Source organism: Narcine bancroftii, chromosome 8 (assembly GCF_036971445.1).
Source record: "Narcine bancroftii isolate sNarBan1 chromosome 8, sNarBan1.hap1, whole genome shotgun sequence".
Lineage (NCBI taxonomy): Eukaryota > Metazoa > Chordata > Chondrichthyes > Torpediniformes > Narcinidae > Narcine > Narcine bancroftii.
The window spans coordinates 138,375,536-138,504,142 of record NC_091476.1 but is presented as its reverse complement, the minus strand read 5'-3'; the positions used below and the strand labels follow the sequence as shown (position 1 = coordinate 138,504,142).

General features: G+C 42.2%; 2 protein-coding genes and 1 long non-coding RNA gene across 6 annotated transcripts; all 3 read right to left on the bottom strand.

The window, feature by feature from the left end:
• Positions 1 to 7,461: 7,461 nt before the first annotated feature.
• On the bottom strand, positions 7,462 to 11,835 carry LOC138741858 (uncharacterized). The gene is made up of 2 exons (XR_011343822.1): positions 11,315 to 11,835; positions 7,462 to 7,638 (listed from the first exon to the last, which is right to left on the bottom strand). It is a non-coding gene; the product is annotated as an uncharacterized lncRNA (long non-coding RNA).
• Positions 11,836 to 15,278: 3,443 nt separating this feature from the next.
• On the bottom strand, positions 15,279 to 16,734 carry h2ax (H2A.X variant histone). The gene has a single exon (XM_069895003.1). The coding sequence runs from the start codon at positions 16,711 to 16,713 to the stop codon at positions 16,132 to 16,134; it is 582 nt and encodes a 193-aa protein (XP_069751104.1). The 5' UTR covers positions 16,714 to 16,734; the 3' UTR covers positions 15,279 to 16,131.
• A 6,666-nt stretch (positions 16,735 to 23,400) lies between these two features.
• Positions 23,401 to 127,757, bottom strand: c2cd2l (c2cd2 like). 4 transcript variants are annotated; one of them, XM_069895002.1, is made up of 15 exons: positions 126,738 to 126,828; positions 72,057 to 72,152; positions 70,992 to 71,026; positions 58,746 to 58,865; positions 52,854 to 52,961; positions 51,714 to 51,827; positions 50,852 to 50,966; positions 43,449 to 43,572; positions 42,461 to 42,525; positions 38,956 to 39,083; positions 36,074 to 36,245; positions 35,708 to 35,806; positions 29,941 to 30,077; positions 28,032 to 28,311; positions 23,401 to 26,554 (listed from the first exon to the last, which is right to left on the bottom strand). In XM_069895002.1, the coding sequence occupies exons 2-15, from the start codon at positions 72,100 to 72,102 to the stop codon at positions 26,325 to 26,327; spliced, it is 1,773 nt and encodes a 590-aa protein (XP_069751103.1). In that variant the 5' UTR covers positions 72,103 to 72,152; positions 126,738 to 126,828; the 3' UTR covers positions 23,401 to 26,324. The 4 variants fall into 4 exon arrangements, with proteins under 4 accessions (XP_069751103.1, XP_069751100.1, XP_069751101.1 ...); XM_069894999.1 differs by lacking the exon at positions 70,992 to 71,026 and having other exon boundaries at positions 126,738 to 127,757; XM_069895000.1 differs by lacking the exon at positions 70,992 to 71,026 and having other exon boundaries at positions 35,714 to 35,806; positions 126,738 to 127,757.
• Positions 127,758 to 128,607: the final 850 nt, after the last annotated feature.

Genomic DNA, 128,607 nt, shown 5'->3' with positions numbered 1-128,607 from the left:
TCATGCATCCTTTTGTTACCATAGACCTGAATAATCTGTTCTACACTCATTCAACCATCACCCCTCTCCTTTCTCATTTCTTAAAAACTTATCTCAAACCATTTAACACTGACCTTAACACTTGCTTAATGCATTCCGAAATGAGAATTTGATGGTGATCTTTCTGGAAGGTAGAGGATGTACTTGCAAGTGGCGCTGGAGTAACCCAGGTGAGCAGCTGGCATTGTGCAGCATCTTAACTGTGTACAGGTTCTGGAGGAAATGAAATTTAGCATTGCTCTTTTTAAATAAAAAAAATATTAGACATACAGCACAGGAACAGGCCATTTCGGCCCACGAGTCCATGCTACCCAATTTACATCCCCTGGTACGTTTTGAACTGGAGCCCCGTGGAGAAAACCCACGCAGACATAGGGAGAATATAAGCTCTTTACAGACAGTGCGGGATTGGAACTCCAGTCAAGTCCCAATCGCTGGCGCTGTAAAGATGTTGGGCTAATCACTATGCCAACTTTCAAAAGGCAAAATGTGATCTGCCTCCACCACCCTGTCGTAGAATGTACCTAGACATGAAACTATGCAGACTTATGTGGCCTTTTTTTATAACTTGGCCATTCATGAGTTGAGATATCATTCGCAATAATGCTTGGTGCCAATCTTTTATTACTCCTGGGATAAAACAACTGAAATGGATTGCGGGGCCCAAGCCCAGTCAGCTGATGATGGAACCTGTAATGGCACACAATAAAAAATAAGGGGTGGGGGGGGGGAATCTCTTCCCACATCTGATCACTCTCCCATCACAGCTGTTTCTGTGATTTACTTCTACACACACTTATTTATTTCTGACTTACAAACACTTCAGGTCACAAGCATTTCCCTGGAACAGAATTCGGTTGTAACCAGCAGAAAACCCAAACGTTAGATTAAAATTACTTTTATGGATGATAATTAGAATAAAACATAAATATTTTAGGCTTTCTCTTCAGTATTGAAAATTCTTTAATTGTGATTTCAGTTGATATAGAATGTGCTTCAACCTTTTGAGTGAATTGCCACCTAGTGTTGATTGGGATAGTGGTAACTTTAGATTTCATCAGAATGTAGTGCCATCTAGTGAAAGATAGAACTTTTGTGGAGCAAAAGGCAAACTGCTGGAGGAACACGGTGGGTCAGGCAGCATCCACAGAAGGATTTTGGTTTGAACGCCTGTTGCAGGAGCTGGTTCAGTGTTCAGATGTTAACCTTTGGGACACTGAATCCAAACAATGGAGAGCCTTCAAATTCAAGATGGATATGCGGAGCCAAGTTTTCGGACTTGCAAGAAAATGATTGCTCATCTTCTGAAGGGAAACTTCAGAGAGGATACTAAGATTACCTGAAAAAGATGCAAATATTAGATTTTAAAAATCCAGCAGGTCTAGTAGTATTAGTGGGGAGAGAAAGAAAGTTAATATTTCAGGTCAGGAACCTATGTCAGAAATGGGAAAGAGAGAAAACAGTTAGTTTTAGGTCCGAGATAAGATAGGTGTTGAGGCAGGAATGGAGAGAACAAATTGAATATTTTTGACAAGGCAAGACTAAATTAATAAATGTAGAATCAGATTATGCTTGATAGGTGACCTGTGGCTCTAATACTAAGGAACAAAACCAGCAGGCCAAACTGTACAATTAAAATTAGAAAAATTGAGCAGAAAATGACAGTTCAAATACAGAAAGGGTGATTTAGCTGCAAATGCCAAGATGGAAGATACAGTGTTGGGCCTCACAGTAACTGTAATAGGTGCAGCAGGCCATACAGAAAGGTCAGAGTGGGATGATGAATTAAAATGACAAGCAACCTGAAACTCAGATTCACTCCTGCATACTGAAGGCCAATGTTCTGCAAAGCTATCTCCTAATCAGTGTTTAGTTTCTTCTACAGAGACAAGGCTTCACCCAGATGGGTAGATCCCTTCAGGGTTGGAAGGGAAGAGGTGAAAGGGCAGTATTATGTTGTCTGCATTGGCATTGTAAAGTGATAAAATGGAAAATGCTAGGTGGGGATAGAACAGTGGAGAAATTCCTTCAACTGCTGAAATAGAACACGTGCATCTGGTGGTAGACTTGTGGGAGCTGGTTAAAAAATTGTGAAGGATGGTCAGTTAAAAATAGAGACTGGTATGGTGGAGGGAGAAATCTAGAGAAGTCTGTCTTAGTCTCCCCAGGACAAATAAGGGTGAAATCAGAGTTGTGAGAAATAAGATGTAGTAGAGCCAAAGCTATAAAGCAGGAAGATTTTTGAGGCAGCTGTGTAATGTCCCTTATGTATTGTCAGATGCACTTTGCTTTTTTTTATATAAGCTTTGCTACAGTCTTCAGCAATTGCAAGCCTTTCAATCAGGAGGGTTGTTTGAAGATGATATTCAGCCAATTGTCAAGGCATAAAACAATAGATTTCATTTTATTCACACCCCAGAAGCTTTGAATTACTGCAATTTTCTTTCCCTAGGTGATGAGGCAATGCAAGTGATCAATCAGAAGTGAACATTTTATTCAGATGAAAATTGGTTTCATCTTTATCTAGAGATTTGTACATTGAAGATTTAGGAAGTGATGTCAACACACTGTATTTAATTATCCAGATGGATATTTCCACATCAGATCTGATTTCCAACCCTGAATCTGACAACACATCCAAATATTTTTTGCAATCAAATTATTTAAATTACCATATATTTTGGCAAACAAGTCAACCCCCTTTTTTCAGCCTCATTAGGTATATCCAACATACACGTCGACCCCAATTTTCTGGCTGCCTAAGGTGCCCCATTGACCAGCATACAAGTTGATCCCCAAAGCTCTCAATGCCTGAGATGGGCTGTTGCCCGGTATATATGTCGACCCCCCCCCCCCAATAAATCGCGCAGATTTATCTGCTATCATGGAAGGTCCATCGACACAATGCAGCAGGCAACGAAAATATGAAGCAAGCTTTAAGTTGAAAGTGATAGAAATGGCCAAGAAAACCAACAACTGGGCTGCTGCGAGAAAATTGGACGTGGATGAGAAGTTGGTTAAAGAATGGAGGAAGAAAGAAGAGACTTTAAGAAAGATACCAAAACAGCAATGTTCTTTGAGAAAAGGAATCCCTTGTTGGCCAGAGTTTGAAAATTACATTGAAGAATGGGTACGTGAACAGAGGCAAGATTGCTGCATAGTCACCCGAAATAAGAACATTTGCACTGCAGTGGGCCAAGTCACACCCAGATTTTGAGGCTACAGTCGGCTGGTACAATTGTTTCATGATCAAGAAAAATCTGGTATTATGGAGTTAAGGGTTATGGGGATAAGGCTGGAAAGGGGTACTGATGGTAGTGATCAGCCATGATCTGTAAAATGGTGGTGCTGGCTCGACAGGCCGAAGGGCCTACTCCAGCTCCTATTGTCTATTGTCTAAAACAAATAAAAATTGCACATGAAATACCAAAAGCTCTTGATCATAAAGTTGTAGGTTTTCACCAGTTTATTATACAGAACTGTCAAAAACACCAGTTTGCATTGTCAAATAGCCGAAACATGGACGAAACCCTCATGAATTTCGACATGATAGGCAATAGAACAATTGAATGGAAAGGTGTTAAAACTGTGCAAACTAGTACAGGCCACGAAAGGACCAGGTTTATTGTGGTGTGATCATGCATTGCCAACAGGACAAAGACCCATGATAATCTTCAAATGCAAAGTTAAACCGAAAATGAAATTCCCTGCAGGTATTATTTTTGTACATTTTCATGAAAAAGGATGGATAAACAATGTATGGAACAGGTAGCCAGGCAATTTACACGAAGAATGGAGTTCGCTGGTCTTGGCTATGTTTCACAGCCACTTAACAGAACTCTAAAACACATAATACTTACATGGCAGTTATCCCTGGTGGTTTGATGTCGATATTGCAACCTCTCGACGTCTGCTTGAACAAGCCATTCAAAGATCATGTGCAAATATTGGAATACATGGATTTCAAGTACAGAAAAAGTCATTTACAAAAGTGAGACAATGAGTCCTGCATCACTTGATATGCTGTGGAACTGTGCTCAGGAGATGGGACAAAGTTAAAGTAGGGACTGTGATAAAATCTTTTTTTTTTAAAAAGTACATCTCTTGTGCAATCAATGGCACAGAAAATGATTTATTGTGGGACATTGATGACGAAGCTGAAACCGCCTCATCAGATACAGACTGGGACCCATATGACGACTGTTTAAACAGTGAACGTATGGATGTGCTTGCTTCAGACGATAGCGAGAATGATTCCGAAAGGATTTAAATGTGTTGTTTTCAGACAATGATAGTGATTTTGAAGGGTACCAACTGTGATGTTTTCAATAAAAATCTCCACAAAAATATGTCACAATCTTTTTTTTTTAAAGTTTTTCAAGAGTTGACTTGTATGCCAGATCAAAATAGATTGGATTTTGAGCTGAATTTAAGGCTTCAAAAATATATCTGGCAAATGTCAACGCCCATTTCTTGAGTTTTTTTTTGGTTTTCCTGACTCAACTTGCACACTGAAATTTTTAAGCCAGAAAATATGGCACTTAGAAATATTCCTCAGGACAACAGTTTTCCATTGTGGTACTGACTCATCCATAATGCAGTAGACAGCACTTGCAAGTCTATGGCTCCTGTGGAAATCTGTCCAATGCATGAGATGCTACACCAAGGCCCAGTTTGTGCTCCCCAATTAATTATGTACAGCAATCTCCCCAGTGACCTCAAATTAATCATTCAAACAGCATTCACAGTATTATTCAGATATGCATAAAGTTTACACTCCTATTCACATGAATGAATAAACTAATCAAGTCTATTGCAATAGACATAACAGATAGATGGAATTAAAGTTTTACTTGCTGCAGGTTACCATTATAATTATACTTAATTGTTGGAAATACCTGTATGCTTTAACAGTGAGATAAACATTCAGATTATTTTACATTAGTATAAACATTCAGGCAATCTCAGGATTTCAAATGCTATATTTGGGTTGGTCAACAAGCATTATATTGTTTGCTTTCATAAATAGGCAAGAGCAATGACCAGTTAAAATGTACACTTCATTTCATAATCATGTACATCACGTACAAGCTAAAGTGATAAATTTAACATGATTTAGTTTCCTATCACCTCCATAAATCTTCGTCCGCGAAGCCAAGCCAAAGAAAGATAATGTAATTTAAAGAAACTTGCATTTCAGATTTTGCCTTACATCTATAAATACCTTCCTCAATCTTAAAAATGTAGCGATATTTTGTAGTAAATTAGTTATGAAACATCGCAGCCATTTTCCACAAAGTGCTGATGACCAAATAATTTGATTTATTGAGGATAAAAGCAGATTAATCAAGATACTGTAGCCGTGTGCTACTTGAAAGACACACACACAGTGTAGCCAGGTTAAGTTCTGAGTTTTATTAGGGCTCAGGCCCGACTTTTATACTTGCATTGTTCCCGCCGTGGCCTCCCTTGGCTGATGTCACAACCTGCCTAACAAAAGCTGGTTTCTCGCACGCAGGTACTTTCCTGCATAACCGTGCCTTTCTTCCCTGCACGCTGTCCCTGTCTGTTGGCTGCACCATTTTGGGGTCACTGGCCTTGAAGCTGCCCTTGCTCTTCACCCACCGTTTGCTGTTTTGGGCCAGTGCCGCCGCTCGGGCTGCTGGCCTTTGGTTGCGCTTGCTACCCGCAGCGTTGGCTCAATCGCCGCCGCAGACTGCCGCAACACCAGAGACAATTCTCATTTGCTTTTGGAGTGGGGTCTTCTATTCATATGCAAAACAAAATGAAAAACAAGCCGAAAATGTTCATCGAGAGGAACGAGGAAGCTCTGTGCTCATCAAGGAAGTTTTGTTGTTACGTTTTACAGTGTAATCAATGAACTGATAGATTTCCAAATGTTTACAAACTATTCGTGTGGTAAAATGTCCTCAATATGTTACATCGTTGAGCAAGTTGTGAGAAATTAAGCTATAATTACTATTTAATGACTTAACTTTGAACCAATAATTTTCTGTGGACCATCATTTCTTCAGCTCCCAATTTCACAATTCTATGCTTAACCTTTGACAATTATTTTAGCGTCTTTTTAAATATTTAATCTTGTAAATTCCGTTCTTTATTATACTTACTGCAAAATATTTAGTCAATCATCCAGCATGAAACAGGCCCCTCAGCTCAACTCGTCCATATCAACCAAGATGGCATTCTCTCATTTGCCCACTTTAGGTCCATGTGCTGCTGAGCTCCTATCCATATATCTGTCCCAATCCCTTGTGAGTGTCAAAATCATGCCCTGCCTCCTCTGGCAGCTAATTCCAGATATGGACCTTGACAAGTGGAAAAAGTTGCTCTTCAGCTCTCTCTTAAAACTCTTCCCTCTCATCTTAAACCTACACCCTGTAACCCTGGAATTATCTACCCTGGGAAAAAGACTGGACATTAATTTTATCCATGCCCCGCATGATTTTATGGACCTCTTTTTAAAAAAGGTCCCACCTCAGCCTCAAATGAGGAGAGAATAAAGACCCACCCGAGCACAGCTTTCACTACAACTCAAACTCTAGTTTTCGCAGCATTATGGTGAATTGTCTATTTGTGTATCCTTTATGCAGCTAGGCAACCAGAGGATAACTTTTTTTTAAAAAAAAAGAGGGGATTAGTGCATGGAACCGGCTGCCAGAGGTGGTTGAGGCAGTGAACTGCAACATGCAAGACAAAATTAGGAAAGACACATGGACAGGATAGGTTAAAAGGGGTATGGACAGGACATTATGGTCAGTATGGGCAAGTTGGGTTGTGGGGCCCATTTACTTAATATTAGATCAACATTAACAGCCAAAATGCCCTAAACTTCATGCCACATCTGTATATATTCATTAATGTTTTGAGTTTTGATCTTAAGCTCACCTTTTTTGAATTGAGAATGGAAATCTGTCTGTTCCAAAGAAAATTCAATAGATTTGGACTTTAATCAAAACTTGACTTTTCAAAAGGGGTCAACATAGCCTTCCAATTGGAAATGAAAGCACATAGTGCCAAACTGTCAAAAGTAGTACAGAAAAATGTGGTTACAGCTGAAAAATCATAACAAACTCCACTCAATATTTAAATGTCTGTGAATCAGTCTTTTATGTACATACAAATCTCTTGCTAATTAACAATGATCTTCCTTGAGTAAAAATATTCAAATGATTTTTAAATAAAAATGCTATTTTCACACTAGAATTCCTAAAAAAAAATCAAACCAAAAAAAGCAATGCTGAATAAGCTGATATTAGCAACACTGACTCAAAGTGTGGTCAAAGTAGTGAGGCCTGGAGAGAGAGGCAATTTCAGTCTATCATCAGGAAAGAAAAATTGTTGGCAATGTGGTCAGTGTGTTGTGCAGCAAACCAAAAAAAAACACACAGAAGCTGTGAGTGAGTTGAACCAACCATCTTTACTGGAACTCTCTCAGCATCACTCCCATCCATTGCGATATTAAACCAACGCAAGCCTGCATCTCCGTGACCCGGTTTGCTTGTGAATCAGTGCAGCTCGCTTCAGCAGTTGGAATTCACGGAACAGTTAGTAGACTGCAGAGTTCATGGAGGATTTCTAGATTGAAGGAAGTTAGAAAAATCATGCAAAGTGAAGAGAAATTTCTCTCACCTGATCCTTTACCATTTTGTAAAGAATGGTTACAAATTCTTCAGTCAGTATATAGTTCTTCCCTTCTTTATGGAGGTGTTTAGTTTTCATCTAGTTATCTTTGACAGTCAAATAAAAAATAACTGAAAAAAAATTGTATCGAGTTGGTACTGGTTTGTAACACATTAGAACAAAACACTTAAAACAGTTCAGGTTTAAATGCATCTTAACAATTAAAATACATGATCTAGACTAGGGGTCTCCTCAAATGCCAGAGGGTAGATAAGGGGTCAATAACATGGGGGGGTTAACATAAAATAGTGCTTCCCTCACCTGTTTCATCACAGCCACCACCACCCCCCCAGCATGGGGTGGGGAGACATACTTGGCATGAACCATGCCTCGCCATCACATTTCCCCTCATCGTGCATGTGCCAGCCGGCAATGCACAGCTGCAGTCCCTGGGATGGTGCATTTAATTTGCTAAGCGCACTTTCTGCCCCTTAATTTATACTCCATTTGGGGATGTAGGGCCTACACCCCCAAATGGAGGGCAAATTAATGACTGGCTCAAGGTGGCACCGGATGGAGGATAGACGGCTCAAAAGTCAGACTGTCTGGCCTAAAACTGGATGTCTGACCACCCTATCTAGTGCACCCCTGTCCAGCCTTACTTCCCCCCCCTCCCTTGGCGGGGGGAAGAGAAAGATCGATGAGGGACCACGTATTTTTTTCTTATTTTGGGGATTATTATTTGAGGGGAGGAGGTTGGTGGGGTTTACTGGGGTATAATTTGTAGCATATATAATTTAATTTGAATATTTGATTGACTTTTCTGTATTGGGATACTAATACATGTTTGAAAATTATAAAATATATAAAAAACAATTAAAACACATCCAAGTTGATTCTATTGAACAATTTATCCAAAACTTACTGCTTCAGCTGATTCTTGCTCTTGAAATGAATGAAGTCAGCACAGGGTTTAACCACTACCAGACAAATCTAACTCAAGAAACTGCAGGCTTACTCTCAACCAGTGGACTCGTGGTATGGAGATTAGCTGAAATTACCTTAGGAATTTCTACACATATGTAATCCTTAGATGTTTCACTTTTGTCAATTTGGACCTCCTCACAAAAAAAACCTTGTGGTTGCAATAAAATACTTACACCACTTGAGGGAGACATCCATCCAGTTTTATAGCAGAGATTCAAATGCTATTTTCTGCTCTGTTGGCAGTGTCAAAACATACAACCAAATTTATTTCCTAAATTCCATTATGCAATTTTTCCACTAATACTACTACACATTTTTACAGCGACTGCAGTGTAAATTGACCACAGGCACTCCATAAGAAACTGGGCTAATAAATATGACATTGACAAACTCTGCAACACAGGAAAGCAGTGTAAAAGTGCTGTGTAAACGACCACTCTGAAAGTAAGCATGCATTTTTCCCCCCAGAATTTTCCTCTATTTGTCTAAAAATCATAATTGATGCAAATTGCAATTCCTAAAACTGGAGCTTATTACCAGTTGCTCTTATTCACTGTATATTACCAGCATACTCCAAGTTTTAACAAATCTGTTTCTTGAATGGTGCTGACACTATGAATGCGTACAGATAAAGTTGTTTCATTGGTGTCTATGTGAAATATGTTGTGTTTATGACACGAGAAAGACTTTGAAATAAAGAAATCACAGAGCCTGTCACTACTCTTGGCAAAACAACCTGCTTCATTGATATTTCAGCTGACTTAAATATTCCCACCCAACACCTCCAGCACATTGCAGTACATCTATAAAAAGCACTGAAGAAACTTGTCAACAGCATCTTTGTTAGCCTTAGTATTCAAGACTGGAGTTAACAGATGCATCGGAACACAAGTGCAATAACTTCATACTGGAACGCTGAGAGCCCCTTTGTTCATTACAATGGCTGAGGCATTAGAAATGAGCATTAAATGCTGGCCTTCTCACTGACACCTAGTTCTCTGAATATGAACACCAGAAGTAAATCAGAACTGATTAATTACTCGTAAAGATCATCAGACAGATTTCTCTTCTAGGCCAAGGGGTGAGCAATTAGAGATCATTAGATAGGCAGCTTTAATGGAGTAGGTCCAGAAAAGTAAAAACTTGTAGGCAAAACCAGAATTAGCTGCCATAAGGTTAGGAGCAACTTATCAGCACCTTCTTCCTCCACCCCCCACCCCCACCAAAGGCAGGAATAGCAAACACAAGACAAAGTACATACAAGGTGGAAAGGAAAGTTTAGGGGAGACACCAGGAGTAAGTTTTTTTTTAAATAAAAAAGTTGTAGGTGCCTGGAATCCCTTGCTTGGGATGGTGGTGAAATTGAAACATTAGGTACTTAACTGATTTAGACAGGGATGAAAGAAAAATATGCTGTAATGATCTTATCAGATATGCTCAAAATAGTAAACAGTTTTGATGAATGACATCCAGTTGCTGGGCAGAGTACAGTTTGCACTAAACTATTACACCATCAGTGCTCTAGGTTAAAATCTTTTTCTGTCTGTAAGGAGTTTGTATGTTCTGCCCTTGGGTTTCCTCCAGGTGGGCTCCAGTTTCCTCCCACCCTTCAAACTCAAGGTGAGGGGGGTGGGGGTTGTAGATTGATTAGGTGTATTTTTGGCAGCACTGACTCATGGGCGGGAAGGTCTGTTACTATGCTCTAATTCCACATCTTGAAAACAGCTGAAGGAAACAAAAGTATTAATAATCAAAGAATTGAGCCCAGAATACACAGGTTGAAAGCATAATTAGATTTAAGATGCAGAATATTATGATTCCTAGTTAGACCCTTCTTGCAAGGCGGCTGGAATTTAAAAGAGACGTCAAAATAAGGATCTTCATTTTCTGTTCATTTCTCAATTTGATTTCAGCTTCAATCGCAGTAGGCAATTATAGTTGGTAAACCTCTACAGCAGGCAAGAAATCAATTCCTTCTTTTATTAACCACTAATCCTCCTTCCAAATTGCATAAATGTGGTCACTGAGTCAAGGCAAAATGGGTTAACTCACTTGTTCATATTCAATACTTAACCTTAAATATGAAAGATCTACATGGTCAAGAATAGTTTTCATTTGGACATAATTTTCATGAACAAGTTATTCTTTCCCTTCCCTAAATCAGTATTAAAGAATCTGTACTAAAAGGTACAAAGAAGGAGTTACCAGTCAAAGGATAGATTTTAGTTGAGTCATTCTCCCATCAGAATTGAGCGGCTATCAATCTTCAGGTGTCAAATACTAACTTGCACAGCTTCAAAGAATTCTAGAAGCATCATCCCAGTTTGGTCTCATCTCTTTATACAGCAGCTGTAGAGCTGCTATTTACATGTAAACGTACCAGAGAAAAATGGATGGTTAGGGAGTAGGGAAATTCTAAGCAGCTGGTAATACAAACCGTAACATCAACACAGCCCTGTAAGCCAAAGGGCCTGTACTGTGCACTAATTCGATGGTGAAATATATTGAACTAGGACAATTATCCATTGTGCACAATCTAGTTATAATCAGATCTGAGCACAGTTGGCAGATGATGTCTATGTCATATTTGATCTAACCAAAGCATTTGACACTGTTGGTAGAGATGGCCTATGGAAGCTCTTACCAAAATTCAGTCCCCCTACACCTAACCATCATCTGTCAGTTCCACAAAGGTATGGATGCCCGCATCAATAGTTGTCAGATCCATTCCCCATTAGCAATGGCGTAAAACTGGAATGTGTTTTGGCTCCTACTCGGTTGGGACTATTCTTCACTGATGTCCTTCAGAATGCCACAGACCTGAAGTTAGGGTTTTCCTACAAAGGCTGATGGCGGTCTCCTCAACTGCAAGACTGAGCAAAAACAAGTCAGGGACAATGTGGCACGTGAGTCACAGTTTGCGGATGATTGCACTGGTTCCCACTCTCTCATAGACTTGTCGCTTTACCAGTGCTGCCAAGAGCTTCAGATTGACAATCAGACAAGTTTTGTATCAACTGGTCCCTGGCTCAAGCTACGAAGAACCAACTGTCCTCATTGGTGACACTTGTCTCAATGTTATCAACAAGTTTTGCTCCCTGGGCAGCACAACATCCTCATCTTCTCTAGTTGTAGAGATTGAGACAAGAATCAGAAAGGGCTGCTTTGCCTTTGGTCAGCTGAAAGATCAGATTGGCCAGCAAGTACAAGTTGTACATACAGGGCCATTGTCACATCAGCCTTGCTAGATGGATGCAAGATATGGTGCCCATAATCACCCATTTATGTCAGCTTGACCAACTGCAGTAGCATCACCTACATTCTCCGATAAAGATCACCTGGCAAGACAAGTTCGCTAATACCAAGGTCCTTTCTTGAGCTGGAATGCCAGCAATTTCAACCTTGATGTCAGCCTAACTGCGCTGGGCAGGACACGTTGCTAGAATGCCTGATGGAAGACTGTCCAAGGACACATTGTATGGCCAACTGTCCAGTGTATCCAAAAACGAAGATGTTCTGCACAGGACCCTTAAGAAAGCAGAGTGCTCCATCAACATGGAAGGATCTGGCTCAAGATCACTCACATTCGAGGGATACCATCAGAAAAGTTGTGAACATTGTTGAGAATAAGCTCAGAGGCAAGAGGAAAGGCACAGGTAGCACCACCACAGAACTTCTGCCCACTATGTCCCACGTGCCAAGTATGTGGCAAGCAGTGTCTATCAAAGATAGGCCTGTACAGTCATTCCAATGTGCACACATCAAACCCCAAAGTGAGTGAAAGGAACCATTATCATCCTATGGTATGAATAACTAGATAGATAGAGCAATCTATGTTGGAATATGTTGAACCAGGGCAATTACCCACTATGGACAAAAGATTAGTTATAAATAGATCTTATCACAGTAGGCAGATTAGAAATGTAAACATTGAGAAGTTGAGAGAAAAGCCTGAGCCTACAATTGATGGATTTGTCTGAGTGGAGCAAATAAATTTTCCACGTCCCCTGCATCAGCACCAAGGAATGAGTCATGATGCAATTTTTAAAAAGAGATCTGGAATAGTCCACACTTTCAAAGACACCTGCATGAGGCTAAGATTCAGTAGGATCCTAAATTGGTACATGTTAAGAGAGCTGTTCGAGCAAATGAGATAGGCCACAACTAGAGGGAGGGACCAGTTTTGCCACTAATCATAACCACTCTGGTGATAAAATGGGATTTTACAGCAAGAAATTTCTACATTGCCAAGACTCAGGTAGGTCCTTTTGTTATATTTGTGCATTTAGAACTCTCCCACTGGTGAATACATCAACATTCACCCAATTCCCCCATTGGGATTGAACACCTTTTAGACAGCAAGGCTAATTTATAAGCAGTAAACCAGGAACTATTTCTGCAATAAGCAAACCTAATGACTTATAAATAATTTAGTAAACACTACAAAATACACTGTGAATGGAACAAAGTGTTCAAAGCACTCAGCAGGTCAAGCAAAATCAGGTGAGCAACTTTTTTTATTTATATATACCACCGTGACAGAGGTGCACCAAAGAAAAGGTACAAGGACTGCCTAAAGAAATCTCTTGGTGCCTGCCACATTGACCACCGCCAGTGGGCTGATAACGCCTCAAACCGTGCATCTTGGCGCCTCACAGTTTGGCGGGCAGCAACCTCCTTTGAAGAAGACCGCAGAGCCCACCTCACTGACAAAAGGCAAAGGAGGAAAAACCCAACACCCAACCCCAACCAACCAATTTTCCCTTGCAACCGCTGCAATCGTGTCTGCCTGTCCCGCATCGGACTTGTGAGCCACAAACGAGCCTGCAGCTGACGTGGACTTTTTACCCCCTCCATAAATCTTCGTCCGCGAAGCCAAGCCAAAGTAAAGTAATATATATATATATATATATATATATATATATATATATATAAAAGACACCACCAAATGTTACTGGTCATCATAATCTTTTTCCATAACCTCAACTCAGTAAATGAATGCAAGAAACAATAGAGAGCAAAATGTGCCCTGATCCAGAACAAACGTGCCTTGAGTCATTGTGTGCAAGTTGGGACTCCCTCTGAAAGAGCAGTGAGGTGTGGAGTCCTTCAACTCTCACCCAACTCCTGCTTTCAAAACTTCACTTCCTTCAGTGCAGTTTTGCTGAAAGCCAGACTGCAGAGTGTCAAGATGAAGGAAAGGAAGGTCAAGGAATTGAGCAACAACACTCTGCCTTTGCTAATTCCATCACAGGAGTTGAATTGTCTCAACTATTGGCGGTGAGCGGGAGGTTTGAGCTAGTGGAGTTGTTCTAGTGAACCGGTGCGGACTCGAAAGGCCAACATGGCCTGTTTCCGCTCCGTAAATAGTTATATAGTTAAATGTTTTTCATCCCATTAATGTTTGACAACTGCAAGTTATTACTTTCCATCACCCACCTGACAAATTTGATCAGCTTTAGATTCTAATTGTACAACCAAATCTAGTCACTGGTTCAAATTGTCTAATTTAGCATTCAATCAAAAATCACATTTCTGATGTGAAAACATTTATTTTATTCTCCATTCTCCATTTGCAGCTTTTGTACAAGTTTAAAATTTAAGCAAACCAGAATAATCAGCGCAAGACCATGTCATTTTGTGCACACACCTCAAGGTGTGGTACTTTAGCATCGTTTACAATAGGGGTTCTGTGGAGAAGTGACATGTAACGTACCTGTTTTTCTATAATTTACTTTATTTCTTCTACTTGCAATTAAATTTATTTCTGGGGCAGCAGCAAACTATATACTCCACCCACAAAAAAGCATCACGATGCTTGACATCATTTTTGACAAGAATCCCAATTCTTCTGGCACGAAGCCAGGAAAGGAGCTGGCCATATTAAGTTCTGTGATAGCAACAATATCAACTTGGAGAATGGCAAGTTTATTTATTTTTTCAATATACCAGGTATTGCAAAAGACAGCACGGTTAGTGCAACACCTTTATGGCACCAGCAATCAGGAACAGGGTTTGAATCCCATGTTGTGTGTTCTCTGCATAGCAGTCAGCGCAACACCTTTAGTGCCAGCGATTGGGACTTTAAACGCATGTTGTCTTTGTAAGTTCTGTGTCTGCTTGGGTTTTCCCACAGAGGCTCCGGTGATTTGGGAATTAATCTTTTTACTTTAAATTTAAATAATGCATGTTTAATTAAAGTTTAAAAAAAAACTTTTTCAAAACTTGTATATTTTCACATGCATTATTTAAATTTAAAAGTAAAAAGATTAATTCCCAAATCACACTTGTTTCAACCTTTGTTTGAACATAAGGAAAATTCTTTCATCTATCATTATTTACAGGGGTATTTCACACAATTGTAACAAGGGAGCCAACTGTCCATGAAGATTAGGGTTCCACCATTTCCAAGAGCTGCCTAACAGGGTTGTGAGCTAAACCCTGGTTCTGAGGATCGTTTCACCAAATGCTGAACAAGATCAAGGAATGAATTCAGGAGTCAGTGAGCTGTATTTTTAACTACAGGATGAAGCTCGACATGGCTTTGCCAGGTGTAACATAAGATTTGACAGGACAGAGTGAAAATGATAACAGAATATCAATACAAATTCTGTTTTAAGTAAATAGGAAAAATCTTTATTCTGAACCAGCAGTGTACACTTACTAAAGGCAACTTACTGGGTCTTCAAAAGTTAAACAGTTCTTGCCTCTGTATCCATCTCACATTATCCATCTTGACATTGTTACAAGCTTAATTGCAGAGTAGCCAGACATGTGACAAAGCAAGCATTACAGTTAATACTTGACGTTTCAGTAAATTAAGGGCACACAACCCGTTTCTCAAAATTGCAGTAGCGAAAATATATCAAACAGCCACGTGTAAATTGTTACAGGCTTCTGCACAATATCCTGAAGGCACTGTTGAGGAATTACTTATACAAGTTAATAGACTGAAGATGCAACTTGAACAAGCCAATAACCCGAACAAGTTAACATGGCAACTTAAAACTTTCGCGCCCCAATTAAATGCTGTCGGAGACAATTGAGTGGGTGGGGGGAATTTCAATGAGAGTCAAGCAGAAATGCAACTCCAGCTGTTTACGTGGCAAGTTTTGATACTCTCACTAACCCAAACCCAATCTAACAGAAACATGAACAATTTCATTCCCTTACAATGGGAAAATGTAGACCCATTTCAAGTTTGCTCAAAAAAAAGTCAAGAAATCAGAAACTTTTGAAGATTTTTTTAAAATTAAAAAGTGGAACATAAAGTCCGGTAACAAACAAAAGCAGACACAGGAAAAGCCAGAAGCCTCAGCCCCTCGTGTCCATGTGAGAGGTCCCGAGAAGGGCCTTGAGGTTCAAGTTTAGTCTTTAAGGTCCATTGTATGATTTTTCTTACGGCTTTGGGACGAGTCCTCCCGCTGCTGCTCGCCACCCTCCCGGACGCCATGGGGCGCTCTAGAAGTCCTGCGACTGCTGCGAGCTCTTCTTGCCGCCGGACTTGCTGCCGCCGCTGCCCCCGCCGGAGGCCGGCCCCGAGCCCGACTTTTTGGGCAACAAGACGGCCTGGATGTTGGGTAAGACGCCTCCCTGCGCGATGGTGACTCCTCCCAATAGCTTGTTGAGCTCCTCGTCGTTCCGGATGGCCAGTTGGAGATGGCGCGGGATGATGCGCGACTTCTTGTTATCGCGGGCCGCGTTGCCCGCCAGCTCCAGGATCTCGGCCGTCAGGTACTCCAGTACGGCCGCCAGGTAAACGGGGGCTCCAGCCCCCACCCGGTCCGCGTAGTTCCCCTTGCGGAGCAGACGGTGCACTCGGCCGACCGGAAACTGCAGACCAGCGCGGGACGAGCGCGTCTTGGCCTTCGCCCGCACTTTCCCGCTGCTGCTTTTACCTCTCCCGGACATTTTCAGCTTCGTTTCAGTCACCTGGAAAATGGCGCTGGCAGTTTGGCGGCTCGCCCCCTTTATAGTCATCCCGCCCCCGAACGTCAGGGTCCGCCCCCGAACTGGCTGTCCATTGGCCAACGGGACCACCATCCCGCTCTCCTATTGGTGGTTCCCCACATCAATCACAATAAACTCGGGGCCGGCGGGGATTTGCTCGTTCCTTCGCGCTCCGAGCCGTGATTGGACAAGTCAGCTGGCTTTAGACCAATGGTTAACGTTCCCTCGACAGAACGAGGATTTGATTTCTACAATGGAAAAAGGCGCGTGGATCAAAGCGGGACGCGTTCGCATCCTGAATAATGGTGATGAGTGAAAGTCGAGTCTGGCTCGGGAGTTTATATCAGAGCGCTTAGGCATGGAGGTTGCAGACCCGCGGCCATGCACAGACCTGATCGAGTTAGTTAACTGTTTCCGTTTGATAACCAAACTGTTTAATTAAAGATTTAAAAAAAAACTTTGACCCCAAAAAAGTGTCATTTATGTCTATAAAGTCTTCCACGGTTGGCCTTTGAACATATTGAAAGTTTAGACGCTAGCTCCATTTGATTGAAGTGTGGTGCTGCAAGGATGACACCCACAGAGTGCACGCGGCCCTCACTGCAACAAAGTTTTGAAAAGATGTTGGAAAGTTGTATGGAGTGAGTTGGCAGGCTTTCTTTTTGTTTAATACGGGGGCGCCAGGCGTCATTTTCACCCCCCTCCCCCCATATCAGTGTGAGGGTTTCGTGAGGAGGGTCGGCGGGTGCGGTTGGTCTTTAGATAACACATTCATTCTTCTTTTATCAGAAATGTTTCCACCTGCCAATCTTTTTCTTCCTCTCTGTCTGCCAAATGTCCGAATTTTTTATTGCACAGGCCGTTCACGAAATCTAGCCCAAAATCGAAATTTCAAGGATCAATTAATTAGGGAAGATTCTCTATAAAGTCCTGCATTATATGCAACTTGACAATAACTATGGATATAAATAAACTCAAACAAGGCTAGAAAAATCTATAAATCTTAACTTGTCGTGTTCATTATTGTCCTAACATTTGTACATATGATGTAAAACCTTTTGATTCCACCTTCAAGTTTGACAAACAAGTCATTGCAGTAGTAAAAGCTATCTTTTTCCAGCTCTGGACTATTGCCAAAATCAAATCATTCCTGTCACTGAAAGACCTCGAGGAAGTTAATCATGCCCTCATTTTCTCTCTAACTCTCTATGTAGTTGACTTTATCCCGTCTGCAACTTGTGCAGAATCCTGCAGCAAGGCTCCAGTCAGGAACCAAGAGGAGAGACCAAATCACCCCTATTCTGGCCTCCCTTCACTGGCTGCCAGAAAGGTTCAGAATAGATTTTAATTTTCTCCAGTTTGTTTACAAAGACATTAATGGACTAGCCCCCTCCTACATCACCAATCTCCTAATGCCCTACTTCACTTCAAGACCCCTCAAATCGCGCCTTCCCACTTGCAGCCCCCAAACTATGGAGCAGTCCTCCCTCCGTCAAATCAGCTCCTTCCTTTAACTTTTTTAAAATCCAGGTTAAAAGCGTTTTGAGGTGATTGTCGATTGTTACCATGTTCTATGTACAATTCTGAACCTCCAGTACCCGTTTTATCTTTTTCTTTGGCTTTGCTTCGCGGACGAAGATTTATGGAGGGGGTAAAAGTCCACGTCAGCTGCAGGCTCGTTTGTGGCTGACAAGTCCGATGCGGGACAGGCAGACACGGTTGCAGCGGCTGCAGGGGAAAATTGGTTGGTTGGGGTTGGGTGTTGGATTTTTCCTCCTTTGCCTTTTGTCAGTGAGGTGGGCTCTGCGGTCTTCTTCAAAGGAGGTTGCTGCCCGCCAAACTGTGAGGCGCCAAGATGCACGTTTTGAGGCGTTATCAGCCCACTGGCGGTGGTCAATGTGGCAGGCACCAAGAGATTTCTTTAGGCAGTCCTTGTACCTTTTCTTTGGTGCACCTCTGTCACGGTGGCCAGTGGAGAGCTCGCCATATAACAGGATCTTGGGAAGGCGATGGTCCTCCATTCTGGAGACGTGACCCATCCAGCGCAGCTGGATCTTCAGCAGCGTGGACTCGATGCTGTCGACCTCTGCCATCTCGAGTACTTCGACGTTAGGGACGAAAGCGCTCCAATGGATGTTGAGGATGGAGCGGAGACAACGCTGGTGGAAGCGTTCTAGGAGCCGTAGGTGATGCCGGTAGAGGACCCATGATTCGGAGCCGAACAGGAGTGTGGGTATGACAACGGCTCTGTATACGCTTATCTTTGTGAGGTTTTTCAGTTGGTTGTTTTTCCAGACTCTTTTGTGTAGTCTTCCAAAGGCGCTATTTGCCTTGGCGAGTCTGTTGTCTATCTCGTTGTCGATCCTTGCATCTGATGAAATGGTGCAGCCGAGATAGGTAAACTGGTTGACCGTTTTGAGTTTTGTGTGCCCGATGGAGATGTGGGGGGGCTGGTAGTCATGGTGGGGAGCTGGCTGATGGAGGACCTCAGTTTTCTTCAGGCTGACTTCCAGGCCAAACATTTTGGCAGTTTCCGCAAAGCAGGACGTCAAGCGCTGAAGAGCTGGCTCTGAATGGGCAACTAAAGCGGCATCGTCTGCAAAGAGGCTCTAAAGGCTGTGTACGGCCCTTCACCCCAAGTCCAAAGCCCACTGCGCAGCTCAGACGGCAAAGTCCTCCTCAGCGACAAGATCTCCATCCTCAACCGATGGTCAGAACACTTCCAATCTCTTTTCAGTGCCAACCGTTCAGTCCAAGATTCCGCCCTGCTCCAGCTCCCTCAACAGCCCCTAAGGCTAGAGCTGGATGAGGTTCTCACCCTGGATGAGACATATAAGGCAATCGAACAACTGAAAAGTGGCAAAGCAGCAGGTATGGATGGAATCCCCCCAGAGGTCTGGAAGGCTGGCGGCAAAACTCTGCATGCCAAACTCCATGAGTTTTTCAAGCTTTGTTGGGACCAAGGAAAACTGCCTCAGGATCTTCGTGATGCCACCATCATCACCCTGTACAAAAACAAAGGCGAGAAATCAGACTGCTCAAACTACAGGGGAATCACGTTGCTCTCCATTGCAGGCAAAATCTTCGCTAGGATTCTACTAAATAGAATAATACCTAGTGTCGCCGAGAATATTCTCCCAGAATCACAGTGCGGCTTTCGCGCAAACAGAGGAACTACTGACATGGTCTTTGCCCTCAGACAGCTCCAAGAAAAGTGCAGAGAACAAAACAGAGGACTCTACATCACCTTTGTTGACCTCACCAAAGCCTTCGACACCGTGAGCAGGAAAGGGCTTTGGCAAATACTAGAGCGCATCGGATGTCCCCCAAAGTTCCTCAACATGATTATCCAACTGCACGAAAACAAACAAGGTCGGGTCAGATACAGCAATGAGCTCTCTGAACCCTTCTCCATTAACATTGGCGTGAAGCAAGGCTGTGTTCTCGCACCAACCCTCTTTTCAATCTTCTTCAGCATGATGCTGAACCAAGCCATGAAAGACCCCAACAATGAAGACGCTGTTTACATCCGGTACCGCACGGATGGCAGTCTCTTCAATCTGAGGCGCCTGCAAGCTCACACCAAGACACAAGAGAAACTTGTCCGTGAACTACTCTTTGCAGACCCGTTTTATACTGCAGTTTAAATAGCTGCTTAAGTTAAGATGTAATTTATGATCTCCACAGCACTTTGGTCAACATGAGTTGTTAAATGTGCTAAATAAATAAAATAAATCGACTCAGCATAGATGGGGTTGGCTCTGTTACAACAGAAATTGTTTCTGGGCATATACGCACAAATGTTTAATATTGTTTCCAGCAGTTTTTGTTGCATTGTTTTTCAGTTTTATTTTGATAAGGTTCATCTAAGAGAAAGTTCTTTCAATGGTCACAATGCTGAAAGGGTGATAATGCAAAATTACCTATTTCATATAAATCATGTTCACCTGCTGCATCCATATGGTTGATGACATCGATCCAGAATTGTTCAACATTCAAGTCATCTGTTTGACCATGACATTAAAGATTGTTCCACTGTTGTTCTGACAGCTCAAGGTTTTCTTTTCTAGTAAACAATGACAAAAACAAGAGCTTAGATAAAGGTGGTGTTTTCGAACTGAGAATGATGGCTGGGTTCAAATCAGCTAAAGATCCCAACAACTTGACATTTGATAGAAGTCTTTTCTCCATCTGGTTCAATAACTCAATGAGATCATTCGGCATCTTAATATCCTTTGCTACTGGGAGAGCATTCCATATTCATGTCTGCTTGCGTAATGTGAGATTCGATCCCAAAATTAACTGCACCAATTGGAAGATGATTAGCTTGATTGATATTATAAGCTCGTGCCATTGTCCATGTATTAACAGTAGCTGGTTGCATCACCTGCTCCTTAGTGACGCGATACAAGCCTATAAGTTCTTCAACCACTTTAATTGAACTATCTTTTTCAAGCTCAGTTTGTTCACTCTGGGCAGTTGGTTTAATATAGGCTGGAGAAATACATGATAGCGCTTGTTTTTTAGTGTACAGTATATCTGAAATAGCAACTCTGTTTTGTATTTCCTTTCTGTATCTTTTACTAGTTGAAAGTGAAGTTTTAGTTCTTCATACTGATCCAAAATGCAATGAACGCATGGTGCAATTGAAAGCCAGCTTGTATCAGATGATTTCAAAATCTTTGCTCTTCGCCAACATTTATGCATGAATAGATACTTCTATACTTTTGGCGAACAGTCCTATGAGAGAACCAGTTGTATGTTTCTACATTGCAAGGCATAACTTTAAGAGCAAGTGATGAACATATCTGATGTATAGAATAGCAAATACATTTGATATGAATAACTGTTGGATTTATATCTCAGAACTTTGTTATGATTGAACTTGTATTACTGGATATTGTATTACACCCAAGACCTATGCACTTAGCATTTGACAATTTCTTATCATTATCAGGAATTTCATTAATGCAGTAAAAATAGCCACGGCTGTTGCAGCCGCTACCAAAATCATATCTAGAAAAATTGACATAACTTTACACATCCTAGAACTCTAGAAATGAACCATGATGCAGTTTTGTTTTTCTGTTTTGTCAATAATAAGCGAGTATGGTGCATCATTTAAATCCTGCCATAAAACTTCCTGAATTGATGGACTGAGAACATGTTTTAATCAATGCATTTTGTACAATGGACTGCTAAGTCTTTTCCGGATATACCTCGAACTAATTCCATCAGGTGATACACTGTTGATATACTTGAATGGCAAGCAACGTATGCAGCTTATTTCAGTTAAGTTTTAATGCTATTATAAACTATTTTTTGATGACAACCCAAATCAAAAAGATTTCTGATGATGGAAAAATGGTGCTGCATTGCGGCAGTGGTTTTCAGTTGAGTTATGTGATATCAAGTCGCCCTATAGGCACAAATTTGCCATCAGCAGAACACTTTTGTAACATCGCCTGACACTTTGTGGATCAATTCTTAAAATTTGCTTCTTGTATTTTCCACTTACCCATGAGGGGTACACCCAGCTAAAGGAATAAATAGCTAAGGTTAACTAACGAGAGTGGATAGATAATTTGAAACTCAAAAATTACACTGTTAAATAGGGTTATAGCCTACATTTAGCTATGGCCCTAAATAAACGACTGATGGATTTTGTCATAGCCTATGCGTGCAAAAGACAGCAGGGATGGGGAAGGTACGGCCAAATAATGACAAAAGGAGACAGGGTAACGGGAGGGTGCTTTACTGTATTTTGAATGAATGCGTTTTATAAATGACTAATGGGTGATAAATTACTTTATGGATAACCTGACAATATTTTCAAACATACCAAAACGGAATACAAGCTTTGTGTTATAATAGATATTGGCATTCAAGATCGCCAAAATTTGTTTAATTAACAATTAACATTTCATAAAATTTGCAATTGCACTGTACACTTTTATTGACTCAAATGATTTGTCAGCGACTCAGTGAAGGCAGTTTCATCATGGAGTACCGCCCAAAAGACTCCACACACCCTTAAAAGTAGCCCAAAATCCCACAGCTCCCCCAAGGATGCCCAAGATTTCCCATGTCCAATCTCCAAAACTAGCCCAATTTGGGCATGAAATCCACCAAACTGACAACCTTTCACAGAACTAAGCCACATATATTTACCCTAACCAAAATATTGCTTTCACCATATTTTGCTTGTATCCAGCCTTCTACTTTGTCGGTTGAATAAATAGTTCCTCGTTTAAATCCGAAGCTGTTTGTCAGGATCTTGAAGGAGCCAGAAGAACAGCAAGTGTTTTGTTCATTGATGATCAGTTAAGTTATTGGGCACTTAATGTTAGGGAAGTAGAAATAAACTCTTTGACCTGAAGTGCCTCTCAGGTAGAACTGTGCCAAACTCATTATTGATGTATGAAGCCCAAGCGAGCAGCTATTTATAACTTTTATTCATAACCCAAAGGTAGGGATCATTGGCAAGATTAACATTTCATCAAGTCAGCCACAATATTATTGAAAACTGAGCAGATAAGAGGGGTCAAATAGCATGTTCTGCTATGTACTGTTATTTTTTTTTCCCAAAAATAGACTTTATTCACAATAAATTATTTACAAAAAGGAAAACCATTTAAAGTCAATAGGAAAGACCTTGCTAAGATGTTACACCACAGCCATGGAGCGCAGGGGGATGGTGCATGGAATATCAGTTGGGGAAGTTGTTTTATCCATAACAAAGCTAATCTTTTTGCAAATAGTAAATATGCACATTAAAAAAAAAATCAAAATCTTTATTAAAACATGCAGTTGCCAGTGTGAACAGTACACTTTTTAAATCAATATTTATTTCCAAGGAAGTTAAGGAAATATGTATAGGTTTTTGAGTTTGGGTTTAAAGTAGCATTCAGGACAGTGCAGCCCATAGTAATCTATGGGAAAGTACCTACAGACCCCTCTTTAAATGATGTTGTTTCCTTGGATTTAACCCATCCATTGCAATAGCTTGTACCACTCTGCAAACCAGTAGCGGAAAATAATGACTGGTCATCTTTCAGACCTACCACAAATCTCCATCTGCATTTTCTGGGCTGTTTATGTTTTGAGCCAGCAAACTGGTTGTTCTTGAGATAATTAAGACACCCACTTATTTTAAATTAACAAAAGTGCTGGAGAAACTCAGCAGGTCCCACCGTATCCCTAGAAGGCAAAAGAGCCAATGTTTCAGACCTAAGCCCTTTGTCAAGGTTTGAGCAAAAAACAGAGAGTCTTCTGAATAAAAAGGTGGGTTAAGAGGGAAGAAGGGCAGAGGTGTCCTATCTATATCCACCTATGTTCTCTTAGCTGTTGGCCTGCTTCTTGCTCATATCTTTACAAAGGGCTCAGATCTCCTAAATATCTTTGCCTGCTATGAATGCTATGGGACCTGCTAAGTTTCTCCACCACTTTTGTGTGTGTATTTACTACAATTATTGCATCTGCAGACTTTGTTTCACATGATTACTTTATCATTTCACATCTCTATGAGGATTAATTATTGAGGTTTTTAAGGTTTTTTATATATTTTTCACTCTCAACAAAAACTAATTTCAGAACAGTGTGCATCCCACTCCCACCATCTACAAGAACTGGAAGCCAAATGGGTGACAGTAATTTCCAAAGCATTATCTGCACCACCAAATGACTGTAGGGGCCAAGACAATGAGACATCATAATTATATCCATTCACTACCCTTCCCTTGGCCTCAAAATGTGTACAATGCTTTTTACATGCGTATCTCACGAGGAACTACCTGTAGGGTATCTTAGATCGGTCATCAATCTTAAGCTTGGTAATTGAGATGCCTCAGTAATTGCCCATAGAACAAAGTCTAAAACAAAAAAAAGAATGGACGAGGATCCATTCCATAAAGCCAGCGTGCTTCAAGAACTGGACACAAAATATTTGAAAAAGGTAGTCTCACCAAGTTCTTCATGTTAGACCTTGCACTGTTATAAATCTATCTATATACAATGTGCATCATGAACATGCCTTAGGCATCATATTAACTTTATCATTCTGGGCTTGTGGCTATGCCAAAGTCTAGGTGCCCATTGGATATTGCGATAATGGTTACAATAAATGGGCAGGTCTCTCATAATATTTACCTCAAGTGAAATAACTTAACTTCTTAAATTCCAGCCCACCACCCAAAATTCTGTCCTGTACATAATTTTTGTTTGACAAACACAAAAATATTGATGATTGCCAGTAATCTAAAAATCTGAAAATTGATGAAAAACACTCTGCAGGTCAGGAAGCAGTGTTGGAGAGGCTAACAGTTAATGTCACAGAGCAAGGATATTTCATCAGAACTGATTATAATGATCTCAAATTTATCAACCTGAAATACTAACTCTGTTTCTCCACCAATGTTTCCTGTCCATTGGAGGGATTTTCAGCATTTGCTGATGACACATTTAAGTTAAACACAAAGTCACTCTATCCCATTGGGCTGATGGAACATTTATAGAATTAAAGAACAATACATAACGGAAGACCTTATAGCCCATTGTGCCTATGCAGCTCTTTGAAAGAGCTATCAAAGTAGTACCTCTTTGCCTGTACCTATACATTATTTATCCCCTTCAAGTATTTATTCATTTCCACTTTGACATATTGAATCTATTATTATTCATCTCCTTTTAGATGGAGCATTTAACATCAAATAATTCTCTGCATCACAAAAAAAAGCCCACCTGACATCAATTCCAAAAACTTCTCCAATTGGAAATTGTTTACCCCTTTACGAAATGTGTTCAACATTTAAGACGACTCTTAATCTTTCACTATATATCTGCTCAGTTTATCTTGTCTCACCTTGCAACTGAAGATCTATATCCCTGTTACTAGCCTTACAGATTTTCTCTGTTCATTCACTTGGCTTTGTCCAGCATTAGATTCAAAATCACAACTTACAAGGAAAACTGGATGTGATCTGCCAATATGACCAATGAATGCAAAAAGTGCAAAGATTGCAACTGACTAATATCATCTCCATTTCCCTCAGAAAGCACACTTCCCCATGTAAATAACCCATCTTGCTATGCCCTTGTTTGGGTATCTTTCCAGATCTAAGGAGTGCAGCGACATCAATTCAAGGTGGTTTTCATTTCCTTTCAAATAGAGAAGGAATTAACAGTTGTCTCTTCATTTATATTTTGAAAATGTCAAAGAGATACAAATCAATAAATGCAGGACCAGGCAGCAATCAAGGACAATTCATTCTTCCCAATCAAAACATTACAACAGGATTTCTACGAAAACATTTTGTACAGCTTCCAAAACCTGGCAAGTTGTAGACTTTCAATAAATAAAATAGGGAAAAGGTTAGTCAGGTTTATAGAAAGTTGACATTCAAAGCTAGTGTCACCAAACAAATGCCTTTGTGTCTTAGTCCTTGACTGAAAGACTTCCTTGGCTTTAGAGTGTTGAAATGTCCATCTTTTTTCCATTAACACAACATCAGACTCAGAAGATCATTACTGCATATATGATTGCAGATTAATGATGGCAGCACTCTGATCATTCCATAGTAAGTCACTAAAAAGAAACCCAGGGCAGAGGTTACCGCAACAGTCTCGTAAGGGCGCCTTGTCCTTTGCCTTCTGTTGTTCTGTGCCCAGGCTGTTGTGCCTCCAGGTATCTGGACATCCCAGTACATTCAGTTCCCAGTTGCCCCAGTATTTCCATTGGTGCTGGCCTTTGACTTGGACTTGGACTTGAAGGAGAAACGTTTGATAAGCTTCCGGGAGAAGCTTCCTGATTTCTTCCTTGTAGTTGAAGGGCTGTCACTAACGTTGGATAGGTCATCGTGGGAGTGACTAAAGCCTGGCTCCTTCTGCTTGTGTTTCTTCCTGAACAAAAGCTTTGTTCCACTTCGGAGAAAGCCAACTGCAGGGAAGGGTAAGAGAAAACAGAATAACCTGGGCAGGACCAGCAATGGCCAAAAATGATACATTACTATATAAATATAAAGAACATTCAAGTGGACATAACTATATAAATATAAAGAACATTCAAGTGGATAGTGCTCCAACAGTTCAGAACCAGCTTGAGAATTTACTTTGCCATTTGCTGCACAGATGCTCTGGATTTTATTTAAAATTTGCAGCATCTGTGTATTTTATTTTGATTTTTAGTTGGTGATATTGCATGTGAACGTTTGTGAGTAGATTAAAGATTTGGGATTTTTTAATATATCTAAATAGTTTTATTCCCTATGAAGTCTACAATAAATCATACTAATTTCTTAATATCTGAAGATACCAATCAGGGCACTAAAGACTTAGGAGTAGCATTTCTATTGCAAGGACTCTTGCAACCCCGCATTTTACTGAACGGTGATATTATTACTACATATCTCATCTGGCCTCAAGACAACATATGTATTGCCCATGAAAAGGTACACCTGCAGTTGACAAAAGGGACAGGGAATTGTATCTGTTGACATGGTTTCATCAGAACTACTGAAGGCTAGGATTGAATGTTGAATGCAGTTGAACAGATTCCACGTTCCTAATGGGACATCTGGCTCTGAATATGCATGTACCTCCAGGTGTGGTATTGAACTAGAGACCAGGAAAATCCCAGAATTGGGTTTCCTGTGTATTAGCACATATCCATCAGGTGAGCCAATGGGAAACTTCAATTGGGCTCACTGCCTTTGCGGGAGGGGAAAATCCATTTAAGATATATCGGAGTTTTCCCACCTATCTTCCAGTGACACCTTTCTTTCAATACATTGATTTTTATATCATCAATCCATTGCTATCCCTTGACCTTAATATCTGAAGAAGCACTTTGGTAAAGTAGGGCACTGCACTGCTGGCAACAACTGGTATCATCTGGACATAGAAAAGATTGAAGGAACACAAAACCTGCCATCAGTGGAATCCCAAGCAATCTGTGAGCTGCTGGAGGATATCAGAAAGTCTACCAACATGCATGGGTAGAAATGGTCATTGTTTCAGGTCAGGGTTGAGACCCTTCATTCAGATTGAGGGACCAATGCTCAGAGTCCACCATTTCCTCTCCCGATGACATAAAGCATTATTTAAAAAGTGTGCCATTGCACTGTTTTTAACATACTTTTCTCCATACCTGCACTGTTCTTTGTACTTTTCTCTACATCCTGTACTATTTGACTTTTTGAACCATTACTCCCTTCAGTACTTATTACTTGCTATATAAATTGAGTTGATGGATAAATAGCAAGACGAAGCTTTTTACTATATCTCGATACATATCAATAAACAATTATTTAACTTGTATACAGTGCTGTGTATAGAAGATTTACATAGTAACGCAATATATTGGGAGATGAGAGGGAGAGATATTAAAGAATGTCATGATTAAGTCTCCTGTTTACCTTTGTGATCCTTTAAGCTTCTTGTTTCAAGAGCTCCCGTTGACCCTGTTTCAGATTCGACATCATCTACCGACGGTCGTTCTGAAATATCAGACGCAACAGCCTCGTCCAAGTCCTGGGTGACTGGCTGCCGCTGAGAATCAGTAGACCTGGGTGACTCCAGTACAGTCTGAGCACTGGAGTGGGGCAGGGCAGGCAACCCTGTCTCAGACTGCAGAGAGGCATCCATAGCAGCTGCGTAGCCCACAGAGAGAGCCATTTCGTCCTGATCAATAGGGGACTGGGTCGGAGAGAAAGAGAAGACGTCAGCTTGTATATGGAGGCAGACAATTCCACTCACTTTTCTTTCCATCTGTAGTGTCAACTCTCCCCTTCTCTCAACTTCCTTCAGTCCTAAAGCTTTATGATATCTGTTCTTCCAATTCTAGCTGATTGTGGAATCCCAATATTAACTAACCCTTCCTGGACCCAATACACTAATGGAATTCTGAAGAAAGCACAGCCTGGTATAGGGGCATCAATACCTCTGAGTGGAAAGCCCTGCAAAAGGTAGTGGACATAGCCCAGTACACCACAGGCAAAACTTTCCCCATCATCAAGAAAATCTACATAGAACACTACCGTCAGAGAGCAGCAGCAATCATCAAGGATCCACACCACCCAGGACATGCTCTATTCTTGCTGCTACTATCAGGAAAGAAGTATAGATGCCACAGGACTTGTACCACCAGGTTCATGAATAGTTTCTACCCCTCCACTATCAGTATCCTAAACACCAAACTCAATTAGAGACACATTTAAGGATCCTTACTTTGCACATTATTTGTTATTAAATATTTATTTTCTGTATTGCAGTTTGTTGACAATTCTTTCTTTGTTTACATTTCTCTTTTTTGCATATGTATATTTTCTTGAAATTCTGCCTGGCTCACAGGGAAAAGAATCTCAAGGTGTATATGATGTCACGTATATACTGTACTCTGACAATAAATCATAACTTTGAACTTTAAATCTCTCTGGTTCTCCATTTACTTCTTCAAGGCATTCCTTAAAGTTACTTATTTGGTTCGGTAATGCCATATTTTGCATGATCACTCTCCAAGAATCATATTGGACATTTTGCAGTGCTAATAAATTAATGTGGACATTGACATTTAATGTGTACTTCTGTGTACCCTGAATCATATGCTGTGCAAATGACATAAGGGTGCCAGAATAAAATATTAGGAACATCTCAAGGACAAATGACTTGCACTTATATAGATCATTAATGTTACAAATTCAGTACCAGATAAACTTTGGCACCAAGCCACACAGGGAAATATTATGACAGATAAGGATTGGTCAAAAATACGTTTTTAATGATCGTTTTAATGGAAAAGATTCACTAAAAAAATAAGACCTCCTTAAAATTAAGGCAAAGTCTTAACCAAGCAGAATAATTCATACTTTCTATCCACTGGCTTTCATCACCAGTAGATGCAAGAGCAATCATCCAGTCCCTTCTTGAAGAATATATCATAATCGAACAAATCAATAGCTTGTGATTACAGTTTATGATTAGCTCCTATGTCCTGCCATCAACTACAAACCTTTCCTCCTCCAGGAAATATGAACTTGTGTCTCAAAACTTTTAATGAACCTATCAATCCAACATATCCAAGCTACAAGAACTTTTAATTGTCCCTTTACCCATGAACAGTTACATGACTCCATAGGGCACATCACTGATCAGCAATACAGCTTGTGTATATCATTGATATAGCCTTTTAAGTTTTAATGTTTTATTTCAAAGTTGCTGATTGCCTTACTACTTCGTAAAAACTGGCAGATAAAGGAGAAAGGTTAAATTAGCAACCCTACGAGCTCCTGAAACCAGTCCAAATTGCTCATTAGCAAGGAAGGTTACCTTTGAAACTCCTGATATAATCAGCGTGCTGCGTTTGGTAGGTGTCTTTTTACAGGGCTTGTTCGCCGATTCCGTCAGCTGTCGAATTGCTGTCTGTATAACTGGATCCAAACCATTAGCAAGGTGGTGGTTGTCCGCTGTTTTCCAAACATACCATTTTATTATTAGTTTCAAAGTGTTTGAGAGCAAGACAAATGGGACGGGGTGGTGGCTGGGATGTGATAGTGAGTTGGAGAGTGGAAAGCTGGCTGTAAGGAGACACACAGTGGAAGAAGGAAGGAAGATGGACAGGGAAAAGAACAGAAGGGACCATTTGACTAAGGGAAAAAGACATGGATGCGCACGCACACACAAAGAGGAAGGGGAGATTGATTTTATTGAGTGAGATCGCTTTTAAATACCCATCACACTGAAGGTGTAGACTCTCCGCAGGAATAGAGTTCATTGGGAACTGCTCCATTACTGATGTGTAAGGTTTGCCAGTAAACAGCAGCTACCTGGTTCACTGATGAGCATCTTCTCTCCTTACAGTGTATGTTTTCACTGAGAGTTGCTTCCCTAACCCAGCACACGAGATTAACACAGATTTGGGTCCAAACATGGAAAAATTCCTGCCTTTAGGTCAGAGGCCTACCACAGGTAGATTCACCAAGCCGATGATACAAGCTGGTTGATTCTGACAACATTCAGGGGAGAGATTAGTTCCCTGTTCTCTCAGCTGGGAATGTTAGAGAATCAAAGAGCTTAGAAATACATCCTTTGGTTCAATATTCATACTGGCCCTCAATTACCCATCTAATCTAATCTTACTTCTCAAAATCAGGATTGCCAGGCTGGGGGATAACTTCTTCCCGCAGGCTGTGAGACTGATGGAAAGTATGTAAATCATCCCAAATATTTATACATATGTGATCATTATGAACTGTGTATTGTGTGTTTTTGTGCGGGCACCACAGTCTCGAGAGACATTGTTTCATCAGGTTGTGTATGTACGATCAGATCATAATAAACTTGAACTTATTTAACAGCATTGTGACCCAGAACACTTAAGAAAGAAAATAACAAAGGATGATTTAAACATTTAAAACAAAAGGAAAAAAAAAATGCTGGAAAGACTCAGCAGATCAAAAGCATTTTTGGAGAGACAGTCACAGTTTTAAGTTGATGAAAGCTTATTGATTTGATAAAACCCTCTGAAGATGCCACCTGATGTGTTGAGACTGCAGCATTTTTTCTTTTTATTTCAGTTTTACAGCATCCATAGTATTTTTGGTACTTTGTCCGAGAACAACATTGGATTTGCTGTCAATCACACTTGTTTTAGGTGGTATATCCAATCTGGTGTGGCGGCTCACCACTAGGCAGGCGAACCGGCCCCGCTTGTAAGCCACATGACGGGGCAGCCACCCAAAATGGTGCCGTCGGGGGTGTTCCCTTCCTCCCAGCACGGGGCTCAGAAGCCTGTGCTGGAGGACCACGTGACGCCCGGGTGACGTCAGCGCCTTCCAGCGCGGTTCTCAGCCAGGTCCAGGCTGGGAGTATAAGTACAGCCCAGCAGCCTGCAATAAACCAGTCTGCTCACTGAGCTCAACCCGTCTGGTTGCGTGTGTTATTGCAGGAGCAGTGGAGCTGCTGCTACAATTGGTGACCCCGATTTGTCCTAACGTCTTTGAACCCATCGTGAGCGAGCCTGGGATCAGGGCTATAGCTGTGAAACTGCCTGAATTCTGGGTTCAGGACCCGGAGACCTGGTTCGGCCATGCGGAGGCTCAGTTTCATCTCCGCCAGATTTAATCCAGCACGACCAAATTCTACCATGTGGTCGCTGCCCTGGACCAGGCCACCGCCAGACGCGTGCTGCACCCCATTCAGCACCCACCTGCCGAAGACAAATATGAGACCATCAAGCGAGTGCTTACTGGATCCCTCATACTATCCAGACACTAGCGTGCCACTTGGATGCTACACCTCGACGCCCTGGGGGACAGGTCCCTGATGGAACTGATGGACGAGATGTTGGCGCTCATGGGTGAGCACACCAACTGCCCACTCTTCGAGCGCATTTTCCTCGACCATATGCCCGGGAACACCTGTCTGCTGCTGGTCCAGAAGAGCTTCACCGACCCAAGGAAGGTCGCCCAGAAGGCCCAAGAGCTATGGCTCGCACGATTCCCGGAAAGCTCAGCGGTCCAGCAGGTCACAAGGCATGGGCTCGACCACACCAAGCCCACCCCTAGTGCTGCGGTAGAGCATCCGGCCCCTGCAGGGGCCCCCAAGAGCATAACCAAGGCCACAGCATCTGCCCCAGGCCTATGCTTCTACTACCAGTGCTGGTGAGCCAGGGCTCGGAAGTGTCGTCAGCCCTCCTCGTTCCAGGGAAACGACCAGGCCGGCTGCTATTAATGGGTGTGGCGGCTGGCCAAGGACACAGCCTCCTCTACCTGCGGGACTCAGTTAGCGGCCAGCGGTTCCTCATTGACACTGGAGGCCAGATCAGCGTCATCCCGGCCACGGCTGTCGAGTCCAGGAACCGACCTCGTGGACCTCCCCTCCGTGCGACCAACACAACAGAAATCCGGACGTATGGAGACAAGACAGTCCACTTCCAGATCAGCCAATGAAATTTCGCATGGAGGTTCACCGTCTCGTCCCTCCCGACTGCCATCTTGGGTGCAGACTTCCTCTCGCACATGGGCTTCTGGTGGACGTCCGCACCTTCCAGGCTGTTAGCCTCGACGCCTCCCGCTCGGAGCAACCGCAGATGGCCATGATCAGCATGCCCAGAGTCGAGTTCCAGTGAATCCTGGACGAGTTCCTGACACTCCTCAAGCCACAGTTCTCCGCTGCCTTGCCGCGCCACAGGGTGTTCCACCACATCCCCACCCAGGGTCCACCGGTTCACGCCACGGCACGCCGGGTCCCGCCTGACAAGCTCCAGGTGGCGAAGGAGGAGTTTTCGCACCTGTTGGAACTGGGGATCGTTCAGTGGTCCAACAGTCCATGGGCCTTGCCACTCCACCTGGTCCCAAAAGGCTCCAGCGGCTGGCGTCCCTGTGGAGACTATCAACGGCTCAACGAGGCAACAGTTCCTGACCGTTACCCCATCCCTCACTTCCAAGACTTGATGGCCAACCTGCACAGTGCGAGGGTTTTCTCCAAGGTTGACCTGGTGTGCGGATATCACCAGATCCCGGTGCACCCTGAGGACATAGCCAAGACGGCCATCATCACCCCCTTTGGCTTGTTCGAATTCCTGCGCATGCCGTTTGGGCTCAAAAATACTGCTCAGACCTTACAGCGCCTCATGGACTCTGTGGGCTGGGTCTTGGATTTCATCTTTATTTATGTGGATGACATCCTCGTCGCCAGCAAGGACCAGGCGCAACACAACCGGCTGGCCGATTTCGACCTTACCATCAACCCGGCCAAGTGCCAGTTTGGGAAAGAATCCATGCAGTTCCTGGGCCATACCATCACAGCCAAAGGAGCCACGCCCACCGCTGCAAAGGTTGCCGCTATCAGGGAGTTTCCACGCCCGGACAGCCTCAAGGGTCTGCAGAAGTTCGCGGGTATGGTAAACTTCATCCCGGGAGCTGCACACATCATGCAGCCGCTATTCGCCCTCATCGCAGCCAAGCACAAAACGCTCGCTTGGAACCCAGAAGCCTGCACCGCATTTGAGGCCATGAAGGACACCCTTGCGAAGGCCACCATGCTCGCCCATCCGCACACTGACCTGCATATGGCACTCTCTGTCGATGCCTCTGCCACAGTCGCCAGTACCGTCCTGGAGCAGCAGGTGAATGGACATTGGAAGTCGTTGGCATTCTTCAGCCGCCTGCTCCGCCCGCTGGAACGCAAGTATAGTGCCTTCGACCGCGAGTTACTGGGCATGTACCTTGCGATGTGGCATTTCCACTATTTTTTGGAGGTGAGGACTTTTACCATCTTCGCCGACCACAAACCCCTCACCCAGGCACTCGCGATGGCAAAGGATCCCTGGTCGGTCCGCCAGCAGCGTCACCTCTCCTTCGTGTCAGAGTTTACCACCGATATTCGGCACAAGGCGGGGAAGGACAGTGTGGTTGCCGATGCACTCTCTTAACCTGCCATCTGCGCGCTGACTCCCAGCCTCGACCGACCAGCTCGCTCGGGACCAAAAGTCTGATCAGGAGACGAGGGCCTTCAAGACCGCCATCACGGGCCTGCGGTTCTGAGACCTCCTGACTCCGAGCGGCGAAGGCACCATCCTGTGTGATATCTCCATGGGCACCCCACGACCAGTGGTTCCCCATCAGTGGCGCAGGCAGGTCTTCCTTCACATCCACGACCTTTCACTTCCGTCCATCAGGTCCACGGTCCGGATGGTGGCAGAACGGTTCGTATGGCATGGGCTGTGGAAGCCGATCTCGGGCTGGGCCAGAACATGCACCCATTGCCAGACGTCCAAGGTACACAGGCACACCAGGGCGCCCGTACAGGAGTTCAAGCACGACCGGGAACGGTTCAGCCACATTCACGTGGACATGGTTGGGCCCTTACCCGTTTCCCGGGGCAACCGTTACCTGTTTACGATGGTGAACCACACCACTTGCTGGCCTGAGGCAATCCCGATGCCAGACGCCTCCACCGACTCCTGCTCTCGAGCACTGTTGCATGGTTGGGTCGCCTGGTTCGTTGTCCCGGGTCACCTCACCAGCAATCAGGGCGCCCAGTTCACATCTGTGTTCTGGGCACAGCTCACCCACAGGTTGGGGATCCAGCCGCACAGCACCACGGCCTACCACCCGCAGGCCAGTGGACTGGTCGAACGTCTGCACCGTCACCTTAAGTCGGCACTCATGGCCCGCCTCACCGGTCCCGACTGGGCGGATGAACTGCCTTGGGTGCTCCTGGGCATCTGCTCCACTCACTCCCAAGGCATCATCTGTTGAGCTGGTCTATGGTACACCGCTGGCACTACCTGGTGAGTTTGTCAACCACCTCACAATCCCCAGCTGTCGCCACACGAACTACTTCCTCACCTCAGGGCAAACTTGGACTCGTTCGAACCCCCACCGCTGCCCAGGCGTGGCACCCGCCCGCCTCACGTTCCCAGAGCACTGCTTTCCACGGAGTATGTTTTCGTTCGGCGGGGCCCGACAGCAGCACCTCTGCAGCGACCGTACGAGGGTCTGTACAGGGTTGTACAGCATTTCAGCTCCACGTTCACGCTGGATATCGGCAGCAGGCGGGACCTGTTTACCGTGGACAGGCTGAAGCCAGCGTACCTCGATCCCACTGAGCCCAGCCCAAGAAGCGAGGCCACCCAGCAAAAAAGGACATTGGCGCTGGTTCTGGAGGGGGCTATGTGGCGGCTCACCACGAGGCAGGCGAACCGGCCCCGCTTGTAAGCCATGCGGCGGGGCAGCCAGCCAAAATGGCACCATTGGGGGGGGGGGGGTCCCTTCCTCCCAGCATGGGGTTCAAAAGCCCGCGCTGGGGGACCGCGTGACACCCGGGTGACGTCAGCGCCCTCCAGCGCGGTTCTCAGCTTGGTTCAGACTGGGAGTATAAGTACAGTCCAGCAGCCTGCAATAAACCAGTCTGCTCACTGAGCTCAAGCCGTCTAGTTGTGTGTGTTATTGCAGGAGCAGAGGAGCTGCCGCTACAATGGCTTGTTTTGCCATAGTTAGATGATACCCTGTTTTTTAAAAGGGGCTATAGTCCCAAAGGCTTTTAAAAGTAGTGTCATCCCTGAAATCAGCACATTCGCTGAGCAACATACTTTTACCATTGTTTGGAGAATGGCTGATGGGGCTCTCATCCAGCTTGATGGATCTCTTCTCTGTAACTTCCACCTTGGCAGGTGACCTTGTGGGAGAATCTAAAGGGAACAGACATAGATGTTTTGTTGAAATGCGACAAATATATAGCTCCAGCTGTGTTTGAGCACAAGTAAGAAATGACTACCAAAGTTTCAATCTATTTTTATAACATTAATAAAAATAACTTGACTCCTTTATACAAAAGTTAATGGAAACCACAAAAAAAAAATACACATTCATTCTTCAGAGCTGGATTAGCTAAATCATAAATAGATGAGATGATTATTTTTCACAGCATCAGGACCCATTGTAAAGAGGAGCCTTACCCATTTTGCTGTCTAATTTAGGTCGGGATTGGATAGTTGTTACTGTGGTAACTATAGTTCCGTCAGGCATTATCGTTCGATCCATTTCAATCTTTTTTGTAGGGGTGACAGTTGTTCGCAGAGGGACCAGAGACTGGGCTGCCTTGGGATCTATTGGCTCCATGTAAATCAACTGTTTAAAAACAATGAATATTTAATCACCAATAATTCATCTCCATTCCATCCTTCAATTTTCTCAAAGGTAGTAAATGAATAACGTTTGCATGGTTGGTATTAAAATGATGCAGTCTGCTTAAAAGACATGCTTTACACAAAATCAATATGCTCCATTACAACTGAGATGCCATCATTCCTTAGAGAATGTCATCAACTTGAAACATTAACTTTCTCACTCAGAATCAAGTTATTGTCAAGTCAAATTTATTGTTATCTAATTATACAAGTACAATCTGATGAAACAGTGTTCTCCAGTTCTGTACAAAAATATGCAGACACACATTCAAACAAATAATGCATATGCAGGTCAAGTATTATATCTAAAAAAATTAATAAATATTGCTTTGTGGAAATGAGAGTCTCGGATAGTTGGTGTGAGCAGTTCCTTTGGTCATTCAGCATTTTCACTGCCTGTGGGAAGAAGTGGTTTCTCAGCCAGGTAGTGTTGGCTCTGATAATACGGTCTCTCTTCCCCAAAAGATGCTGTGTGCAGGGGAAGGGGTCCTCAATGACTTGTGTGCTCTCTTCAGACAATGATCCCATTAGATCATGTCAACGGGGAGAGGGAAACTCCAGTGATCCTCTCCGCTACTCTTACGGTCCTGTGGATTGACCTCCGATCCATTTCTCTGCAACAACTGTCCAACTCTGTGATGCAGCTGGCCAGGACATTCTTAATTGAGTTCCTATAGAAGGTTGTCATAATTGTGGCCAGTAGCTTTGCCTGCTTCAGTCTTTGCTGTTGTGCTTTCCTGACAAGTGAGGAGATGTTGAATGTCCATGATAGGTCACTAGCTAAGTGAACTTCAAGGAACTTGGTGCTCTCCATCTCTCTACTACAAAGTTGTTGATGTGTAGTGGAGGGTGGTCTTTCCTGGTCCCCCTGAAGTCCACATTGAGACTCAGCTTGTTTCACTTGCACCATTTCACAAGATTTTACACCTCTTCTCTGTAGTGCGACTCATCATTCTGGATGAGGCCAACTACTGTTGTGTCATCTGCAAACTTGATCACACTGTTGAAACTGGATCTGGTGATGTAATCGTAGGTCAGTAGTGTGAACAGGTGCGGGCTGAGCGCACAGCTCTGAGGTGCACTAGTGCTCTGTGTGACAGTGCTATATATTCTGCTACTGACCCAGACAGACTGTGGTCTTTTCGTTAGGAAGTCCAGGATCCAGTTAGAGAGGGGTGTTGATTCCCAGGAAGGGAATCAGCCTCTGGGGAATGATTGTATTAAACACCAAGCTGAAGTCATTGAACAGCAGCCTGGCATATGAAGCATCATTCTCCAGGTAGACCAGGATGGAGTGAAGTGACAAGGCTATAGCATTGTCTGTGGAATAGTTTCTTCTATAAGCAAATTGAAATGGATCTAGCATCTCTGGGAGGTGTGCTTTGATGTGCTTCATCACTCGGCGCTCAAAGTATTTCATAATGTTGGAGATCGGTGTCACAGGGCAGTGGTCAATGAGGCCTGTTATTGTTGCCCTCTTGGGTACCGGGATGATGTCTTGAACCCTACGAGTATGAAGGACTGCTGTAGTGAGGTGATGAAGATGTCTGTGATGACCTCCATCAATTGGTCTGCGCAGACCTTCGGTACCCAACGAGGTGTTGTCTGGTCCTGCCACCTTGTGTGGGTTCATCTTAGATAGGATTCGCCTTGGATAGGGTTCTCCTCACCTCAGCCACAGTTATGTGGGGGCCCCGTTCATCAGGGGGACATGGAGCTTTCTTTGGTATCATCCTGACATGAATGTGTCATGAAATTTGTTATTTTGCAGCGGCAGTATAGTGTGTTACAGGTGCAAAATTACTGGAAATTATAATTCTGTAAATACAACATTTAAAAATAATTAGTGCAAAAGGAGAAATAATTAAATTTGTGTCTACAGATTCATTGTCCGTTCAGAAATCTGACCGCAAAGGGGTAGAAACTGTTTTTGAAACATTGGGTGTTTGTCTTCAGGCTCCTGTATCTCTTTCCTGATGGTAGCAGTGTAAAGAGAGCATGGTCTGGGGTGGGAGAGGGGGAGGGGAAGGGGGGTGGGGTTGATGGTCCTTGATGATAGAGAATGCTTTCTTGAGGCACTGCCTCTTAAAATATCCTTAATGGAGTAAAGACTAATCTCCATCTACACAATGTATTTCCAACATTTATTGTCTGTATTAGAGATTTCCAGCCCAATCCTTCTTTAATATCTGCAGACACTGGTTTTTAATGTAAAACATGTCAGGTTCTCAGGTGCCAAGTCTTAACTAGTTGAACTCAGAGTGGCAGACATTTATCCTTGACCTCTTTGTACTAAATTCACCAAATAGTAACAGAGGTGAAGTCAAAGGAAATCTAATTCCAGAAGCTGAGTTTAGCAGACAGCAATTGGCACAAATAACCTGGAATCATTTTCTACTTCAAGCTTTTCAATATTATAGTTTTCAGTTTCGTTCTTTTTCACTGCTGAAAGGAGAAGGCAGCGGGAAGATGTTTGTGGTCCATATGCTGTTGCAACTGTTTGTAAATTAATGCTAAAAATGAAATGAAATGGAAGAATTGGGTCCTCCAGAGCATACCCAAGTCGCCTTAGAAAAGGAGGAAGAAGCAAGACCAGAAAGGATGAAAATGAAAGCAAATAGCAATAATGAAAGACAGGAAAGTTTGACTACCTCCAGTGAGACTGATCCAGCAGAAGCGTTCGACGTTTCTGGAGAGGCTACTAATGGAAAACTCTGGCATCCAGAAGGTGACCTCTGAGATAAATCCAGTGGGATCACACTCTGTCCCAGTAAGACATCTGGAAAAGAGTGAACATACACTTTAACTGTTGCTTATGACGTATTACAGCCACCCAGACATGTCAGGAACCCCACAAAGTTCTTCATTCCTAACAGATGGTTGTGATCTGCCTTCAAGGACCTAAACAAATTCACACTTTTTTCTCCCATCACACATGGCACAGCTTATTGACCTTTTATGTTACTAGATCAATCAACTCTATCACCTGATCATTTTGGTGGCAATCCTGTGACTCTTACTGAGAAGGATACCATCTGACAGATACAACCATCCTCATATCTGGAATTTCTTTTTCAGCAGGGATCAGAGAGAGTACATGTCAATACTGATCTTTCAGGCACATGAAAAAGAGTCTAAGGAATGACAGAGGGGGTATCTTTAGCATTCTGGTTATATCATCTGCCACAATTTGTATACGAGGGTTTACTGTCACAAACAAAACAATGTACAGATGCACCAAATGTCTTATTTGCTGCAGCCACACAGGTCCATAAAATGCACCAACTGCAATAGTATAAATTACCACAATATGCCATGAGTCAGAAAGAGAGATAATAAATAGCAGGTTTTTAGTTTGATTTGTTCTTAGCTACGGGTGTGGTACTGAAGGAATGAAGGGTAGTTCATATTGTTTCATGAAGCTCCAAAAGTAATCCAGGAAATTATAGGCCTGACATCAGTATTGGGTAAATTATTCTAAAGTGTTCTAAGAGATCGAATATACAGGAATTTAGCTAGCCAGGGACTGATTAGGAATAGTCAACATGGCTTTGTGCATAGTAGGTCATGTTTAACCAATATTACAGAATTTTTTCGAGGAGGTTACCAAGAAAGTTGATGAAGGAAAAGGTATGGAAATTGTCTACATGGACTTCAGTATGGTATTTGACGAGGTTAGTCAGGAAGGTTCAGATGCTTGGTGAGGTGAGGTAGTAAACTGGATTCGATATTGGCTATACAGGAGAAGCCAGAGAGTGGTATTGGATGATTGCTTCTCAGACTGGAGGCCTATGACTAGTGGTGTGCCTCAGGGATCAGTGCTGGACCATTGTTGTTTGTCATCTACAGAATATCAATGATCTGGTTGATAATGTGGTAAATTAGATCAGCAAGTTTGCATATGACACAAAGATTGGAGACATGGCGGATGGCAAGGAAGGCTTTCAAAGCTTGCAGAGGGATCTGAATCAGCTGGATAAATGGGCTAAAAATGGCAGATGGAATTTAATGCAGACATGTGTGAGTTGCTGCATTTTGGAAAGACAAACCAAGGGGTAGGACATACACAATATATGGTAGGGCACTGAGGAGTACGGAAGAACAGAAGGATCTGGGAATACAGATGCATATAGTACAACGCTGATTATCTGAAATGGTCAGGACCATCTCTATGTCAGATAAACAGTTTTTTTTGAGATTGGTCATTTAAAAAAAAACAGCCCAGTAATAACAGCAAATCACTTGTATTAATGTTTAAATAGCAACAAACAACAAGAGAAGGCTTTTTAAGCATAAAAATGTTTTATTCTCACCAAAAAAATGCTGGCCGCCGCCAATCACCAAGACCAATCAACCGCTGCCGCCGATTCCCGGGGAAGCTTCCCGGGCCAGTGGAACACTCACTAGCAAGTGGGCAGGCTCCTGTCTCCCCAGTCATTGGAGCTCCTGACTCTCGAGTCCCAACTCTGAATCCTCTCCAAATTCTATCGCTCGTGTGTGCGCACACTTGCACACACACACACACACACACACACACACACACATGGGAGTTCGGTGTACATGTGCAGTAGTAGGCCAAGGGGATGGTTTGGCATTAGGAGCTTCGTTGTGCTGAGGAGGGAGGGAGGGAAGGTAAGAGAAGAGATGGGAGGAAAGGGGTGCAGAAGGGGAGAGAATGCCACTGAGCCTGAGGTCCTGCTCCTGCCCGGGTGGCCGCTCTCTTTGATGACACCAGGACAAGGGATTTTTCTGACTGCATGCAGCTGGGAGACAGCACTATGCAGTTTGAGAGGGAGAATTGGAGAGAAATGTCAAAAGGGGAAGGTAAAGAAGAAGTGGAAAGAGAGAGGGGAGGAAGTTACCTAAAACTAGGACAATTGTTGATCTAATTTCATGTCAAGTGAATTTTTTTTCAACCTCTGAGGTCAGTTCAGCTCCAAAAAAAGATTTGGATAAATTATGATTTCTGATTTGTTTCGGATATCCTCATTTATTTGAATTTAAAAAAAAATTTTGGATAAATAAGGATTTCAGAGAATCCGATTTTATATGATCAGAGCTGTACTGTAATTCCCTGAAAGTGGTATTACAGGTAGATAGGGCCATAAAAGCTTTTGGCATATTGACCTTCATGAATCAAAGTAGTGAGTATAAAAGTTGGGATGTTATGGTAAAGGTGCATAATTAGTGAGGCCAAATTTGGAGTATTTTGTGCAATTTGGGTCATCTTGCTACAGAAAAGATATCAATAGATTGAAAGAGTACAGAGAAGATTTACTAGGATGTTTCTGTAACATCAGGACCTGAGTTACAGGGAAAGGTTAAACACATTAGGAGCGTAGAAGAATGAGGGGCGATTTGTAGAGGCACGTCAAATTTCGAGGGGTTAAGACAGAATAAGTGCAAATAGGCTTTTTCCACTAAGGTTAGGTGAGATTAAAACAAGCCTGCACTGACAGTCAATGAGGAGGAGATGTTTTCAATTTGTACTGATTTTAGGAAGACACAAGGCCTCTTGCACAGACAATGAGAGGACTATGGTTAAGGGTGAAAGGGGAAATGTTTAGAGGGAACTTCTTCAGGCAGAAAGTAGTGGAAGAAGTGAAATTTTTCACAATTGTGAAAAAATTAGACAGATACATGGATGGGAGAGGTATGGGGGGGTGCTATGGACTGGATTCACGTCAGTGAGACTAGGCAAATATATAGTTCAGACTAGAAGGGCTGAACTATATATTTTGTGTGCTGTGCTGTAATGTTCTAAGCTTCTAAAAACACAAAAAATTCTGGAGGATCTCAGCTGGTCTTTTCAGCTATTTGGACTCTGAGTTCAGCATAGATATGAGAGCCAAAGAGCCTGTCCCTGTCTGGCACTGTTCCAAGTTAAATATAATATAAAGGGACAGATAATAGAAAAATATATGGTAAATATATAAAAATATAAATTCGGCTGGTACATTTATAACATTAGAAAGTACTTCCTTGACTTAGGTGGTCTGAATTGACCTTGGTCAATTGAAGTTTTCGCTCTTAGTTCAGTAAATGGTGCAGCACATTTCTGATTATCTGAAAACTACTTAACCAAAATACTCAGTTATCCAAAATATTGTTTTTACATTGTTAATGATGACCTTCTAGCTTCAAATGGATACTTACCCTCATTTTGCTCTGACTTTTCCAGGACTTTCACTTTCATCTCCTTGCTTCCTACTCCCAACTCACTAGCAAATAACACAAAATACATCAGGAAAGTCACATAACTCAAGATGCCACAGTGGATTATTTAATAGAGTAAAACACAAATTTTTTTTTAGATTATCAACAAATCCTGTAGTTGATGTGTGCAAGTTCGTTGTGAAAACTTAAAATTCCCTCTCTCCTATGACTATCTTCATTTGTAACATTTTGGAAATTTCTTATTTGCTCTTGAACTTCCTTGTCTTGCTGCAAGATATAGATTATATAACCATATAACCACTTACAGCACAGAACAGGCCAGTTCGGCCCTACTAGTCCATGCCGTAGCAAATCCCCACCCTCCTAGTCCCACTGACCAGCACCCGGTCCATACCCCTCTAGTCCCCTCCTATCCATGTAACGATCCAGTCTTTCCTTAAATGTAACCAATGATCCCGCCTCGACCACATCTGCCGGAAGCTCATTCCACATCCCCACCACCCTCTGCGTAAAGAAATTTCCCCTCATGTTCCCCTTATAATTTTCCCCCTTCAATCTTAAACCATGCCCTCTAGTTTGAATCTCCCCCTTTCTTAATTGAAAAAGCCTATCCACATTTACTCTGTCTGTCCCTTTTAAAATCTTAAACACCTCTATCAAGTCCCCTCTCAATCTTCTACGCTCCAGAGAAAAAGGCCCCAGTCTGCACAACCTTTCCCTGTAACTCAGACCCTGAAATCCTGTCAACATTCTTGTGAACCTTCTCTGCACTCTCTCTATTTTGTTTATATCTTTCCTATAATTTGGTGACCAAAACTGTACACAGTACTCCAAATTTGGCCTCACCAATGCCTTGTACAATTTCATCATAACCTCCCTACTCTTGAATTCAATACTCCGATTTATGAAGGTTAACATTCCAAATGCCTTCTTCACCACACCATCTACCTGAGTGAAAGTCACTTACAAGGTTATTTCATCATTCCACTTCAGATCAGAGTTTGGGTTCAGGGACTTGGGTATCACAGATCTTGTTCTTTTCAGCTGAGCAGGACTATCGAGCTCCAGCACACAGCAGACCTCTCCACCACCTGCAAGTTATGAGATAAGACATCAGGTCATGCAGCAAAATTGTACAGCCACAATCTAGGACTGCAGTGAAATTCTAACTGCAGTTAAGATATTTGACATTGCTCTCCTATTGAGGTAGAAAATTGTTGGTTCAAGTCCCAGTTCAGAATGTCGACATAAACTATGATGATATGTAGGTGTACAACGGAGGGGATGCAGCAATGTTGGATATTGTGCCTTTCGATTAATTCTTCTGGAAGAATTGTATTGTATTAAAGAAATTTTACCCAGGGTCAAACATTTATCTCTAAATAAGTCTGCAAAAAATAGCTAATTGGTTGCATTCAGAAGTATATGGCTGGGTGTGAAGCAATTTGGTCTATAGTAAGGATGTGAAAGACAATTGTTAATATAAATTATTTCTTTAATTTTCTAATTTTGTGGATTTAATGTTTATAACAGAGTCCCATCTTATTTTCCTCTTCTACCTCTCCACAACCAACAATCAACAGGAACCCATGAACAATCTCTTGTCAATTTTCCTGTTCTTTTACTTGTTACATTGGATCAAATGGCAGAGACATTAATAAAGATAAAATAGGTAATGAACACAGTGTGCCTCCACCAGCTCTCGGGAGGCACTTTTCACTAATATTTCTCTCCTTTTTTTTTTTTTTTTTTTTTTTTAAATTTTCACACCATAAATCACAATAGCCATGATATACACTTTTTCTTTTCCACACATTTACAGTGACTTTTTCTCCCTCCCCCCTCCCTCCTCCCAAGCCACCCCCCCATCCCTCCCCCCTCTCATCCATTTTAGTTATACAATCTAGGTTGCATTAATTCAGTTAGACAATGTTGTCATTCAACAAAAATACACCAGAAATTCTACTGAGTCCATTTTTTTCTTCTCTTCTCCTTCCATCAACTTAGGTAATGTTTGTTCCCGGTAGGTTTTCGCTATTGTATTTAATGTAAGGCTCCCATACTTGTTCGAATATTTCAATATTATTTCTTAAACTATATGTTATTTTTTCTAATGGAATACATTTATTCATTTCTATATACCATTTTTGTATTTTCAAATTATCTTCCAATTTCCAGGTTGACATAATACATTTTTTTGCTACAGCTAGGGCTATCTTAACAAATCTTTTTTGTGCATCCTCCAAGTCAATTCCAAATTCTTTATTTTTTATGTTACTTAGGAGAAAGATCTCTGGATTCTTTGGTATATTGTTTTCTGTTATTTTATTTAATATCTGATTGAGATCATCCCAAAATTTTTCTACTCTCTCACATGTCCAGATTGCATGAATTGTTGTTCCCCTTTCTTTTTTACATCGAAAACATCTATCAGATACTGTTGGGTCCCATTTATTTAACTTTTGCGGTGTAATGTATAGTCTGTGTAACCAATTATATTGTATCATACGCAGCCTCGTATTTATTGTATTTCTCATCGTTCCAGAGCATAACTTCTCCCATGTTTCCTTTTTTATCTTTATATTTAAATCTTGTTCCCATTTTTGTTTAGTTTTACCATTTGTTTCCTCATTTTCCTTTTCTTGCAGTTTAATATACATATTTTTTATAAATCTTTTGATTAACATTGTATCTGTAATCACATATTCAAGGTTACTTCCCTCTGGTAAACTCAAGTTGCTTCCTAATTTATCTTTCAAGTAGGATCTCAGTTGGTAATATGCCAGCGCTGTATCTCCCGTTATATTGTACTTATCTCTCATTTGTTCAAAGGATAAGAATCTACTTCCTGAAAAACAATTTTCTATTCTTTTAATCCCTTTTTTTTCCCATTTTCTAAAGGCAAGGTTGTCTATTGTAAAAGGGAGTAGCTTATTTTGCGTCAATATTAGTTTTGGTATTTGGTAATTTATTTTATTTCTTTCTACATGTATCTTCTTCCATATATTGAGGAGATGGTGTAATACTGGAGAAGTTCTATGTTGTACCAATTTTTCGTCCCATTTATATAATATGTGTTCAGGTATCTTTTCCCCTATTTTATCTAATTCTAGTCTCGTCCAGTCTGGTTTTTCCCTTGTTTGATAAAAATCTGATAGGTACCTTAATTGTGCGGCTCTATAATAATTTTTGAAGTTTGGCAATTGTAAGCCTCCTTGTTTATACCATTCTGTTAATTTGTCTAGTGCTATCCTCGGTTTCCCCCCTCTCCATAAAAATCTCCTTATTATTTTCTTTAACTCTTTGAAGAATTTTTCTGTCAGTTGTATTGGCAATGCCTGAAATAAGTATAGTATCCTTGGAAAAATGTTCATTTTAATACAGTTTATCCTTCCTATCAGTGTTAGTGGTAGCTCTTTCCAATGCTCTAAATCGTCCTGTAGTTTTTTCATTAGTGGATTGTAATTGAGTTTATATAATTGGCCTAGATTTTTGTTTATTTGCACACCTAGGTATCTTATTGCCTGCGTTTGCCATCTGAATGGGGATTCCTCCTTAAATTTTGAGAAATCCACGTTATTCATAGGCATTGCTTCACTTTTATTTACGTTTATCTTGTATCCCGACACTTCTCCATATTCCTTCAATTTCTTATATAGTTCTTTTATTGATAGTTCTGGTTCTGTTAAGTACACTATCACATCATCCGCAAACAGACTGATTTTATATTCCCTGTCTTTTATTTTTATTCCTTTTATATTATTATCTCTTCTTATCGATTCTGCTAGTGGTTCTATAGCTAGCGCAAACAATAATGGTGATAGTGGGCATCCCTGCCGCGTTGACCTGCTTAAGTTAAATTGCTTTGATACATGTCCATTTACTGTCACTTTCGCTAACGGTCCCTTATATAATGCTTTAATCCAATTAATATACTTCTCCGGTAAACTGAATTTTTGCAATACTTTGAACAAGTAATTCCATTCTACTCTGTCGAAGGCCTTCTCTGCGTCTAAAGCAACTGCTACTGCCGGTGCTTTATTTCCTTCTACTGCATGAATTAAGTTAATAAATTTACAAATATTGTCTGTTGTGCGTCTTTTTTTGATAAATCCAGTTTGGTCTAAATTTACCATTTTCGGTACCTGTTCTGCTAATCTGTTCGCTAATAGTTTAGCTATTATCTTATAATCTGTGTTTAGCAAAGATATTGGTCTATATGACGCTGGTGAGAGTGGATCTTTCCCTTGTTTTAGTATCACTGTAATTATTGCTGTTTTACATGAATCTGGTAAGTTTTGTGTCTCATCAATCTGGTTGATTACATCCAGGAGGGGCGGTATTATTAGGTCTTTAAATGTTTTGTAGAATTCTATTGGGAGTCCATCCTCTCCTGGTGTCTTATTATTTGGTAAATTTTTTATTATCTCTTGTATTTCTACTGTTCCAAATGGTTCTGTTAATTTATTTTGTTCCTCTATTTGTAGTTTTGGTAGTTCAATTTTAGTCAAAAATTCATCTATTTTCCCTTCTTTCCCTTCGTTTTCGGTTCGGTATAATTGTTCATAGAATTCTCTGAAGTTTTCCTTAATTTCTTTTGGATTATATGTAATTTGTTTGTCTTTTTTCCTTGTTGCCAATACCGTTTTCTTAGTTTGCTCTGTCTTAAGCTGCCATGCTAGGATTTTGTGTGTTTTTTCCCCTAGTTCATAATATTTCTGTTTTGTCTTCATTATATTCTTCTCCACCTTATATGTTTGTAATGTTTCATATTTTATTTTTTTATCCGCCAATTCTCTTCTTTTGGTTGTATCTTCCTTTATTGCTAATTTTTTTTCTATGTTTATTATTTCCCTTTCCAACTGCTCTGTTTCCTGATTATAGTCCTTCTTCATCTTGGTTGCATAACTTATTATTTGCCCTCTAATGAATGCTTTCATTGCGTCCCATAGTATAAACTTATCTTCCACTGATTCCGTATTTACTTCAAAGTACATTTTTAATTGTTTTTCAATAAATTCTCTAAAATCCTGTCTTTTAAGTAGCATGGGGTTTAATCTCCATCTATACATTCTTGGAGGGATGTCTTCTAGCTCTATTGCCAATAACAGGGGTGAGTGGTCCGATAATAGTCTAGCTTTATATTCCGTTTTCCTAACTCTCCCTTGTATGTGGGCTGATAACAGGAATAGGTCTATCCTTGAGTATGTTTTATGTCTAGTCGAGTAGTATGAGTATTCCTTTTCTTTTGGGTTTTGTTTCCTCCATATGTCCACAAGTTTCATTTCTTGCATTGATTTAATTATAAATTTGGTTACTTTGTTCTTCCTGTTAATTTTTTTCCCCGTTTTATCCATATTTGGATCCAAATTCAGATTGAAATCCCCTCCTATTAGTATGTTCCCTTGCGTATTAGCTACCTTCAAAAAGATATCTTGCATAAACTTTTGATCTTCTTCGTTAGGTGAATATATATTAAGTAGATTCCAAAGCTCTGAATATATCTGACATTTTATCATAACATATCTCCCTGCTGGATCTATTATTTCCTCTTCTATTTTAAATGGCACATTTTTGCTAATTAATATAGCCACTCCTCTTGCTTTTGAATTATACGATGCTGCTGTTACATGTCCTACCCAATCTCTCTTTAATTTCTTGTGCTCCAATTCAGTTAAATGTGTTTCTTGGACAAATGCTATATCTATTTTTTCCTTTTTCAGTAAATTTAGTAGTTTCTTCCTTTTAATTTGGTTATGTATTCCATTAATATTTAGAGTCATATAGTTCAGCGTAGCCATTTTATATTTTGTTTATCTTCTCTTTCCGTTTTTCCATCATTACCTTTCCTCCTTTTCCATTTCTGTTTTCTTATTTTCAACTCTTTACCAGACAACATTCCTACAACATCCAACATTTTCCTTATTCTCCTATTTCTATCTTCTTTATCCCCAATCTCCCCTTCCCCTCCTGAGTTGCCCTTTATCCCTTGTCGGACAACCACATCTCCCCTCTCCATTCGGATTTGCGAATCCACTCGCAAGCGTCAACTGATTTTGCAGTGACCGCTCTTTTCCCCCCACCCAGCCCCCCCCAGAAAAGATTTCGTTTTTTATATGTCACAAAGGTCACTCTTTTAGTTCCCTCCTTATTCTCTCTATTCCATTACCTTCCCTTATTAATTCTTGTCTATACTTTCTATGTTTTCCTCTAATTACAGATACTTTCACATATGCCCGTTGTCTCTATTCACTCTTATACCTCTTTACCCGCATACATATCAATCGTGGTCATTTTTACCCTCCTTACCCGTCTTCATCCCTCAGTCTATTTTTGTCTTTACCCACATACATATCAATCGTGATAATTTTTGCTCTCATTACCCGTCTTCATCCCTCAGTCTATTTTTGTAATTGTTCTGCAAATTTTCGTGCTTCTTCTGGATCCGAGAATAGTCTGTTTTGTTGTCCTGGAATAAATATTTTCAATACCGCAGGATGCTTCAGTGTAAATTTATATCCTTTCTTCCATAAAATCGCTTTTGCTGCATTGAACTCTTTTCTCTTCTTTAGGAGTTCAAAGCTTATATCTGGATAAATGAAGATTTTTTGCCCTTTATACTCCAGTGGTTTGTTGCCCTCTCTTACTTTTTCCATTGTCTTCTCCAGCACCTTTTCTCTTGTAGTATATCTTAGGAATTTTACTACAATAGATCTTGGTTTTTGTTGTGGTTGTGGTTTAGGGGCCAATGCTCTATGTGCCCTTTCTATTTCCATTTCTTGCTGTAGTTCTGGACATCCTAGGGCCTTAGGGATCCATTCTTTTATAAACTCCCTCATATTCTTGCCTTCTACATCTTCCTTAAGGCCCACTATCTTTATGTTATTTCTTCTGTTATAATTTTCCATTATATCTATTTTTTGGGCTAGTAATTCTTGTGTCTCTTTAGTTTTTTTATTAGATTCCTCCAATTTCTTTTTTAAGTCTTCTACCTCCATTTCTGCTGCTATTGCCCGTTCTTCCATCTTGTCCATTTTTTTCCCCATTTCTGTTAAGGTCATATCCATTTTATTTATTTTCTTTTCTGTGTTGTTTATTCTTCTTCTTAAATCATTGAATTCCTGTGTTTGCCATTCTTTAAATGACTCCATGTATCCTCTAACAAGAGCAAGTACCTCCTTTACCTTGCCTATCTTTTCTTCTTCTATTTCCCTGTACTCTTCCTCTTCCTCTTCTTCTTCCTCTAGGTTGACCATCTGTTGTTTCTTTGCTGCCCTTTCCTCCTCTTCTTTCTTGTTTCCATTGTCTTCTGTGGTGTCTTCTTGCTGCAGGTGTTCTGCAGCTGTCGATGCCGGCTGTGGAGATCGACTCCCCAGCTGGTCCCCCCTCCCGTCGGTGTGTTTTTTTGTATGCGCATCGCGCATGCGCGAGGAGTCGCGCATGCGCGGTTGCGCACTTTTACTCGGCTCTGTGAGCCATTGTTGTAGTTCTTTTTCTACCGACCTGAGGTAGTGGGGTCTTCTCTCCACAGCGGGCCTCTTCGGACAGGTAAGGCCTTCACCTTTTTCCTCCGTTGTCTTCTCTTCCTCTCTTCTTTCCGTTGATTTTGATTTTTCTCCTTTTGTCTCCATCTTCTTTCCACCTTTATATTCACTTTTCTTTAACTTGTATTTCTGTGCCTTTGTATTTTCTCTCGTTTTTCCCGACTTTTCTGGAGAGGGCTGGAGTTCACCGTCCGGCCACTACTCCATCACGTGACTCCTCCCAATATTTCTCTCCTTGATATAATTTTCTTCCCACTTTTGCCTCCATGGGCACCAGATGTCTTGCAAAAAGCATCACTTAAGTTGTCAGCTTTTACACCTAGTTTTAAAAAGTTATTGAGCCATCTGTGACTACCTTGGCTGCATATGTGTAGCATATTCTTGCACAGAAAATATAGGATATTATCTGTAACAAAAAGGAGCATAAGAAGTCTTTTCCTGCAGGTTAGAATGTAATGTAATAGAGGTCTACTGAACACTAAAGAACGACAATAGATAAATAGCCCTATATTATTTTTATTGTGTTTTGTTCCTTGACAACAGCAAAAACAATCTCAAAAGGGAATTAGCTCATAGAATTCTTTGTCACAAACCATTGCTAAACCAGAATGCTTCGATTCTTTTGAAAGAAAATTATATTGTTGTTTAAAGCTACTGAATATTAATAGTGGGACTGAGAATAGACATATATATTGGCACAGATTTATGGGTTGGATCTCAAAATCCAATCCAGGAGCACCAACTGATCTATTTCTCTCTGTCACTAACAGAGTAGCACTCTAAGAAAGGATCAAATGAATTGTTTCATGTAAACCAAAAGCCTTACCTACTTCCACTCTGCTAACATTTGCCTTCAGCTGTCTGACCACCAGCTTACCCCCAGCATTCAGGGAGACCTTTGATGGAGGAGCTGAAGTCTTCCCAGCCTTTTCCCCTGGCACCTAAAAACAAGGAGAAAAATTTTTACTAAGACAAATTGAATTCCATCGTTACTATCCTGAAGCTTCATGGTTCCCATTACAGATCCCAACTTTGGTGGCTGAGGGACACCCCTCTGGCTATTAGTCCTGATCTCTGAATCTCCAGTGACATGCTGTTGTATCCACAATACATCTTATCTGCTGCACAACCATCAATGAGCAAGCAGTGGTAGAGCAAGGCCCTCAACATTCGTGACGTACTGCCAACATGGGAAAACTATGCAAGGAAACCAAGAGAAACTAAACTGCAAGTTTTCTGCAGACTACACAGTGGTCTATCAGTTTTTACTGGATATACTGGTTCCATCAGTAGCAAATGAACATTACAAAGAGACGATAGGGATGGGAAATTTGTGTATATGCAGGGATTCTAAATATTCAGTCTCCTGTTGATTTCCAGTTTTGCCCGTTGCAATATTCAACATCAGTGACTTGAACAGTATATATTACCTCTATAATGGCCAGCAAATGCAAATGATCCTTCCTTAGCTTTATCCTCTCAGAAAAGTGGAATAGTTAGAAAGGAAGCAATAAACTCTCAAAAGGGAATTGAACCATTTACATGGTTTATGAAATTCTTTGTCACAAGCCATATCTACATCAGAATAATGTACTTGAAATAAACTTGAACTAGAATGGTTACAGTCAGTCATTTTGGAACCTTTTCTAGCAGCACTGAAACATACAAGTCACACAGATGCTACTTACCGTTGTGTTAGATATGTGTGCCTTCAGATTGATCAGCATTGCTGGACTGGTGCTGACAATTGTATCCTCAATCAGTTCTTTGATAGTGGAGATGTCTACTTTCCCATCATTCCCCTGTAAAGATACAAATGCAAGTGAATAAATGCAGCATTTCCCCTTTGTGCTGTGTTGGAGAATTTTGATCTGCTGGCAGAATACAGAACAAAACCACTCCCAACACAGTATGCCTACAGAAGTAACATTAGTCGTATCCTTCACATATTGTTTGTTTAATTTGAGACATTTGCCGAGGAGAAGTTTGATCCCAGTTTGGCAAAGGAAAAGAAGGAGACGTGGACCCAGTTAATGAAGCAGATATTCTGAAGTATTAACAACAGCATCACATCACACTGAGTACAGATGTTATGAATGCGATACATGTTTCACTGCAGTGCCTTGTTTTTCAAAGCATAAAATATGGAAGATTAATTCCATTGATGGTAATGCTTTAAAAATGCAGAAGGTACCCCCAACAGAAGTGTGTTTTAAAAATCACAGCATTGAAACCACATTTATATGATAAAATATCAAAAGTTTCTTTGCACTTGGAGCAATGACATTCTGACCTGAATGTTCTGGTTAATATTATTCTATGCTGTGATTTTTAAAACACACTTCTGTTGTGATTCAATGAACAGGAAAGCATTCACCAGTCGCTGTTATTAGCAATCAATTGTTCGTGCAGTAATATACAGTTGCAGAGGGAAGGGGAGATGTTTTCTAAAAGGAAAACCCAGACTGTCTGGAGATTCACTTTCAAAAATTCAGGAAAGTACAATTGGCCTGGAACCATCTCCAAATGAGCACAGAATGTTTCCTGCATTTGTAATTCAATCAATTTAATACATTCCTCAGGACCTTTGTTCAGAAATACACACTTTCCCTAACATGTTGGCATTGTTCCATGGAACACTATTGAGGTTGCTGAGAACCAACACTAGCAATAAGCAGCAAAAATTGTTTAATTTCCTTACAAGGATAGATGGTCAGCAAAGTATCAAATGGAATTGCCTTTGAATCTTTCATTGCCCCATTTATACATTGATTACAATTCTCTATCAAGCAAATATTAAATTCTTAAAATATTTGTATTTCTCGTACTTCTCTTTGTAGTTTTGGAGTAACTGTGAGAGACAGGGCAGGAGGCTCCTTGAATGACCAGGTGACCAATAGGCCTTTGACTTCTGCTTCTTCCAAGCAGATCTCCATCTGTAGTAACAAAAGAAATCAGTTAACAAATTTTTCTCAATGTTGCGCTGAGATCATACATTGTTTTCCTCTAGATGGCCCCATAGCCCAAGGCATTCACATTGATAGGCAGTACCTACTATTGCTGCTGTGATCTCTACAGTGAAATTTTAATGAAGTGTTTGCAATAAATATTAATTTAAGACTCCCTTGATTCTTGCCAACATATAATTACACGCATACAGGTCAAATGCAAAATCCTGACATACATGTTGGAAGGAGCATCAGATCGAGCTGCAAACCCAGTGTTGAGTTATAATGGTTCTTCACATTTCCCCACGGCTTACTGTCTATTCCATACTCACCTCTTGCTCTAAGTGGTACTCCCTGCACCTAAACTGTATGCATCTCCATATTTTGTAATCTTGTGTCAATTCAATAGGTTGGTTTGAACACTGAAGGTCCTGAACTTTGTAAAAACTGTCAAGCAAGCACCTCCTTAGCTTCTTTACGACAAAACATAAGCAATAGGAGCAGATATTAGCTTTTAGGTTCCTCAAGCCTGCCCTATTATGGATCATCATCTAGCTTAAGGCTATTTTTCAGTTCTCTGATTCCTTTAATATTCAGAAAGCAAGAGATCCCAACCCATAACTACCCTTCTACAGTAGAATGTTGCAAATACCTGTACCTGCCACTTTTCAGATATTTCTCCTTGTTTCAGTCCCAAATGGCTCATTCTTTTCTCATGTGGTTGCTGCCATCAAGGGCAGCATTCTCATTCAGTCTCTTCCAATCTCCAGACTACCATACTCCTTTCTGTTCTCATTGCCTCCCCCATTTCTGGGCAGCATGAAACCGGATCTAACTTTTCCAAGTTCTGATGAAAAATAATCAACCTGAAACATTAAGTTTCTCCATAGATGCAGCCTGACCTACTGAGTATTGTCAGCATTCCCTGTTTTTGTTTAAGGTTTCCATCATCTGCACCATTTTACTTTTGGATTACACCTTTTCTCGACCCATTACTATCTCCTTTCATCTGCACCACCATTTCAATCATTCCATTTTTCCAGCCTTCCATCCCAACACAGACCTTCCCCATTCTCCCCATCCCTCCCCTACCCTACATTGTAAAACCTAGATTATCTCCAGAATATATGTTCCGTTGAAGGCCATTTTGTAGAACATTTATTCTGTTCATCACACCTCCCAATCTCCATTGTTATTGTTTGACCTGCCAAGTGTGTTCAGAGTTTTCTGTTTTTATTTCGCAGTGTACATTGAACCTGGCATCTTTCAGGTATGTGAACAATGAACTTAGCAGACAACACCTCCTTAAATGGTTGTTTTATCTTGAACCAATAGCTATTTGCAGTTGGCAAGTGGCAAATAGAAAAATTAAAATACACCTTAATTTCCACCATGTATTATATTTCATAAATCAAATTGTGAAACCAGATGGCAGATTGCCAAGGTAAATGCCTACAGTTGCAGTCTAATTTATGATGAATGCCTTTACAATAAGCCCCACATTTTCCTTCTTCACTGCAGATTAATAATCTCATGTCATTGACTGAAAAACTGAAAGATATATAGACAAGAAAAATTAGAGAAGCATTACAACAAATCCACACCATCTTCGCAATAAATTCATATTAACTGGTTGCCCTTGGCTATTAAAGCTTCTTGCTATCAATCAGTTTCAAAGCACCTAAGTGTTTTTTTTGGCAAATTCCTTGATGTGAGATTCTGCTTGCTTGCCTGAAACCAGCTGGAAGGCAGGTGGAGCCAGACAATGAAGCACAGCAGTATCCTCTTTTTTGTTCTTCATTTCTTTCTCAATTGAAATCATCTAATAAATAAGGGATGGGAAAATTAACTGAATGTCAGTTTTCTCTGGATTTGTAAAGGAGCAATGAGATGGGGAGAGGCTTTCATTAGGCTCCTTCCTCCATGGAGTCTACTAATTGACCAATTCTAATCACTTTAATGATTCCCAACCAAAGCATTCCATCAGCGTACCAGCACAAAATAGGCCACTCATACTGTGCCTCCAAAACCCATGATATCTCTAGATTGGACATGGGCAACATATCCATAATAATATGGACCTGATGGTTCTCCTTCAAGCCGCACGCCAGCTTTATTTGGAAGCACAGTCATAGAACAGGGAATCAAGCTATTCGGCCAAACTTGTCTGCACACCAACCAAAATGTCCCATCCATCTACCTGGTTTGGCCTATATCCCTCTAAATCCATCCTATCCATGTATCAATTCAATTTCTTTCTCATATACCAGGCTGCTGTTTCTTGACTTCAGCTCAGTATTTAATACATTCATTTCACAGAGGTTGGTAGAAAAGCTGTTCTTGCTGAGAACTCTCTCTGTAACTGGATCCTGGACTTCATAGCAGAAAGACCACAGATTGTTGAGATCGGTAGCAGAATATTGAGCACCATCGCACTTTAGGGCTGTGTGCTCAGCATGTTCCTGTTCGCATCTCTAATCCATGAATACATCGCCAGATCTAGCTCCAACAGTGTAATCAAGTTTGCAGATGTCACAACAGTATTGGCCTCAACAGCAACAATAATGAGTCGCACTACAGAGAAGAGGTGGAAATGTCATGAAATGGTGTAAGAGTAACAACCTAACAAGACATGGACAAGATGAAGGAGATGATTGTGGACTTCAGGTGGACCAAGAATGACCACCCTCCACTACATAATCAACAACTCTGTAGTAGGGAGAGTGGAGAGTACCAAGGCCCTTCGAGTTCACTAGTGACTTACTGTGGACACTCAACAAGTCCTCACTTGACAGGAAAGCACAACAGCAACTGCACTTCCTGAGAAGTTTTAAGCGGGCAAGGCTACCAGTCACCATTATGTCAGCCTTCTATAGGAGCTCTATCGAGAGCATTCTGGCCAGCTGCATCATAGTGTGGAAAGGTTGTTGCAGAGAAATGGATCGGAGGTCAAACCACAGGACCATAAGAGTGGGGATCACTGAAATCTCCCTCCCTGACCCCCCCCCCCACCATCAATGTTGTCAGAAGAGGGCATGCCAAATCATTGAGGACCCCTTCCACCTTGCACACACCGTCATTCAGCTGCTCCCATCGGGGAAGAGATACAGGAGGATCAGAGCCAGCACCACCAGGATGAGGAACAGCTTTGGAAATGATGAACGACCAAAGGAACTGCTCACATTGAACATCTGAGACACTCATTTGTACAAAACAACACTTACTGGTATTTATTTTTATAGATATAATACTTGCCCTGCATATCTATTATTTGTGTGAATGTGTGTTATGTCACATTGTAATAGCACCTGCATCAACCACCTCCTCCAGCAGCCCATTCCAAACACCTACCACCCTCTGTGTAAAAAGGTTACCCATCAGGTTCCCGATTCATCTCTTCCCCCCCCCACCCCGACTAAAGCTATGTTCTTTGCTTACTGATTTCCCCTACTGAACACCTTGATGGGTGCATCTTCGATGGAAAGTTTGTAATGGATCAACAGAGCAACTCACCTTTTCAGGGACAGAGGGGTAGGCAAGTTACTGGTCTAAGTATATAACTTATAGAAGGAGAGAGTTGTCCCATGAAGAAAAAAAATAATAAAATTGACCCCATTGCATGGAATTCAGAAGAATAAGAACCAATCTCATGGAAATTTACTTAATTCTTAAGCATATTTGTCAACCCCCTTTTAGATATGCTCCCAGGGGTGGGGGAGGAGTCAACAATAGTGTCAGGATGTCATTTCAGACTGAGATGGCAAATGATATCTTTCCTCAACAGCGAGCTAATCTTTAGAATTCTCCACTGCACAGTTCCGATGCTGAGTCATTGGCTATATTGAAGCTTAAAGAAAATGGCTGTAAATTGGCTGTGGAGATTGAAGGTAACCCATGATCTAATTGGGTTGCCAAACAGACCTAAGGGCAACAGGTCTAATCCTGCTCCATGTGCTTGTAACAAGGCAAGAACGTAGAATAGGTTAACACGGAAGTACTGCTGCGAAGTTTCAGTTTAAGGCAGAAATTATAATTGCTGGCATGCTGCAAATAGCAGGCAAGACAAGAAGAAACAGAGCTCCTTTGTTAATTATATTTTTAGGGCATCCAACCATTCTCAACAGGGGCCCAATGCACATTTAAATAAAAGCCTTGCTCTCTTTTTACCTCACATAACATAAATATTCTTAAGGTTTTTTTTTAATGTAGTTAATAGGAGAGAAGTACAGAAGAAACCAAAATCTGACTGCTTCATAGCGAAGGGGAGTGGGGGGGGGGGGGGGCATTGCAAAGAAAAGTTGTTACAGAGAATAGCAGGAGCAGAAGGAAGCTACTCCAGTTGGGTCCACCAGCTTGGCTTGCCGAATAGCAGCCCTTATTTCCATTTTCTCCATTACTGCATATTCATCAAAACTTTTCTTCCCAAACATCTCTTGATCTTGCTCTTGAAGTCCACCACAGGATAACATTCATTGTGTTTTGATGAGATTGTAAATTTCAAGTACTATATGCTCCCTAACATTTAGCTTTAATTTTAGGATTAAGACAGTCAGTTGTTTAATGTGAAATCTAATAAGAAAATTGTGCTCTCCTTGACTACAGTAGATAATGCAAATAAAACAAACGTGCAGATTATAGTGACATGGAAAATAAAAATTCAGTTAAGAATAAGGAATATCATTTTCTGTTCAATACTCTGATAATAGCAAGGAAGAGACTGTCTGAATATGGTGGTGTGTGTTTTCCAACTCGTGTTCCTTCTGCTCGATAGGAGAAAGGAGTAGAAAGTGTGACTGGGTGGGGTGGGTCCTTTAATTTTATTGGCTGCTTTCCAGCTACATTGATAGTTTCTTTCTGTTGTTGGACTCTTGAAAGGTCCTAACAGTCATTTAAAAAAATCTCTTGATTTAACGCCCCACCACTGTTTTAACTGAACTTTTCTCTGTAACATTATAATTTGCATTTTTGTTTTACTTTTGACCTACCTGTTGTACTTAAGAATGGATTGACTTGCTGGATAGCACTCAAAACAAAGTTTTGGCTTTATATTTTGTGACAATAAATGCAAACAATATACTGTAATACAATGTGATTTTGGGGAATGAAGCTTCTATAATCGGAGAGTTGATAGCATATAAAGTTATAGCTGCAAATGTTCAGTTTTTCCAAAATCTGGGACTTGAATATTCATGGAATATTGCTGATCGAGATGAAATTCAGGATTGAAAAAAAAATTCTTCATAAACCAACATGAATTTTCCAGACTGGATCAATAATTCCAAACCTCAAGATATTATCAGCTTTTCCCATCATTAATACCCATCAAGATTCCTATTTAATGCTTTCACAGTTGACAGGACACCCGTGTTTTTCCACTTACAGTAATGATAGATCCTTTCCTCCCAATGTGGTCATCACAGAGGTACAGCAGATAGCACTGCTACCTCACAGCTCCAGAGACCCAAGTTCAATCCTTACCTCCAGCACCAACAATGGGGAGTTTGCTCATTCTCCCTGTGACCATGTGGGATTACCCTTGCTGCTCCAGAGTCCTCCCACATCCTAAAGTCATGCTCTATGGTAGGCTTTATATGTACCCAGTAAGTTGCTTCGAATATAGGTGGCAGGTTGTGGAATTCATTAGGGAAGCTGGTAGAATTGACAAGGATGCAGGAGAATTGAAATGGGATAAACATGGTTTGTGTGACCATGATAGGCCAAGGGGCTTGCTTCCCTGCTGTTTGACTTGATAATGAGATACACGGTGATTACCTGGATCTGAAGTGGAGCCAGAGTGACTTGGTAGGAATCCATGGACACTGCAGCTGGAGACTGCTGAGTAACAGACACAGGAAACTGAATTGTATCCACTGCTAAATTGCAGCAAAGTACCTGCAGCAAACAAATGGTTAACAATTCAATTCTTTAAACCAAATAAAAATAATTATGTCCTCATTATCCTTGTCCTGAATATTCCACAGGCTGTCATTTATCATTCCGACCATTTGTTTAATTTTGCAGCCAAGTGGTGCCGCTCATCAAGCTGGTAAAACACATTGAACATGGGAAATACGACTGAGGCTGGAAGTACATTGATGGATGTTTCCTTATATCAATAAAAAGTGCCTCACACCAGTTTGACTCAAGTCTGAAGGCATTTCCCATTTGTAACAATGGTAACATTCCTCCAAAAAAGTGCTTCATTCAGTATCAAAAGCAGCTCAACAGTCAAACTTGTCGCCTCTGAATCAGAAGATTCTAGGTTTAAGCTCTGCTCCAGCACCCCAGTGCAAAAATCTAGAGCGACTTCATCGCAGACCTGAAGGAGTGCTGTTGGAGATGCTGGCTTTCAATTGCAACATTAAACAAAAACTTAGCCTGCATTCTGAGCACTTGCAAGAGATCCTAAGGCATTATTTCAATGACATGCAGTAGAGTTCTCTCGGGAGTCTTGGTCAGCATTTGTCCCTCAATTAGCAAGTTAAGTAATCAACTATGAATTGGTGAACACTGCATCCATGAACTTGTTGTGTGCAAGTTTCCTGCTGTGCCTCCTATATTGCACTAATAATCACTGAAAATGACATGAATGTACAGGGTTTTGGAAATGCAATGAATTGGATATCTTTATTAAAGAATCCACACAGCTGTAAAGAGCTACACAGGTTGATGGGATAGCTAAGAAGGCTTGTGGTATGTTGGGCTTCATTAATTGGGGGATTGAATTCAGGAGTTGAGAGGTAATGTTGCAGCTCTCATAACTCTCTGGTGACCACACTTAGAATATTGTGTTCAGTTCTGGTCTCCTCGTACAGGAAAGATGTGGATAGGGTACAGAGGAGATTTACCAAAATGTTGCGTGGATGGAAAAATGTCTTATGAGGTAAGGTTAGCAGAGCTGGTGTGGGGTGGGGTCGCGTGATGCAGGGAGAGTAGGCAGAAGTGAGCCCCCGGAGCTCACAGATCTATACGAAGATAAACTATAACAAAAGAATTTAAAGATAGCCAAAATACTTACAAGTGGTGTGGGAAAATACCAGGATCAGCAATAATAACAAAGAAACAAAATCAACAGACAGAAATGGTAAAGAGCCAGCCCCGAGATCCCCAGAGCAAGTCGAGGTGCCTCAAGGTGATGAAAATGGCGGGGCCGCCCCGAGGCCCGCCAGTGAAGCCGTCTCTGCTGGAGCAGCCTGCCCGACAGGAGAGCAATGGCCAAGGAAACAACATGGTTTTTTTTTTTTTTCATTTAAAAAATCATTTAATTTTACTCAAATTAAGTCTACATGAATTGCCTTTTTTTTTAAATTTTTTATTTTTTTTTAAATTTTTTATTTTTCACACCATAAATCACAATAGCCATGATATACACTTTTTCTTTTCCACACATTTACAGTGACTTTTTCTCCCTCCCCCCTCCCTCCTCCCAAGCCACCCCCCCACCCCCCCCCCCTCTCATCCATTTTAGGTATACAATCTAGGTTGCATTAATTCAGTTAGACAATGTTGTCATTCAACAAAAATACACCAGAAATTCTACTGAGTCCATTCTTTTCTTTTCTTCTCCTTCCATCAACTTAGGTAATGTTTGTTCCCGGTAGGTTTTCGCTATTGTATTTAATGTAAGGCTCCCATACTTGTTCGAATATTTCAATATTATTTCTTAAACTATATGTTATTTTTTCTAATGGAATACATTTATTCATTTCTATATACCATTGTTGTATTTTCAAATTATCTTCCAATTTCCAGGTTGACATAATACATTTTTTTGCTACGGCTAGGGCTATCTTGACAAATCTTTTTTGTGCATCTTCCAAGTCAATTCCAAATTCTTTATTTTTTATGTTACTTAGGAGAAAGATCTCTGGATTCTTTGGTATATTGTTTTCTGTTATTTTATTTAATATCTGATTGAGATCATCCCAAAATTTTTCTACTCTCTCACATGTCCAGATTGCATGAATTGTTGTTCCCCTTTCTTTTTTACATCGAAAACATCTATCAGATACTGTTGGGTCCCATTTATTTAACTTTTGCGGTGTAATGTATAGTCTGTGTAACCAATTATATTGTATCATACGCAGCCTCGTATTTATTGTATTTCTCATCGTTCCAGAGCATAACTTCTCCCATGTTTCCTTTTTTATCTTTATATTTAAATCTTGTTCCCATTTTTGTTTAGTTTTACCATTTGTTTCCTCATTTTCCTTTTCTTGCAGTTTAATATACATATTTTTTATAAATCTTTTGATTAACATTGTATCTGTAATCACATATTCAAGGTTACTTCCCTCTGGTAAACTCAAGTTGCTTCCTAATTTATCTTTCAAGTAGGATCTCAGTTGGTAATATGCCAGCGCTGTATCTCCAGTTATATTGTACTTATCTCTCATTTGTTCAAAGGATAAGAATCTACTTCCTGAAAAACAATTTTCTATTCTTTTAATCCCTTTTTTTTCCCATTTTCTAAAGGCAAGGTTGTCTATTGTAAAAGGGAGTAGCTTATTTTGCGTCAATATTAGTTTTGGTATTTGGTAATTTATTTTATTTCTTTCTACATGAATCTTCTTCCATATATTGAGGAGATGGTGTAATACTGGAGAAGTTCTATGTTGTACCAATTTTTCGTCCCATTTATATAATATGTGTTCAGGTATCTTTTCCCCTATTTTATCTAATTCTAGTCTCGTCCAGTCTGGTTTTTCCCTTGTTTGATAAAAATCTGATAGGTACCTTAATTGTGCGGCTCTATAATAATTTTTGAAGTTTGGCAATTGTAAGCCTCCTTGTTTATACCATTCTGTTAATTTATCTAGTGCTATCCTCGGTTTCCCCCCTCTCCATAAAAATCTCCTTATTATTTTCTTTAACTCTTTGAAGAATTTTTCTGTCAGTTGTATTGGCAATGCCTGAAATAAGTATAGTATCCTTGGAAAAATGTTCATTTTAATACAGTTTATCCTTCCTATCAGTGTTAGTGGTAGCTCTTTCCAATGCTCTAAATCGTCCTGTAATTTTTTCATTAGTGGATTGTAATTGAGTTTATATAATTGGCCTAGATTTTTGTTTATTTGCACACCTAGGTATCTTATTGCCTGCGTTTGCCATCTGAATGGGGATTCCTCCTTAAATTTTGAGAAATCCGCGTTATTCATAGGCATTGCTTCACTTTTATTTACGTTTATCTTGTATCCCGACACTTCTCCATATTCCTTCAATTTCTTATATAGTTCTTTTATTGATAGTTCTGGTTCTGTTAAGTACACTATCACATCATCCGCAAACAGACTGATTTTATATTCCCTGTCTTTTATTTTTATTCCTTTTATATTATTATCTCTTCTTATCGATTCTGCTAGTGATTCTATAGCTAGCGCAAACAATAATGGTGATAGTGGGCATCCCTGCCGCGTTGACCTGCTTAAGTTAAATTGCTTTGATACATGTCCATTTACTGTCACTTTCGCTAACGGTCCCTTATATAATGCTTTAATCCAATTAATATACTTCTCCGGTAAACTGAATTTTTGCAATACTTTGAACAAGTAATTCCATTCTACTCTGTCGAAGGCCTTCTCTGCGTCTAAAGCAACTGCTACTGCCGGTGCTTTATTTCCTTCTACTGCATGAATTAAGTTAATAAATTTACAAATATTGTCTGTTGTGCGTCTTTTTTTGATAAATCCAGTTTGGTCTAAATTTACCATTTTCGGTACCTGTTCTGCTAATCTGTTCGCTAATAGTTTAGCTATTATCTTATAATCTGTGTTTAGCAGAGATATTGGTCTATATGACGCTGGTGAGAGTGGATCTTTCCCTTGTTTTAGTATCACTGTAATTATTGCTGTTTTACATGAATCTGGTAAGTTTTGTGTCTCATCAATCTGGTTGATTACATCCAGGAGGGGCGGTATTATTAGGTCTTTAAATGTTTTGTAGAATTCTATTGGGAGTCCATCCTCTCCTGGTGTCTTATTATTTGGTAAATTTTTTATTATCTCTTGTATTTCTACTGTTCCAAATGGTTCTGTTAATTTATTTTGTTCCTCTATTTGTAGTTTTGGTAGTTCAATTTTAGTCAAAAATTCATCTATTTTCCCTTCTTTCCCTTCGTTTTCGGTTCGGTATAATTGTTCATAGAATTCTCTGAAGTTTTCCTTAATTTCTTTTGGATTATATGTAATTTGTTTGTCTTTTTTCCTTGTTGCCAATACCATTTTCTTAGTTTGCTCTGTCTTAAGCTGCCATGCTAGGATTTTGTGTGTTTTTTCCCCTAGTTCATAATATTTCTGTTTTGTCTTCATTATATTCTTCTCCACCTTATATGTTTGTAATGTTTCATATTTTATTTTTTTATCCGCCAATTCTCTTCTTTTGGTTGTATCTTCCTTTATTGCTAATTTTTTTTCTATGTTTATTATTTCCCTTTCCAACTGCTCTGTTTCCTGATTATAGTCCTTCTTCATCTTGGTTGCATAACTTATTATTTGCCCTCTAATGAATGCTTTCATTGCGTCCCATAGTATAAACTTATCTTCCACTGATTCCGTATTTACTTCAAAGTACATTTTTAATTGTTTTTCAATAAATTCTCTAAAATCCTGTCTTTTAAGTAGCATGGGGTTTAATCTCCATCTATACATTCTTGGAGGGATGTCCTCTAGCTCTATTGCCAATAACAGGGGTGAGTGGTCCGATAATAGTCTAGCTTTATATTCCGTTTTCCTAACTCTCTCTTGAATGTGGGCTGATAACAGGAATAGGTCTATCCTTGAGTATGTTTTATGTCTAGTCGAGTAGTATGAGTATTCCTTTTCTTTTGGGTTTTGTTTCCTCCATATGTCCACAAGTTTCATTTCTTGCATTGATTTAATTATAAATTTGGTTACTTTGTTCTTCCTGTTAATTTTTTTCCCCGTTTTATCCATATTTGGATCCAAATTCAGATTGAAATCCCCTCCTATTAGTATGTTCCCTTGCGTATTAGCTACCTTCAAAAAGATATCTTGCATAAACTTTTGATCTTCTTCGTTAGGTGAATATATATTAAGTAGATTCCAAAGCTCTGAATATATCTGACATTTTATCATAACATATCTCCCTGCTGGATCTATTATTTCCTCTTCTATTTTAAATGGCACATTTTTGCTAATTAATATAGCCACTCCTCTTGCTTTTGAATTATACGATGCTGCTGTTACATGTCCTACCCAATCTCTCTTTAATTTCTTGTGCTCCAATTCAGTTAAGTGTGTTTCTTGGACAAATGCTATATCTATTTTTTCCTTTTTCAGTAAATTTAGTAGTTTCTTCCTTTTAATTTGGTTATGTATTCCATTAATATTTAGAGTCATATAGTTCAGCGTAGCCATTTTATATTTTGTTTATCTTCTCTTTCTGTTTTTCCATCATTACCTTTCCTCCTTTTCCATTTCTGTTTTCTTATTTTCAACTCTTTACCAGACAACATTCCTACAACATCCAACATTTTCCTTATTCTCCTATTTCTATCTTCTTTATCCCCAATCTCCCCTTCCCCTCCTGAGTTGCCCTTTATCCCTTGTCGGACAACCACATCTCCCCTCTCCATTTGGATTTGCGAATCCACTCGCAAGCGTCAACTGATTTTGCAGTGACCGCTCTTTTCCCCCACCCAGCCCCCCCCAGAAAAGATTTCGCTTTTTATATGTCACAAAGGTCACTCTTTTAATTCCCTCCTTATTCTCTCTATTCCATTACCTTCCCTTATTAATTCTTGTCTATACTCTCTATGTTTTCCTCTAATTACAGATACTTTCACATATGCCCATTGTCTCTATTCACTCTTATACCTCTTTACCCGCATACATATCAATCGTGGTCATTTTTACCCTCCTTACCCGTCTTCATCCCTCAGTCTATTTTTGTCTTTACCCACATACATATCAATCGTGATGATTTTTGCTCTCATTACCCGTCTTCATCCCTCAGTCTATTTTTGTAATTGTTCTGCAAATTTTCGTGCTTCTTCTGGATCCGAGAATAGTCTGTTTTGTTGTCCTGGAATAAATATTTTCAATACCGCAGGATGCTTCAATGTAAATTTATATCCTTTCTTCCATAAAATCGCTTTTGCTGCATTGAACTCTTTTCTCTTCTTTAGGAGTTCAAAGCTTATATCTGGATAAATGAAGATTTTTTGCCCTTTATACTCCAGTGGTTTGTTGCCCACTCTTACTTTTTCCATTGTCTTCTCCAGTACCTTTTCTCTTGTAGTATATCTTAGGAATTTTACTACAATAGATCTTGGTTTTTGTTGTGGTTGTGGTTTAGGGGCCAATGCTCTATGTGCCCTTTCTATTTCCATTTCTTGCTGTAGTTCTGGACATCCTAGGGCCTTAGGGATCCATTCTTTTATAAACTCCCTCATATTCTTGCCTTCTACATCTTCCTTAAGGCCCACTATCTTTATGTTATTTCTTCTGTTATAATTTTCCATTATATCTATTTTTTGGGCTAGTAATTCTTGTGTCTCTTTAGTTTTTTTATTAGATTCCTCCAATTTCTTTTTTAAGTCTTCTACCTCCATTTCTGCTGCTATTGCCCGTTCTTCCATCTTGTCCATTTTTTTCCCCATTTCTGTTAAGGTCATATCCATTTTATTTATTTTCTTTTCTGTGTTGTTTATTCTTCTTAAATCATTGAATTCCTGTGTTTGCCATTCTTTAAATGACTCCATGTATCCTCTAACAAGAGCAAGTATATCCTTTACCTTGCCTTTCCCTTTATCTATTTCACTGTATTCTTCCTCTTCTTCTTCCTCTGGGTTGACCATCTGTTGTTTCTTTGCTGCCCTTTCCTCCTCTTCTTTCTTGTTTCCATTGTCTTCTGTGGTCTCTTCTTGCTGCAGGTGTTCTGCAGCTGTCGTTGCCGGCTGTGGAGATCGACTCCCCAGCTGGTCCCCCCTCCCGTCGGTGTGTTTTTTTTCATGCGCATTGCGCATGCGCGAGGAGTCGCGCATGCGCGGTTGCGCACTTTTACTCGGCTCTGTGAGCCATTGTTGTAGTTCTCTTTCTACCGACCTGAGGTAGTGGGGTCCTCTCTCCACAGCGGGCCTCTTCGGACAGGTAAGGCCTTCACCTTTTTCCTCCGTTGTCTTCTCTTCCTCTCTTCTTTCCGTTGATTTTGATTTTTCTCCTTTTGTCTCCATCTTCTTTCCACCTTTATACTCACTTTTCTTTAACTTGTATTTCTGTGCCTTTGTATTTTCTCTTGTTTTTCCCGACTTTTCTGGAGAGGGCTGGAGTTCACCGTCCGGCCACTACTCCATCACGTGACTCCTCCGAAACGACATGGTTTTGAAGCATCTTCCGGTCGGCGGGAGCCCAGTGAGAGATTCTGGAGAGGCTTGAGGCCCCCTCTCCCACAGTGGGACCGCCTGGTCGGGAGAGTCCGCACTGTGCACAACTATCAGGCCACCGACGATACGAGCAACGGATGCATAGCGGAGGAGCAGAATCGCCAGGCCAGGGGTGCTCACGCGGCGAGAACAGTGGTCGCGTAGCAGAGGAGCGAGTTTGCTGCGCTGGGAAAGTTTGCACTGTGTGTGACCTCCAAGCCATGGATGACAAGAACAGTGATCGAGAAGCGGAGGAACAGGATCACCAGGCCCAGAGAGTTTGCGGTGGGCACGACTCTCAAGCCATAAACAGTGGGTTGGCAGTCGTGAGGCAAAGGGGCTGGAATGCACTGCTAAAAAGCGAGGTCAGGGCCTGGCAAGAGCAGAGGACCATGGTGTTGGGTTGGATGACGCATTGAGTTTGAGTGATGACGTCGAGAAGGGCAATGAGGGCAATGTGGTAGTAGCAATAATAGCCAAAGAAAACTCCGTGAGGGCAGGAAGCCTGGAAGAGACTCACCTGGGACACAAAGAGGAGAGGAGGGGGCTCGGAGCTCTCTCTGCAGGATGTAATGGAGGCATTGGGCCTAATGGAAGATAGGTTATTTAAGGTAATGGACAATAGAGCCCAGGCTATGGGAAAAAAAGATAAAGTACAAGATGCCCTCTCTGATCTAATGGGAAGAATGAATGAGGCTGAAGAATGAATGAGAGTGGGTGCTAATGAAGACAAAATAAATTGAATAGAGAAGAAATTATACATCCTGATGAGAGAGAGGGAGCGCATCTGGACCAAGTCAGACACCCTGGAAAGATTTAGCCATAGAAACAACATAAAGGTAGTGGGGTTAAAAGAGGATATTGAAGGGAGAAATCCAGTTGTTTTTTTTTCCAGGTCTGGATCCATGAAATACTGCGCAGGGAGGTGCTGTCTGAAAAAGTAGAGGTAGAGAGGGCCCACTGATCCCACCTTCCAAAATCCAAATCCTGGATGGATACCCACTTCAATTTTAGTAAAGTTCCTGCATTACTAAGACAGAGAAGATTTTAAAAGTGTCGGCAACCAGTGCAAAAAAGATGGGGAGCCCGATGGAAAATGGTGGGGGGGGGGGGGGGGGGGGGGGCGGAGGGAAATAAAGTCTTTCTTTAATCCTGATATTAGTCCAACACTTTTAAAGTCAAGGAAAGAGTTTGAACCGGTCAAAAGGTTAGTAAAGCAAAATAGTTATCAATGTGTGTTGCGGTACCCAGCCACCCTCAAAATAGTAATGCCGGGGGGGACGGACAGAAAGATTTTATCTGAAGGCTTGACAATTTGCCAAGGAGTTACTGGTCCTTGGGTGGGGGGGGGGGGGGGGGGAAGAAAGGTAATGGTAAGAATGGGGAATAAACTATGGAAAGCTAAGATGCTGTTGTAAATAGTAACAGTATTTTGGTGCAATTACATGTTATTATTGGGTTTATGGAAACGGAAGGGGGAAAGGAAAAAAGTAAATACATGAAATGCGAAGGGGAATAAGGGAAAAAAATGAGATCTGGGGTGCTCAGGGGGAGATGAGGGGAGGAATATGAGTGTGGGGCACACGAGGGATGGTGACAAATGGTCAGTATGGAAAAGGCCATACTGCGATCAAAACAAAAATATTGCAAATTGGGGGAGAGAGCCCACACAGTCCTTGCATGGCAGTTGAGGATGGAGCAGGCCTCGAGAATAATCAGTGCGGTGCAAGCTGGGAAAGACAGGGTCTGCTATAAACCAAAGGAAATTAATGATACCTTCCGAGAATATTATGAAGGCTTATATAAATCAGAATTGATGGGGAGGTCAGACAAAATTGGTGAATTCTTGTCCAAAATAGAGCTGCCAAATTTGGACTTAGAAGAGCAGGAAGACTTAAATGGTCCCTTCACAGAAGACAAGATAGAGGAAGCATTGAACTCGTTACAAACTAACAAATCTCCGGGGGGGGATGGGTTTCCATCTGAGTTCTATAAGGAATTCAAAGATTTACTGATGCCTCTTTATATGGAGGTGATAGGTCAGGCAATGGAGGCCCATATGCTCCCAGATTCTTTTCCGACAGCAATTATTATGACAATCCTAAAGAAAGACAAAGGTCCATTGTTGAAATCTTCTTATAGGCCAATTTTGTTATTAAACACGGACTATAAGATAATAGCCAAAGCCCTGGCAAATAGATTGGCAAAGTATTTGCCAAAGCCAGTAAATATAGATCAAGCAGGCTTTGTACCAAAAAGACAGGTAGCAGATAACATCGGTAGACTGTTGAGAGTATTACACCTGGCACAAACTAGAAATGAGAGAGGTCTTACCATGGCCCTGGATGCAGAGAAGGCATTTGACAGACAGGAGTGGGACTTTTTATTTTAAGTGCTGGAGAAATTGGGGTTAGGGCCAACTTTTATTTATTGGCTATGGTCGCTATATCACGCATCCAAGGCGAAAGTTGTGACCCATGGACAAATTTCCTAAGCCTTCCCAGTGACAAGGTCTAGTAGACAGGGGTGTCCATTATCTCCAACTCTGTTCATACTGGCTATGGAACCGTAGGCCAAGGCCATTCGTCAGAATCCAGACATTAAGTGCTATAAAGCAGCCCAGGAAGAACACAAGATCAATCTATTTGCTGATGATGCATTGGTATATTTTACAGACCCAATGAAATCGCTGTCCAAACTGCGATCTACCCTGGAGGACTATGGGAAGGTTTCTGGGTATAAGGTCAATTGGAACAAGAGTGAAATTATACCACTCACAGGAGTGAACTATAGTCAATGTCAAGAGGATTGTTACTTAAGGTGGCCACTAAATAGGATCAAATATCTAGGAGTTAGAATAGATAATAATTTAAAAATTTGTACAAGTTAAATTACACTCCCTTGCTGGGAAAAATCGAGGAGGACCTGAACAGGTGGATGTCCCTGCTCATAATGCTAGTGGGCAGGGTCAACTGTATTAAAATGAATGTTGCAGCCAAGACTTCAGTATCTCTTCCAGACACTGCCTCTAGCATTGCTCTGGGATTTTCTTTTCTAGAACCTTTCATGGTTACGAACATTTTATGGAACAGGAAAGTAGCTAGGGTCTCTATGGAGAAAATGACCTGGGATTACAGTCTGGGCGGTTCACGGATGCTGGTCTTCAAAAAGTATTATTGGGCAGCCCAGTCAAGATACATCTCCTCACTCTTTGAGGGAGGGGAAGTGCCATCCTGGGTACAAATTGGTCTGCACTTGGTGGGCGAGAAGGTGGCAAAGGATTTTGTTTATAAATGGGATGCCAAATTGCTTTCCGGAAAAAACTGACAGCCCCATTTTGAAACAAATTATTCGCTTTTGGAATAACATTAACCAATATTTAGGAATAAAAGTGGGGCTATCCCCAAAAATGCTCCTGAATCCAAATCAATGAATACCTTTGAAAGTAGGTAACAAAACCCTGGACATCTGGCACTGGAACGGCATGAGGTGTATAGAGGACTGTTACGAGCAGGGGCAGATAATGACATTTGAACAACTTAGACAGAAATATGATTTATCAAATTGCTACCTTCAGATAAGATCTTTTCTCCAGGACAAATTAAGTCTAACCTTGGCCCTACCAAAGTGCCATGACATAGAGACCATGATTTGAAAGGAGAACACATGAAATTCATTTCGGCAATGTATTTCCTCCTCCAAGCAGAAGGACCTAAACGAAGCCTTCATAAATCAAGGCAGAAATGGGAGTCGGACCTAGGAATAATGATTGATGAGCAATCGGCCTGTGTCAGACCAGCATGACTGCAATCATCAATGCACAGTATAGGCTGGTGCAATACAGTTTTTTACACCATCTATACCTTACGCCGTAAAAGAGTAATAGATCTAAGCCAGAATTATTAGATCAATGTTTTAGATGTGGTATTGAGACAGGGACCTTTGTGCACACGACCTGGACATGTACCAAAGTGAGGCCCTTTTGGACGGAACTAGGTGAAGTCCTAGGGAAAATTATAGGTAAGGAATTCCCACAGGATGCAGAGCTATTCCTGTTGGGTAATATAATGGATATAAGACTTAAAATGAAGCTATCCAAATTCAATTTGTAATGATCGCATTGGCAGTGGCCAGGAAGTGCATAGCGGTTACCTGGAAGTCTGAATCTTGTTTGAGCATTGCACAGTGGAGCAAGGAGATGCAAGGCTGTGTTCCCCTGGAGAAAGTCACGTATAACTTAAGATTTGGCAACCATACTTAAAATTTATAGGAGCAGGGTTGTAGGGAGTACTGCAGCGCCTCGCCGCTCTGCCTTTCATGCTTCCTCCTCAGCTTTTGAGGGGGCGGGGCCTGTCTCATTCCAGCTGAGTAAAGTCAGGAAATCGGCCTGGACCAGGGCCGCCATGCCACGACAAACCTATAACACTCTGATGTATGATTTGTTCCTTTATTGTGAGTGCTTTTTATTGTCCTGTGTGTTTTCTTTTTTGATTAGTTAAGCGTTAAATGTTATGTGTCACGGGGGGGGGGGGGGGAGGGGGGAGGGGACGGTAGGGAAGGGGATGAATTTGAACTCAATAGAGGAGTCGGTATAGAATGAATTTGGATAAGTTGTAGTCGATGTTGATTGTACTCACTGGCAATGATATTGTTGAAAGCTCTGAGTCCAAGTCTGGAAAATTATAAATAAAATATTTTTAAAATGGTTAGCAGAGCTAAGACTTTTCTCTTTTGACTGAAGAAGAATGAGTGGTGACTTAATAGAGATCTACAAGATGGTGCGAGACATAGAGAAGGTAAACAATCAGCACCTTTATTTCCCAAGGCAGGATTAGCAAACACCAGATGACATCTGTACTAAGGGAGGAAAGTTTAGGGGAGACTTCAGTGGTTTTTAAATACACAATGTTGTGGGTGCCTGGAATTCATTGTGGAGGCTGGAACAATAGGGACATTTAAGAGACTCTTAGGCATATAGATGAAAGAAAAATAGAGGGTAATGTAGGGAGGGTTGAGTTTTTTTTTAGGTATATATGGGTCAGCACAACGTAGAAGGCCGAAGGAGGTCTTGTATAGTGCTGTAATGTTCTATGTACTATTAAATCGTTCTACACTGCAGAGTTTGATGTGTAGCATCTTGTGAGATTGTAAAGGTCACTGCATAAAGAGTTCCTTTTCCTTACCTGATATTATTATTGCACTGCCTAAGAATATAAATAACAGAAGTATGCCATTCAGCCCCTTGTCTTTACCATTAAAAAGATTACAGCCAATTGTTTACTTCGGCACCACTTCACTACTAAACCACTTGATTCCCTTCATAACTGTAATTTCTTTTGCTTGAACGTATTCAATGACTGAACCTCCATCCTTCCTGGGTTGATAATTTGCAAAGACACACCATGCTTTGGGGGCTGAAGAAACTTATTCTCATCTCTGTCTTCGATTGGCCCTGTTATGAGACTGTTATCACTGGGACTGGATATACAGACCATGGGAAATGTCAAATCTGCATCTATCTTGTCAAGACCCAAAAGTGTTGTTTCAATGAGGCCACCAAACGTCAGGAAGGATAAACCTGACTGGTAAGTTTTCCTCACATGACACACCCATGAACATAATTTTGCTCAATCTGTTCTTCCCTGGAACACATCTGTTCAGCACCCAGACTACTGATGATCCTTCTACATCATTCAACTTACCATGGTCTGTTCCGACTGAGCTATACATGTCACATGACTGATGCATGCTGTTGACGGCAGCTGGGGACCTTCTTCAAAGCTGATCTGCACAGAGCTCTGAAACAAAGATGGACAGATTCATCAAGATAACATTACCAATCTTAGAGCTCTATACGAGAAGGCAGCCAATACCATAAAAGACCTCCATCACCCTGGAGACAACCTCTTCTCACTGTTAGCTTTGGGAAAGAGGTATAGATGATCAGCACCTCTAAGTTCAAGAATAGTCAGTTTCCAACTGCTGTCTGGCTCACTATTTGAATCATAAACTACAACACCACATAAAAGGTTTGTCTGCACTCTAATAACACAACTCAAATGTTCTTTCACTGTGGTAACTGTGAATATTTATTATCTATCTTTTGTATTTTACAATTTAATGTGTAATTGTTTTTTTTAAATGTAGTAGTACCTGTTTGGCTGCAGCAATTAAGTCTGTTCGTGCATATGTACATTGTACAATGTATACAACAATAAACTCATTATTGATGATCAAATATTTGGATACATCAATAAAATAATGTACAGCAAGTCGAGATAACTATTTTCCAATACAAGTGCCAATTTTTTTTTTTATTGTCTGTTTTACCCAAGACATTCTACAGTTGCAAGCATCTGCTTTGTTCAAGTTGTTTGCTAGTGGTACAATAGGATTGAATGAATCAATACCAACCAGTTTGTAGACTATCTCAGTATCACATTCCTCAACAAATTAAAGGTTAAATATTGTTGCAGCATTTCCCAATTGACAGCAAGTTTATGTAATGCAACAGTAGAATGCAATAAAAACAAGCCACATTTTCATGACTTGGCCGCTGAATTTGCAGACTCAAAAATACGTGGGTAGGCAGGTTGTAAGGTGGATATAAGAAAGGGCGGAATTCCTCCCATTGAGAAGGAGAAGCCTGGGAGATGGCTCTACGGGGAAGGTGATGCAGCAACGGACCAGTGAGGGGCTCAGCGGCGCACACAGGCTGCGGGCGATTTGCGGACAAAGAACCTGCATATGTTGCGGGCTGCTGGATTCTACCTCATGGAAACTGGGCTTCAAGAGGGCTCTGAAGGGAAGAAGGGTTCTGAAGGGCCTCAGCGATCGAAGGCTGCCTGATCATATTTAGGTTTGGATCTGGAGCTCGGGCTGCCAATGAATGGAAGAGGAGTCTGAGGCTGCAGAGACTGTGCGAGCACTGGATACAAATCCAAGGTCCCTCAGTGACTGAAGGGACTTCCTTTTGCTTCTCTTTCTCTCATTGTCAGAGGCATCAGGCAATGCTCATGGCAACTCTTTGCCTTACAGCAGGCAAAAGTTGAAGAATATCAACTTTAACATTTTTTTATATTATTACATGACAATAAAAAGAATCTTGAACCTTGGATATAAACAGTTTACAGTGATTGACACTGAGGAAAAAAAAAGCAAATGGATTGTAACGTGGGAAAATGTGAAGTTGTTCATTCTAGAAGGAAAAGAGAATGTTTAAATGGAGAATGAAGACAAAGCTGCAAACATAGAGATTTGGAGGCCTTTGGACACAAAACCCAGAAACCTGAAGCACAGGAACGGCCAATGCAAAAAGGAGTTCCATTAAGTTTTTTTTTTCTATTTATGTCACCAGCTAATAAGTGTTTGATTGTGTCACCAACAATGAAATCTTGCCCAAGTCCCTTGGTCGATTATTTAATTCTCCTTCAAGATGCCCTCCCCTTAGATTCACGTAGAAAGGAAAAAAACAAATTACCAACTACCAAAATTATTATTGAAGCAAAATCAACTAATCCCTTTCACAATAGATAACCTTTCCTTTAGAGAATGGGAGAGAAAAGGGATCAAAAGAATAGAAAATTGTTTTTTGGGAAATAATTTATTATCTTTTGAACAAATGAAGTACAAATGTTTGCATACCACCAACTGAAAACCTTCTTGAAGGACAAATTGGGAAGGCCAGAAGGAAGCAGCTTTGAATATGTAATTAAAAGATTTATAACAAACATGTACATCAAACTGCAAGAGAAAGAGAACGAGGAAACAAGCTGTAAACCCAAACAAAAGTGGGAACAAGATCTAAACAAAGATAAAAAATGAAAAATGGGAAAAGCTATGCTCCGGAACTATGAGAAATACAATAAACACGAGGTTACGCATGACACAATATAATTCGTTACACAGGCTATACACCACACCCCAAAAGTTAAATAAATGGGACCCAACAGTATCAGATAGATGTTTTCACTGTAAGAAGGAAACGGGAACAACAGTACATGCAATCTGGGCATGTGAGAAAGTGGAAAAGTTTTGGGAAGATCTAAATCAGGTATTAAACAAAATCACAAAAAGCAACATACCAAAAAATCCAGAGATCTTTCTTCAAAGTAATATAAGTAAAGAACTAGGCCTTGATTTGGATGAAGCACAAAAAAAGATTTATTATGATAGCCTTAGCTGTTGCAAAAAAATGTATAATGTCAACCTGCAAATCAGAAGAGAGCCTGAGAGTACAGCAATGGTACATAGAAATGAATAAATTTATTCCGGTGGAAAAAATAATATAATTTAAGAAATAACATCACAGTATTCGAACAAATTTGAGAACCGTACATGGAACACAACAGAGAGGGCCTACCGTGGACCTCCACCCCCTAAAATGACAGAATGAGAAGAAGACGAAGTGAACTGACCCAGTGTGTAAAAGTAGATGACACAATTTTCTTGTTTATTTTCATTGTGTGATGACATTGTTTAATGGGTTTAATGTATTGTATAAGTTGAATGTTTAGTGGGTGGGGAGGGGGTTGGGAAGGAGGGAGGGAAGGGAGGGGGGGAAAAGGGGAGAAAATGACACTGTGTATATTCAAGAGGGAAATATTTGTGTGTATTTTGGTTAATATGGTTCATAGTGTGAAAAATTAAAGATTAAAAAAAATGCCCTCCCCTTGGGGGGAGTCACATGATGGAGTATTGACTGGTTGAATGGAACCAGCCCTCTCCAGAGAAAAGAAAAAAAGTTTTAAAAAACAGAGCTCAATAAACATAAAATACAGAAAGACAAAGATAAAGTTACAGAGAAGAGACAGAAGATGGCACCCAAAAGAGAAAAAGTAAGAATAACAGAGAAAAAGGAAGAAGGAAAATCACTGAAGAAGAAAGAAGAAGGCCTTACCTGCATGTCGGAGCTGAGAGCCACCGTGGAGAGGAGCAGCCGATCTCCAATGTTGGTGAGTCCCCAGAGGAGCAGTGTCCTCCTGACCGGCAGACTTCAAAAATGGCTCTCAGAGCCAAGAAGAGGTGCGCAACTGTGCATGCATGAAGAGTTACGCGTGCGCAATGCGCAAGTAAAAGAAAACGTTAACGCCAGCGGGAGGGGGGACTCAGCTGTGGAGTGGCCAGCTGCGGAGCAGCCAGCTACGGAGAGACGCCAGTATCAGGGCGTTTGGCTGGGGGAAGTAAGCAAGAAAGAAGAAGAGTGGTGAGAAAGAGAATGAAGGACTGGAAGAGGTTGAGCAGCAACAGGGTGACTGGCAGGGGGACGACTTGCAGCAGGAGGCCCAACAACGTGTTGACCTGCAGCAGGAGGCTTAACAGCAGGAGACACAGCAGCTGGAGGCCCAGCAAGGATACAGAAGCAGCTCACCAGAGAAGGATGAAGATACACAGATACAGAGAAGAAGATGACACAGACATAGATACAGACACAGAAGAAGACCAAGAATTTCAAAGGAAAGAAGAAGGTAAAATAGAAGGACAAAGTTTAGATTAAACCTTTTTTGAAGAACAAATGAGGTCATTAAAAGAATGACTATCATTAGAATTTAAGTTAGAGAAGACAATAAGCCGTTGGAATATATTTTATGTTTACCCAGACATGCTTTGAACTTTTAAAGAAGAGGAAGTAATTCAACACGGCGAAAACAATCTTATGGAAGAAAGGTTATAACTTTATATTAAGACATCTAGCAGTACTCAAAAGTATTTATTCCTGGGGAACAGAATAGACTGTTCTCGGACCCAAAGAAAGCCCAAGAATTTGATGAACATTTGCAGGACAGAAGAGAGGAGGAGGAGTGACAAGAAGGATGACTGGCAAGAAAATATACAAAAATATGTAAAAATATAAAATAAAGATAATGTATATATAAAGATTTAAAGATGGATAAGAGAAGGGATAGAAGGCGAAAAAAAAAGAGTTTTGTTATATGTATAGGAAAATAGTGTTCTCTGGGGGGGGTTGGGGGAGAATAGCGGTCACTGCGAAATTGGTTGACGCTTGCGAGTAAGTTCGCAAACCGAATGAAAAGGGGAGTTGTGGTTGTCGTCAAGGGACAAGGGGCAATCCAAGGAGGGGAGGTTCATTTGGGGTTAAAGGGTTATTGCTTGTGGGGATTGTTGGGGTATTTCATGTCTTAAGTGTGTTGTCATATATTGAGATTAAAAAGGAAAACTTAAAAAACAGTAATGGAAAAAAAAGGGGATGGAAGTGGTGAAGAGGCAGAAAAGAAGTGAAAATAAAGATATAAGATGGCCACGTTGGACTATATGACTATAAACATTAACGGAATATATAACCAAGTTGAAGTGTGTCCCATTGGAAAATAAAATCACATATAATTTAAAAGACAAAGTTACAATGTTTGAAAAAACCTGGGAACCATATATGGAACATACATGATAAGAAGATAAACACGATCAGATTTAATGTGTATAAGTAGATGATATATCTTTTTTGTTTGTATTCCTTTTGTATAAGTTATTGTTTTATTGTATTTTATATGTTTATATGTTTAATATTTACTGTTTTTGGAGGGGCGTGGGAAGGGGGAAGGGAGGATGAGAGGAAAAAATAAAGAGAAAATGTCACTGTGAATATTTAGAGATGCATCTGTAAATATATTGGTTGATATGGTTCATAGTGCAATAAATAATTACAAAAAAAATGCCCTCCCCTTTTAATACATGTCACTGCACAACACGGCTACTTAAACGGGAATTACCTGGAAATATCTCTATTAAAAAGCAATGAATTAAAAACGTTCATTTTATTTATTCAAGAGAGATGGCTATCACAAGTAGCAAGGAGTAAGAATCATCCCTAATTACACTGGCCGGCATGGTTATCTTAGCGGTTAATGCAATGCTATTACAGTGCCAGCAACCCAGGTTTGAAACCTATGCAGTCTGTAAGGAGTTAGTATGTTCTCCCCGTGTCTGTATGTGTTTCCTCCGGGTGCCCTAGTTTCCTCCAACCTTTCAAAAGGCACGGGGATTGCAGGTTAATTGGGGTATTGGTCGGCATGGTTGTGGGCCAGAAGGGCCTGTTACTGTGCTGTAAGTCTAAATTTAACATTTAAAAGGCTGCAAGGTTTAATAATCCATTTCAGAAAAGAGTGGGATGAGACAGAAAAGGGAAGCATGCTTCATTCCATACAGTTCATGGATCAGCAAGAGGCTCACTCTGAGGCGAAGGAACACACAGGCAGCAGGTTGTTGGTGACTTGAGGTGAAGCTGTGGGCTGCTGGCATCTGCAGTCAAGGGACTCATACTAGGCTTCCCTTCTCTCACTGTAAAGGGCACTGAGCAATTTCTGCTGATAGCAAATCTTTGCTTGGATTACGGTAGATTAAAAGAAATTTTGTATAATATTGCATTTTCTGATCTTTTACAATCAAAGATTCTTGAAGTATGCTGATAATCACAGCTGCCATGATGGAATTTTAATTCAGATTAGTTCTGGATCACTGGTCAAGTAACTCCCATTTAATGGGAGAGTGGGATAATGATCATAAAACAGAACTATCAACTGATAGGTTAAACACCGCACTACCCCCCCCCCCTCCCTCAACCACGCCATTGTAAATTGAGGAAGTATTTAAATAATTCTAGTCATTAAACAACTGAGAAAGCTTCTCCATATGCACAAGTGGAACTCCAAAACTACACACTGGAAACGTGACCAACACATGATTCTCACCTCGGAGGATAATGTTAAACACATACCAGTTTTTCTAAAAGTTCCCAAGCGACCATTGACACCAAGCTGTTACAAAGGTAAGGCTGATCCTCTTTCCTTCTGAGCACTTATGCACACTACCCTGTAGTTCAGCAGTGATTTGTAGAATTGTATACAGAGTACAGTCATTGAGTCTACTGTAACTTCACAGGCTGACCAAAAGCTAGTTAATCTAATGATATTTCCCAGGTTGCAATCTTATGTCTTGCACATTCAGCGGTCATCCAGTTACTTACTAAATCCAGTGAGGAATCCTCCTGAATTGCTTGCATAATAAAGTTATGTCATTCTTAATTATTGCCCTTCTTGCCATCATAATCTCTTGACTCTTTGAACAGTGGAACACTACAGGACAGAAACAGCCCCTTTGGCCCATCTAGTCCTTTCCAGACTGGTGTATCGTCAAATTTTTTGCACCATTTTTTTGGGCCAAATGTGGGGGGGGGTGGCCGATTATTACATGACTCAAATTTTTGACTCTGTAAGTACCTGAGTCATTCAATGCATCAGGAGCTTGGATGGCTGGGAGTGGGTAATAAGTCCACAGTCAGGGCATAGGGAGCTCGGATGGGCGGGTGGCCAGGGCGAGGATCCACAGTTGGGAGTTTGGATGAGTGGTGGCCGGGGTGCCGCGAGTTCAGATGGGCGAGCAGCCAAAGTGAGGATCCACAGTCGGGAGTTCGAATGGGCGGGCAACCAGGGCTTTCGGGGCTCTGGAGCACAGGTGGCCAGGGCAATAGTTTTTGTCAGGACATCAGGAACACAGATGGGTCGATTCCAAAAATATGGGGGGAGGGAGGTCGACTTTTACGTGTCATACAAAAACACCTGGTTTTTGGCCCAAAAAGAGGGAAAAAGGTCGACTATATATATATATATATATATATATATATATATATACACGTGTATATATATGCTATTTACTCCGCCTATTTAGTCCCACCGACCTGCATTTGGACCTTAGGCCTCTATACCCTTCCTATCCATGTATCTATCCACTCTTCTCTTAAATGTCAAGATCGAGCCCTCATCCACCACCTCCGCTGGCAGATATACTCAGATAATGCTGGAAACCCTCAGTGAGGTGGGGAACATTCATGGTAAGTTCTGAAGAAGGGTCCCCAGGCCTAAAGCATTATTTATTTACCTCTCCACAAATGCTGCCTGACGTACATTTTATGTTTTAATTCAAATGTCCAGCATATGCAGCTTTTATGATTCACATCATCTCTAACATTGAGATTTAATTCCCCCTGAACATGCTTTGCACTACAGGAGGAAACACTAGAGAAAAAGTCTGGTAATCTGGCACCCTCAAGATTTTGGCAACACAAGACCAACACATTTCCTGGACTATTGGTCATTACTCCTATTAATACTCAAACAAACTTTTATTTCACATTTTTTGAAACTCATTGGGCAGTATTTTTTCAGTGAGCCCAGTGATCTTAATGAGAGTAGGAAATATGCAACCTCCCAGATCTTGACTCCAACGAGGAACCCACCCACATTCCTGATCCTTGGGGTTGCAGAGCCCAACCCTGATGCTGTCCACACTCTGGACCAAAGTTCCTGCTGCACACAATGCTTGCATTCTGGACTAATTAGTGAGCCAGATGCTGAACCATCAGGATTTCCCAATGATTCAGATGATCTGTTTTACTGTACCATCCTGCCACAGGAACTACAAACCCTGGGTGCCCTTGCTCCGCATCCTGGGTTGCATATTGTCACACATTCAGATCCACGAGGAAAGATAAATCTCTCTTGGCACAAGCTGAGCGCACAGCACTTAGTAACATGTAAAGGCTGCCCACAGCCTAATTACAATAAGATAACTGGCTGTGATTGACACTCACCATCAGTTTCTAACACGAACATATTCAGAACTACACTGAGCTGCTGTAACTCCAGTGGTGAGTGAGAGAAGGTCACGCATATGAAATATGTAGGAGGATGAAGACTGCCTGTGGGGAATACTGCAGGAGCTGGAGAGCCTCTGGATGTCAGAACATCAATGACATTTATCATTTTCAAAACTTAGATCGCATTCGTGAATGAAATACATTAGAGAATATTTTTGTTCATGTTAGAATTCGTTTGGCTGATTTATACACATATGTATATATATGTACAGTGTTATGTAACTGTAAAAGACAGTAAGGATCTCTCTAGTTTGCACAAATAGATAGTGGGGTCAAAGTTGACTGAGTTGGGAGATGATCATTTGTACCACCAATGGGCAACAGGAGTGAAGTTGAGTGTCATCCCAGGCTCAAAGCCTCTCACAAATTTTCTTTAACGTACTTGGGGAGAGAGGAACGTCTTAAGTGAGATGGGGAGATCAGGTTGGGCAAGTTTAGAGGTTGAGTTGGAATCTTGGGTAGTGGTCAGATATTTAGTGGAACAGAGAATGGGGGGGGGGGTTAAAGTGTGGGGAGAAATGTGGTACAGGGCAAAGAAAAAGAAAAGCAATGGTAAAGAGGAGAGAAGCTGCCTGAAAGAAAGGAGTTTGGTGAAGGAATCTATTGGTTCTCTAATGTTACAATGGGGCAATCATTAAAATCAAGACATTGGAATTCGTTCTTTCAGAGCTTGGGAATCTCTGGAATTGTCTCCCCTGGAGTGTGTGGAAGCTGGGTCACTTAAAGTATTTAAAGAAGGTAGATACATTTTTGAAAGTTCAGGGAATTGAAGTATGTGGGGATTTGGCATAAAGCAGCTGAAGTCTGTATCAAATCAGCCAGGATCAGGTTTGAGGGGTCAGGTGACCTACTCCTGCTATTTTCTTGCCTGTTAATGCTGCATTGAGCTGGTGGAAAAAAAATTATTTTAAATTTGAATTGTAAACATTATTTTAAATTTTAATTGGACATACAGCAGGAGATGGCCTCGTTTACAAGATAGTGGGGAAAGAGCACTGGGTTTCTGTTCAAGGAGCCAACATAGACTAGATGGGGGAATGGTCTCCTCTACTGCTGCAAGGGATGGAGGAATATTCAGACAGATGAAGTTGAGGGAGAAAGCAATGTTTTGTAAGATTGCATCTGAGAACAGAGCTGGTGATTATTCTGTGTGTGTCACTCTAAACCTGACGTCACATTGGCCTCGACTGAGAATGAATTCAGCCCTGAGTGCTGAAGCCAGTGCTGACGACCATACATCTGTGCACACTCACCTCCAAATGAAAGACAGAGGATCACAGGTCAGGCATCTTTTAATGCAACAAGACAACACTCTGGGGACTCAGAAACACACACTTGCATTAACGTGTTGGAAAATTTGGAGATATTATGAAATCAAGCTCTGCTATTTATAAGTTGAGGAAATCTCAACCTCATTATACAGTATGTGCTTTCTTTCAAGGAACAATCTAACAGAATTCTCTGCCCAAGGAAGCAGTAATGATACCCTCATTATTTTTTTTGATTAGGGATACAGCATGGCAACAGGCCCTTCCGGCCCACGAGCCTGCACAGCCTAAATACACCCATGTGACCAATTAAGCTGCTAACCCTGTACATCTTTGGAACATGGGGAGAAATGGAACACCCAGAAGAAACCCATGCAGATACAGGGAGAAATGCAATCTTCTTACAGACAGCGTCGGATTCGAACACGAGTCGCTACTGCTGTTAGCATTGCACTAACCACGATACTATCTCAGCTGCACCATTTCATCAGATGCAAGGATCGACAATGAGATAGACAACAGACTCGCCAAGGCAAATAGCGCCTTTGGAAGACTACACAAAAGAGTCTGGAAAAACAACCAACTGAAAAACCTCACAAAGATAAGCGTATACAGAGCCGTTGTCATACCCACACTCCTGTTCGGCTCCGAATCATGGGTCCTCTACCGGCACCACCTACGGCTCCTAGAATGCTTCCACCAGCGTTGTCTCCGCTCCATCCTCAACATCCATTGGAGCGCTTACATTCCTAACATCGAAGTACTCGAGATGGCAGAGGTCGACAGCATCGAGTCCACGCTGCTGAAGATCCAGCTGAGCTGGATGGGTCACGTCTCCAGAATGGAGGACCATCGCCTTCCCAAGATCGTATTATATGGCGAGCTCTCCACTGGCCACCGTGACAGAGGTGCACCAAAGAAAAGGTACAAGGACTGCCTAAAGAAATCTCTTGGTGCCTGCCACATTGACCACCGCCAGTGGGCTGATAACGCCTCAAACCGTGCATCTTGGCGCCTCACAGTTTGGCGGGCAGCAGCCTCCTTTGAAGAAGACCGCAGAGCCCACCTCACTGACAAAAGGCAAAGGAGGAAAAACCCAACACCCAACCCCAACCAACCAATTTTCCCTTGCAACCGCTGCAATCGTGTCTGCCTGTCCCGCATCGGACTGGTCAGCCACAAACGAGCCTGCAGCTGACGTGGACTTTTTTACCCCCTCCATAAATCTTCGTCCGCGAAGCCAAGCCAAAGAATGGAAAAAAAAAAACCACGATACTAACAGCTGCCCAAACGTACATGTGCTACTCATTAATTGTATTAAAGACAAATAGATTTTTGTAGAATAGGGGAATTAAGAGTTATGGGGAACAGGTATGTAAGCCACAATCTTATTGAATAGCAGAACAGGCTCAACGGGTCGGATGGCTTACTGCTCCTCCTATTTCTTATGTTCAGAAGCCTTGTACATTCCATAAAATGAGAGAATAAAATCTTGAAACATCTCAGATATCCAGAAATTTCCATAACCTTGGAGAGCAATATTTTTCCCTTGCGCGTGTGTTGCGTATGGAGGCACCTGTCATGGACTACAATAGGAAGCTTAATATTTAAATAGCATTGCTCCTTTTAGATTTTCATTCAATAGTATTGGTTTCATGTATGGCTCATGCTAGCAAGCTGTTAAAGTAACAATGACCATGGCCTTGAAAATTTCACAGTGCAGCTTATTAGCCTTGCAACTTTCATCATACCCCAACTTGAGTTATCTTCTTACACTAACTCTCAACACAGTAAGGTCTACATTTCAAACAAACCATTGTACAAAAAGGTGTGTGTGTGTGTGTGTGTGTGTGTGTGTGTGTGTGTGTGTGTGTGTGTGTGTGTGTGTGTGTGTGTGTGTGTGTGTGTGTGTGTGTGTGTGTGTGTGAACCCTAGTCCTAATCAGTGGCGCTGTAATTGTGTTGCACTAACTGCTACACCAATTGTGCTGCCCTTGTGAGTGTGTGTGTGTGTTTTTTGTGCACTTCTGTGTTCCAATTATATACAAGGATTTGTGTGCAAAAGATGGTACATGTCAATAGTCTGCGAGTTTAGCAGTGTTGTTCAGGGGTCTATGAGTATCAGTGTGTCAACAATGACAGGGAAGCCTGTGAAAAGATATCATTATTGGGCAGTGGATCTATGTATGAGCGTTGACATATTAGGTCAAAAATTTGTATGTTTCGGCAAAAGTTGCAGCACATTATTTCCTGCAATTTCCAACTGGCAAATGTCTTTATGCTACATACTGCATGTTTGCTGTAAAAAATTCAATAGACAGCCCCAGCATTTGTGAAAGAATTTATTATACCCCAAGATCATCTCAAAGTTATTGATTCTTCAATGAATTACTTTGGGAGTGCATTCACTATTATTAGGGGACTTCTTTCGAAACTACCATTGAAGGTGAACATATTTCATTGCATTCCATATCAAAACAACTCATCGCATGAAAGTAATTCTCCTCACCACAAGCATTTCTTTTTGCTGGTCAACTTAAATCTGTTTTATCAGTTTAAGAAGTCTATACCATTAAAAGGCGCCTCAGATTGAAAAGACAGCCCAACACAAGAGCAACTCATCCATGAACTGCTCTTTGCAGACGATGCCGCTTTAGTTGCCCATTGAGAGCCAGCTCTTCAGCGCTTGATGTCCTGTTTTGCGGAAACTGCCAAAATGTTTGGCCTGGAAGTCAGCCTGAAGAAAACTGAGGTCCTCCATCAGTCAGCTCCCCACCATGACTACCAGCCCCCCCACATCTCCATCGGGCACACAAAACTCAAAACAGTCAACCAGTTTACCTATCTCGGCTGCACCATTTCATCGGATACAAGGATCGACGAGATAGACAACAGACTCGCCAAGGCAAATAGAGCCTTTGGAAGACTACACAAAAGAGTCTGGAAAAACAACCAACTGAAAAACCTCACAAAGATAAGCGTATACAGAGCCGTTGTCATACCCACACTCCTGTTCGGCTCCAAATCATGGGTCCTCTACCGGCATCACCTACGGCTCCTAGAACGCTTCCACCAGCGTTGTCTCTGCTCCATCCTCAACATTCATTGGAGCGACTTCATCACCAACATCAAAGTACTCGAGATGGCAGAGCCCGACAGCATTGAATCCACGCTGCTGAAGATCCAACTGCGCTGGGTAGGTCACGTCTCCAGAATGGAGGACCATCGCCTTCCCAAGATCGTGTTATATGGCGAGCTCTCCAATGGCCACCGAGACAGAGGTGCACCAAAGAAGAGGTACAAGGACTGCCTAAAGAAATCTCTTGGTGCCTGCCACATTGACCACCACCAGTAGGCTGATATCGCCTCAAACCGTGCATCTTGGCGCCTCACAGTTCGGCGGGCAGCAACCTCCTTTGAAGAAGACCGCAGAGCCCACCTCACTGACAAAAGACAAAGGAGGAAAAACCCAACACCCAACACCAACCAACCAATTTTCCCTTGCAACCGCTGCAACTGTGTCTGCCTGTCCTGCATCGGACTTGTCAGCCACAAACGAGCCTGCAGCTGACGTGGACATTACCCCTCCATAAATCTTCATCCGCGAAGCCAAGCCAAAGAGAGAAGAAAGAAAGAAAAATAATTTCCATGCTTTTATACAACAAATCAGTTCATGATTGTGAACAATGCTACTAAATATTATCACCCATTGACCCCTGACCCAAGTTCACAAGAGAATGCCAAAATTCTTAAGAACATTAAAACATTTCAGAATGGTCATGGCACCAAGTGAACAAATGCAGAGAATTAGATCATCCAAATAACTCCAGCCCTTGTGCTTCAGATAGATCATGTATCTAACATCTAAAGGTTATCCTTTAGATCTTCCCATCCCAGGGGAGCTTGACATTTCACCATGACAAACCTAGCAAAGAAAAAAGACTGCAAATGTTGGAAGCAAGATTCATGGGGCAAGGAACATAGAATCCTTTCAGGCTGATAGGTTTTTTTTGCCCTTGGATTGGGTGACGAGAGCACTGGTGAGACACAGAAGGACTCAGCAGCAAGCTTCCAATCACGGAAACTTCGCACACTGCTCATCTCTGGCTCACTGCTGCACCTGGAGGTAACCCTACCCTCAGAAAGTATTGAGTTACCCTCTGAACAACTGGCTCAATCACACAATAAAACAAAGAGATCAATTCCTTCGGTGGCAGATGGCTGAAACGTGAGCAATCGCAGATAAAAACTCAAGCACTAAACAATCATCAGTTTGTTTTTTTCCCTACAGCTGAGACTGTGAAGAATTTCAAGTCAAGTTTATTGTCATGTACAAGTACAACCCAATGAGACAACGCTCTCTGGTCCTCGATGCAAAAACATACAGACACACAACCAGACATAACACATAGACAAACAAATGCATATGCAGGACAAGCATTATATCTATAAAAATAAATATTCTTTTGTATAAATGAGATTCTCGGATGTTTAGTATGAGGAAGGAAGACTCCAGTGATCTTCTTTGCCGCTCTTATGGTCCTGTGGATTAACCTCTGATCCATTTCTTTGCAGCAATCATACCACACTGTGATGCAGCCAGCCAGGATGCTCTTGATAGAGCTTCTGTAGAAGGTTGACATAATGCTGGTCTGTAGCCTTGCCTGTTTCAGTCTTCTCAGGAAGTGTAGTCGCTGTTGCACATTCCTGACAATGTGAGGAGATGTTGAGTACCCACTACAGGTCACTAACTGAGTGAACTCCAAGGAACTCGGTCCTCTCCACTCTCTCCACCACAGAGTTGTTGATGTGTAGTGGAGGGTGGTCATTCCTGGTCCTGAAGTCCATGGTCATCTCCTTCGGCTTGTCCATGATGAGACTCAGACTCGCCACTTCATGAGGTTTTCCACCTCTTCCCTGTAGTATGACTCATCGTTGTTGCTGATGAGGCTGACTACTGTTGTGTCATCTGCAAACTTTATCACGCTGTTGGAGCTGGATCTGGCGATGTAGTCGTGGGTCAGTAGCATGAACAGAGGCGGGCTGAGCATGCAGCCCTGAAGTGCGCCAGTGCTCAGTGTGATGATGGTCAATATTCTGCTACCGACCCAGACAGATAGTGGTCTTTCCATTAGGAACTCCAGGATCCAGTTATGGAGAGGGGTATTGATTCCCAGCGAGGATAGCTTCTCAACTAGCCTGTGGGGAATGATTGTATTAAACACCAAGTTGAAGTTGATGAACAGCAGCCTGGCATATGAAGCATTGTTTTCCTGGTAGGTTAGGATGGAGTGAAGTGACAAGGCTATAGCATTGTCTGTGGAACAGTTTCTTCTATAGGGAAGTTGAAATGGATCCAGCATCTCTGGGTGATGTGATCTTTGATGTGTTCCATCACCAGAAGCCTGAAGCATTTCATAATGGTGGAGATCAGTACCACAAGGCAGTGGTCATTGAAGCCTGTTATTGTCGCCCTCTTGAGTACTGGGATGATGTCTTGAACCCTACGGGAATGATAGACTGCTACAGTGAGGTATTGAAGATATCCGTGATGACGCTCATCAATTGGTCTGCACAGTCTTTCAGTACCCGACCAGGAATGTTGTCTGGTCCTGCCACCTTGTGTGGGTTCACCTTGGATTGGGTTCTCTTCATCTCGGCCACAGCTATGTAGGAGGCCCGTTCATCATCCTGACATCAATGTGTCATGAAATTTGTTATTTTGCAGCGGCAGTATAGTGTGTTACAGGTGCAAAATTATTACAAATTACAATTCTGTAAATACAGTATTTAAAAATAATTAGCGCAAAAAGAGAAAAAAATAAGTTAGTGTCTATAGGTTTGTTGTTCATTCAGAAATCCGACTGCAAAGGGATAGAAACTGTTTTTGTAACATTGGGTGTTCGTCTTCAGGCTCCTGTATCTCTTTCCTGATGTGAAAAGACAGCAATAAACATTGTCTAGCATTAGTAGCTTCCATTCAATTCAATGACTGAGCAAAATCTCCCAGTGATGGTAATTTGAAGGCAACAGTGCACTTACAATTTCCAAATAAATAGTACTTCAGCTTCCATTCTAATGAAGTGTGCTGTTTTTAAATGCAACACTGATGTGTAAATGTATGAAGATTGAACCTCCAATAACGCGATCATTTTAATCCCAATATTGCGTGCCCTCTCCCTGGATCTGAACTGTCACTGGCAATTTATGAACTTTTGAGGAAATAGTGAGGTGAGTTGGAGAGATGGGGAGGTGAGGATCAAGTAGAAAGGGATAATCTTCAGAGGGTCTCAGGTTTAGATTAACACAATGATCCAGGGGATGTTGATCTTGTTTGTAACTCACCAGCAGCTATAATTTAAGAGGTTTAAACCTGACTCAGAGGTGGATTCTGGAGAAGTATTGACTTGTTCGTGAATCACTGATTCTCACCTTGGTGTATGTTTTTTCCCCTTTCACTTTTTTAACTTATTCCTTTTGAAGGTCAGAATTGAAGCTGCGTCCAGCCGTGAGCTCACCACCATGTCAATTCATGACGTTAAGGCAAAATGATCCTCAATCCTGCTCTTTCTAAAGAATTATTTTAATTCCTACACTACACAAAATATTAGCCACCAATGCAACCATTACTAACACTTTTTGTGCACTATTTTTATTTATCGTTGTAATGTGTTTTATATGAATTTTTGCTCTATGATGCTACCGCAAAACAACAAATGTCGTGAGTTGTTCATGACAATAAATTCTGATTCTGAACCTGAGGTAGCACATGGGATTGTGTGTGCGTGGGGGTGGGGGGGCATTCAATGAAGTGTAGGATTAGTGAAAATCGGTGGTTAATATCTGGCATAGGCTGTTTCCATGCTGCATAACTCTGCAACTGAAAGTAGCTTAAATTTCTGACCAGTCAGGTTGCTTCGTTAAAGTTGCTAACTTAACCCATTTGTACTAATTGTGTCCAAGAACAAACTACTGGAGGAATTCAATGAATGTGGAGGGGAAAGGAATTGTCGATGTTTCAGATTGAAACCCTGCATGCACCTGTTCATAAAATCCTGGACTAATCATGCAAGTACACCACTCCTGCTTTCCCTCCATACTCCTGCAACACTTTAGCCACTAGGGACACATCCAGCTCCCTTCCGGATATATCTAATGACCCAGTCTCAACAACTTTCGGTGGTAGGGAGTTGTATGGGATGGTTGTTTTCACCTCTGGAGACAAGCCCAGTTGGAGAAATTGGTGTGGGATCAGCAAGCGCACATTCTATATTAAGACAGGTAGCAAATCAGACCCATGTCCTTTCGACACCAGCCACTTGAAACCTCACGATGGGAAATGGTCATTGGATAATGCAATGAGAAAGATGGTGCTGAACCACAAAATCGAGTAAAGGCAGAAATCAGTCAGAAACTAATTGAACAGCTCAATAAATGACCTCCTCTTGTTCTACGGGTGAAATGAAATTGGCAGTAGCATTGGACAGTCTTTCTTTTCAAAATGCTGATCTATGCTAATCCCCAAAGAGCAATCATTAATGCTTGTACATCTTGTGCCAACAATAGCAATTCACCACGTCAAGTTGAATTTAACAGGAGCATTTGCATTTTAGTCACTCTTTATCTCATCAAACGGTCCTCTCAAGCGATTTCAGATGCTGGCATTATTTCTTTTCCCTGAAACAGTGATGAACAGCCAAGATCTTTTGCTTCTCAATGCTGCTCTGAGGGAGGGATTCTGATCAGTCTCCTTCCCCTTGAATATGATGGGATGATATTCAGAGTGCATCTCAGCACGTTGGGGTGGGGGCAGTGTTACATTATCAGAAAAATCAGAATAAAGTTTATAGTCATGAACATATGTCACTAATTTGTTGTTTTGTGGCAGCAGTAATGTGTTATAGAGGCAAAAATTGCTGTAAATTACATTTCCTTCAATACACTATTTAAAAATAAATAATGAGTGCAAAAGAAGACACAAACGTGTGGTAATGTCTGTGGTTCATTGTCCACGCATAAATCTGACAACGGAGGGAAAGAAGCTGCTTTTGTAATGTTGGCATTTGTCTTCAGCAACTAAAGCAACTCAGATGGTGCATCTGCCCCTCAACACAACAAGCTGTTTCTACTCATGGATAGGTGGTCTTCAGAGATGAATAGCTGCATCCCATTTGAAAAGGTCACATACAATCTCAGGAAGGGAAATAACCAGGGTCAGAGGCAAGGGGGGGCGGCATCCGCAGGCATTGCCCACCCTATGTGGTGCTGTGCTCCACCCCTTCCTGAGCGGAAACCATTTAACTTTAAGCACCAGAGTTTGGTGAAAATTCATAAATATTAAATTCTGTGCACAGTATAAGAATTGCCTGATACCGGTGAACTTGGAGGAGTGAAAAGTGAATGACTGGACTGTGAAACAAAGAATCTTCCTGAATATATACACATTACATACACGTCCGCTTAGAATTAGGTTAAGAGTAATAAGTTTAAGATTCATCCTGTTATTATGTTTAAAGAAAATTAAAAGCAACTTTGGTTTAAGTAACCATTTGTCTTGGTGAATTTCTATTGCTGCTGGATTTTGGATTAATCTGGGCTCATAACAGTCATTAAATAGCACCCCCCTCCCCCACATCAAAAGGTAGGTCCCATCATCCAACAATCCTTCTCTTCCCCCCCCCAACCCCACCCCCCCCCCCCCCCCCCCCGTCTCCGCTGCACAAATTTATGATTGTTCTACTCCGCCCCTCACCCTCAACACACTAATGCCCCCCTCTAACATCCGTTCTGGCACCGATCCTGGAAATAACACCTTCCTAAAAATCTGACAGCCTCATTTAGAACATATAGGTACCTTACTGGCAGCAGTATAGGGTTACGGTTGCTACTGGTTAACCAGTGGAGCTCTGTAAAGATTTTAACATTGTGGTATTATGATCTCTCCATATGTTTTACTGTAAGCACTGACAATGGGATGCTTTTTTTAAATTATTTTTCTTTTGATTTTTTTCTCTGTTTAATAGGTGCAGGGAGGGGTTCTCTTGATGTTTTGAATTTTGATTATTAAATATATTTAAAATGATGAATAAAATATCCAAAAAAAATCTGTTTCTACCCACAACTCTAAGAAAAAAGATTTCAGCTCACAACTTCCCAGTTTGGGTACCAATCAAGCTCAACGTCCCAGTTGCAGCCCTGAGATAAGCATGGGGGCAGGAGCCCATCGTACAGTGGACAGTGAACAGACAGGACAAGGATTAAAATGGATTTAGAAAGATTTATGAGAGAAAACCCTAGCTCATCATCAACAGAAATTAATACAAAAACTGCAGATGCAGGAAATCAGCAATAAAAACAGAAAATGCTGGAAAATGCTCAGAAGGACAGGCAGCATCTGTGGAGAGAAAATATGCCCCTTCCAAAAGTGGAGGAATTTAACCCTCAATGGAATTACATGTTTCTGCACAGGCTCATCAAATCACCACAGGCATTCTTATGATGCGATTGTGGTCTCTTGTACAGCTAGATTTTGCTACTAACCTTTAAATGCATTGAAGCTGCATTTAACTCTTTGATCTCTGACAATTTACTCTATTAACTTTCTTTGCATCTCCGCCCAGAGTGGCATTCATCACAATGGTACAAATGACATCCTGTGCCTGCACGATCCTGCAGCTCCTGCCAATACAATGGTTGTAGCAGATGCCTTTAGCCTACAGACTGGAGGAAGATGTTTATTTCAATAACAGACTCCAAAAAATTCAGTATGTCAACAATGCCGGACACCCACAGGAACGAAAATTCTTTCCTTGTAAAGAAGCAATATTCCTGGCCTATGGATTCAAACCAGTGGACTTTCTGAATTGTTTTATTGTCATGTGTACCAAAATGCAGTCAAAAGTTTTGTGTGGAGTGCTATCCAGGAAATCCAACCCGTAGAGTAGGTAGGTGTCAAGACCTGGATTCTCAGAGCCATGAGGTGCAGCCAGCTTTTTGCAAAAGCATCCAGTTAAGCTTTTCCCCAACTCTTTCATCCCACCCTTCAATTCCTTTTAACAACTTAAAAGAAGACAGAATCTACTCCTATCCCACTTCCACATGGTGAGTTTTAAATGGAATTTCCTCACATCTCACTTGGTTCTTTTGCCATTTACTTTATATTAATATCCTCTGGTCCTCGATCCTTCTCGTGGGCACAGTTTCCCTTCATCTACCTTGCCTGGATTCTTTCTGACTGGACGCTTCCTATAAATTTCTTGAGCATCTTTCTCCTCTGAGAATAACAATTCCAGTTGATCTGTGATTGAAAAGTCACTTATTCCTGCAACCCTATTAGTGCTTCATTTCTGACCACCCCCCACTCAGCTCTTCTCATAGAACAATGCCCAGAGAATTGGACACAGTGCTTTCTAGCTGGGAAAAAGACTCGTCTGGGGTCAACCACTGGGGACAATTCACAGTGTATAATTAATCTCCTGATCAGCGCATGTTTGGGATGAACAAGGAAACCAGAGCACCTCAAGGATAGCCACGTGATTACAGGGGAAAATTGAAACTCAAGAGATGTTAAAATGAGAATTATTGTGCAGACCAATGTGCAATCACATCACTCTCTTGTGCAGTGCAGTGAAAAGATGTGTGATTTCTGCATTCACTAATTATTTTCTCCTGAATTCCGGTTGGAATTCTTGCACTTTGGACCCTTCCTGCAATGAACAATCTCCATGGAAACAGCAAATGCCTTAGGGTAGGAAATGGAATTTTAGCCAATCATGTCTACAGCTGGAGTTTTAAAGTCTTGGATTAATCATCTCTCATTGACCATGAATCCTGGCTAACCCCCGTGAAAGCATTAACTCTTTTGCCTGTCATTATCCAGTCTACTTTTGTGATTTGTATGCAACAAAATGATCCAGTTAGTTCTTAGTACAGTAAAATGCCAGCCAACAGTGTGTCTTTACTAGCAGTCAAGGTGATACTATGTCTGGATAGAGCAGATGCAGTAAAGCTACTTTCTCTGCCGGGAAATACTACATAATGGGTCAAATGCTAGAAAAAGATTAGCCAATGGGATCCAAGAAGAGGATTGTGAACCTCTGAATTTTCCATTCCCAAAAACAGTGGGTGCTGAGTAAATTCAAGCCTGAACTGAAGGGGTACTAGCACGACAATGGCATGAGAAACCTGGCTCGGAAGCAGCTTCCCTCAGGAATAACTTCTAAGGGCTGGAGACCAATTCCCTCTTTTCAATGAGAGGATAAGTGGAGTCTCCCTCCCCTCCGTTGACGTGAACTACTGGGATTGTTGTCTGCTGAGAGCGTGCAAAACCATTGAGGAGCCCTTCCACCCTGTGCGCAGCATCCTTCAGCTGCCATTGGGAAGGAGATACAGGAGTATCAATCAGCACCACTGGGCTGAGAAACAGGTTCTTCCCACAGGCAACAAGAGGGCTGAACGACCAAAGGAACTGCTTACACTAACCATCCGAGATTCTCATATTTCCGAAGCAAAATGTATTTATTTAAACAAATATTATTCTGCATATGTATTGTTTGTCTGTATCTGTGTTATGTCTGGTTGTGTATCAGTATGTTTGTACTGAGGACCAGAGAACACTGTATCATCAGGCTGTACTTGTACAATCAATTCACAATAAACTTGACTTTGTTCTTTTCCTTGAAAGTATCAACTTGGCCTCTGGGCAAGCAAAGTAACCACCTCGCAATAAGGGCATGCAAGTAGCCATAAGGTGGTTGGCCAGTCCATTCTACAATTATTTTGGCTTTAATAATTAATAGAGCTACAAGTATCATCAGACAGTGTCACAGTGTGGCTTAGCTGTAGAGCTATTAAGTCTGAGTACTTTCATCCCAGTTATGTGGGCTGATTCGGCAACTCGATGCCCAAAGAGCACTGTACCATTATATCTTTCAGGGCTGAAACATTAAACTCAGCCTTTGCTCTTCAACACATTGAAAAGCTTCCATAGCATTGTTTTAAAGGAAAACAAAATTGAGCCCAGGTATTCTTGCCAATATTTATCCTTCTATCAACATGAGTAACTAGATATTCCCTTATAGTGTTACTTGGCATTTTTTTTTGGAATTTGCCATGCAAAGCTTGGGTATCACCTTTCCTACATTCCAACATTGAATACAATTAAAGTACCTATTGGTTGCAAGCTGCTTTGTGATGTTTACATTTTGCTTTGGGTCAGTACAAATTGTAAATAATTTTACTAGCAAATCCTACCCTTGACCTTTACCCTGCACCCCACCCCCCAAACCCGCATCCCCCGCCCCAAACTTGACTCTTGCTGGAGTACAGAAGGTTCTCAACTCTGTCGGATACAGTCCTGGAGTTTTCTTCACAACTAACTGCTTCAACCAGTCAAGCCACCTTCATAAATAGAGGCAGATTGAAACATCCTGAGAGACTCTGGCATTACGATTGAGATAGCATTCTTACTCTTTTGTTGGATCTCACAATGCACATGTTAACCGTTGCATTACAATGACTGTACTTAGTTGAGGGAAGATGTCCCTGAGAGACCTGAAAAGGAGCTATGTAAATTAAACTCTTTACAAGCTGTTTAGTTTCAGTGAATGCACCATATTGGCTGAGCAGACACAATCCATGAGTGCAGCTTGCTTCTTTATGGCTCACTGTGCTCAGAAAAAATGTACATGTTTGCACAAGTCAGGAAAGCTGATTAAATTATAAGCCACAGGCCATTTATTATAAAACAAATGTGTCTGGACCGTTATGGTGACTGATATGAAAGATGCTCTGCAGACTCTCGAACCCCATTTACAGAGGTGGAATTTTCACTCAATAGCTTTTAAGTTCATCTTTCCTATCCAGTAGCTACGTAGTGTTGAAGGTTAATACTTCATTGGGCATTTGCAGGGCACATATACACAAAGGAAGCATTTTTGTGCATTGAGATGGAGTGGAGAGTAGGGAGTGGCCAGTGAGGAGATTGGACTCATTAGCTAAAGCAACAGGAGGATATTATTTAGTTTAGACCCTTTGCCCCTTCTAGTCTGTACCAAACTATTCTTTGAAGAAAGGCTCAGGCCTGAAATGTTGGCAATATATCTTGATCTCCTAAGGATGCTGAAAGTCTGACTGAGTTCCTCCAGCATTTTATGTTTTGCTGAACTCTTTTTCTGCCTAGTCCCACTGACCTATACCCAGTCCATTGCCCTCCATACCCCTATGTGAAAATGGAGCCCGTATTCACCACTTCAACTAGCAGAGCTCATTCCACACTCCCACCACTCTCTGTGTGAAGTAGTTAGCCCTAATGTCCCCCCTAAACTTTGCCCCTTTCACCCTTAACCCATATCTCCTGGTTTGTATCTCACTAATCTCAGTGGAAAAAACCTACCTGCATTTACTCTGTCCATACCTCTAATAATTTTCTGTTCCTCTATCAAATCTCCCTTCATTCTACTACACTCTATTTAATTTTATCCTATTTAATCTTTCCCTATAACTCAGTTCTTGAAGTCCAGGCAACATCCTAGTAAATCTTCTCTGCACGCTTTCCATCTTATTGATATCTTCTTTCCTGTCGTTAGGTGACCAAAACTGCACACAATACTCCAAATTTGGCTTCACCAAAGTCTTTTACAACTTTACCATAACATCCCTACTCCTATACTTAATACTCGATTTTTGAAGGCCAATATGCCAAAAGCTCTATCTACCTTTGATGCCACTTTCAGGGAATTCTGCATCTGTATTCCCAGATCCCTGTTCTACCTCATTGCTCCGTGCCCCATCATTGACTGTGTATATCCTTTCTTTGTTTGTATGCTGTGAACAGAATTGATGGGCCACTTGACAATAGCCCGGTGGAGAGGGGTGCATGAGGAGGGGAGAAGTTGGGCCAGTAGTGGGGTGCCTTGGTGCCGTCCGCTAGTGGGGACCTCATCACCCGGTTCTGACACTGGTGACTGCCTGTGAAACCAGTTTGGCTGTGTTGGCGTGTTATCTTCTGAGCCCTCTGGCTTGGGTTCAGAGAAATAACTGGAGACAAAAAACAGCTGAGTAAAAATCAGGCATTGACGAATTTCTAAGATGCAATCTACTTTTATATAATCTATTATTAAATGTATATTTCTATTTCCGCACGGTTCCCCGGCCTTGCCTTTCCTCTAATTATATTGATTAAAAGAGAATGCTCTGTCCAGGGTCCGCTTTTGCTCGTGTCTTGACAACACGATTGAAAGCTTCTCACTCGATCGATTCAAATTTATTAAATCATAAACACTACACTGAAAATGCACAGATATATTTCTGTTTGGTTGGGAGAGTTATTTTTATGAAGCATGTTAACTTAGTACATTGCCAGGATGTGAGAGGCTCTCAGGAAACAGTGAGGTGACTGCAGTTTGCATTACCCCTGTCTTCATGGCAAAAAATATGCTGAGATAGTGGTGAAGTTCAGGGAACGAAGATAGGTTGTTCCCCCTCCCCCACATACCCTTGGCACACTCAAATACAGCCTCTTCCTCAAGAACCCCTTTTTTTTTCAGGCAGTGCAGTGTGGATCACAGTGATTCGTGAGGTAACTAAAATCCTTAGCGGCCCTTTGCGATTCTGATGCCAATTACCTTAAATCAGAGTGTCAGCCCGGGATGTGTTGTGGTTATTGTGTAGGGCTCCTAAACTCTCCCTTGTTATGATGTTATCCAGTATACTGGAGATTACAGGCAGGACTTAATCGTGTCCCCCACCCCCCCAATCCTCAGTCTTCCCGCCAAACTATTAGATTTTGAACATCTTTCTGACCTAATTGGACTTTCAAAATCTAATAATTTGGTGGGAAGGCAGAGGATCCCAGAAACCATCACACGACGCTGACTCACACTCTCCACAGTCATCCCTCACCGGCTTCACCTGTGAAATTATAAATCGAGACCAGGCTACCCTTTACAGAGTAGGTTGAAGCCTAGGGGCTCAGGCCCCCTCACCCTCTGGCCCCCTAGGCTTCAGCCTACTCAGCCAAATGGTTAATCTGCCCCTGCAGTGAGGAAGATCAAAGATCAATAAATGTTAACCAGCCATTAATCAAGAAGTAGGGAATTCAGGAGAAGTATATGGTGCATCAAATGTGGATCTGGAACTCCTGCCCACAGGGGGTGATTGAGGGAAAAAAAAGCACAGTTACATCCAAGGTGAAGCTCACTATGTAAATTAGGGGAAAAGCATGACGGAGCTGCTGCTGCTGCGGAGCCAGGGAGAGGAGACTCCTCGCTCCTCCGCAGGGTCCTACTGCCCAGTCGAACTACCAACTGCTCCGTGTAGACTTTTAAACAGCTTTGCTAAAGGAGCCTGTAGTGATTTTTTAAAATCCTGAGACTGCAGGGTCTGGGTCCAATATAGCAGAACCTGTGCTGATAGCGCCTGCAGATTCCAGGGGAAGCAGAAGACAGGGAGAACAGCGTCACCCCACACTACCAACATTTGAGAAAGAGAAGCAGAGGAGATGACCCTACGGGATAGTGGCCACGGCGACAGACCAGTGATGGGCTCTGGGGCTGAAGAATGCACAGGCGGTGGGCTGTTGGTGACTTGAGACGAGGAACCCACTCAGGCTGCAGGTAACTTCAGGTTAAAGGACTGCTGGAAACTGGCTCGAGACTGCCTGACCGGGGTGCCAGGGTGGGAGGGGTTCCCAAGCGGCCTCAGGCATTGAAGTCTGTGTAACTGCAGAGACGGCAGGAGGTGAATCCATGGACTCTCACTGAATCTGAAGAGACTCTTTTTCTTTTTCTGTCTGTAAGGGGCACTTGGCAATTTTTGCTGATGGCAGATCTTTTGTCTGCACAAAAGCCAAATTTTCATGCAATATTTCACCTATAAAAGCCTGCGATCATTTCTCCTTCCCCTTCATAGCCCTTATTCAGAGATTTGCCTGATTTTTTTGGCATTCCTGATGAAGGGTTCAGGACCAAAATGTCAACTACCTATTGTTTCCATGGATGCTGTGTGACCTACTGAGCTCATCCAGCACTGTTGTGTTTTATTTGGATGTGAATGTTTGTGTGAGTGAGAGAACTGGCACAGTTAGGATGAATGGCTTGTTTCCCTGCTTTAATCCGTACAATCCTCAGAACTCTATCCTCACAAGGCAGAGACAATACCCCCTTTTCCACTAGCACCCAGTCCCAAATTAACTGGGAATTTACTGGGACAGGGTCCAGTGGAAAAGGAACACTGTTGAACGCTGGTGTCAAATGACATAATTTCACACCAGGGATTAATCGCCTCGACTCCTACTCATATCCCTGGCATTTGTTGATGCTGCATGCTAATCTTTCTTTGGCTTGGCTTCGCGGACGAAGATTTATGGAGGGGGTAAAAAGTCCACGTCAGCTGCAGGCTCGTTTGTGGCTGACCAGTCCGATGCGGGACAGGCAGACACGATTGCAGCGGTTGCAAGGGAAAATTGGTTGGTTGGGGTTGGGTGTTGGGTTTTTCCTCCTTTGCCTTTTGTCAGTGAGGTGGGCTCTGCGGTCTTCTTCAAAGGAGGCTGCTGCCCGCCAAACTGTGAGGCGCCAAGATGCACGGTTTGAGGCGTTATCAGCCCACTGGCGGTGGTCAATGTGGCAGGCACCAAGAGATTTCTTTAGGCAGTCCTTGTACCTTTTCTTTGGTGCACCTCTGTCACGGTGGCCAGTGGAGAGCTCGCCATATAATACGATCTTGGGAAGGCGATGGTCCTCCATTCTGGAGACGTGACCCATCCAGCGCAGCTGGATCTTCAGCAGCGTGGACTCGATGCTGTCGACCTCTGCCATCTCGAGTACCTCGACGTTAGGGGTGTGAGCGCTCCAATGGATGTTGAGGATGGAGCGGAGACAACGCTGGTGGAAGCGTTCTAGGAGCCGTAGGTGGTGCCGGTAGAGGACCCATGATTCGGAGCCGAACAGGAGTGTGGGTATGACAACGGCTCTGTATACGCTTATCTTTGTGAGGTTTTTCAGTTGGTTGTTTTTCCAGACTCTTTTGTGTAGTCTTCCAAAGGCGCTATTTGCCTTGGCGAGTCTGTTGTCTATCTCATTGTCGATCCTTGCATCTGATGAAATGGTGCAGCCGAGATAGGTAAACTGGTTGACCGTTTTGAGTTTTGTGTGCCCGATGGAGATGTGGGGGGGCTGGTAGTCATGGTGGGGAGCTGGCTGATGGAGGACCTCAGTTTTCTTCAGGCTGACTTCCAGGCCAAACATTTTGGCAGTTTCCGCAAAGCAGGACGTCAAGCGCTGAAGAGCTGGCTCTGAATGGGCAACTAAAGCGGCATCATCTGCAAAGAGTAGTTCACGGACAAGTTTCTCTTGTGTCTTGGTGTGAGCTTGCAGGCGCCTCAGATTGAAGAGACTGCCATCCGTGCGGTACCGGATGTAAACAGCATCTTCATTGTTGGGGTCTTTCATGGCTTGGTTCAGCATCATGCTGAAGAAGATTGAAAAGAGGGTTGGTGCGAGAACACAGCCTTGCTTCACGCCATTGTTAATGGAGAAGGGTTCAGAGAGCTCATTGCTGTATCTGACCCGACCTTGTTGGTTTTCCTCCAGGAAAAACAAGGACTGGTTTGACGAAAACAGCCAGGAAATCCAGGAGCTGCTGGCAAAGAAGCGAGCTGCCCACCAGGCTCACCTTACAAAGCTGCATGCTAATACAACCAATGGAAAAGGGACAGCAGAAAGTCACCCGTTTCCAGTTGAAGGTAGGACACTCCGATCGATCCCTGGGTATGTGTTGTGTTCAGTTAAGGCTGGCCCAGTGGAAACGGCGAGTCTTTATCTCCCTTTATAACTAAAGCTGCTATTTCTGAACACAACATGCATGGAAATCAGAATGAAAATAAATGCAAAATATTCTTCCCCTGTTCTTCCTTCGCCCCCCCACTGTTCTCCAGAGCCCAGCATCCTCCTCACAAATCCCAAAGATGACCAAATGTTCTGCTCCCCTCCATTCCCCTTCAATTAAATAATGCTCACCATCTTACTCCGATCATAATCTTTTGCAAAGACAAACATTAATTTTGAAGGAGAATTTCAGCTCTGAGGAGATGAATCATCTGTCAGATTTGCCACAGTTCTGCAATATATCCCCCAGTGTTTCAGTGCTGACTCATGCAGACTTGCTAAGTATAACAAGCCCCTGTGGAAACTTGCAGCTTTCTTACAGGAATTCATCTTCGTGCATGAAAAAAAATCGCTCCAAGCTTTCCCTGTAACATTGCAAATCCAGTTAAAACCATTTGTCATTTTACGAGGGCTTTATCTTTCTAGGTGGTTGTTCCAAAAATTCTTTAGCTTACTGTGGTTCATTTGCATTTGCAATTTGATTTCTATTTTGCATCCGTAAGCATCTATCTTAATTCCAGTGGAAACCTGCACAGAAGCATCACTCACTGTGGGCATCAATCCTCAGGCAAGAATATTCCTGCCACTAAATCCCAGCTCGTAATAGGTCCTAATGGTCTCAATAACCCTCTACTCTTTGAGGAGACAAACATCCCGTGAAGAATAACTCGGGCCGAGCTTCTCCTTTTGAACTGAGTCTATTGGGTTCAGGTGACGAGAAATTAAAGTATGCCTGGTTAAATTGCCTCTTAGAGGTCCACATGTTTAGAATGGTGATGGGTGAGATTATGGTACTGATAGAACCTTAAGTTTCAAATCTTCTCATCTCTTCTCCATGCCTTCCCATAGGGCTTCAGTCTCACAGCAGCGAGCATTTGCTAGAACAGTCACTGGCCTGAAAAATCCACCTCCTTCCCATCACTCTGGATAAATTGGAATCATTCTTGTTTCTTGAGTTGGGAGACTTTGAGTTCATTCCATGGTGGAGAGGTTTAAGAAAAATGCTCTGCTGCCGCACCAAGATGATCAGTGTGCCGTTTTACAGAGGCGAGGTCATATCCACCCTGACAGATGGGCATCCACCAAAACCCAAACCCAGCATCAACACAGCACAGGAAACACCAGAAACCGCAGGCAATGGAATCTAACACAAAGAAAAAACCTTCTCCTGAAGGAGCTCTAAGGCTCGATCGAGCAGCATCTGTCAGGAAGAAAAGAATTATGGACATTTTGGGTTGAAACCCCAAATGATCAGATGGTTTCTAATGACAAGGTTTGCTATGACACTTCTAAAGAAATGCTGGAGAACTCGCACTGTCCATAAGAGGTAAAGATATATAACTGACGTTTCGGCCTGAGCCCTTCCTCAAGCTATGGGAAGAAGCAGGTAGCACTTGAAAAAAAGAATTAACAGGGCAGAATTAGCAGGCAAAATATGATAATTGGATTTGGAGAAGATGCCAGGAGAGAGGAAAAGTGAAAATTGATAGGGGGAGGGAGGGGTTTGGCACTGTGAATGCAGAACTGAGATAAAGGAGATGGAGAGAAAAAGGAAGAGAGTGAGACAGAGCTGCAGGAAAAGAGATATGGTGGGGGCAGGGAAACCAGAGAAATCAATGTCAATGCTCTCCGGTTCCTCCAATTTGTGGGTGGTCCCATTCTGGCAGTGCATGAGAGCATGGACAGTCTTGATGGCAAGGGAATAGCCACTGGGAGATCCTTGCTATTGCGATGACACTTTCCTTTGGACCAGATCAGGGGAGAGACAAGGTTCGATGAGTTGATATTTTTTCATTATTGATTTTATATGTGACTGTACATGATCAGGATTCAATAGGAAGCCTCTGTGATTAGGGATATGACTTGATTTGCACAGCATGGCCCATTCTTGCTGAGAATTTAGCTTTTCCATAGGTTAATGTGCTCCATGTGATGTCTGGTATTTTAGTATATGGGTAGTATTATTATACTGGCAAACACAGCAGTCATTATGGGAAAACAAAGGCCCTTAACCAGCCATGGGATTAAATGAAGTAAAAGCAGAAAGTGCTGGAAGTACACAGGAGGTGGACCAAGCTCTTATTATCAGACTCGCTTGTGAATTCTGGGTGTGTAGCTATTGATCAAACCATTTACAATAAACAGGAATCCTCTGGAATGGTCACAATATTTATTTCCCATTCTCACTTTCCCTCCAGATACTACGTCGGAGCCACCACTAGCAATATGGTTACATTACAATCTTGACACACCTCAGCAGATTTGATTCAAATCCATTTAAATGCATACAGTGACCTCCATAATGTTTGGGAAAAGGCACTTTTTTCTTCTTTGTAAAAACACCATGCTGGAGAAACTCAGCAGTCAAACAGTGTCCTTTATGACCGACAGACCAGTGATGGGCTCTGGATGTCATCAAGGATGTCCTTGATGACCGACGTTATCAAGGTTTGATAAATGCTATCTTTTTTTTATTTATTTGCCGTGTGCTCCAGAGTTTTAAATTTATAATTGAAAACTTCACGTGATTAAAGTGTGCATCCCAGATTTTATTCAAGGCTATTTGTATATATTTTTGGTTTGGCCATGTAAAAATTACAGCACTTTTTTGATATACGTGGTCCCCTCATTTCAGGGCACCATAATGTTTGGGTTCACAGGTTTGTGAGTATTCAAGAATTTTTAATTGCAAGGAGCACCTGGGAGAAACGGAACAGCTGCCTGGGTGTGCCTTCACAACTACGAAGCTGCTGTTCAAAAAGGTAATTTGATAGAATTAGAGATGAGCATTAAATTGTAGGCCTGCCATAATCTCTGTTTAACACAGTAAAACCCCTGTAATCCAGAATTCGAGCAACTGGTAAAAAAAAAATAGGTTAAAAAAAATTAATTGCTTCATTGGTACAGGTATAAGAGAGATAGGCATGCTTCTGAGCTTTTGATCACCTTTGGAGTCTGTAGTTGCCATTTTTCAACATGAGGAATCAGAATTGTGCCAATGAAAGTCAAAAAGGCCCATTATGAGGCTGAAAAACAAGAATAAAATGCGTCGCCCAAACTTTAGGATTACCAAAATCAACTGGAACATCATTAAAAAGAAAGAGTGCACTAGTGAGCTCAGTAATTGCAAAGGGACTGGTAGGCCAAGGAAGACCTCCACTGCTGTTGACAGAAGAATTCTCATCAGAATGAAGAAAAATCCCCAAAAGCCTGCCCGACAGATCAGAAAAACTATTCAGGAGGCAGGTGTGGATGTGTCAATGACTACTGTCCACAGAAGGCTTCATGAACAGAAACGAGGCTATGAAAATACTAGTTAGCCACAGAAACAGGATGGCCAGATTACAGTTTGCCAAGAAGTATTTAAAAGTCCCTGCAGAACTCTGGGAAAAGGTCTTGTGGGCAGATGAGACCAATATTGACCTATATCAGAGTGATGGCATTAGCAAATTGTGGATGCGTAAAGGAACTGCCCGGATCTGAACCATACCACCTCATCTGTGAAACATGGTGGTGGGGTGTTATGGCCTGGGCATGTATGGCTGCCACAGGTACTGGTGCACTTCATTGATGATATAACTGCTGGTGGCAGTAGCAAAATGAATAATCTTATCTGTTCAAGTTCAAGCAAATGCCTCCAAACTCATTAGACAGTACTTTATCCTACAGCAAGACAATGATCCCACATAAAGCGCTGAAGTAACAAAGGAGTTTTTCAAAGCTAAAAACTGGAAAATTCTTGAATGGCCAAGTCAGTCGCCCGATCTAAATCCAATTGAGGATGTCTTCCATATGCTGAAGAGAAAAATTAAGAGGACAAGTCCCTGAATCAAGCAGGAGCTGAAGATGGCTGCAGTAAAGGCCTGGCAGAGCATCACCAGAGAAGATACTCAGCACCTGGTGATGTCTTTGAGTCACAGACTTTAAAGCAGTCATTCCATGCAAGGGATATGCAACAAAGGACTAAATAAGACTACTTTAATATACATAGCATTGCTATGTCCCAAATGTTATGGTTCTCTGAAATAAGAGGACTATTTATAAAAAGTGCCATAATTTCTACATGGTCAAACCAAAATGTATACAAATAACCTTGAATGCGCACTTTAATCACATGTGAATTTTTTGATTACATATTTAAAACTGAGGAGCACGGGGACAAATAAAGGAAAACTATGTCTTTGTCTAAAATGTTATGGAGGGCAGTTTTGACCTTGAATGACTTATTAGCAGTAAAGATGCCCAAGTAGCTCAAGTATAATATTGTTCCAAGAAGGAAATGTACTGCCTTTATTCACACTGAACTACATCTAACTAACCCCACAGCAAAGTATTTGGTTCAGCTGCCATCTGAAATGGCCTTGTAAATCATATGGTTCAAGGGCGGTTGGGATGGGTAATGAATGTCAACCTTGTCAGTCCCATAAATGGATACAGAAGGAAAAAGATGGTGAAGTATTTGGGAAAGGAGTTGCAGATCAGCAAGAATGAAGGAATGGTTTGCTCCGTTTTAATTTGAGGCTGTGAGGCGAATGAGCATTTCATCAAATCAGTGGCACAGCATATTTAATCTTGTCTGCACCTTCATCCAACAGATTAAAACATTTGTAACATATACCACTTCTATCTCAGATCCACTTACAAACTATGCAACCCGGTGGTTTGGGAGCAGTGCCAATGACTTGAGCCTCCAAACTGCCTTCACCATCAGCCTGTCAATCAGGTATTCCCAATTCCGGACAGTCACACTTCCAACTGTTAATTCAATGTCGTTTTACCAAGAAATTGTGACTTTATCCTTTAACCCTAGGCCAGTTCCAATTACAGTTTTTGTTGAAGGCAGCTCCAAAGCTGTCATGTAAACACAATCCATCAAATCAAAACACATCCAGAATTTGTAGTTGAAATTTCTCTTGGCAACAACAGGCTTGGATCAAATTTCTGTTTGAAGTTTAATTCAAGTACTTTCAAGTGGGTTACGGACATCCCTCAAATGCCTTTCCACATTGGCCCTCGACTTTCACATGTTAATCAGGGAGCTTAACTTCAGGAAGTTCCACCTCTGAGGGTTTTGATTTTTTTTAGATCAACCTTGTCACTGACAATCTAAATCTGGCTGTTCTGCCTGGTAAATCAATGCATAAGCCATTTTATCTAATTTGGTCAATTTCCTGTTGACATTTCTTCCCTTTCAAACATCTAATCACCTTCAAAAGAGTGGGAGGGGAGTTCCAGAAATGGGTAAAAAAAATCCTTCGGCATTCTGCACAAGCAACTTTTGTCATGAACAGTTTAACCCTCTTTTCAATCCATTTTGTTTTGTTCTTCTGATTAGCCAACCTGCAGAATCAATGATTCAGCTATTTATTTGATTATAATCCATCAAGTCGTGGTTTGACCTTTTAAACTCCAGAGAAAAAAGTCCAAGCTTCTCAGCTCTTGAAAACTATAATCCCTTCCAGGGACATTGAATACAAAGCTCTATTTTCCTCCTAAATATTGTGCTAACTCTCGGCCTTAGCAATAGAGCCTAGCAACATCGGCCACTGAGCACCAGTGCACTGCCTTGTGGCTCTGTGACATCATCTCCCCTTCTTAGCTCTATGTCTTTTGCTGCATTTGCCTTATTAAAAAAAAACACAAATTTCTCTCACGGTCTCTCAACCTCTAATGCTCCTGCCATTACAGTACCAAAACAAATGAGAGTGGGAGGCACGGTTAGAGCAACACAATTACGGTGCCAGCAAACCAGATTCTAATCTGGCACTGCCTGAAGTGAGTTTCTACTTTCTCCTCATGGGTTTCCTTCGGGTGCTCAAGTTTCCTCTCACATTGGATAGACATATGGGGTTCGTAGATTAATTGGTCATGTGAGTGTAGTTAGGCAACATGGGCTCATGGGCCAGGAGGGTCTGTTACTGTGCCGTATCTCTAAATTTAAACATTTTAAATTTAAATATCCTATATCATAAAGGATAGTTCACACGCAAGTCTTCTCTGCTCTTCAATAAGGTCATGTCTCATCTGATCAACTCTATTCCCTGGTCAATCCCCACAACCCTTCATAATTCAACAGCCCAAAACCCATCGCAGCCTTCAATATTCTCAGGATCCCATTGGGGTATAGAAATGCAAAAAGAAGAAATTTCTCCACATCTTTTGATCAGATGGCGCTACTTCATGAGACAATTCCCCTTGTTCTAGATGTGTCGCTATAGGAAACCTGCTCAGTTATCAAACCCAATTCCACCCTCAATGTGGTGTGGGGGGGGGGGGGTGCAGGGGTGGAGTGTCACAAATGCACTATTTACAGTCGTCAATGTCACCCAGAGAAGAATGGGCATAATTCATAGGAAATCGCACACAGTGAGCCTCTAGTCTGAGGATCGCTGGCAAGGCCACCTTGTTGAGCCCTGCAGTACTTCTGGAAAAGGTGCTCCCATAATGCTTTTGGTTAGGGAGTTCCAGGATGTAGACGCAGCAACGATGAGGACCAGCTGTAATAGGTAGCAGAAAGGCAACTCAGATGGGATGAGACGGCTAATCTGATCCCACCAGACTCCTATCACTGAGGAAATTAGAATGGCCCTTCACCTATCTCATCCTTTGTTACAGTCATGGTTGATGTTGTGGTCGGTAAGGTAGTTTGATATTGAAGGGTAGGAGCACGATGGCATAGTGGCTAATGCTCCTGCCAGAGACAGGGGCTTGATCCTGACCTTGGCCACAGTCTGCATACAGGTTATGTTTTTTCCCCAGACTCACAGAGGTGTCCACTAGGAGCTCTGCTTTCCTCCCGCATTGGAAAGTTACTGGCCAACAGAAACTACTCCTAGATAGTGCTGAGAGAATCAAGAAGCTTGTCAAAGGCAATGTGAGATAAAATTGATTCTAAGGAGATAAGTAAAGGAATGGGAATAGGTTTGATGGAATTGCTAAGATCTAGCATAAACTAATTGAGCCAAATGACCACCTGGAAATGTATGTATTAGAGCCATAAGGAAACATAAAACCATGTTGTGTGAGGTTTGACCAGGAAATCTTATTGTTGCCAACTTCTTCCTTCACAGTCCATCGCCATCACATCTGGCAATTCTCAATTAGTAGAACCTTTATTTTAATCAGCATTTTGGAAACAAAAGCAGGTAGCAGTGTTCAGGCAGGATTGTGATTGATCTCATCCCTTTGAATGTTTTGTTCACTTCGGGCTGCCACTGAAATAACATACAACAGCGAAGGAGGCGGAGTCCTTCTCCTTCCCAACCCAAGGGGATACCAAGGTTTGCTGCAATACTTTTGTTGTCTCTCTGACTATATCCCCCACATCTGGGGATATGGTCAGTGCTTAAGCATGAATCGTTCATGTTCTGAATGGCAGTTCATTTGTCAATTTAACCACAAAAGTTTATTTAATGGTTATACGTTATTTGCCATTTAAAGGTTTACAGAATAATAGCTGAAATAATTATTAAATATTTGCTATCCTTCTGACGTCTATTTGTTCTGTTCTAGAACATTGCTCTTTCAAAGGGAAAGGGTGACGTGAGATTTAAAAATCAAAGCTTAAGCCCCATGTTAGTGGTATTAGTGCAGAACATTCTGAGTAAAATCTGACTGCAATTCTTTATATTCCAACAGTGATGACAAGTATAAAGTACTTAATGGGTGTAACACACTCTTTGGCTGAACTTCCTGTGTGACACAGAGAGTGCAGCACAGTAGAAGCTACCAACTTTCATACTAATAATTAAACTAGGTTCCTACCTGCCCTCATCTGTTAGACCAAATATCCCATGCTCCCATATTTTAAAAAAAGGGCAGGGGGACTTCTCTTGACCAACATTCATTCCTAGGCAACATCACTGCAAACACATTATTTGGTCTCTATTCTATTGTCATGTGAGGTCAGCAAATGGCCTGGCGTGTTTTCTACATTACAGGAGACTACAAAAAAAACCATCTTTCAGCTCATACAAATGCAAGTTCTATTTCCCCATGGTGGCCTGGCTTTGACAATATGGTCTCATCCTCATCTTTTACCCAATCTTGTCAGAATGTTGTCTTTGCTCCTATTGTCACACACCAAGCATTGGGTTTTCAAAGCTTTTGCCTCCTCCAGAGAAAAGACCCAGAATGAACCAATCTGCCAACAATGTCACATGTCCCTCCGTGCCATTAAGCAAAAGCAACAACATCGCTTATGATGAGATAAAACAGTCAATGGCGGGTGACTGAGCAACCAGAGCTGAGCAGAATTCACAGCCGTAATGAAAACAACTGGTACTATACTCTGCCACAATTAGTTCCTCGTCCAAGGTCCAATAACAAAACACCCCTCTCGCTACAACAAATTCTCTCTCTTCTACCCTTTTCTCTTGCAGCCAATCCAAACTTTGATTCAGTGACAACTCTCCCATCCAATCGTCCCCATCTTGGATGCACTTCATCTCGATAGGACCTGAACTTAGTCCGATTATAGTCTGCATTATCAAAACCTCAGTTATGATGGAATCCTTCCATTGCCCTATCCCTCTCTCTTCTAATATTCTCTATCCTTCTGACAGATTCCATCCCATCACAGACAGAACACCAATTCCACTCCTCACCCCAACATCAACCACATTCAGTCACATTTTGCAATTTTGCTGATTGGACTACAAACATCTGATTCTGGCCTATTTTGGCACTATATCGAATCAGGAAGGGGTAAATGCTCTACAAATCATCAGATGCTCTACAATTCATTTCCCAACTTCTCTTCCTCCCTGCCACTGTCCTGCTCCAACCCTCCTTCTAATCCACCTTGCTACCAATGAGTAGAGATAGCTAAAAGGTATAACTACCATGTAGCTATCAGATAGCTGGTTTAAAAAGTAGACACCAAAGAAAGGTAAACACCTTTAGGGAAGGAAATCACCTGCCTGATTAACATGTGACTTTACATCCATCGCCAGACTGGACAAGGAAATGGAGGGTCTCGCCCTGAAGGATCGATTGCACTTCTTATAAATTGCAGTGTGGTTGACCCTTATATGCCCTTGGAAGAGCCCCTGTCAACCAAATACCACTGAAGATAGACAATGAATGCTTGCCAAGCCAGAGCCCCAGCATTCTGTCAATTATTGAAAAGCCCTCCTCCTTCTAATGCACATGACAGCTTATTACCACCGTACCACTTTGAAGCATGAGAATGTGGGGAGACTCAACAATTAACTCAGGACAGGAAACTTGAGAGCCTCATCTCTTGAATGTTGCCATCTTCCAGCATCAAAACTTCCACACCAGCCACGCAGGCTTCACGTATTGGCGATCAATCCCATCACGCAATTCTCCATCATCAATAGCACCACAGATCAACCTTGCAGTGACCTCATGCTGCCTGCATTGGCCATTCATCCAGAGTTGTTGTCCAAGGCTCCTGAACAGTTCCGTCCCCTCTTCTTCATCAGACATGTTTCCTCCTTCTTCGGCAATAACATATTATATACATTGTGCTACTTGGGTTTTCTCCCAGTGGGCTAAAGACGAATCAGAGCCTATCCTAACGGACTGGAAACTCAATTGTCCCACTCTGTGAACTAGATATGGTCAATTAGCTCCTTTCAGGTATACACAGTTGTCACAGCGTTTCACAGAGGGTTAATCAATTATATTCTGCCACCTACTCTGCACTTGTGTTGAGAAGTGCCATAACTGCACAGTCAACTCAATCCTTCTTCACACATCAAGTCCACATCTGAGAGAACTGGGGAACCTTCTATACACTGCCTCCAATACAAGGATATGCAGCCTGAGGTACAGAGGGCACAGTGTTCCAGATGCAAAAGTAAAGGTACTTCAAAACTTTCCCAGTTTTATTCTTTATACTGTTAGGAAGGTTAACAGCCCATTAACCTTCCTCATACCACATGCTAACTTTCTGTGTTTCTTCCATTAGACCTCTCACCCTAGTTCCATTTATTGCATATCAGTTTGTGGCTCATTCCAGTTAAATAACAATTTGCTTATTCATCACTGCCAAAATGGGTAACCTCACATTTCCAAACCTTGTATTTCTAGCTTCTTGCCAATTCACTTAACCAATCTAAAGTATATCCCTCTCCAGGATTTTTGTCTGTGCTCTTAACCACTTTCTAACCCACTTATCTTTGTATTATATCCCTTGATTCCATTATTATCCAAAAATGCAACTCTTAACTCAATACCATGAGACTCAGAGATGATTAAGTCACAGCAGAGACATTGAAAAGATTAAAGGAAACTTTCTTCTGCAATAGAAATAGATGTCACTGCACTATTTCACTCCAGGGACTCTGCTTTTGGCCACCATCAGGAAATAGGTCAATGTGGACTGGTAGCTGATCCACAAAAGCTCAGTGAAACCACAGTAGTGGTTATCCAATGAATTCTAATCTCACAATATACACAGACAGCTGATGCAAATTTAGCTTTTATTACATCTCTATTACATGAAAAGTCAGTGCTGCCAATGGATGTTTACTATTGCACATCAATAAGGACCACACAGGCAGGGTGGAAGGGCAGCATGGTTGACATAGCAAGGGCAGCATGGTTGGCAATAGCAAGGGTGGCATGGTTGGTGGAGGAGTTAGCACAATGCTGATTAAGCACCAGCAATCGGGACGCTGGTCTTTGTACATTCTATAAGGAGTTTGCATGTTCTCCCCATGTCTGTGTGGGCTTTCCCCAGGGGCTTCAGTTTTCTCCTACCGTTCTAAATGTACCGAGGGTTGGAGTTTAATTGGGTATTATTAGGCAGCATGGTTTCGTGGGCTGAAATGGCCTGTTACTATACAGTGTGTCTAAATTTAAATTTTAAATTTAAAGTTTAAATTTAAATATGTTTAATGTTGTATGGTGATATCACTAATTTACCAATCCAGGTTCCTAATATTTCAAGCTATTGACATACAATCAAGATGTTCTCATGATACTCAAATACCTTGTACAAAATACACTCCCATAAAATTAATTTGTTAAGTTATACTTTTTTAAACTCCCCAATTCTGGACGATTGAAGTGACAAAACACAAGAAGGATTCATTCCCGAACTTCGACTGCTTATTGTTTTCCATGGATGCTGTGTGACCTGCCGAGTTCCTCCAGCACCTTGTTTTTGCTCCAGTGCTCCAGCATCTGCAGGTGTCTTGTTTATTTTCATGATTCACTTCGATTCTCCAGGGGCTATGTAGGATGAAGAAGTTGGTCAAAGTGATATTTCTCAATGCTTTCTATTGCAGTGAAACAGTCCGCTTTCATGACACAATATGTAGAAAGCAAGAGCAGAACGAGGTTCATTGCTCATTCAAATTAAGCTTTCTCCTCGTGGCTTTTGATCTCTCTATTCCCAGCTCTTTCACGGTCAAGGATAGGGAAATGGTGCCCAAGGAGTACCATTATGCATTCTGTCTGGTTGCTTCACTGTTTGGTACGGAGACGCCAATGCTCAGGTCAAGAAGACACTCCAGAGCATTGTTAACTCGGCCTATGACATTACAGGCATCAGTCTTCACTCCATCGAGGACACCTATAAGAGACTGTGACTTAAGAAAGCAGCCTCTATCCTCAAGAACACTCATCACCCAGGCCATGTCCTCTTCACTCTGCTACCATCTGGGAAAAGGTAAAGGAGCCTGAAGACGAGCACTCAGCGGCACAAGGACAGCTTCTGCCCCTCTACCATCAGATTTCTGAATGAACACTGAACCATAGACACTATCTTACTTCATCTCTTTTTCTTGCACTATTTTTATTTATTTTGTAATATGGTTTATACAAATTGTAGGCAATTCATGCCAGTTGTAAATCTGTCTGCCTTGCAGCAGGCAAAAAGAAATTCCATGTAATATGAAACTGTTTTATTACTATGGATGTTGAATTGAATATTGAATCTTAAATGTTTACACTGTGATGCTGCCACAAAACCATGAATTTTGTGACATGTTAAATCTGATTCTGAAACAAGTACAGCCCAGGAGTACCAATAAAGTGAAAGTGAATTGTGATCTTACTGATCGGGTTCAGCACCATCTTTCTGTTGTATATCATACGGCACATAAACCAACTGTGCAAGGTGGAGACTGCATCAAGTGAAGTGGAAACCCACACTTACAAAGAATATTTCAGAACTTCAAGATATTATCTAACAACTTTGCAGCTCCCTCAGATCTTTCGAAATGCAGTAACTGCTATGATTTAGCAAATAGGACAGGTTTACACAATCCCTGTCCACAATCTTCCCCACTACTCACTCAAACAGAAATGAGGGTGATGGACTGAACTGAGTGAAATGCTCAAGCTGCCTTAAAATCAGAGAAGCAAAGTATTCTCATGTGGGGAACTAATGGGGGAGCTTTGGTAGGAGTGCTACAGTTAAGTTACCCAATTAGTAACCCAAGGCCCAGGAACATTGATCTGCTGCCCCTGACCTAATCCCACCTGTGGATGTAATGAAAAACAAAAGTCTTTTGCAGTAAAAGCACCCAGGGATGCTGGAGGAACTCAGCCGGTCATGCAGCATCCACAGAAGGTAAAGATACATTACCAATGTTTCGAGCCTAAGCCCTTCCTCAAAGAACAGGAAGACAGATCAATAAAAGGATATGATAAGAGCAGAGATGTTAATCGATTTTTTTTAGGAGACAGAGGGAAAAGAGAGAGGGAGACAGAGCTGGGGAACAGGCGGCAAGGGGAAGAAGAAATGGGGAGGGGTTGTTAATGGAAACAGGAGGTTGATGTTAATGCCATCCATTTGTAGGGTGCCCAGACTGAAGTTGAGGTGTTGTTCCTGCAATTCGCAGGTGGCCTCAGTCTGGCAATTCATAAGGAAATGGGATGTGTTCCACTCAGCGCTCCAAACTGCCCCTCGCTTCAGGCACAATTATGGAAAACCAATAAATGCTGGTGAAGACACAAATGACTACAGACGCTGGAATCTGGACACAAAACCATCTAAAGGAGGAACTCAGTGGGTCAAGCAGCATCCAGTGGCTGGGGGAGGAGGAGGAAGAGTCAACGATTTGAGTCAAGACCCACCATTAAAATTAGTAGTCAGTGTTGTTTCACATCCAGTAAAGTGACAGTTAAAAATCATCTTCACATCCAGCCACATCACCAGCAAGGCAATATGAAATATGTGCTACATAGATGATTTCAAAAGTGCATGTGTGGTAGGGAGGCTGGATTTCAGTAGAGGTTGCCCAGGCAAGATTTAAGATCTCTTTCCAATACCAAGTTCAAAATCTGTAGAGTCTTATTTAGTGCAGTCGTCGTGGGCCAAAGGGCCTGTTCTGTGCTGCTTTGTTCTAGCTCTTGTGCCTTTTGCTGAAAGAACGTCTAAGGGTTGGGCTAAACATTTCTGAGTATCAGGCTCTTAACACTGCCACACCTTCCTACTTTTATTATAACAGAATCAAGGGTTGGAAATGCAGAAGATATAGTTCAAGCAGCAGAGAAAGGAAACTCACGCAAACAAATGTACATGCCAGCTGGGTGGTTAAGACACTTGAACTGCATCAGGAACCTGCATTTACACAGCACGTGCAATAGAAAAAAAATACCTCAATGCTCATCATAATTCATACAGAACTGGAGAAAATGTTAAAGGGAAAGATCAAAGACTCGGAGAAGGCTAGAACTTAAAAGAGGGGAGAGGATACCATGGCAGCTTGCCATTGAAAATTTGACAATTATTTAATTTTCGTCTGCGGGAAGATTAGAACCATACATCGCAGGTGTGTTCCATCTGTGATGCAGCTATCAACGTCTTGTGGTAAAATAAACCATGTTATCATTTACTTTGAGTTTAATTTCCCCAAACCTCTAGCCCAGTGGTTCTCAACCTTGTTCTTTCTTCTCACATACCACCTCAAGCAATCCTTTACTAATCACAGAGCACCTATGGCATAGAGAATACTTAAAGTGGTAGGTGAGTGGAAAGAACAAGGTTGAGAACCATTGCTCTAGCCCTTTCTCCACATCTGAAATGGTCACCATTGTGTAAACACAGTTCCAATGTTCTGACCCCTCACTAGCATTTACAATTTTATTCTTGTTTATGAGAAATCAAAACTACTACATGTGGAAGAATAAAAGGTGATGTAAATCGTGGAGAGAGTGAACAGCGCAAGGTTCCCTGGCATGCATACAAGGGACAACCTACCCTGGACACACAACAGTTCCTCATTTGTCAGGAAGGCACAGCACCGCCTATGCTTCCAAAGGAAGGCCAAGGAGGGAAAGCTACCAGCCCCGATCTTGACAACTTTCTAAAAGAGCACGATTGAAAGTGAAAAAAGGACAACGCTGGGGAAACTGCAGGTCAAACAGTGTACTTTATATCGCAAAAATAAAGATACATAACTAACGTTTTGGGCTTGAGCCTTTCGTAGAGTTATGAGAAAAATGTAGGCAGGCGTTTGAACAAAATGGTGGGGGGGGGGGGAGGAGGAGGTGCACAGCCCCATAGGCAGGAGAATAATGGGAAGGAGGGCACACCTAAAAGTGGGGTGGGGGAATGGCTCTGTGAATGGAGAGGGAAGGGGTAGAGAGCTGGAGGAAAGAAGACTGATGGATATGGAAGAGAGGGAGAATGGGGAGAGTGTCCTGCCTGGCTGTATCAATGTCTGGTATGGTAGGTGCAAATCATCTGGCTGGAAGTCAATACAAGGGATCATCAAAACAGATGAGAAGATTACAAAGGTCTCGCTGACTTTTATTGATCTCATCTACTGGGAGCGTTGCTTAAATAGGGCTCAAAGAATTGTGGAAGACCCAGCACATCGAATCTTTGACCTACTATCATCAGGAAGGAGGTACAAGAGCATCAAATTCAGGACTGCCACACTGAGAAATAGCTTCTTCCCACAAGATGTGAGATTGACGAACAGTGTATCCTGTAACCGAATAAATCATCCCAAAATATTTATCTACATTTATTTAAAATTATATCTTTTATGTATGCATGTATTATGCACTGTGTATTGTGTGTGCACCATGGTCCAGAGAAACACTGTTTCGTCGAGTTGCACGTGTACAGTCAGATGATTAAATAAACTTGAACTTGAAATACAGCCTGTACATCCTGTTTTTTTTTCACAGGTCTGTAGAATTTCCTGCCAGAAGGTTTGATGACCACATCCACCAAATAGTGGCATCCACTGTGTTATAGAAAGAGCTTCAAGCATTCCTTTGGTAGAGGTCAGTTCTCCAGAGGAAAAAGAGGATGGGATATCAGTGGAAGGAAGAGACTTGCTGGTGCCGCACTCTGCTTGTACAATGAACAGAGGGAAGAGAGTAGCGGGGAGAATTTCTGAGATGGAAGTGGAGATCTGGACTGAGTGACACAGGAACAACACCATGAACAAATGAACTTTTGTGCAATCTATTGTCATTTGTTATTGACCTGGAGTTTTTTTACCTTTCCAAGGCAAGAGAGATGGCAAATATCACACATTTTCAACTGACCTCAGTTGGGGTACAACAGCCAGATTTTCTAAGAGTCTTCTTCAGGTACCGTGGCTCTGAAGCTCTGTGATTAGTAAAGGATTTCTTAAGGTGGGATGTGAGTGGGAAGGGAAGGTTGAGAACCACTGCTCTAGACCCAATTGTTACTGAAATATTTTGCTTGATAAAAACTGTCATTGGCCCATTTCCTTTGGAGTTATAAAACTGTGCACATAATGAGTCAATTAGGTACGATTGAAACATTGTTTTTCAAACCTTTTTTCTTTCCACTCACATACTACCTTAAGCAATCCCTTACTAATCACAGAGCACTTTTGGCATAGGGACTACTTAAAGTGGAATGTTAGTTTAAAATTTGAAAACCACTGATCTAAAGCAACTATTCCCAAACTCTTTTTTGGCTATGGCACCCTGAAGACTCTGCTCAGGTTATGAGCTTCCATGTGAATCAATCAACTTTAGTTAGTTTCTTCCACACTTCTCTCCTTCCAACCACATAACAAACATAAAAAATAGTTTATAATTTCAGACCATGACCCCAGATAAATGAGCTTTGGCTCCCGTTGAGAATGACTGATGTAAAGTACCAAGGGTTTTAAGTTTATCTGGATGCAGAAATGGTACATTTAATGCGGAAAGAGTTCATTTTGTTGCTAGTAATTCCTTTGTCACCTTCCAATCTGATGGCTTTACATGTCACAAGGTTACAATGGGCGTCTGGGTCTGCGTTCTGCTAACTTGTATCCCCACAAGCTCCAAAAAAAAAACCTTTCATTTCTGGCCAATTCCATTCTTAACGTTTCAACTCTACCAATTCATCCCTTCTCCAGTGCCAAATACCTTCCAATTCTGAAGGACTGTGCTTGCTAACTGTCTAATTACATTCAGAGCTTGTTCTACACACCATTGGTAAGACTACCTTCAAATATATCTGCTTTCAAGCTGCTCTCTGGTGCCTAATATTTAACTAGGGTGTGGGAACCCAGTGTCTGGAAACTCCAACCTTAAAGATTGAGTGTTATCAGCACACATGATAAAATGATTAGAGATTAAACTTTACAAGATGGGAGCACACCATCCCCCACACTGTTGACGCACCCTGCATGTACTTTGTCGATGCAGGTTACCAAGCAACAGAAAGTACTGCTAACAACACTATGCTGGGTGCAGTAATGATGAAGCATCTCAACAACCCAAGAGGAGTTCTGTCACACTGAAAGTGTTTCCCAGCTCTAATTCTCCAAAGTATTGCATTTGCACTACCAATGATTAAACATTCAGTCTGTGGGAAATCAAAGAATTGTGCCACAAGGCTAGTAAGCTGAATTGAGAAGCTAGGCTGCATATTACAGTCCAGGTTCCAAGAATTTCAATGCTGTGTTTCAGGTAAAACCAAAGCTCTGTTGAAGACAAAAAGAATGCTAGAGGTACTCTGCAGCTGGGGAGAGAGAAACGGAGCTGCTGCAGCAGTGTGAACACCTTTCAGTAGGGATAGGTTGGGGGGGGGGGTGTTGGTTTATATGAAAACTGGAGTAGTCAATGTTAATGCCATCCATTTGGAAGGTGCCTAGTTGGAATACGAGGTGTTCTTCCAATTTGCGGATGATCTCAGTCGGGCAGCACGAGACCATGGACAGACATGTGGGCATGGAAATGGGCCGGTGAATTGAAATGGGTTGCCACTGGAAGGGCTGCACTATTTGGACGATAGCTTGTTATTTTTCCCCAGATGCTGCCTGAACTGTCAATTATTTTCTCTTCTTTTCCTACAGTTCCAGCATCTATATTTTGCTTTGCAAAATCTGTCCAACTTTGGGTAAACATAACTCACGTCCTGACCAACATTCCTCCAGAAATTTCAAATGAAATTAACCATTTACTTCACTTCCTATTTCTGGAATTTGCAATGTGCAAACATTTGTCCCTCTCCATATCCCAACACAGAAACCGCAACAAATCTTTTCCTTGAAAAGTTTTGACGCATTTCCAGAAAGGTAGAAGGCACCACATCAAATCTAACATTTGTTTCTCCAGGAGATTTTGCCTGGTCACCTGCTCTCAGTGACCAACCCTGGGAACTGCACTGCAGAAATCCCAGATCTAGTCATCAGGAACAGAAGTACCGTGCCGACACAAACAAAGGCAAATTTAATTTTTAATTTTTGTTTTCAAATTTAGACATACAGCATGGTGATGAGCCCTTTTGACCCTCGAGCCCGTGCCACATAATTACACCCAATTGGCCTATAACCAGATATATGTTTAAAAGGTGGGAGAAAACTGGAGCATTCAGACAAAACCCACGCAGACACAGGGAGAGCGTACAAACTCCTTACAGACCGCGCCAGATTTGAACTGTAATAGCCTTGCGCTAACCATGCCATATTTTAACAAAATACAAAAATCACACCAACTTTAGATTTAATTCACTGCTTGGGAAAGACATTGCAATAAAACAGACCCATCCGTTTCAGAGGTCAAGATGTATAATTGCTCACTTGCAGCAATGAAGTTCCAAATGTTGGCTCAGTTTGGTTAAGGTAGAGACTTTCCCTGACTGAATTTGAGACTGTTTTCATTGAGAGTATGAGCTTCTAACATCCATTGGTGTGCTTTCTGACAGCACAAAGCATGACCAAGTAGCAGGCTGTTTAATCTCTGATTCCCACAGAATCAACCACACTCGTCTTTGTATCAGTAGGAGTAACAAACAGAATTGCTTCCTTTGTTTCAAACAATTGCCGTAACAGAGCACCAGCATTATAACATCTCAACATTTCACCTTTCGTACACCTGCCACGTGGGGTGACATTAATAAAAGCCAAATAGAGTTGCTTTTGTTGGATATGGGGTTTACAGCAATAGATTGAACCCGAGTATACAAAGGGTGAACCTGCAAAAAATTCCAGGTCTCTGCTCTCCTCCATCTGGGACTCCACCACTAATCGCCAGACTCTGGAATTCCATCTCTCCTCGCAGATGCTCCTTACAGCATCAGAATCAGGTTTATTGCATTGAACATCGTGTCGTGAAATTTGTAGTTTTGTGGCAACAGTATGGTACAGAACAAGGTGAAAATGACTAAACTACAATTTTCTAAATAAAAGATTTAAAAAATAAATAAGTAGTGCAAAAAAGAGAAAAGGTGATGGCAGCAGTAAGAAAGGGGGATGGCCTGGGTGATGAGGGCCTTTCTCTCTCTGTTTTTGACCAGATCCAAAGATCTCATGTTTGGTACTCAAAATCTCCATTACGTTATTTGAGAAGGGGTGGAGGGTTGTATGGGTGGATAACATTATTCACAATAGGGTGATAAACCAATTGAGGCAGATTGCCCACAAGTAAAAAACCATTGTCATAGGGTCAGTTAGAGACCATGGAAACAGTCCTTCAGCCTAACTCATCCATACTGCCAAAGGTGCCTTCCTGTGTTAGCCCCATGGGATTAATTTTTCCCCATATCCTTCTAAACCTTTCCTATCCATGTACCTGTCCAAATGTCTTTCAAACATTGTTACTGTACCCATTTCAACTGCTTCCTCTCGAAGCTTGTCCAATATGGGGTAGCATGGTTGGTGTACCGGTTAGTGCAACACCTTTACAGCGCTAGCGATCGGGACCAGGGTTTGAATCCACGCTGTCTTCTGTAAGAAGTCGGTATGTTCTCTCAGAGTCTGTGTTGGTTTTCCCCGGGGGCTCCAGTTTCCTCCCACTGTTCGAAACGTACCGGGGGCATAGGTTAATTGGGTGTAAATTGGGCAGCACGAACTTGTGGGCTGAAATGGCCTGTTACCGTGCGGTATGTCTAGATTAAAAATTTATACCTACCACCCTCTTGTGTGAAAGATTTGCCCCCTCAGGTCCCCTTCAAAAATCTTTCCCCTCTCACTTTAAAAAATGTGCCTTCTAGGTTTAGACGCCCCTATCCTGAGGAAAAGATCACATTCACCTTATTGACGCCCCTCATGATTCAAGCCTGCTAGTCCTGCCTTTAGATGGTTTCTGTAATGAGGCAACTAATTTGCAATGTAGATTTATTACGTAGGTGCTGAAGAAGGAAATTACTCTCAAAGCCTTTCTCCAGCACTAATCTGTACAAATGCCAGGATCTAATGACAAATAGCAGCATTTTTTTAGAATCAACCTTCCTCCTCGCTATGCCACGTACAGGTTCACCTCAGTGTGGGTGCGCAGCTCTGCATGCCTCCATGCTCACTGAAAGATGCACATGTACTGTATCCCGAAGGTCAGGGTATAGCTGTGAGGCAAGTATCGGTGGGACTGAGACATTGAGGGGCTGGGACCTGTGAAACAGTCCCAAACTCTTGAAGAGCACGTTGTTCAAAGAGGCTACATGAATGGCAGTGGTGATTTATACAGAGAACGTGTTAACTTTGGTGACACTATAAATGCATTGACACGGCAACATTATGAATATAAAGAGTGGGCAGCACCATGAAGGCAGCAGTTTTACAGACAGGCTGAAGCCTGTGTGGTGTATTGAGGGGCTCGGTGGAGGGAGGGGCTAAGAGAAGGGAATGTTAACACAGTCTGAGATGGTGCTCTTTTCAAATTCTGAATCCCACCCAGGGTATCCTGAATCCCTCCCTGGTTGGTCGAAACCCCACCCCAGATAACCTGAACCATTCCATGGGTGATGTGACCCCCCCCTCCACCCCAGAGCAATCTGAACCCCACTCTGGACAATCCAACCCCAATCCTAGGACGATTTGAACCCCACCCAAGATGACCCAAACCCCCAACCTTCTTGGCCAATCTAAACTCCACCCTGGATAATCCAACCCCCTCCCACCCCACCATGGATGACTGGAACCCAAATCCTAGCTCAAATACTTGCACATTGCAGGAGTAGGATTACATCAGGAATCACTCGTGTGGCAGTGATCCAATGAGAAGGTCAGAAAGGTGTGGCTGGGTGGTGTTTTAGAGGATTGAAGAATTCATTGTTGTGTCTAGTGGAATAAAAGAAAGTCATATTCATGGTGTGCTGGAAAAAATAAGTAATGTATTCTTTATTTGTTTGAAAGCAGTTAAAAAGCAGTGCAGCTACAAGTGGTGAGCCCGTGAGTTCACAATACCTTCTAATTTAAAATGGATAGTGACAAGGACAAGCCCCGTACAGGAGTAGTTGGGGAGGTCAAACTGAAGACTCCCCCCTCCCCTTTTTATTAATAATGCACCTGGTTGGTTCACGATTCTTGAGGCGCACTTCTCTACCCTCAGAGTGACAAGTTAGAAAACAAAGTACGTTTACTTGTGGAGTGTCTTCCAGAGCAGATTGACTGTGAATTGGAGGATGCCTTGGTTGATCAAGATGGTCACCTCCCATACAACATGCTTAAGCTGGTTATTCTTCTGCATACTCAACCATCTAGGGAGACTCATATTGCCCAATTATTAGCTGATAACAACCTAGGCAATAGGCAACTGACAGAGATGTTGAGGAGGTGATGCAGGCTAGCTGAAACAGACCCTGTCAAAGACAATTTTTGGAAACAGAGGTTCCTTTCATCACTGACTATGCAGGTCCAGGCTTTGGCAATGCAACAGACTTCCTTCTGTTGACCTGGTTGGAAACGTGGTGGTCAATAAATGGTAGCTGGGAAACGACCAGGCCCGGCAGTACAGGCAACTGCTGCCCATGGGTACATCAGCCACCATCTTGTCCTCAAAGACCATCTCTCAAGTGTTCAATTTCATGTTGATTCCGATGCAGAGATTTCAGTGGTTCCCTCCAACCCCTGAAGAACGCAGACACCCTAATTTGTCATGTGTTTTCAGTCGCGAATGATTCTCATATTCAAATACATGGTCAGAGGGGACTCATTTGGATTTCAGTCTCAAGAAACCTTTTCAGTGGGTTTTCACAGTTGCAAATGTGGCAAATTCCATTTGGGGAGCAGATTTCTTGTCACATTTTTCTTTGTTGGCGGATTTGAAAAATTGCTGTGTCATGGACCGCAGCTCTTGTATGCAAGTGAGCTGTGTTTGTCATCCCTCAAATATCGTCAGCCACCTGATGAGCCTTCAACTTGGCTCCTGCCTTTTCTAAGCCTTGTTAAAGGGATTCCCCTGCCTAGTGACCCCATTGTACTGTTACAAGTCCAGGGGACCCCAAAACCCAGCAGCAATAGAAATTCACCAAGGCAAATGGTTGCTTAAATAAAAGTCGCTTTTAATTTTCTTTAAACGTAAAAACAGGATCAAACTTTAACTTATTACTATGAACTTAACCCCCTTCTAATTCTAAGTGCATGTGTATGTAATGTGTATATGTTCAGGGAAGTTCTTTGATTCACAGTCAAATCTCACTTCTCACTCCTCAAAGTTCACTGATATCAGGCAATTCTTATACTATGCACAGAATTTAACATTTATGAATTTTCACCAGTGCTGAAAGGAAGGTTCTTGTTGGTTTTAGAGAGAGATTTGTTGCTCAGGAAGGTTCTTGTTGGTTTTAGAGAGAGATTTGTTGCTCGTTGGACATGCACAAACTGATCTCCCATGATCGGTCACTTCAGTGTCTTGCTGAAGAAACTTGCCCCATCATGGGTTTTCCAAGTGATAACCTCTTCCAGGTCACCACCGAGTTCCTCTTGTTTCCCTAATTTCCTCTTGTAAGGACAACAAGGGTTTTTCAACAGGCTGAACTCAGAACTCACAACCCATCTTCAAAATGGGGTTTTAACAAGCCTGCCAAAAGCCACTGCAGAACTGTGGAACTCAGTTCTCTCTCTCTCTCTCATTCCAATGAATCCTGTTTGTTCTTTCCTCTCTCTCGGTTTGCAAAAAAAATTAGAACTTCTTGCAGGACCAAACCAATCCTTGAAAGATCTTCATCAGCACTTTGAGCCTGGCCTGTTTATTTGCACCTGCTTTTGAAGTTCCTTCCAAAGTAGTTTCATTGTCTTTGCAAAGCCACTGGTGCCTCAATGTCTCACTTTCAGCAAAGCTCTTGGATTTTAAATGAGATGTCTTTTGTGATGTGTTACTCCGTTGTGAAGTGACCTATACATTAAACCCCCACAATCTATCTCTTTTAAAGACATATTTATATATAATATACCCCATAACAATATCATCATTAAACATGCATTAACCCATCATATACAGAATGGAATGAATATTCACCAATAATAATGTTGTTCTTTGGTTTTGCTACACAGAAAATCAAACACCTGAAGCAAAATTTATTTTTAAATGCCACAGCAGATGTGAGCTTGCATCCTAAGTGACCAAATCACAATACCCAATAGAACATCATCTTTAAAATAGCTTCATTAATGAACTGGTTAGCATGCTTATTTAAACATATATTGAAACAGAAGATCAGATGCAAACTAATCTGTCTCTCAAGCTGGTTCTGGCATTCAAATAGATCTGAGCTATTTACCACCTCTATATTCTAATCTATCCAGATTTTATCACCTTGTGTCCTTAAAGTTTCAAATGACCATCAGTAAACATGCACTCCTGTGGAGTGATTTATCTACACTTTATTCAAGAACTTGTTTCCACATTTCACTCCCGAAATATCAGTTATATCTCTTTACCTCCTATAGATGCTGAAAAACCAGCTGAGTTCCTCCGGCATTTCTGTGTTTAACTGCATTTCACTCCTGTCTGATCTTGCTCAAATTTTGTGTGCCTGCTCTGTGTTCCCACATCTGATCTGTTGTGCAGCTACCCTGTCAAAACACTGATCATTTAAAACAGGGGCCCAACACCACCACCCCTCCCCACACCCCAGTGGCCAGAGCACATTTAAGTAAAAGCCTTGTTTTTTTTCACCTCACATAACAAATGTCTTTTATGTAGTCGGTAGAAGTACGGAAGAAACTAAAATGACTGCTTCACAGGGCAGGGGGCCCATAAATTGAGCAGAGTCCTTAGGGGGCCATGGCCAAAAGAAAAGTTTGAGAATGATTTCAAACACAAATCGTTCCACAACCGTGAATTCCCATTTAAGGTTTGTACATTAGTTCATAGTTCCACCACTTTTGTGAATCAGCTCTTTTAATAACAACCTTCATTCTGGTGCCCAACACATGTAGCCAACAACAATTTCCATTTACAGAGCATCTTTGACGTTGGAGATCCCCCGCTACTCCAGAAGTAAAATTGGTGTTCAGCACACCAGAAAATGTAAGGACAGCTGAGCAACAGTGATCAATAATGTAGTTGTTAAGTGGCATCTTTAAAGGGGAGGATAGAGAGTAGTTTATAGCAGGAATTCCACACTGTAGGACTGTCTTGCTAACTGAAAGGAGAGCAGCCAATGGTGCGGCAATTGACTGAAATATTCTGTCCGATTCCATTCACACTGGTAACCCACTGAATCAAAACTAGTAGATGTCCTGTGGTATTGCTCACTGAAATTATTCAAGTGACAGGAAGTAATCAAATAGCGAATTTGCTGTGCATGCAGAGCTTATTTTAGCTAAATGGGAATAATGGACGGGGAAATGTCAGTTTTAGGCATTGTGATCTTCCACTGATATCACCAACAGCAACTACCTAGAGTGTGGCTTCACAACTAACAGTCATGGGATGAATCTCTGACCATGACAAAGTGGAGAACAGAAGAGAGACGGAGAGACTCATGGCTTGATACCAGGACAATAACCTCTCCCTCAATGAGCTCAAAACCAAAGAATTGTTTATAGGACTTCTAGAAGCAATTGAGGAGAGTGAACCACATTTTAACCCCATATTCAGAAGATAATGCTGCAGGAATGTGAAATTCCTCCTTCCACAGCCAAGGTTATACTCCAACTATGCATAGCATCTCTTTTAAGAGCAGATCTGCAATTTTGTTTCTCATTTTTAGGAAAAGGCTTCCCACTATACCAACTATTTATCAATCAGTCTTAATATAATTCAAATAGATAAAGGGCATTTCCAATACATTGAGTCATTTGGATTAGTATTTATTTAAGTCAAGTGGCCAGGATCAACTTGAGAGCACTCTAGACATCCAATGGCAACTCTCCAGAAGAGGGGAAGATTGGGATGTTTCCCCGCATGAAGCCAATGCCAGGAACTACTGTGGTCATGAAGGTGACCCAAAATAAACACTGAATAGGGAGTCACTTGGCTCCAGATGAAATTCTACAGCATATCCTGGATATATATAATTTATTTACAAAGGATCAGGAAGACACTAATATATCATTTATGTCATGGAAATATTTGCTAATTTATTCAGAAAATTGAATGCCTGTCATGCAGGGTAAGTGCTATTTACGAACAGGAGGTTGGTTTAGTGCAATGCTATTACAGTACAGCAACCTAGGTTCGAATCTGGAGCTGTCTGCAGGGAGTTTCTAGGTTTTCTCCGTGTCTGCGTGGGTTTTCCCCGGGTGCTCCGGCTTCCTCCCACCCTTCAAATTAATTTGAGTGAAATTGGACAGCAGATTTAAATGGCTGGTGTTGTATTCAACCGTGCTGTAAATAAATTCACTTTAAAAAAAAATTAACTTAATAATTGCAAGCCCATCCTTTCTACCCATCATTAAAACCCTGCAACTAATAGATGTTAATATACAGCTGATCTAATCTGTGGGGTTTCATCTACTGCATCCGGTGCTCCTGTTGTGGCCTCTTCTAACATCTGAGAGACTGGACACAGACTGAGAGATTGATTCGTTGAGCACTTTCACTCTGTTTGCTGCAATTGTGGGGACTTCCTCGTGGCCACCCATTTCAATTCTGCACTCCACTCACACGCCGACATGTCTGTCCATGGCCTCATGGACTGCCAATCCGAGGACAGCTGCAAATTGGAAGTACAATACCCAATATTCTGTCTGGGCACTCTCCAAATGGATGGCATTAACATCGACTTCTCTGGCTTCCTTAGGCCCCTCCCCCCATCTCGGTCACTCTTTCCATATCCCTCTGTCTCCTTTCCTCGAGCTCCCCACCCCTTCCCTCTCTATTCAGAGAGCTAACCAACCTCCCCCAACAATCACTTCCTAGCTCTTTTTCTTCTGCGCTTCCACCCATATCCATCTACGACTTCATGCCTGTGCTCCTCTCACCCCACCATTTTTTTCAGGTACTTCTTTGCTTTTGGCTCATACCTTAACAAAGGGCTGAGGATCGAACCGATTGTGTATTTTTGCTACATTAAGACAGCAATAAGGAGCTATAATTAGTCTCAAGGAACTTTCTGCCTCATTATCAATTTTGGTTGGGAAATAGTTCAAGTGGGCACTGGGGCTGGGAAGGGACTGACAGAAGACACCCTCCAGAATTAAACTGCCCATTTATCCCTATAATCTCAGGTCAAACCATGACTTGATAGCCCACGCAGCAGGACTGAGGTGTGAAATAGCTTCCATATGCTCTAATTTCCCACATTACTGTGGCAAATTGAACTCATTCCCCATGGGCGGACTCCAGTATTGTTGGGAGAGATCCAATTAACAGACACCACGGCAAAGAAAGACTGGGTGGCCCTATGAAGCAAACACTGGCCAGATGCACCACTAACATCACGTACCAGCCAAGTGCAAGTGGTACCATCACAGCTGATAATCTTGAACCAATTGTAATTACAGTTTGTTTACACCAAGCAACCTGCCTTTCTCACTCCCACACTGACATGTTTGCCCATGGCCTCATGAATTGCCAAACCAAGATCGGTATATTGGAGGAGCAACACCTAATATTCCATCAGGGCACTCTCCAACTGGATGGCGTTAACATCACGTCTCCAGGATCTGCTTGCCCACTTCCCTCTCCCTCTATCTTTCCTCCAGCTCTCCATCCCTTTCCCTCTCCATTAACTGAGCCATCTCCCCTTCCCTGTATTTTCTGTTATGCTCTCCCTCGTCCATCTCTTAACTCTTGCCTGTAGACTTTGCTCCTTCCACTCCCACCATTTCATTCAGGTGCCCGCTTACATTTTGCTCACACCTTGATGGAGGGCTCAAGACCAAAACATTGGTTATGTTTCTTTAACTTTGTTCTATAAAGTACACTGTTGGAGTTTCTCCAGCATTGTTTTAACTTCAATCACAGCATTTTTTGTATTTTACTGCATGCTCTCACTTTGGTTTCAAATTGGACCTATGCCATTCACAACCTTGTGCATTAATATGTTGAAGGAATTCTTCAAAGTTGACAAAGCTGGTAATCTTGGTGAAAGATTAGGGTTGGAGGTAATTTCATCCCACGGGGAATAGGAAAAAGTAAAACACAAAAGTCTGCAGACACCATGATTAAAGTAAAAACACCATGTCAGAGAAACTCAGCAGGTCAAACAGTGTATTTTACATAACAAATGTAAAAATCGATTAACTGACATTTTGGGTTTGATCCCTTCATCGAGGTATCTTGAGGAATAGGAATAAAGAAGAATTCTCAATTATAGTTTGCTTTATTCCTGTTGATTTAAATCTGGAGCTTTGAGTTGTTTAAAACTGGACATCGAGATAAGGATGAAGGATCTGGACCTGCAACATTGAATGTTTCTCTTTCTGCAGGTGCTGCCTGGCTTGCTGAATGTTCTGGAATTTTCTGATAAAATATATGCCTGTTTGAACATCATCGTCATTAATTACCAGAAGTTGACAGTTACGGCAATTCTCTCAGTTCAAAGAGGTCCAACATGTAGCTGGCATCGGCCATGGTAAACATCATCTTTACCCATTAGAAATAACACAAGTGTCAAACATTCCCATGGGAATGCAGAAGAATAAATAGCAGTGCATGTGAAGTATGTCCACGGGACAGAAGTGGGGGAGGGGGTGGAGAGAGATGGGCCACAATACTGGAACCCAGTGGAGGGGACCAATACCATCAGAAGGACCAAAGGGGGGGGGAGAGGAGATGATGCTGAGACCAGCAAACAGGTGAGGGGGAAAGGAGGAAATGGTGCTGACCAGCAGACAGGTCAGGGGCTGATAATGTTGAAACCAGCAGAAGATCTTGGGGGGGGGGGGGGGGGCGGACAGAGAGTGAGAGGGTGTGTGTATGTGTTGATACCAGCAGACGGTGGTGGGGGGAGGGACCTAAGGAGACATGGAGTAAACTGCATATGATAACATACCCCAATGCGACAAGCCTGGTCGTTCAGTGCCTTGATCCAGGCTTTCTGCCAATTGTCCCTGAAGGACTTGAAGGAGGAGAGGGAGGCGAGGAGATGCCGGAGTCCCGAGGTGGAGGCGCTGATCTCCCGGGAGCAGCCCAGCTGCAGGAGGGAGCTCCACAATCCCAGAGCGTCTGCAGACCGATGCCGGGTGACGGGCCGGCTGACCCGACGGAAAATCCCCACGGAATACTGCACGAGCCAAGTCAACACGGTCACGGTGGAAGCCGCGAACAGCACCCAGAGGATCAGCCAGCCGGCGTCGTGGAAAAGAGACGGGACAGAGACACCGCCGAAGAGACCAAAGGCCATGATACCCCGGGTGACAGGCACAGGGCGATGAGCCTCACCCCGAGCCCCTGGGAGGAGACATAAAGCGACGATCCGAGCCCCTGGTGGGGGACACAGGGCGAGGAACCTCACCCCGAGCCCAAAACGTAGCGAGCGAATCCAACGTAGAAATAACTCTGGCGCATTCGGCAAACTCTCCTCGTCAGTCCCCGGCGGGCAGATGCAGACCCCGAGATCCCTGTCGGTCGGATCCTCGCTGGCTACATTGTATCACACAGAGGGCAACATTAAATTGGGTCACGGGGGGGTGTTGCAGGTCGAGGCGCCCGGCTCCGTGGCACCCGCTGTCAGAAGGAAGCGATCCATTCCCCAGCCGGGCGATCCCTCAGCCGCCCATGGCTCGAAGCTGAAATTGGACTGCGGCGTGTCAGTTTCAGGCAGCTGACTTCCTCCCTCCGATGCTCGCACCGTCCCTCGCTGGGGCGGGCGTCAACCTATCAACTCCCCTCCCCGTTTCCGTTTGCCGACAGCCTTCCCGACCCTGCAGTTGCAGATCAGAGCGAGGGGCGACGTGGAGGGGCCGCCAGGGTTCGTCTGGGCTCAGCGCCCCCACCAGAATACCGCTGGATCCAGCACCCGGACCCCGAACGCCGGCAGCCTCGGCGGGCGCTCACACGGCGCAGGGGCGAAGAGAGGGGGGGCCAGTTTCGAGGCGGCGCTCACACGGCGCACGCGCCGACACGCCCTTCGCGATCATTGGTCATGAGACAGGAGGGAGCGGGCTGAGGTGGAGCGTGAAAGCAAATGGGGTAGGGCCAGCGGGGTGGGGAGACTGAGGAGGGGCCACGGGGTGGGTGGGTGGGTGGGGAGGGGCCACGGGGTGGGTGGGTGGGTGGGGAGGGGCCACGGGGTGGGTGGGTGGGTGGGGAGGGGCCACGGGGTGGGTGGGTGGGTGGGGAGGGGCCACGGGGTGGGTGGGTGGGTGGGGAGGGGCCACGGGGTGGGTGGGTGGGTGGGGAGGGGCCACGGGGTGGGTGGGTGGGTGGGGAGGGGCCACGGGGTGGGTGGGTGGGTGGGGAGGGGCCACGGGGTGGGTGGTTGGGTGGGTGGGGAGGGGCCACGGGGTGGGTGGTTGGGTGGGTGGGGAGGGGCCACGGGGTGGGTGGTTGGGTGGGTGGGGAGGGGCCACGGGGTGGGTGGTTGGGTGGGTGGGGAGGGGCCACGGGGTGGGTGGTTGGGTGGGTGGGGAGGGGCCACGGGGTGGGTGGGTGGGTGGGTGGGTGGGGAGGGGCCACGGGGTGGGTGGGTGGGTGGGTGGGGAGGGGCCACGGGGTGGGTGGGTGGGTGGGTGGGGAGGGGCCACGGGGTGGGTGGGTGGGTGGGGAGGGGCCACGGGGTGGGTGGGTGGGTGGGGAGGGGCCACGGGGTGGGTGGGTGGGTGGGTGGGTGGGTGGGGAGGGGCCACGGGGTGGGTGGGTGGGTGGGTGGGTGGGTGGGGAGGGGCCACGGGGTGGGTGGGTGGGTGGGTGGGTGGGTGGGG

Excerpts from the sequence above, each read along its gene's own strand:
- h2ax (XM_069895003.1), bottom strand. The coding sequence starts at position 16,713 with ATGGTGGTCCCGTTGGCCAATGGACAGCCAGTTCGGGGGCGGACCCTG.
- c2cd2l (XM_069894999.1), bottom strand. The coding sequence starts at position 127,088 with ATGGCCTTTGGTCTCTTCGGCGGTGTCTCTGTCCCGTCTCTTTTCCAC. Across the intron at positions 42,526-43,448 it reads TGGAATGATGAAATAACCTT|TGAGTTGGGAGTAGGAAGCA; the intron begins GTAAGTGACTTT and ends GTTATTTGCTAG. Across the intron at positions 30,078-35,707 it reads TTCTCCAAACAATGGTAAAA|CGGACAACCACCACCTTGCT; the intron begins GTATGTTGCTCA and ends TTTGGAAAACAG.